At 43.9% G+C, this 124,658-nt stretch overlaps 3 protein-coding genes and 1 long non-coding RNA gene across 16 annotated transcripts; 2 read left to right on the top strand and 2 right to left on the bottom strand.

The window, feature by feature from the left end:
- Positions 1-8,926: 8,926 nt before the first annotated feature.
- On the bottom strand, positions 8,927-32,816 carry Zw10 (zw10 kinetochore protein). The gene is made up of 16 exons (XM_076576258.1): positions 32,609-32,816; positions 30,653-30,787; positions 28,041-28,142; positions 27,799-27,876; positions 27,483-27,642; positions 26,168-26,320; positions 24,849-25,040; positions 21,241-21,404; positions 19,618-19,800; positions 17,971-18,209; positions 15,410-15,481; positions 13,827-13,996; positions 12,635-12,765; positions 11,722-11,853; positions 10,791-10,993; positions 8,927-9,065 (listed from the first exon to the last, which is right to left on the bottom strand). Exons 1-16 carry the CDS (start codon positions 32,711-32,713, stop codon positions 8,945-8,947), a joined length of 2,340 nt encoding a protein of 779 aa, XP_076432373.1. The 5' UTR covers positions 32,714-32,816; the 3' UTR covers positions 8,927-8,944.
- A 6,783-nt stretch (positions 32,817-39,599) lies between these two features.
- Positions 39,600-41,207, top strand: Cldn25 (claudin 25). The gene has a single exon (XM_006979747.3). The coding sequence runs from the start codon at positions 40,434-40,436 to the stop codon at positions 41,121-41,123; it is 690 nt and encodes a 229-aa protein (XP_006979809.3). The 5' UTR covers positions 39,600-40,433; the 3' UTR covers positions 41,124-41,207.
- Positions 41,208-47,026: 5,819 nt separating this feature from the next.
- Usp28 (ubiquitin specific peptidase 28) lies at positions 47,027-110,260 on the bottom strand. 13 transcript variants are annotated; one of them, XM_076576246.1, is made up of 26 exons: positions 110,076-110,260; positions 90,608-90,685; positions 89,555-89,687; positions 88,339-88,444; positions 87,188-87,347; positions 82,700-82,786; positions 81,959-82,096; positions 80,615-80,688; positions 79,600-79,679; positions 74,595-74,743; positions 72,580-72,707; positions 71,015-71,110; positions 65,930-66,109; positions 63,889-64,109; positions 62,654-62,724; positions 60,979-61,207; positions 58,930-59,124; positions 58,053-58,192; positions 57,684-57,869; positions 56,700-56,795; positions 55,107-55,285; positions 54,920-54,998; positions 53,803-53,882; positions 53,175-53,298; positions 51,832-52,027; positions 47,027-48,178 (listed from the first exon to the last, which is right to left on the bottom strand). In XM_076576246.1, the coding sequence occupies exons 1-26, from the start codon at positions 110,130-110,132 to the stop codon at positions 48,003-48,005; spliced, it is 3,438 nt and encodes a 1,145-aa protein (XP_076432361.1). In that variant the 5' UTR covers positions 110,133-110,260; the 3' UTR covers positions 47,027-48,002. The 13 variants fall into 13 exon arrangements, 12 of the variants coding, with proteins under 12 accessions (XP_076432361.1, XP_076432362.1, XP_076432364.1 ...); XM_076576247.1 differs by having other exon boundaries at positions 79,600-79,676; XM_076576249.1 differs by lacking the exon at positions 57,684-57,869.
- Positions 110,261-110,628: 368 nt separating this feature from the next.
- On the top strand, positions 110,629-123,826 carry LOC121831100 (uncharacterized). Its single transcript, XR_006074496.2, has 3 exons — positions 110,629-111,999; positions 118,467-118,556; positions 123,754-123,826. It is a non-coding gene; the product is annotated as an uncharacterized LOC121831100 (long non-coding RNA).
- The last annotated feature ends 832 nt before the right edge of the window (positions 123,827-124,658 follow it).

Below are 124,658 nucleotides of genomic sequence, written 5' to 3'. Positions count from 1 at the left end.
GAGGAACTGGAGCACAAGGCTGCTCTTATTGAAATACCCAGACAAAAAAAAAAATGACCCAAGCTGTATTCTAGGAAATGGTTTATAAGCCTACAAAGAACTACTCATTGTCCCTGGATGATTTCTTCGGCTCTGAGATAAAATATGAAGTTTATAATTTACATGCTACAAATTAAAATGCCTTCCCCGCAGCTGCTCATTTTGTAAAGTAGTTTTCCACTCTGTTTAAAAGCCATTTGTGGAGGGAGAAAAGGGAAGGGGGAAATGCTGTAATTGTACTATAATCTCAAAAATTGAAAGAAAAGGAAAGACCCCCACACAAAGACATTGGCTTTGAAAGTCATTCATGTTTCCATGTGAAGGCATGTGAAATAAACTCTGCTCAAAGTGGACCATGAGAACAGTTCCCCACAGAGGAAGTCAGTGGTGCCCATACCAGACACATTAGACATTAGCCATCTGCTTTAACTAAGACCTGAAGAAGCAACAAAAATATTAATCATGTGGTTAATTAAAGCCAACTTCCTTAACATCTGCTCTGGGTCAGCAAAAGCAGTCGAAAACTTTCCGTCACTGCCTGGTGACTAGCACAAGTGCAAAACGTCTGTGACTTGGAAAAAAAGATCTCACTCTCCACATGTGCAACTTCCTTTGATACTCCAAGTCTCTGCTTTACTCTCCAAGACTGGTTCTCATCAACCATGCCAAGTCTTGTTGAGAAATGCATGCAGGGCTGCTCTCTTGGAATTCAGTCTAGTCAGACACACACATTTGGGACACAGGAAGTGACAGAATATAGTCCCAGTAATATATCATATATATGTCATGCAACATATGCAAGATCATAGTCCCCCTTGTTTTACATTAGCTTTTGTGGAGACAGGTCCTTTGAATTTCAGTTTGTGTTCAAAACTATCCTAAGGATGGAGAGATAGCTCCATCTGTTGACCTGAGTTCAATCCCTGGGATCCATATTTTAAAAAAGTAAGCTAGGTAAGATGATAAATTCTTGAAATCCCAGCACTAGGGAGATGCAGACAAGTGGATCCCTGGAGTTCACTGGCCAGCCAGACTAGTCTGCTTGTCAAGTTCCAGGCCAATGAGAAGCTTTGTCTCAGAAGAAAAGAAAAAGGAGGCAGAGGAGGCCTAAGGAATAACACCTGAGACTGTCATCTGGTAACTACAATCATGCTTACATGCAGGAATTCATACTATACATACACACACGTGCACATGCCAGCACACACACGCACACAAAAAGCCAGCCTGAGAAGTAAGCAGACCAGGACCTTCTGTCTCCATTTGACGAGTGACCTCACCGAGAGCATGGAGACTAAATGATTTGCCCAAGTTCACAGTGAGCAGTAAAGAACAGGTGCAAATGTGAAGCCCGGTGCCCTGAGTGCAAATCCAGAGCTCTCTCTATCTCTCCAGGGCTGACTGTCACAGGAGGGGAAAGATCCATGACAAACATAAATGTATAAGGTCAGTCAATGTACCTGGGGGTAAAAGTTAGGTCTAGGACAAGGGACAGGTTGGAAGTCATGCTCACTTGGATGGGTGGAGAGGAAAAACCCACACACCAGAACATGGTGGCTCTGTGATGCAGTTTTAGGGACCTTCTACAGCGTAAGAGAGCTAAACTGATATTTGGAAAGCAGTTTGAAGCTGCTGGGCCCTGCCTTGTACTCCAGTTCCTTTACTTTCAAAATAGACACCCAGGAGAGCGACTCCTAAACGCTCCTTCAGGCTCTCTCTCTCATCCTGCCAGAACAGAAGCCAAGTTCCCAGGGCCTGGGGCTGCTTCGGGGGTGTCTGGAGTGTGCTCCGTTAGTCTTGTCCTGTGTTGTCTGCCGGTCCATGAGTCAGTCACGGAGCAGCTGCCCCAGCCACTCGGCTAATTAAATTAGAGTCCACTGAATGCTTTATTGACCTGGCGCTCACTCCAGTGAGCAGGCCCACTTTGAAGGTGACTGTATTCACAGCTGTTCACTAACAGATTAAATAAAATGGACAGGCAATGAGGGGCAGCAGGAAAAGTAAAGCACGTGAGCAGCGTTGGCTAAAGCACAGCCGTGTGAACTGGAGATCTGTGTGGTATCGGGAGTAGAACTGTGCCCCCACCACTTACAGTGTCATGCTCGGAAGTCCCTCGCCTGGATGTGTCCTGCCAGACCAGAAGCCCTCACTCCCTCAAAATGGTACCTAATTGGGAGGTAGGGTCTTTGCAGAAGTGATAAAAGTTTTTGAAAAGGGGCTCTAACCTAATGAGACTTACATGCAAGACACTTGGAGAGATGCCCCGAAGGAGGAGCACATGAAGATACAGGGACAAGGCCATCTATGAGGCGAGAGACCTGGAGCAGGTCCTTCCCACGGAGCCATCAGGAGGAGCCAAACTTGTGAACACCTTAACTTTGAACTTGTAGCTTCCAGAACTGAGTGGTGAACTTGGCTGTCCTGAAACTTGCATGATGATATCTGTCCCTCGCTGTCTGCCAAGTACTGGGATTAAAAACATGTACCACCAACCCAGCTTTCTTTTTCTTTTGTTTTTAAGTCACCCAGCCTGTGGTATTTCATTACTATTTAACTAATTGTTAAGCCTATTAAACTAGTGTATCTGAAGACATGAAAAACAGAAAGACCCCTGGGTGAGACTGACTTCTCTAGAACAAAAAAGGCATCAGTTGCAAAAGCAACAAGCCTGATATCACATGACCTTCTGTGAGTCTTACATCAAAATTCTTCATCTCTGTGCTATGGATTCCCATCATAAGATAAAAACGGCAATAGCTACCTCATAGGGATGTTCTTAGGATTACATATGAATCGTCTTTGCTTATGCAGATCCAGGTCTCCCATGATCCTTGAGCATCCATGTGCAGGCTCCATTGCAAATTCTGATGCATGAATCCCTTTTGTAAAACAAGTATGAAATGCTCCCAGGCTGATGTGGCCTCCCCCTCTATGGAATTTTATTCAGTGTATGGACACTTCTGCTCTGGGTTCTGTCTGCCCTGCTGAACTTACCCCACCTTGCTCCTTGGCTCTGACAGGGGTGATGTTCAGAAATCCTTCTGCTCCATTTGTCCTGCCAGACCAGGGCCAGGGAGTAGGGTGTTCTCAGCTGCAGGGCTTGCCTCACATCACTTCATTTTGCTCACTCCTACCCATGGCCATATAGACGCTGCTAAACCCTGCACATAGGTTTGCATTTTTGTTGCCTTATTTTGCTTACTACTAACCATAACAAAGTCATCTAATACAGCCTGATTTGCGTAGAAATATGAAAAATCAGCTGTTTTTAACTACCTACCTATTCCATCTAAGTTATCCCATCAAAGCTGGACATGGTAGCATATACCTATACCTCTATTACTTGGGAGCCTGAGGCAGGATGATTGACACAAGACTGAGGCCAGCCTGAGATACAAAGCAAGACCCTGTCTCAAAAAAAAACTAAAGAAAATGAAAAGCCGGACCTTACAAAACACACTATAATAAAAATAGTATTGTGGCTGCAGATGAAAGTCAACAATGAATTCTCCAAAAAAGGCCATTAGTATGCAAAAACCCTAAGAGTGGCCTCAACATGTAAAAACCAGTGGTGGGAAGATGGGAGTCTAGAATGTGCTCAAGCTTATTTCTTTAAAAAAATCAATTTCTATCACTGTATGCAAAAGATCAATGGAAGAAAAGGAAAAGAGGTCAGGCTATGCTTGGAGTTGATTTGATATTTTTTAAATGATAGACAACTGAAGAACTCGGCCACTATTTTGCCTCCCCATTCTCTATCAAAAGGAATTATCTTCAACCTGGAAATGACGAGACAAATGCAGTTAAAAGGAATACAAAGCCTAAAACAGCTGAAAAGATAGGAAAAGAAGACGTGAGTTTTAAATGAGTCCATGATTCTAGACCCACATGAATTGGAGTGCCTGGGACTTACAAATAAAAGAAGCTGCAGATGTAATCAAAAAACCATTACCTAGTCCTTGAGATGAGTGAGTACACTAATTTTCAAAAAGAGTTTGATAAAAGATCAACTGTGACTTCAGACCAAGGCACTTGAAGCCAATTTTACAAAAGAGCCTAGATTACAAAGTAATTGGCGCCAGGTGTGATGGCACATGAAGACAAAAGCAAGTCGATCTCTGTGAGTTCAAGGCCAGCCTGGTTACATAGTGAGCTCCAGGCCAGCTAGGGATACACAATGAGACCCAGTCTCAAAATAGTGGAAAGCAAAGGTCCTAATCTTTTAAACAATATGGATATAGAAATGGTTGTCTAGAAGGACTATACTTAGGACTAGAATGGTAGTGAGATGTAATTTGTAACAGTGACATATTTGATGTTATATTTTTATCATACAGCATTTATAATCAAGCATAAATGCAGCCTTGTCTGACAATGAAAACTGTTAGTGGGCTTTCAAAGCAGCTTTCATAAAGCAGGGAATGGGGAAGGGAGACTGGAACCCACCAGGGACTGCTTCTTCTGTGTATATAAGCCAGACCGACCTTGGGAATGGCACTATTTGTCTGAAACTGAATCCCAGAATCCAGAAAGCTCCATCCTAGGATTCAATAAAATTCCTAAGCTGGATAACCATGTTTTCTGGGACTCCCAGTGAAGTGACCCAATAAAGTCTGCTTTCTCTGTAACATATAGATTTTTTTTGTGGGGGTGTGGGGGTGTTGTTTTTAAGTGTTTGAACACCCTGACACCATGGGGTTGGGTTAGCTGAAGTAAACAGTTAAGGAAGCTGAGGTGTGAGCGAGCTCTCAGTTGCTTTCAAGTGTTATTTAACAGCCAGTGCTCAAGCATACATGCAGTAGAGGGAGAGCCTTGAGAGCTGAGGAAAGGATGTAGGCAGCTCACAGGGACAGAGGTGATCGACACAAGGAAGCTTCACGGGGAAACAAAACTAAGAGGTGGAATGAGCCTTGAGTTTGAAATGTACTGCCTGGTATTTGCTTCCACGATCCAGTGTAGCTCAAAGGTGGAGGAAAGAAGGGTTACAGATGACACAGGACTGCGCATGACATGATTGTTGAAATTAGGTGACAGATGAACACAAGTTCATCACGCTGTTTGTATTCCTTAAAATTCCTTGTAAGCCATTAGACATTCCCCAACAAACTGAAGTAAAGAGAGAACCACTAAAATGCTTACAATGGCCAATGTGCCCTCTTCTGCTACCGCTGTCCTCCCTACTTCCTGCTTGCTCCCTCTCTGCTGTTCAGAGTTCTTCCTCTCAGTATACGCAGCGAAATCTCCACTCACTTCACGTACCTCTCAAGGCAGGGCAGAATGACACCATCCAACACGCAACTCTAGTTGACCCTAGTTGTTCTACGTACATGCATCGTGCATTTCCTGCAGCACCGAGTACCTTTAAACATACAAATTTACTTACTTGTCTTTGCCACTAGAATTTGAATTCCCAAAGGGCAGGGCATTTTTGTTCTGGAGTTTTGTTCAGCACTTAGGTTATTGTCTGCTACCTAATGAGGAAGTTGAGTCCATGGTATGTGAGTAGATGCCACTAATGCTTTGGTACCAATCTCTTCTGCAACAGCAGGTGTAACAAAGAAAGACCCTCCTACCAACTCTTGCACTAAACAAACCAGGATGCCTGACTTCCGAAGGAGTGAAATCCTTATACATAGCTCATCAGTTACTGCCCTCCTCCCTAACCTCTAGGTAGATTTCATAATTTGATTGGATATAGCCAATGCTATTTCTAATTATCATAACATGGTACCACAAAATAACCAAACTCCTCCCGATAAAAAAATGTACAAATCATAATTCTAAATTTTCTCAAAACTAGGGCTTTGTCGTATTTTAGAGAAAATGGTGACAAATGTTCATAGTCAGACTGATGACTGCTAAGAGTGTAAACATTGAAAGCCAAGGCAGAAACCACTTAACTTGCCAAGACTACTGTGCATGAGGTAATGTCCAGCAGGCTTCCTGTGTCCCCAGCTACCTCCCATCACTGTCACCCCATGCACATCTTCATCTATCCAGGGAACAAAAACAACCACGCAGCTTGGACAATTACATTATTTTGGATTATATGATCACAAAAGTATTTGTCTGTATGTGTGTTTCTGTGCTCCCAAAAGGAAAACAAAAAGCAAAACAAACAAACAAACAAAAAAAAACTTGGGAACTCCAAAATAAACCCGGGGTGGGTGAGGAGACTGAATTGGTAAGGGAATTATAGATCTCATCTTTAATAATGGCAGTAATCAAATTCAGTTTGATTTACTCACAAGTAAGCTTATAATTTGTAGTGTACTCGCTGTTCAAAATCTAGATGACCTTTCCAGAGCTGATCAAGGCCAAAAAGTTAATTCAGGAGTAAACAGACAGGTTTTCTAGCTTCCTTTATCCCCTGTACCAGCTAGATGCCTCGTGATGCTCAGGCCTGAGGAAACAGCGCCATCTGGAGGGTCCCCACTTTAGAGAAATTCTTTTATAACAAAGCCCATGGGCTCAGCCAGGAATTCAGGATCAAGGGCCAGCTCACTGATTTGGTTGTTTGCACACTTACCTTTTGAACAATTTCCCATTTTACGATCTTGGGAAATCTTTCAAGGACTTCCGTATAACCCTGATTGTTCTTAAGGAACAGGTTCCTCCCACTTGAGACACAATCCACTCAATGAATGATTCCCAGTGACTCCCTCGCTACCACAATGGATATGTTCTTTGAATTTCTCCTCCCAGGCCAAATGATGTTCCCAATCAGAACAGGTCTCTCCAAAGGCTGAGTATGAGCTCCCAGACCACAGTTCCCATGTGTCCAATCAGAGGATTCATCTAACCACACTAAACACCTAGCTGGCAGCTATCAATGACACTGGCCGAAAGGCTGTTTGCCTGCGCTATGTATGTATCACGGCTTACAGACTGCTCACAAGAGGGGAAATCGTGCCCCAAGGCTGAGTCTGTGCAACCAGAAACTACAGATGAGGTTTCCTGTTAAACTGAGAAAGGAACGAGGGGCCTGGTTTTCAGTTCTGCGACCCCACTTCCAAACTGCTATACCTGCCAAGCAGAATAGCTTCTACGAACAAAAGAAATCTGTTGTGTTAATAGGCCCCGCACTGTATTGATTTCAATTCTTTTCCTTAGCTCATTCTTTCAATTACTGAGAAAAGAATGCCACCTCAAATTGTGCGAATTTTCAAAAACAGTATTTTCCCCACCTGTGCAAATAGCCCCTTCCTTCTCTCTTAAAAAAGCCCCCTTCTTGGTTCTCAAACAGCCACCAACCACCACCAGTGGGCTCGGACTGCTTTCCCCTCCTCTCACAGCAGAACACGAGGCATACAGACAGTCATTAGTGCAACTAAATCCTAAAGAAACGTCTTTTTTTTTTTAATAGTTTTATGACCCTCAAATAGGAAAAGAAAGACTAAGCAAGCAGAATGGCTTGATTAACAGGATCAAATCAGAACTAAGACCAAGAGGGTGAAAACAGAGAACATGGAAGACAGTAGGAAAATGGAGCTTCTCAGAGGCAAAGGATTGGGACAGTGCAGACCGAAGCTGCAGGCTCACGTACTGAACCCCTTCCGAGTACCTGCCTCTGAAGCACACCAAGAATACACTTCCCAGCCCCTTTCTGAAAGGGAAATAGTATCGAGAGCACAATCTGGGAGAGTTTTCACAGTATGCATCTCCAAAGACTACAAAAGTCTCAAACACAAAGCTGAGCTGAAAACTTAAGTCTGTGCTGAGTCTGGGGAGATGGTTCCAGGGGTAAAGCACCTGCCATGCCAGTGTGAGGAAAGGAGGTTCGATCCCCACCACCTGCATAAATGCCAGGCCTTGAGGTGACCCACCTGCAATCCCAGCACTCAGGAAGAACTAGCCAAAGGGGTGAGCTGAGTCCAGGTGAGAGATCCTGCTTCAAGAGGGTGGAGAGCAATGGAGGAAGACACCTGACAGCAACTCCTGGCCTCCACACATAGGTGTGAACACACACAAACCACACCCACAAACATAAACACAGGCAAAATAAAAAGATCACCTATGTGCGCCAACTAAAGGACTAGGGTGTTAGATTTCATCCACATAACTTTCCAAAGGAATTCTGGCAATTTAGAATTTTTGACATTTGACAGGAAACAGAAAAAACAGGACTTGAGAATGGGGGCAGCAAGAGAAGGGATCCATCCAAAAAAAAAAAAATTGAATTTCATCACAATAGCAAAACATGCCAAAAACTTCTCAAAAACATGAGGTGGTCTTATGAAGAGGGGCAAGGCAGTCTTGGTGGTGGGTGCTTACAGTTGGGAAGCCAAGGGGGGTGGGGGGTTGAGAGTGCAAGGTCGGAGAGAACTAGCCAGACCCTAGCTCAAAGACAGGACACGCCCAAGTCAGACTTCAGGAAAAGGAAAAGCCCGTAAGAAAACGTGGTGTTGGTCTCTTTGGCCACAGCTCATGTTATTCAAGACACTCACTCTTAACTCTGAAAGGAATTATTTACTGGAAAGAAATATAAGAGGTTTCCCTAATTCTTGTAAGGCCAAGTAATGTGCCCCTAATCCCCACCCTCCCCCCCAAAAAAGTATCTTACAAATTCTTAACCCTAACTTTGGAATGTCCAAAGCTAGGGTCTAAAATTACAATGTACACAGCTCTCAGAGGGCCTGGGTACAAATCATGCTGCCCAGCAGATTCATACTTGGCAAGGGAGAGCAGCAACAGTCATGGAACCCAGTGAATTGCTTAAAGTGATGTCCTAATATCCAGTTCAGAAAGCCTTCATCCAGGCCATGTCAGGTGTCCTGATGTGAAGTCACACTTCCATGATATATTGGTTCACCAAAAGCAATGAGTGATTCTGAGAAGTTCTGAAGGAAATAATGACAGCCATGGAGGAACCAGAGTCAAGAGAGGCTTTCTCAGGGAGGGAGAACTATTTAATCTTAGCAAGGGCAGCAGCTCTTCTTTCTGTGTTCTGGAACAAGGCACGGATTAAAGCTTTTACTTCGCTGGAAGAGAATGCAGTTGCCAGGGGCCCCTTTCCATCTGCCCACCTGCAAAACAAGACAAGCTCTATTTCCTATTATGTCTCCACAAAAGCCAGACTTTAAGTTATCCTATGTGATCCAAACACTCAAGGAATTAAATAAATCCTGGGAATCCCACTCTTCTTTAGATGATCTTGCTCATGGCTGCATCTGGCACAAGTACAGCCAGTAGAAACAGGGGAGAGATGGCTCAGTGGTTATGAGCACTGGCTGCTCTTCTAGAGGACCAGGGTTCAATTCCCAGCACCTACATGGCAGCTCACAACCATCTATAACTCCTGTTCCAAGGGACCTGATATCCTCTTCTGGTCTCTGTAGGCACCAGGCACACATATGGGTACACAGACATACATGCACAGAAAATTTCCATACACATAAAGTACATAAATCTTTTTTGTTGTTGTTTTTGTTTTTGTTTTTCAAGACAGGGTTCCTTTGTGTAGCTTTGGAACCTGTCCTGGACCTCGCTCTGTAGACCAGGTTGGCCTCGAACTCACAGAGATCCGCCTGCCTCTGCCTCCTAAGTGCTGGGATTAAAGGCGTTGTGCACCACCACCACCACCACCCGGCAAAACATGTAAATCTTTTTTAAATAAGTGAGTGAGTGAGTGAGTGAGTGAGTGAGTGAGTGAGTGAGTGAGTGAGTGAGAGACAGAGACAGAGAACTTGAGCCACATATGGTGGCTCACATCTGCAATTTAAGCACTTGGGAGGCTGAGGCAAAAAGATGTTTTATTGAAATTCAAGGCCAGCCTGGTGTATATAACAATTTCCGGCCTGGAGTATATAGAAAGACCTTGTGTGAAAAACACAAAACACCTTTTGCAGGGGTGTGGAACTTAACCTCCTAAACCAGTGGTTCTCAACCTCCTTAATGCTTTGACCCTTTAATATGGAATGTAAATATCTACTATGCAAGATAGCTGATGTGCAACCCTGGGAAAGGGTCATTCAACCCCAAAGGGGGTAACAACCCACAGGCTGAGAATCACTCTCTCTCCCTGGAGAAAAAGAACTGGTCATTCAAAAGGTGGTTTTGTGCTGAATACTTAAGACTTGACAATCACTTCTCTGTTAAATTATTCATTCTTGTTTATAAACTGCAGTGCTGGGAATCTAATCATTCTTAAGACGCACATTCAGGTGTAAGAAGGATGCACTAATTAGAAACACCAGAACATCTGTACAGCATGCCAAAATCACATTCTATCAAAACAGTATGAATGAAAAATCTTTTGTTACTAAATATGAGAAAGTGGGGCTGGAGAGATGGCTCACAGGTTAAGAGCACCGACTGCTCTTCCAGAGGTCCTGAGTTCAATTCCCAGCAACCACATGGTGGTTCAATCATCTGTAATGAGATCTGGCACCCTCTTCTCTGTACATAATAAATAAATAAATCTTTAAAAAAAAAAAATATGAGAAAGTGGCCATGAGGTCTGCCCTATGAAAGACCACTAAAAGGCCTCAACTACTGCAATGCAACATGAAATTTATGTACCAGAGGTGCCAGAGACATGGCTCAGTGGTTAGAGGGCTTGCCTAGCATGCATAAGACCCTGATTCAATAACCTGCACATCTGTCTGTCTCACACACCCTCATACACACACACACACACACACACACACACACACACACACACACACACACGACACAACAACGACTGCCACTGATGGTCCTAGTCCCCTTTTGTGACCACACATATGCTGCCACAGAAAACAGATACGCACCGATCTCCAATTTCTTGCAGGCTAGCCTGCAGCATGATCATCAGCTCTTTGAAAGGCATCCATTTGGCCACATAGACTGGAACCTCTTCCTGGTATTTCTTGTTCTTGTTCTCGTCAGACAGAGGTGCAAACACTTGCGGCCCTTCATCCATCACAGTTTTGCACAGGGAATACAATCTATCGCCATCTTCAGTTGAGATGTCCTAGTTTAGCACAAAGGGAACGTAACAGAATAGAACTGAGCCAAAGGGCAGGGCAGAGCAGATGTTTTCCAACCAACCATTGAAGCACATCTTACTAGTCACTAGATCCAGTGAGCTCTCTGAAAACCCTCCTGAAGCTAGCATGAGATAAGCTGTGTGTCGGCCGATGGTCAGCAGTTCTGTGTGTCTGCACAGGAGCCTGTGTTCCCAGCTCAATGTGCTCCACACAGCCTGCTGCAGAGGACAGGGTTTGATCGCGCTACACTATGGAGGATCAGCTAGCCACGTCCAGGCAATTTTCTTCATAGGATCACACAGTCCACTCAACTGCACAGTATGCTGGCAAAGTGGTACCTGCATAGACTATTCCCGTTGCTAAATTAAGTTACTTAGTTCATCTGCAGAACAAATGACTTCATACTAAATAATGTTTCTTGGGACCACTGCCCAGTTTCCAATGCCCTAACTCCTAATTTGGATGCTAGATTGAGAAGTCGCACAACCCTACTTTCTTCTCTAGGTATAAAAGAGATTAGCAAGTTCCCAGCAAAACAGAATTCAGACAAAACTAGAACCAACCAACCAAACCACAACAGCATGAGTTAGACACTAAATAACCAATCTCTTCTACCATTTGTGCCGATTAAAAACAAGGCTGCAGCATCACTTTCTTAATAAAGTCACAGTGCGGGATAAGACTTGCATTTCAAGTCTGTGTGGGCCCTTACCTCCAGAGCAGTGATTCTGCTAATCATCTCCGCAATCGCGGTGTTTAGCAAGGTCCCCATAGCCTTGCAATAAATATTCACCGGCAGGACATCCTGCCACACAATTCCAAGTCTCTTTAGCTGGTGCAGTATCTGTCAGAAGAACGAAGCTATTTACACGGAAGGAGGTGGCTACAAGTCACACTTACAATTTTATGCGATAAGTAAAATGGGGGAAAGAAGTATATAAAAGTGAGGTAACTGGAACCCTATGGCTCTTCAATATTTGACTCAGGGATATCCTTAAGAGAACAAAAGCAGACCCATCCTGGTGGGAGCACTACAGTGAAGAGGAGATCAGCTAAATGTGGTGTGTACACAATGGAGCATTGCTGGGCCACAAAGACTGGAGTCGAGTCATTTGCAAGAAAACATGCTCAGCTGGAGATGACCACTGTAAGCAAGTGAAGTGAGTCTCAGAGGACACAGATCACGGCTTTGCTCATCTGTGGTTCCTAGATCTTACACAGACCCAGACAATAATGTCTGTGTAATGACAGACAAGCAGAGCAAGTGACTCAGCACTTGATACGAGAGGTGAGAAAAAGGAAGGAAAGGAGTGTGTGTTCTACGAGTATCTGCATGCAAATGTCCTTATCAAACCCAGTCCACATACAACCAATATACACCAGTGGAAGAAAGACCCACTAAGACAGGAGTAGAGAGGAAAGCCAACATTTAAAAATTTGAGTCAAGGGAAAGATGGCCTCCTCGTGTCTTGTTTGAACAGGGAGAAGGCCTTACACATAGCTCTGACAGGTATCTAGACTTTCCAATAGGGAGTACAGGAATCAACTGAGCGACTTGCTAGGTGGGGTGAGGAGCCTCTAAGGACGGGTGGGCACCGTCATCAGTGCCTGCAACAGCCTCCTACCTGCCTCACTGCTCTGCTTGCTGCAGAATAATTCTCTTCGTCATCCATGTTGGAAAAGCTCCTAGCACTTGATAATCTTTCCAGAAGTTCTCCTTTCTGCGCCCGCATTTGGGCCAAAAAACACTCTGTGCCTACAGGGGCAAAATAAAGAACCATAAGCCTGTTGACCCACACTGCTAAACCAGGGAGCGAGATGAACATAAGCCTGACAGCGGCTGGGCCTGTATAGAACAACTGTATTTTTAAATCACTAAATGTGTTCTTTGTCAACTTCCTGTCTGTATAAAATGATCCTGAATCCACTTAGCAGTCCTTCTGATCCCATCAAAGGGTGATAGATAATCCTTTCTCAACAGTTTGCCTGCAATATGAGACAGCAAGGAAAAAATCATTTCTATAAAAACCAGCTGCTTTCCGTTGAAGCGTCTACATCGCTGATGGGAACCCGTGCAGCTGAAAGGCTACTTGGACCACACAGGTTCTCAACTCTTCTCTGGGTGCCCTCATAGTAAATTTCAGTTTACCCTACAGTGGATTTCTTTGGACTTCTAATAATCACAATCAAAACCACAGAAGTCCTAAAGGGAGGGAGCTGCCTTGGGGTTTACAAGAACAAGAGCTGACGTCAATGAGGGTCTGTCAACAACACCAACAGCACTGTCACGGTACACATCTCATTATGTGGCTTTCTCCTAACACAAATGACTCGGGGGAGCCAATGCATACCAGCAATAAAGTCAGGCATGTTAACATACCACAAAATCATGTCATGAAAAAGTAATGTTTGTGGGCTTGAGCTCAGCAGTTAGGAGCACTGGCTGCTCTTCCAGAGGTCCTGAGTTCAATTCCCAGCAACCACATGGTGACTCACAACCATCTGTAATGAGATCTGGTGCCCTCTTCTGGCCTGCAGGCAAACATGCAGCCAGAACACTGTATACATAATAAATAAATAAATAAATAAATAAATAAATAAATAAATAAATAAATATTTTTTTTAAAAGTAATGTTTGCACAAAGATGGTATCCATTTTATAGAATTAAATAACTAGAAATATTAGCAAACTAGTAGACTTCCCATACTCTAACACATCTAATACATCACTAACTCCTAACCTCCTCGGCTACTAAATTACAAAGCTATTAAGACTGTATATATAAGTCACATTTCCAAATGTGAGGGATCAGTTACCAAGTCTTCTGAAGCCAGGTACAAGGTCCACAAAGGTAGTCGTGCCATCGCAAAGAATGGGAGCAAGACGCAATCTGAACTGATGACCCAGGGTCAGCAAGTGGTGAGCAATATACATGCAATTGTTATGGTGAATGGCAGCCAATTGGGGGAGCTTCTGAAGGTTCTCCCTAGGCCAAGAGGAAGGGTAGAAAAGGAAACCACCGGTTACTCAAGTCAAGCTTTCTGGAAAGTTGTCTCTCCTCTAAGGTGGTAGCCCTTGGCTTTGACCAATGTCTACTTGTATATGCTGAACATAACAAAACATGTAATCATTCTCCTTCAGTTAGTTGTTCAAGCCAATATCACCTTATCCAATAAAATTCTCCTAGCGGGCGGTGGGCTGGAGAGAAGTGTCAAAAACCAAGAGTGCCTGCTGCTCATGCACAGGACCCGAGTTTGATGCCCAGTATGCAAGTCAGGTGGCTTACAACCAACCACCTGTAATTCCAGCTCTAGGGGATCCAACTTCTGGCCTCTGTAGGTATCTGTGCACATGCACGCACACACACATTAAAAGAAACTACTATTCCAATGACTAATAAAAAAAGAAAAACCAAAAGAATCAACCGTGGATATGTTGCTCTTAGCACAACAAACACATTAAACTGCATTCTGAACTTCCATTCAACTTAGACAGTCTGGGAAATACAGGTTCACTTCTCCCTTTCTGAACTCCCATTTCATTTATATAATGAAACACTGAAATTTTTCAAAATTGACTACAGATTAGAATCACATGGGAAATTTAAGACTACACAGTGAGGCGAACAAGTGAACACACACACACATAAACATAAAAAATAAACTCAATCTTTAAAAAAGAGAGAGGTGAACCCTTAACTATGGAATGGTTTTGGTGACAAATTACTAAAAATATCTATACAAAGCATACAAAAGCCAGGCTGTCATGGCGCACACCTTTAATCCCAGCACTTAGGAGGCAGAGACATGAAGATCACTTAGTTTGAAGCCAGCCTGGTCTACCAAATGAATTCCAGAACAGCCACAGCTAAACAAAGAAATTCTGTCTTGAAAACAAAACAAAAAACCATGAAAACATTTCATTTTAATAACAGAAAGAACTAGAGGCAGAGTTGAACAACTTTTCAGATTAATATCAAAAGCAAACAAACCTTTAAAACCCAAGACATTGGGTTAATACAGCCTGATGCTATATTAACATTAGAAAGAGTGCCTGAGCATATTTCACACTAAGAGGGCCTTCTCATGGGTAGGATCTACAGAACTACAAAACCAAGCACACTCATTGGATGAGGACCTTCCTATTTCCTAACTAAGAAAAGTAAGGTGGCTCCCAAAATGCCTGGGCATTAAAAACTGGATAAAGTCTTTTGACCTTTTAAGTGTGTGCCACCCACACGCAAGGTCACTGTACACACCACAGTAAATGTCTACAGCCTTTAAAAAATCTTAGTTTGGTGTACTTTTACTGCCAATTTTACTCAACAGCTGTGGTGAAAACCAGTTTTTGACCCAACTTACCATTTCTACAGACAATTATCCAGAAATGAGACACTTACTTGTGGTATGTTGGCACCACGTCATGGAACAAATGGAAGATATTCCTCACTGAGTAGAAAAGCTGAACGGCACTGGAAGGAGAACAAACGTTCAAGAGAAATTATACAAACAACGCAGGTGTTCTGTTCATGAAGATCAGCTGATAAAAATATGGCTGCAGAAAACTGGATCTCAGTGGAGACACACTTCATCAGCATCTATAAACGGAACTTCTTTCCCAAAATGTGGATACAATAACGACCTTCAGAACGGGAGCATTCATCCCAAAGCCTCTTTTCCACTTACCCATCTGTGCTCTGCCAGCACTCCAAGTATCCTGCCAGTGACTAATGGAGCTAAGCCTCAAGCAAATGTCACCTGTTCCCGATGCACTCTGCAAAGGGCAAGGCATCAACCAAGGCACTCACTGGGTTCTTTAGAGTCAGGCTGACTTTGAGCCTTCACCTTCCCCTTCTTCCCCAACGCAGAGATGAGTTCACATTTTTTAGAACAGCATCGAACCCTCAAGGTTTTTGCCCTTTAAATCTGATTTTAACCACCAAAAGATTACTATTAAAATGCATTTCAAAAGGGGTGTGTGTAGGGGAACAAGAGGCCTTGGCCTCCAAAATGAACCTGAAAAGAGAAAATACATGGAGATGGAAAGATGGTTCTTTTAAAGCCCATTTGGGATGTCAAGCAACGCTGTCACCCCTACACAGAGTTCTGTTCCCAACACCCACATGGTGGCTCCCAACACCAGGAGATCCAATGCCTTCTTCTGACCTCTGCTGGCACCAGGCATACTTGTGTTCACAGATATACATGCAGACAAAACACCCGTACACATAAAGATTTTTTAAATAATTCAAATAAATATTAAAAAAAAATCTGTTGCAAATGGAATGAATATAAATATTCAGCATACCAAAATAGTGTTTGGCATTAATTTTCTTAGAGGAAAAATTTTAAATAATGTCATGCATCTCTAACTTCTGGTCTGACATATTTGAAGAATGTCATTCGAGGAAATAGTGACAGCTATGTTTACCTTGCCAAAAGCGCACATTCATCCTTTACAAAGGAACAGGTCTTCTGCACAAGCCAGTGAATGGCTCAGCAAGCAATAGCGCTCTCACAGACCTAGTGAACCAAGTGTGATTCCCAGAGCCCATGTAAAGGTGAAAGAGATTCCTCAAATCTGTCCTTTGACCTCCACATGTGTGCCACAGCATCACTCACACACTCACACATAAAAATAAATATGCACTATTCTTTCTACTCATAATCAATACTAATACTTCAGTTAGACTAACTGAAGCCACAGTAGCACTAGGTAAATAAGTTCTATTCAGAGCAGCATAAAAAAGTGTTTGTGCTGGGTGGTGCACACAGTTTTAATCCCAGCATTCAGGAGGCAGAGGCAAGCAGATCTCTGTAAGTTTGAGACCATATTGGTGTACAGAATAAGTTTCAGGATAGCCAGAGCTGTTATAGAGAAACCCTGTCTCGAACCCCATCCACCCAAAAAAGTATCTGCACATGAAAATAACCAATAGATCTGAGAATACAATGACTAAGTCAAGCCCAAACTCAGAGTGTTTTCTTTGAGGCTGAGAAGTAAGAAGAGCTAAACAGACTCATACTGAATGGGCTTTATAAGCCTGCTCTACAATCAACTGGCTAGCCTGCCATTTTTTCCTCAGGAGCTGCTTCAAAACAAAGATTCTGTATGAGATGTGAAACAGAGCCTGAGGCACCCTGAACACAGTGTAGATTAAGAGGAGCCATCATGAAAGGGTGCAGCCGGATCTGCGGCATGTTCTAATCCCGAAGAAGACTGACCCTCCCTCCGTCCCTCCAGCATGCAGCGCATTGCTGTGTGGAGCAGACGGGAAGTTCTCTGTCCCTCCAGCTCCTCAGGCTCCACACGGTGCTGTCCCATGTGGTAGAACTACCATAATTATGCAGCAATGAGCACTTCAATATTAAGCCTTTGCAAGGGAGTGTTCTAGGTCCTCTGCCTGTGCTTTCTTATATAACATCCTTTGATCATAGAGAGCCAAATTTAAACCAAAATTTAAATTTAAAATCAAAAAGTGAGCCAAAAATGAAAGCATGGCTTACTAAAAAGTGAAAAAATTTAATGCCAAATAAACCTATGTAACTATCCACACATGTACCAATTTCTTGGTTTCTTTCTTCCTTTCTTCCTTTCTTTCTTTCTTTCTTTCTTTCTTTCTTTCTTTCTTTCTTTCTTTCTTTCTTTCTTTCTTTTTTTCTTTCTTTCTTTCTTTCTTTCTTTCTTTCTTTCTTTCTTTCTTTCTTTCTTTCTTTTTTTTTTTTTTGCTTTTCTGGGTCTTGTTTATTTTTTTTTTCGTAATAGGATTGTATTAGGTAACCCAGGCTGGCCCAGACCTTGCTTTATAGGCCAGGATGGCCTCAAACTCACAATCCTGCCTCAGCCTTCCAAGTGCTAGGTTTATGAACATAGGCCAACACACCCAGCCAGCACCTGCTTCAACACATTGATACTCGTGTTTCTATAAGTAAATGACAGGGATCAATTCATCTGTGTTACCATTGATCACTACTTGTTGTTGCCTCTAGTAAAGTCTGATAGGCAAGCTCCATTAACTTCTTCACAGACTCGCTGATGCGGCACGTGGGTAAAGAAAAGGAATGTGGGTCCAGTGACGTCTCAGGCTCTAGGTTCCCAGTGTCGCTGAACTGCATTTTGCACACCTTCTGCACCTGTAGCTTGTTATCCACATCAGGGCTGGGTAAGTCTGGTACAGCTTCCTTAGAATCAGGGGTGATCTAGGATTCAAACAGAGAAACCAGAAAATTCCAAGTCACGCACACAGCAGAGGATAAAGACACTCAAGGTTTCCATGGTGACAAAGTTGTGGCCCTAGAGTGACTAGCAGATCTGCAAGGAAGCAGGCTGATTTACAGACTGTTTGATCTTGACTGACAGCACATGGGAAGAAGTTGGAATCTCATGATGTACTGTGAGATTCTTAATATTGATGGAAAAGCAAAGATTTGGAATAACTGAAAAGACCTGCAAAACTCATTATTCTCAGGTCTCATAAAAATACCAGGTTAACTCGAAATGGGTTGATACCTGTGTACTTCAAATGACCAAATACTTTGTTGGACACAATAACGGGGCACACCAAGGGAAATGAGGTATGCAGAAGAAAGGACTAAGAGTCCAGAGCCTGAGCTGGGTATGGTGGACACCTTTAACCCCAGTACTTAGGAAGCAGAGGAGATGGTTCTCCATGTTCAAGATCAGCCTGGTCTATATAATGAGGTCTTTTGTTTTGTTTTGAGACAAGATCCCTCTGTGTAACACTGGCTCTCCTGAAACTCACTTTATAGACCAGGCTAGCCTTGAACTCACAGACATACACCTGCCTCTTCCTCCCAAGTGCTGGGATTAAAGGCATGCGTCACCACTGACAGGCTATGTAACAAGTTTTATGCCAGCCAGGGCTACACAGTTGAGACCCTGCCTCAAAAAAAGAAAAGAGAATGGAGTTCAGAATCCTCACTGCCATTTCAAGCTGGAAAATCTATTAATAGATTGCCTTAGTCTCTATTTTAGTAAGGTTCAGAATGTTTCAGAAACACTTTGCATTCACCAAATGTTATTAAATATATATATGTATATGTGTATATAATATATATATATTATATATACACGATATAAAACAAAATGGCCCAGACTTATCAAAGACTAAACTATTCTTCATGTAAGTTAGTTCACTCCCATTGCAAGTATTTATTTATACCTCTAAAAAGGTATTTATTTTATTCTTATTTATGTGTGTGCATGCACACACGTGGGCATGCATGAGTGTGCAGGTGCCCATGGAAGCAAGAAGTGAACTTCTCACAACAGGTCACACTCTCTATACATAATACAGTCCAAACACACACATCTTCATGTAATGGAGATGAGATAATCTGCTTTTTAATTTCAAGAACAGCAATCCACTACATTTATACAGGCTTTCTCAGTTTACACTTTCAAGTCGCTTTCAAGTACGTATTTTATCTGGAGCTCACAATAATCAAAGAAAAGGGAGATAGCAGGAGCATTTTAAAGAGGACCATTTGTCTCCACAAGTTCAGGGCCTGCTATTCCTTTCTACTTTATCATATGTATCTCAAAATTAAGGTGCTTTGCATAAGCAATGCAGTAATCCCCAAGTACCTTCACAGTGTTGTGAATTTCGGAGGTCATTAGGTTTCTAGCTGCCACAATCACATCCTGGCACTTCTTATTAGCAAAATGAGAATTGATATTCCGAGCATATTTCAGCAAGTCGGTAGTATCACCTTTTAAAAATCTCATCTCCTTCAGGGACTTTTCAAATTCTTCAGTGGACTGTATGATCTGACAGAGACAAATACGAGACAGAGAAGAGAATTATATACAGTTATCCCTCAGTGTGCTTTGGGAATTAGTTCCAGAACACCACTCAGAAATTACAATCTGTGGATGTTCAAATCCTCTGTGTGAAAAGGCACACTGTTACAACCTGTGTACAGCCTCCCATATACCTAAATCACCTCTAAATTATAGTACTTCAAACAGTATATATACTATGTAACTAGACATCATAGTCCACTGTTTCAGGAAAAATGATGAGAAGAACTGTCCTATCTAGTAAAGAAGCAATTTTCCCCCCAAATATTATCAGTCAACAGTCGGGCTAAACTTACAGACACAAATCTATAAAAGGATCAACATGTACATACATTTCAATACCAAAATTTGAACTCACTGTAATGAAAACAGTAAGAACCAAGACAGCCATTTAGATCATAGGACAAGTCATCAATTACTTGGTTTAAAAAATATATATCCCGGGAGACGGAGAGATGGCTCAGCAGGTAATAGCAATTGCTGCTCTCGCAGAAGACCAGGGTTCAGTTCCCAGCACTCACATGGTAGCTCCCAACCACCTGTAAATCCAGTTTCAGAGGATCTGATGCCCCTTCCTGATCTCCACAGGTACCAGGTATATGATGCACATACATACACTCAGGGAAAACAGACACATCCATCTTTTAAAGAATTAAAATTAAAAATAAATTTTAATTATATATTCTTCCAATCCATTTGGAAAAGAATTTTCAATAGAATTTTAAGACTGATAAAGGTATCAAGATCTGGACTGGAGAGATGGCTCAGCGGTTAAGAGCACTCACTGGCTGCTCTTCCAAAGGTCCTGAGTTCAATTCCCAACAACAACATGGTGGCTCATAACCATCTGTAATGAGATCTGGTACCCTCTTCTGGCCTGCAGGCATGCATGCAGGCAGAACACTGTATACATAATAAATAAATAAATCTTAAAAAAAAAAAGGTATCAAGATCTTACAAATAAACACCCCTATTTTAGCAATCAATCAAGTACAAAAAAGGGGGTTAAAGGTACCACACAACAGGTACTGCAGTTGATATACGCATCAAATTAACAAAGGTGTATATAAGAAAGTATACATCCTCAATCAAAATGGCAGAGTAGGAAGAAATTATGTAGAATTTGTTATTTCTACTCCCTAGTAATGGTTTTCTTAAGAGTATAACTTAAGCCAGGCATTGGTGGCTCACACCTTTAATCTCAACATTCAGGAGGCAGAGGCAGGTGGATCTCTGTGAGTTCAAGACCAGCCTGGTCTACAGAGAGAGTTCCAGGAAAGGCACAAAGCTACAGAGAAACCCTGTCTCGAAAAACCAAAAAAAAAAGAACAAAAGATCCTAAAGAAAACACAAGACAGCGGCAGGACTCAGTCCTGTCTGAAAGCCCATTAGCTCTCTACTCTTTACCTCCTCGTATTGCTGCAGCTTACTGCTATTTGTGGGAATCGAATAAACCAAGCAGTTTCTGATGAGGCACTCAGACAGGTCCTCCCAGATCATATCACCAAGCATCTCAGCCAACAGGATCTCAGGGGCTTTTCCATTTTCTAGGTCTGTGTCAAGAGGCAAATCTGAATCCAAAAGAAAAGGTTTTAGACAAACTATTCACAGTTCTGACACATTCTTAAGTTCCTGAGTTTTCTAAAATGATTAAGTTTTAAGATGATGGGCAGAGCAAGTTCCAGGATGGCCAAGGCTACACAGAGAAAATAAAATAAAATAAAAAGATGGCGGGAAAGAAAATGGTGCAGATAATTCTACAGCTACCTCCACAGGCTGCACATGACAATGCATGACATAAAATCATGATTATTTTGCTTTCAGGGCTCAGATGAATCCTGCTCACTGCAGCACTCCTGTGCTCTGTAACAATGTGTGTTATGCCGTCTACACTATAGCCAGCCACCCAGAGGCCATCAATCTGCTTATAACAAGCACTCAGAAAGTATGCATTCAAAGTTAAAACTAATTTTTAATAAAACCTTACTTCATTTTAATAATAAAAAACAAGAGAAAGAAAGAACACTGTATTTTTCCATCACTTGTATAAGATTTGGGAATTCATTCTAAGCAAAATATCAGTAAATTACACTAGAACATCCTGTCTAATCTGCCAAGCACAGTATCCTAGCATCTCCTCTATAGTTTACCTCATGGCTAGTTTTTTCAAAATACCTGGGGAGCATTATATTTAGAATACCATATTTATCATTTGAATAACAGTTAAGAGCCAACTGAATGGCTCAGTGGGTAAAGCTGCTTACCATATAAGCTTAGTGACTTACGTTCAATTCCCACAACATACACATTAGGAGAGAACTGACTCCCACCAAGTTGTCTTCCAATATCCACACTCACACTGTGGTTAACAAATAAATATAATGCCGGGCAGTGGCGGTGCACGCCTTTAATCCCAGCACTCAGGAGGCAGAGGCAGGAGGATCTCTGTAAGTTAGAGGCCAGCCTGGTCTATAGAGTGAATTCCAGGACAGCCAGGGCTAGAGAAACCCTGCCTTAACAAATGAATGAATGAATGAATGAATGAATGAATGAATGAAAGGAAGGAGGGAAAAGCCAGGATGTTGGTGCTTCCTTTTAGACTCCATTCCAGCTTTCTTTCTTTTTTTTTTAAGATTTATTTATTTATTATGTATACAGTAATCTGCCTGCATGTGTCCCTGCACGCCAGAAGAGGGCACTAGATCTCATTACAGATGGTTGTGAGCCACCATGTGGTTGCTGGGAATTGAACTCAGGACCTCTGGAGGAGCAGTCAGTGCTCTTAGCCACCGAGCCATCACTCCAGCCCTTTTTTTTTTCTTTTTTCTTTTTTCCAGCTTTCTTCTGAAACAGAATGAAAAGTGAAGCCATTACAGACATTAAAAAAAGGAAAAAATTTCAAGCCAGGCGGTGGTGGCACACGCCTTTAATCCCAGCACTTGGGAGGCAGATCTCTGAGTTCAAGGCCAGCCTGGTCTACAGAGCAAGTTTCAGGACAGCCAGGACTGCTACACAGAGACACCCTGTCGGGTTTATATACATGCTAACACTACCAATTACCTCTGGTTTACAGAAGACAACAAACGGAATGACACTGTGCTCTTTGCCATTGCTCATGAGTTACAGACAGGCTAACTGCACCATTAGTGTTGTGTTTTCACTGAAGTAAAAGGAAATGCTCGCTAGAAATTCAAATCATCAAAAATGAGGATGTGGATTTGGGAGAGGGGTGTAATGCAGAATGAAACAGGCAGGATCTTACTCTATAGGCCATGCTAGCCTGGAAGTCATGGTGATCCTCCTGCCTCGGCCTCCTGGATGCTGACAGTACAAGCTTGAAGCACCACACTACACTTTATTTCTCGCTGATCTCACATAAAAGAAGGGTGTTGTCACCTGTCACTTGCTAAGGACTTGTGTCCCCACAGAGTTTTCAGTTGCAGACCTAACTGCCAACATGAAGGCGTTGGGAATCCGAGCCAGCAACTGACAAGAGGAGTGAGGCAGGAAGATTCCTGGCCTAGTCTAGGATACAGAGTAAGTTCCAGACCAGACCGCGAGACTCTTGTCTCAAAGAAAACCAAACCAAAACAACAAAGGTGCATTTCTTCTTAAGAACTAAGAGGAAGAAAATCTCCGTTGGGAGATGGATATGGCAGCACACAGCTGTGATGCGGCCTTGGGAGGCTGAGGCAAGACTGTGGGTTTGAAGTGTTCTGCTTCTATCAAAGTCACACAGACGATTCCTTACTCATATCTAAATCACTTATACAAAAATAAATAGTTTATGATTGTTAGGAAGGCCCACGAATAGCAACATTTTTAAAGTTTAAAAACTTTCTTCAAAAGAATGTTGGCTGGAACATTCCACAGGACTACTGAAGAAGGCAAGAAGAACCTAAGTCAAACAGACCAGAAATAGCAGCACTGTTTCAAAACACTGGAAGAAACTGGTTTTTCAAGACAGGGTTTTTCTGTGTAGCCCTGGCTGTCCTGGAACTCACTCTGTACATCAGACTGTTCTCACACTCAGAGATTTGCCTACCTCTGCCTCCCAAGTGCTGGGATTAAAAGTGTGAGCTACCACTGCCTGGCTCAGAAGAAACTTTTTTTTTTTTTTTTTGGTTTTTCAAGACAGGGTTTCTCTGTGTAGTTTTGGTGCCTGTCCTGGAACTCACTTTGTAGACCATATAGAGGAGAAAAACAGTAAAACACAAAAACAGGCTATTTCCGATGTAAAGATTACCAATAGGCCAAGTGAAAACACAATTTATTCCTGATATTGCTACTCATTTATTTGCATCAGATAAATCGAGATTTTTCCCACGGAAATATGTACAACAGTACCTGGCTGATTTTTCCTACAACTAAGGCAAGATCCCAAACTATGATGTTACCAGAAGTCCAGTAAAAGTACATCCTAGACTGTGGGAGCCCACAGAGGTTTCCTAGTGAGATCTGAGCTTGCTTTACCAGCAGGACTGCATAAGAGGATGATTTGATCACGGGCCTGGGTAGTGGGTGTTTGGAAGGGTCTACACTTGGTTGTATCTTAACAAGGGGGAGGTCTTTTGCTTCACCCTTTGGCATTGTTATAAAAACCCTTTTGAATAAAGTTCTAGGCCAGTGGATAAGGACCCAGGCCCTCCAGAGGCTATCCTGTGTTTCTGTCTTTTTCTCTCCCCTCTATCCTTCTGTCTAAATCTCTTATCCCCCTCCCCTCAAGAGTACCCAGGTAAAGGTCAGGGCTGGTCCCCCACACTGGACTCCAGCTAAAATACCATTAAAACACGGGATCTGAGATACCACTAATGACCCAACTTGCTAATACAGGGCAAAGAGAAGAACTGTAAAGGGGGCAAGAACTCAGAAGGGACGTACTATGCTTCTGTGGCGTATCATAGCCCAGACCCTCTCCTTCATTGGACTCTATCAGCACTTTTGCCCTAATGGTAATACTTGTAAAAGCAGTATGCACATTTCCAGATTATAAAAGGCCACTTTGGAGTACAGACCTAGAAGCTGTTTCTGGAGCACTTCCAGGACTAATCGGATCTTTGCAAAAGCTTCAGGTGGTGACGGATGTTCCAAGTCTGTCGTCAGAGACTGAAAGCGAATGGTAACTGAATCCGGCTGCTTTTCAATCACAGCATGGAGTGATGGGCAAGTCACCAGAGGTTTAAGCATATACTTCAGCAGCATCTGACCTGAAATCAATACCATGAAAACACTCATCAACAACTACTACAGAACAGGGAAAACGATGCAAATATCATTACTCATACATGAAGCTTCCAAAAAGTAAAGAAACAGAAAAGAATAAGACATTGTCTCAAAAAAATAAAAAATTTAAAAATCAGGGGCTAAAGAGATGGCTCAGTAGTTAAGAGAATTTCTTATTCTTGCATAGGACCCAGGCTCGATTCTCAGCACCCACAAGGTGGTTCACAACGATGATTCCAGTTGCAGGGGATCTGATGTTCTCTTCTAACCTCCACAGGAACCAGACATACCCGTGGTACACAGACATACATACAAGCAAAACCTCATATATAAAATAAAATAAATAAATCTAAATATAAAATTTGTTTAAAAATAATCACTAGAGGAAATTTCTAAAGCATAAATGTACCAAAAATATATATCATGAGGACCAGAGGGATGGCTCAAGTGTTAAGAGCACTGGCTGCTCTTGCAATGGACCCAGGTTCAGTTCCCAGTTCCCACATGACAACTGGCAAACTGCCTGTAACTCCAGATACTGGGAAAATCTAACGCCTTCCATGGACACAACATATACATGGAGTATCTATATATAAGCAGGCAAACTACCCAAACACATAAACTAAATAAGTAAATCTCAGAAACAAAATATACCTATGAAATTACATACTGTAAGTTTTCTCAGAGAATCTTTCCTACCTGTAGACTTTTAAGTTATTCAAAAATAATAATTATAAAAATTAAGAAGTAGTTTTTAAAAAGGACCCATTCATTACTAAAAAAGATACTTATGACCAGTCCCTTTGAGGCAGTGGTTCTCAACCTGTGGGTCACAACCCCTTGGAGGGTCACATATCAGATATCTTGCATATCAGATATTTACAATTCATAACAGTAGCAACATTACAGTTGTGAAGTAGCAACAAAATATTTGTATGGTTGGGGTCACCACAACATGAGAAACTGTATCAAAGGGTCACAGTGTTAGGAAGGTTGAGAACCACTGCTCTGATGGATCACTAATATTCTCCTTAGAAGTTTATCATCTCTTTGGTCATCCCTTTCACACTAGGCCTTCTGAAATTTAATGGGAATGAAACAAATCATTTACCAAATGATTTCAGCTTGGTGGGTAATTCTCCAAGAATGGAAAATGCCAAGAGGACAGAGCTGATGGATGGCAGAGGGGCCACCTCCTCCTTCTGGGGTTGTTCAGTACAGAAATGAAGCTCTGTTTGTAGGCAAGATTCTAAGCTGCTGGTATCTGAGAAAAGGAAGAGAATATCAGCTGTCTCAGCAATGCAAGGGGATCATCTCCTCATAGCACGTCCTCTGCTGTGAGGAAACTTTAGATTCCTAAAATTGTTAGATTCCTAAAAGTTTCATTACAACATACTTATGATACGATTAATATGATACACATGACCTATGCACTGCTTCCAAACAGAAGATGCCATTTTTTTGGTATGTCCTAAAAAATCAAATTAAGTGCAAAAAAGTTGATATGCCAGTAAGAAATGCTACCTAAATGTGTGCAGACTGAATAAAGGGGCAAGGACTGTAAAGTGAGCCCGTGATTCCCAGACCTTCCACCCGCCAGTGCCACCAAACCTGCTTAACAGGTCTAATAAGCAGAGTGTTACTAGAAAGAGTTCAACGCTCCTGCCGGCGTCAGCTCAGCTGCAGTCTACCCGAGAATCCCATCTGAAACTTTCTGTACTACTTCTTCAAAATACCAGATAATATATCAAATGTCACACACAAAGTGGAGGTAAAATGGATATAGGAAACAGAGCAGGAGTTTCTGGGATGTACTCTGAAATACACTAAATTTCAAAATCCAACACAGAAAATGTACGTTCTTTACAAACCCCTTCCTAGGTTTCATTCTAAGGCAAATAATTTAGAATGTGAGCTCACTTTCAGGAATGAGAAGAGAAAGAGAAGGGAATGAGGAGTGAATATGATCAAAATCTATTAGCTACATTGTAAAAATGTCATCATGATATTATGTACAATATATATGCTAATCAAAAAAATGAAAAACAAAAACCAGTGAAAAGGGCCGGGCAGTGGTGGTACATGCCTTTAATCCCAGCACCTGGCGGGCAGAGCCAGGAGATCTCTGTGAGTTCGAGGCCAGCCTGGTCTACAGAGCGAGTTCCAGGACAGGCACCAAAACTACACAGAGAAACCCTGTCTTGAAAAACCAAAAAAAAAAAACAAAAAAAAAAAACCTGTGAAAAGGGAGATCACACTAAGAGGTAGGTTGAAAGATTAATAAATGAAATTCAGAAAAACTAACAGATTAATACATCAGTAAGTGAAATAGTCTTGTTTTTTAATACTAAATATTTAGGATGTATTCAGAGGCCAAAATGGTTCAGGCAGATTAAGCAAAGCAGTCCACCTGAGGTCAGCAGCACCTTTTGACGGGGGAAACTTCCATACAATCAGCTTCTGCCACTCTTCTCCGAGGTGGTAAAGGATGTTCTGCTTCTGGACAGTAAGCTCCATGCTGAGAGACTTCAACATTTTCAAGTCAAAGCATTTTCTGGATTTTAATAACTTCAAGCATTCCTGTGCCTGGTAGTAAAATGGGATCACTGTTAACATTTCCTCGAGATTCACAAAAAAACTAGAACCTACTTGTTGAACAACAAAGGACCAAAGGACACAAATGAACACATCAAAAAACGAGACCAGCACTAACGACTCAGACTTCAAAGAGCATGTATGTACCTCCTCCAGGTGCTGAGCAGCAGCGATGTATTTCTTCTTCGCTAATGCACTATTATACTCTTCAATAGCAGAAGAAAACTGAAAAAGGTAAGTTTAGATTAGCAGGCATTTTCATTTCCAGGTCTTACTATTTTAAATGTCTGCTTGTAAAATGTGAAAACACCATTTTGTCAGGAACCAATCAGAAAAAGAGACAGCCTCCTCAGCAGCCAAACACCAACGTTCCAGCTGAGCTTACTTACCTCTTGCAATTGTTTGAGCAAATCCAGGACTACAGAGTCTCTTTCCAGCTGCTGCTTCAAGCTTGTAAATTCAGCAGTCGATATGTGAAGATCCCGACGGACCTAATTCATACATCAAAAGTGTAAGTACTTTTAAGTCATACCACATCAAAGGAATACAACACTCGTAACTTATCACTAAGCTTTAGTAGCACAGTGTAATTCATGTTGAAATTTAAACAGTTCAGACAAATAAAAACACTGAAGATGATTAGGAGGGACTGTAAAGATCCACTTAGTTCAAAGCCTTACCCTATACAAGAATATCCATTCTCAGGTTGACGAGATAGCTCAATGGGTAAAGATTTTTGCCACCAACCCTGATGACCTGAGCTTGAGTAGCAAGCATATAACACACAAAACAAATACAAATAAACAGAAATCAATAAGGACACCCATTCTCGGGACAGGATCTCACAATACAGCCCTGGCTAGCCTGGAACTCATTATATAGACCAGGTTGGTCTCCAACTCACAGAGATGTGACTATCTCTGCTTCATCACCTTCTCTTAAGGTAAGCAGTGTCTTTCAGTAGAGTTCATCCACTTGGATTACTAGAAAGGCATCCCCATTGACAAGTGACTGTTTTGTTTGTTTTTTCGAGACAGGATTTCTCTGTGTAGTTTTGGTGCCTGTCCTGGAACTCGCTCTATAGACCAGAACTCACAGAGATCCTCCTGGCTCTGCCTCTCAAGTGCTGGGACTAAAGGCATGCACCACCACAGCTGGGTGACAAGTGATTGTTTTTAATGTTGAGACAGAACCCACTTCCTTCTATTCCACTGTTTCAGGGCATCATTAATTCGCTCTCTCCTGTGTTTTAACTTCGCCCTCCCTCATTCTTCATGCATGCATGAAATAAGTAACTGAGCACCTACAGCTGCATGGGAAGCTTCTCCCTCATTCTATTCCACTGTTTCAGGGCATCATTAATTCGCTCTCTCCTGTGTTTTAACTTCGCCCTCCCTCATTCTTCATGCATGCATGAAATAAGTAACTGAGCAACTACAGCTGCATGGGAAGCTCCTCCCTCATTCTATTCCACTGTTTCAGGGCATCATTAATTCTCTTTCTTCTGTGTTTTAACTTCGCCCTACCTCACTCTTCACTCATGCATGAAACAAGTAACTGAGCAACTACAGCTCATGGGAAGCTCCTCCCACCAGATTTTAGTATGTTGAACTTTCCATGCCTTTGGAAAGAATTCCCTCCACTCGAACAACCACCCTATTTCTCAGCAGCTGCCTTCTTCCTCTCCCACTTCACACACATAAGCTTTTGCTAACTGACATTTATGCTGTCTTAATTCCTCATTTCAGTCACTCTACACCTCGCTGTAATGAAGGTTTTAGTTCCACCAGTTCATCAATATTGTCCTGATCAAAAACACCAATTTTTCAGCCAGGGGTTGGGGAGGTGGGGGGTGCATACCTTTAATCTCAACACTTGGGAGGCTACACGGAGACCTTGACTCACTCACTCAAAAAAAAAAAGGCACCAATTTTTCATTGCTCAACCAAAGCCTATTTCACCAATACCAAACTAACACACCTCTTCTTCCCTCCCCCTTCCCTCTCTCTTGTTCCATGATCCATTCTCTACTGATCTCCCTCAGTTCTCTAAAATATCTGGCCATGTCTGGAGACATTTTTTTGACTGCCACGCTGAAATAGGGCTGGCATCTAGTAAACAGAAGCCATGGAGTAGAGAGCTCTATCATTATACAGTGCTTTATACACTGTACAGGACAGACTTACTCAGCCCAATATATCCAGAGCCAAGGGTCAAGATTTGTTTCAGTGACCAAACAGCTTGTGCCTCAGTTCCCCTTTGCTCCTAAAGCATACCACATTCTCCATAAAGATATGGAGTACTAGGCCACAGAGTACCGCAGTACAAGAGTCCTCTGCAGGCTCATCAACAGTAGAATAGCTGTGATGAACAGTGCAAGCAAATTTTACAGAAGGCCCAATTCAAGAAAAATCGTCTGACACTTAAATGTCTTAAGGCCAGCTGCAGATCTAAGAGAATGCTATAAAAGATGACAGGGTGGTTGTGCACAGCGACACAAGCCTCTAGTCTTGGATCTTAGCCTCTAGGGAAGAGGAAGCTGGATCATTCCAAGTGCAAGGCCAGCCTGGGCTACACAGTGAGCTCCAGGCCAGCCTGGGTTGCACAGAAAGACCCTGTCTCAACAAGAGAGAGGGAGGAACAAACATTCTAATTAGGAAAAGACAAAAGACCAAATGATCTAGTTCTAAGCATTATCTGTTTTCATTTCAAATGAAGTCCTCAGATTTTCTTAATTAAAAAATCCACTCACATATAAGACATTATTATCCTCACTAAAAGAAAAAGCACCATAAGAGGAAGACTATATGATTCTAAGTTTGAGAAATAGTTCTAATTAGAATTGAAGTCACCCTACAATCATTTGGTTCAACCTCTACTTACCAATAAGGAAATCAAGGCCCTGAAATGTTCCACAGAAATTTTAGAAATCAAGAAGCTAAAAAAAAACGATGCCTCCCTAAGAAACCTAAACTTACCCAACACAACAATCTATTCTTACCTCACTCTCTATCCTGGATTTCAGCTGGTCGATGTCATTAGATAGCTTGTCCACCTGGGTAACCAGGTCCTGTGCACTCTGCATGGTAGGCAGGAATTCACTGTACTTCTTGCTGATCATATTGCACACCTCACCCTGTAATACAAGATAAAAAATTTAAAAAAGGATTGGGTTTTGTTATCTCCCTTAATTCAAGGCAACTTAATGCATTCTTGAACACTGCACTGAGTAATGAAATGAATTAGGAACTTCATAAAAAATATACAGCATCTTCCAAGTTAGAACGTTATCTAGTTACGCATAGCTTTCCCTCCAAGCAATGCATTTCCTTCAAAAACATTTCATTCATCCTTAAGGGTCCCATACATTATTAAAATGTAGAAAGATAACAATTACCAAACTCCAACAATGCTCAAGATTTGTACAGACTCTAGAAATGAGAAAGATGGAGTCATAAGTTTCACAATGAATTGTATCTGTGTCCAAAAATTTTAATCTACCTAAACATACATATCCATAATCTGTATACCTTAATTTATGAATTTCCATCTTCTGAGCAACAGATAATCTTTAAGAGATAATCTTAAAGCTCTTCAAATGATTAGAAGGACTGGGGAGATGGCTCAGACAGTAAAAGCGCTTGCTGCCAAAGATGACCCGAGTTCAATTCCTGGGACCCACACAGTAAAAGGAAAAAACTGATTCCCAGATGTTGTCCTCTGACCTCCACACATGTACCATGGTACATACATGCACCCCACACATACACACACATACATACATAAATAAAAAATTTAAAAAAAGGATTGGGTCTTGTTATCTCCCTTAATTCAAGGCAACTTAATGCCTTCTTGAACACTGCACTGAGTAACTTATGCTTGCCCATAAACTAATTCCTTTCAGGGAAGAAAGATTCTATTTTCCAACCTGACCAAAATACAGGGCCAAAATGCAATACTCCAGCAGAGTTACAAAGTACAATGAGAAAGACTATCTCTCAGAGGGGGAAAAAAAATCAGGCATCTGCTTTATTCAGGAGGTTACATTTGAGATGGAAGATTTTATATATATTAGAAATACATTGAAAGACTATTAAAAAATGGAGAAATGGCAAAATATGGGAGCTGGGGGTGCAGGGAAATACGCTTATCTGAGGCAAAGAAAGTAGTACTCATTGACTTAAGACTCAAGTTTACGTATAAAAACTAATAGAAAAAGTAGGCTCTGAATGCAATGTTCTCTTCCTAGGTCATTAAAAAGGTCATTTAAAAAAAAAAAAGAAGAAGAAGCTTAAGCCACATTACAGAGATGCCATTGGCAAGAACACCTAAAATTAAGAAAGCCATTTTTGTGTCATCCACTGTTGTTAGGACGCTTGCTCCCTGAAGTCCAGACTTTCTCAGGGACACGTCATTTTAAATGAAAGCCACTGAAGATGTGTCTTGCCAGGTAACACCAATACGAAGTGAAACTGTGGCTGTGTGCTGCAAATCCATGCAGGCACAAGATAGGCTCACCAGCACTTCGCATGCCTCAAGTTCCGTGCGTGAATTTAGACTTTTATAAACATATTCAACCGGTTTAAAAAAAAATCGAGGATGACGCCACAATTTTCCTAGAATTATTATATTCATCCATAAATGAAAGAGTGGGTGGAGATGAGCAGCCAGATAGGGTGGCTTGTCCTGTCCTCTCTCTGGACATCCGGGCTTCCAGTCCCACCTCCGGCTCCACTGGTTTCTTCAGTCTGCTCCATCCCAGTTCACTCTTGCTCAACTTAGCCAGACTCCCCACCACGGTACAGCCACGGCCCCTTCCTCCTCACAGTCCCAGGCCTTGGTGGCCGCTCTCTAAGCAGTCCCCACACTTGTCTCGCCTCCGACTCAGGGTTCTCCCCATTAGTTCCGCACCCGGATCTCCCCAGCTTGCAGCCGGCCGACGGTGGCCCGCCCTCACCTTGATCTCCTCCACCCGCCGTGTCAGGCGGCTGATTCGAGTGCCGAGATCCTCCTTCTCCAAGCTCCCCGAGTGAGCCAAGACTTCCGTCACGAAAGAAGCCATCGCCACGAAATGTACCTACACCGACCAGGTCACTCCAGCTGCCAGCGCCGCAGCTCGCGTCCCGCCCGCGGCCTCACCGCGTGGCCTGCCGGGAAACTGAGTCCTGTGGGGCCCCGTGCTTCAGCACAGGCGAGAGTCACACTACAGTTCCCAGCAGGCCCCGCGACTCCTGGCATTGGGTGTTTCGGCAGCGTCTGGGAGCCCCAAGACTGCGCAGGCGTGATCTGTTCCCTACTGGTTTTCAAACGTCTTGTCTCTTCCCGCCGGTTTTTTGTTGTTTTTTTGTTTGGTTTGTTTTGTTTGCACTAGAAGCTGCGGAATGTTTCACCTAATAAATCCTTCATGAACCTCCCTATGTTCCATAACATTTTCCTGTGAAATGATCTACCCCGATACTTAGGGACTCATCTCGCTCTTTTTTGTTAAATATTCATTGGGCGCAGCAGCTGACTTGAGTCTACGCGAATTTTGCCCTCTGGAGTTGAGCGGGAGGGAAAGCGGTATCATCTCATTATTAGAGAAAGCCTCCCCGCAATTGCAAGCAATATATATATAAAGCAATATATATATATAAAGCTATATATATATATATATACATATATATATATATATATATTGCTTATGTTGCCTCATACTAAGTATACTCATGCATAAATGCGGTACCCATTTATACTTAGGGTAACAGTCCTGTGTGTACTAAAAACATTCCTTTGTAAAAAAATTTTTTTCTTAGGATTTGTATGTTTGAAGCCCGACATAGTGGTGCAGGAGGATCTCTGTGACTTCGAGGCCAGCCTGGATTACAGAGAAAAGCCCTGTCTCGAAAAACCAAAACCAAACAAACAAACAAAAAGATTTATATGTATGAATGGTTTGACTGCCCACGCAAGTCAGAAGGAGGAAACAGATACCCTGAAACTGGACTCATGGATGGTTATGAGCCACCATGTGGATGGTGGGAGTTGAACCCAGGTCCTCCATAAGAGCAACCAGTGCTTTTAACCACTGACCAAGCCATCTCTCCAGCCCCTAAAACAAGATTCTTAGCACTTCCTATCAGAGATTACAAATAAATTACAGCAAATGCTTTTTGCCGGGCAGTGGTGGTGCATGCCTTTAATCCCAGCACTCTGGAGGCAGAGGCAGGCAGATCTCTGAGTTTGAGGCCAGGCTGATCTAAAGAACGAGTTCCAGGACAGGCTCCAAAACTACACAGAGAAACCCTGTCTGGGGGGGGGGGGGGCGCGAAGCTTTTTTTTTTTTTTATTGTTGTTTAGGTTTAAAGTTTTTGGAGATTTATTGGTTTTGATTTGAGATAAGGTCTCTAGCCCAGGAGGGCATCAAATTCACATCTATCCTCCTGCCTCAGCCTCCTGCATACATGGATTATACACTTGCTCCACTACGTCCAGATATCAGGAGCTTTTAAAAAATTGTTTCACTATTGAGGTTGTGGAAAGATGGCTCAGTAGAGTACTAGCCTTGTGGAGGACCCATCTTCGGGTCCTCCATCAGGTGGCTCACAAACACCTGTAATTCCAGTTCTAGGGTATGTGATGCCTTCTTCTGACCCCTGAGGGCTCCTGCCCCATACATGATGCACATTTATACACTGAGACACATACACATAAAATAAAAGAAATATTAAAAATAATAAAATTGTTTCAATATTGAAATCTATTGCATACTAGAAGATATTCACAATGTATCATATGATTCTTTTTCTAAAAAACAATAATAATAAAATAGAGGTATAGTCCATGTATGGTGCCACACACCTTTAATCCCAGCACTCATCACTGAAGAGGCAAAGACAGGTGAATATCCATGAGTTTGAGGCCAGCCTGGTCTACATAGTGAGCTCTAAGCCAGCAGAGCTACAAAGTGAGACCTTGTCTCAAAAACAGAAGTGTGTGTGTGTGTGTGTGTGTGTGTGTGTGTGTGTGTGTGTGTGAATACATTGAATTCTTTGGGTGGACTTTAGTGGCTTAGGCTGTTTATTCATACCTTTTTCTCTGTTTTCTGTTGTTCTGCAATAAACATGTACTGCTTTGATTAAAGCATCTTTCATTCTTTATAAGATATCATGTGAGACCTGATGTTAAGTGGGTGCATAGGTCCATAACAATGATGTGTCTGTAGAACAATCAGCTAGTACTAACTAGTTCATGCTCCATGAGGAAAGAGAAGGAAACCCAGACTGAGAAAGCAAGTGCTCTAGGGTGGCCATAGTCCTTGGAAAGTATTCCTCACTACAAAACTGAACCAGCCACCATAGTGGCTCTCTCAGCCTTACTTTGAATTCTAAATGTTGCTAACAATAAATGCCCAGTGACAAAAAAAAAAAAAAAAAAGTGACCTACAGATGAAATTTCTGTATTAATAACACTTACTGAGGAATACTATGTGGCAAGTCTTTGCTAGGTTTGGAGACCCCAAAATGCAAATTCAAATCTTGCAAGAAAACACAGTAATTATTATTTTCAAAGTAAATGAGAGATAGGAAGGGCATAGTGGGGAAGATTCTTCAGAGAATATTACAAAATTATGAATACAAAATTAAGTTCTGCTTTTGGAGGAGGCTTATACAAGTAATGAGCCCCGATGCTTAATTAATTCTTGAGAAAATGCAAAGAGCAAGGTAATACGGGGCTGGAGAGATGGCTTGGCAGCACTGGCTGCTCTTCCAGAGGACCTACATTCAATTCCCAGCGCCCACATGGCAGCTCACAACTGTCCTAACTCCAGTCCCAGGAGACACAATACCCCCTTCTTGTTCCATGGGCACTGTACCCATACACATCAAAATAAATAGCCAGGCTCAGAGGCAGGCAGAGGCCTAATCTCTCTAGTTCATGGCCAGCCTGGTTTGTGTAATGAGTTTCAGGTCAGGCAAGGGCTACATAGTGAGATCCTGTCTGAAAAAATAAATGAAGCCGGGCAGTGGTGGCACATGCCTTTAATCCCAGCACTCGGGAGGCAGAGCCAAGCAGATCTCTGTGAGTTCCAGGCACCAAAACTACACAGAGAAACCCTGTCTTGAAAAACCAAAAAAAAAAAAAAAAAAAAAAAGAGGGGCCCCCAGCTGGATCAGGCCCTCTGAATAGGTGTGACAGTTGATTGGCTTGATCTGTTTGGGAGGCAACTAGGCAGTGGTACCAAGTCCTGTGCTCACTGCATGAGTTAGCTGTTTGAAACATGGAGCTTATGCAGGGACGCTTGGCTCAACCTGGGAGGAGGGGACTGGACCTGCCTGGACTGAGTCTACCAGGTTGATCGCAGTCCTCAGGGGAGGCTTTGCCCTGGAGGAGGTGGGAACTGGGGTGGGCTGGGGGTAAGGGGAGGGGGTGGGAGGGGGGAGAACAGGGGAACCCGTGGCTGATATGTAGAACTGAATGGTATTGTAAAATAAAAATTTTTAAAAAGCGCTTAAAAAAAAAAAAAAGAAAGAAAAGGCACAAAGGAGTTTATAATGCTCCTCCATGTTAAGTATGCTTGAAGTTTTCCATAATCAAAAAAAAAAAAAAAAAGAAAAAAGAAAGGATTAGTTTTGATTTTCATTTCCCTGATGTTAAACATTTCTTTTGCTTGTTTGTTTTGGTTTTGGTTCTTGGTTTTTGAAACGGGGCTTCTCTGTGTAGCTCAGGCTGTCCTAGAACTTGCTCTGTAGAACAGCTTGTCCTTGAACTCATAGAGATACACCTGCCTCTGTCTGTGGAGTGCTGGGATTAAAAGTGTGCACCACCACCACCACCACCACCACCACCTGGCCGAACATTTCTTTTAAGTATTTCTCATCCATTTGTGTTTCATTTTTTGAGAACTCTCTGCTTAGTTCTGCATCCCATTTTAAAATTTGTTTTCTTGGTGCCCAGGTTTTTTTTCTTTTTCTTTTTTCTTTCTTTTAGTTCTTTTTATATTTTAGATACTAACCCTCTATTGGATGTGGCTGATATAATGGTGTCCTTTATAAATAAATACAATTTTAAGTTAAACATATAAATAAATAAGATGCAGAACAATAGAAGATGACACCAGACACTGACTTCTGGCTTCCATATACACATGCACATACATGTATATGCTACGCCCACATAGACACACAAAAAAACGTGAAAAGAGACCACACTGGTCAGACACGTATGACTTTAATGTAATCAGTCCCAGGTTTCTTCTGTGTTCTGCCTTAAAGACAAGCTCTCAGCCACACGCTGTGTCACCGCTGTGGCTGAGGACAGGAACATGAAGTGTCCAAGTCCAAGCCCCTTGGCTCAGGTGCTCCATCTGTCGCCCACCAGCCAGCCAGGAGACCCTGGTAAGTTCCCTACCGTGCTCTACAGTGTGGGGTGAAAATTCAATGCAAAGCACCCAACCCAAAGCCTGGCATTTAGCCGCACTCAGGAAGTGCAAACCATTTTCCTTCCCATCAGGTCCTGTGGCTTGGAGGCAGCAGGAGGCAGAACTGGAAGCTGAAAGGGTGGAGGTGTATTTGCAGCTGCCTCCTTAGCAGCAGCAGCACAGCAGAGGGAGCCCTTCCCTCCAGGAGTGCTCTGAGTCGGGGTAAGCCATCAGGGACATTCACATGAACTGAGGAGTATTAATTCTAAAATTAGTATTTCTGGGTTTTTTTTTGTTCACCAAATATCATATGACAAATGTATTAAATGTGTAAAGACACAAATGAGGAAATTAAAAGCTACCCACAAACCTAACATCAATATAACAAATGATTAACATTTTATTTGAAAAACAGAGAGGTGGGGAGCTGAAATTTATTTTACATGTTGTATGTCTGTGCATTACCTGCACGCCTGCTGCTCAAGGCAGACAGAAGAGGGTGGCAGACCCCTGCAACTGGAGTCATGTGGGAGCCCGTTCTCGGGTTCCTCGTGGCTTTACCCAACAGGTCTGCATAGAGGATGATTAGGACCACGGGCCTGAGTGCAGGTGTCTGAGATGGTCTGCACTTGGCTGTGCTGGGGGAGGAGGTCTTTTGCTCCACCCCTTGGCGTCTCTATAAAAACCCTGGGCCAGAGACAGTCGGGGCCACTGGAAAAGGTTCCAGGCCCTCTCGAGGCTATCCTTTATTTTCTATCTGTTTATCTTTGCAACATTCTCTGCTATAAATCCTTCTATCTAATATTTCCTGCTGCTCACGCTCAAGAAAACCCTGGAGAGCTGTGGGGTTGGTGGGTAAACGCCCCAGAGTCACAATAAACAGTTGTGAATTGCCACGTGGGTGGTGAGAATCAAACCCCCGGTTCTCTGGAAGAGCAGCCAGTTCATGTTCATAACCGCTAAACCATGTCTCCAGCCACAAAAGAGTTTTTGAAGACAACGAAATTGCATTCTCTATGCGCTGCACGACCTGCTCCCCTCCTTTCTCAGTTAAGGACTTCAGGCTCCACACTGCTTCTTGTGCTGCTTCTTGTCTACTAGGAGAGGGAACAGCACTTTTCTCACCCCAACCACCACGTTATGTCATGCAAATTTCCTCTACAGGCTGAAGAGAGGGCTCTGTGTTCTTGCACAAGACCCAAGTCTCCAGTTCTAGGGGATTCAATGACCTCTTATTGCCTCCTTCGGTGCACCTACATACGTGCAGGCAAAACATACACAGATAAATTTTTTTTTTTTCTTGTTTTTTGAGACAGGGTTTCTCTGTGTAGCCCTGGCTATCCTGGAACTCACAGAGATCTGCCTGCCTCTGCCTCCCGAGTACTGGGACTAAAGGCATGTACCATCACCACCCGGCTAAAATAAATCTTTTTTTCTATAGATTTTTTTTTAAAGTCAGAGTTTAATTTAGTGAAGACTGCCCTTGAACTTCCTTGTCTCTGTCTCCTGAATGCTAAGCTCAACCACACCTATCATGTGTTGCTCATTATGCAACCAAAGGCTTTGTACCCAAAAGCATTCTACCCAGCTAAGTTCCCAACCCCCGACAATATCACTTAAAATTGTTCTGTGTATGGGTGTTGATTAGTTAGGGTTTCTATTGCTGTGAAGAGACACCGTGACTATGGCAACTCTTTTTTAAGTATGTCATATTTTTATTGAAAATATCAGTCTACTATCCTAGCAACCATTTTCACTTATCTTGTCAAGTTACATGCTGTGATTAGCCACTCTATGCAATACCTCCAACACTACACAGGCAACACATACATTTTATATAGTTACAGTATTAAAACCAAATATCTGGAGCTTTCTTTCAAACATAATATGGGACTAGCTGACACTCTCCAGGTCACAGATAAAGAAAATTAAGCAAAAGATGAACATGAAAACTCTGCTTTCCAAAACTTCCCAGTGACCCCAAATATAAGATACATAAACAACTAAGATTTACTTGGGAGATCTCAAATGCTCACTAAATGACTATAATGGACACTGGTGCCATGATGCTATTTACTAATCATTGGTGCAAACAATGTCCTCAGGATACCTTCAATGTTTCCACTTACAAGAACACCTGCAGGAAGAGAACTCTTGCTCACACCAAACTAAGGCAGAAAAGAAACAGTAAGGTGGTATAATAAGGCTCTAAGACTATGGCAACTCCGATAAAGGAAAACATAAAATTGGGCTGGCTTATAATACAGAGGTTTAGTTCATTACCTTCATAGTGGGAAGCATGGAGGCAGACATGGTGCTGGAGAGGTAGCTGAGAGTTCTACATCTGGATTGACAGACAGCAGGAGCAGAGAGTGACACTGGGCCTGGCTTAAGCAACTGAAGCCTCAAAACCCACCCCCAGTGACGCACTTCCTCTCACATACACCTCCTAACAGTGCCACTCCCTATGGGCCTATGGGGACCATTTTTATTCAAACCACCACAGGTGTTTTGCCTGTATATGTGTCTGTGCACCACGTGTGTGCCTGGTGCCTATGGAGGACAGAAGACAGGGTTGGGATCCCCTGGAACTGGAGTTACAGACAGTTGTCAACTGCCATGTGGGTGCTGGGAATTGAACCCAGATCCCCTGGAAGAGCAGCCTGCTCTCTTAACGGCTGAGTCATCAACATCACTTTAAAAGACTGTCTTATAGTAACCAAAATGTATAATTATTAATAAGTTTCAATGGATTTCCTAAAATAAATCTTTCTATATAGCCACCTTAAAAATGTATAAATTCTGGTGAGATCTGGGTCAAAGTCTACACACATTTAAAATTTTTAGTTACGTTTATTCGTATGTGTGTGCACATGCATAGAGGTCAGAGGACAACTTGTGGAAGTCAGTTCTCTCCTCTTACAATGTGAGTCCTTGGGCTTGAACTCAGGTTGTCACACTTGGCAGCAAGCACCTTTACCCACTGAGCCATCTCACTGGCCCCATCTATTTAAAAGTACACAAATGAAGTCACCTGGTCCTCGGGAAAGACAGTGTCGAGGTGTTTCTCCAGAACACCATTTGGGTAATCACAGGGGCCGGGAGTGATTTTGACTTTACAGATGTATTTATCAAATACAGTGACCGCTTAGGCTATTAGCTTCTCTCATAGGACCCTCCTTCAGAATACTCCCCACTTCTGATCTTGGCCACGCCTCTAGTCCCAAACACTGACAAATCCCCGACACCCGTCTCAGCTGCTGCATTGAAAACTGACACTGGAGTCCCCTGGAGCCCTGAGACCGTCCACTCCAGCCTCCCAGGAAGTCACCCCGGCTCACCAGTGCCCGAGCTTACATCCCCTTCTGCAGAGGGCACAACCATGGCCTGGAGTCCCCGTGGGGGAGTACGGCTTGGCGGTCTGCTCCTCTCTCTTCTTGGCTGGGTGTGCTCGTGTGTCACTACCGTTCTTCCCCAATGGAAGACTCTCAATCTGGACCTGAATGAAATGGAAACCTGGATCTCGGGACTCTGGGAGGCATGTGTGAGTCAGGAGGAAGCTGGCACTGTATGCAAAGCCTTCGAGTCCTTTCTGTCTCTGCCCCAGGAGCTACAGGTAGCCCGCATCCTCATGGTGGCTTCTCATGGGTTGGGACTGGTGGGGCTTCTGCTCTCTGGCTGGGGGTTGGAATGCTTCCAGTTTCACAGGCCCAGAGGAGTTTTGAAGACACGGCTGTGCCTCCTGGGAGGGGCTTTGGAGGTATCAGCTTCCGCCACCACCCTCTTTCCAGTCTCCTGGGTGGCCTATGCAACATTCCAAGACTTCTGGGATGACAGTGTCCCTGAGATTGTGCCGCGGTGGGAGTTTGGAGATGCCTTGTTCCTGGGCTGGGCTGCTGGGCTTTTCCTAGCTCTGGGAGGACTTATCATCATCATCTCTGCTTGCCTGGGAAATGAAGATGGACCCTCTCCCTGGACAGCTGCAGCCACAGCTCCACCAGCGTGTGCGCCAATAGAGGAATTTGACGGTTCCCTCCACCTCGCACCAAGACCGGTGAACCAGGTCATCTAGAATTAGAGTCTGCCTGAAAATCTCTACAAGAAAGGAATGTCAGGAGGCTCTTTTCCTTACCCTTCATCGATGTGATGGAAAGGAGTGGTCACTATCTGATTTGTCAAAGATCTGATTATCTTGGTGATCTGGGTGCTTCACTTAAATAAAAATCAGGACAGTTTCTTACATGTTTATCTCACTTGAAATTTTATTTATACAGAAACGTTTTCAGCTGAGGGTAGTGCTATGTGCTTGTAATTTCAGCACACAGGAAGTTGAAAGAAATGAGAATTAAGGCTAACCTCAGTGCATGGTGAGATCCTGTCTCAAACTTTTAGAAAAAAAAATGTTGATCATGGTGGCTCTCACTTGTAATACTAACACTCAGGAAGCCAAGAGAATTGCCCAAAGCTCAAAGCCAATCTAGGTTACTGTGTTGGAAAGAAAAAAGAAACAAAACAAAAAAAGCCCTCATAGTATTAATTACATACTTAATCACTTTACTTTATATAAAGTTGGAGTTACCAGAGATAAGAAACATCATATGTTTAGCTAGAAATGTTGATGATATGTTGGCAAAGAAAAATTATTATTGGCCCACAATGGCCTCTAGCATGGCACTCCTCAGGTTTATTTGAATCATAAATCTCTGCTACTTTTAGATTGCCAGTGTTCCTGAAGGACACTGCTTTGCTTTGTTTCTGCTACATCATGAGGCTGTGAATGGTCCCAGGTTTCTCACTAAAACTGGTCACTCTAGGATGGTTGTGCCTATTACCACCCAAGCTGGACTTGTGTGTGCAAAGAATTCTCAACACCACAAAAATGTTTTCTACCATATGCAAAAAAAAAAAAAAAAAAAAAAAAAAAAGCACAAATCTTTTATTAGGGAAGAGGATTTGGCTCAGTTGGTAGAGTACTTGCTTGCCTAGCATACAGGAAGTCCTGGGTTCCATCCCCAGAACTACATTAGAGCGGATGTGATGGTGCATGCCTGTGATTCTACCTAGCATTTGGGAGGTGGAGGCAAGTTCAAGGCCAGCCCATGCTACATGAGACCCTGTTAAAGAGAGGGAGGAGGGGGAAAAGGGGAGGAGACAGAGACAGAGATACACAGAAAAAGAGACAGAGTGAGAAAGAGACTTTATTGCTATTGTATTATTAGGGGCTGGGGAGATAGTCTAGTTGTTGGAGCATCTGCCTAACAAGTAAGACCTTGGATTTGATCTGCAACACTATAAAATAAACACATTTGTCAAAGCAGCCCAAGCCAGTATCCTTTTTCAAAAGCCATCTTCCCAGGCTGACAAGATGGTTCAGTGACTAAAGGCACTTGCCACCAAGCCTGGTAACTCGAGTTTGATCCCAGAACACACACAAAAGTAAGAGAGAACCGACTCCACAAAGTTGGCCTCCACACACTCGCTGTGCCATAGGCATGCACCACTCCTCCAACATCATACACACACAATAATAATAATAATGATAATAATAATAATAAAATTAAGAAAAAATATTTAATAAAGAAATGGGTGTGGTGATGCATTCCTTGAAGCCCAGCACTCAAGAAGGTGGTCTCTGTCAGTTCAAGGCTAGCCAGGGCTACATAAAGACACCTTGCCTTAGGAAAAAAAAAAAAGCAACCCTCCCTCCCCTAAGGTGTCTGCACAAGTCTAACTTCACTTCAACTTCTCCCTTCCTGTGGGAAGCAGGCCCCTGGGAATCTGGACTCTCTGGACAGGTTCTTTTCAGTTAGTGTGTGCTCATCTGTGAACCAACACTGACATACACAGAGGCAAACATCAGGAGGGGAAAACCTCCCATTAGAGTGTGTGCACCACAGCTTGTTCTGTCCTCTGGTCAATCAGAAAACTATTTCTGATGACTATTTTTCTCAATAGGTTCTCAATAGGTCAGTCAAGTATCAGTAAGAGGTGAGGCTCAAATATCCAAGGATTTCCGGGTCCCTAGAGTGTCTGCTTCATAGAACTACCACTCATCTGTCTGATCATTTAATCTTTCATTTAACAAATAGTTATAAGCACTTACCATGTTCCAGGTGATGTGGTGGGAACCAACTGCAAAATAAGACAAACTGTATACAGGGTCCTCGTTCAAACAAAGAACACAGACGTTAAAATAAAACCACTCAAATCACTGGGTGGTGGCACACATCTCTAATCCCAGCACTCGAAAGAGGCATAGGCAGGGGGATCTCTGAATTCAAAGCCAGCCTGGTCTACAGAGTGAGCTCCAGGACAGCCAGGGATACACTGAGAAACCCTGTCTTGATAAACTGGAAGAAAAAAAAAAAAGTAAAGCCACTCAAATCAATGTAACACCACCCAGTTCAAGAGCACCCAGCAGGAGAGTGAAGTCTTCAGAAGCATGGCTGGGCACCTGGAAGAAGTGCAACCATTGAAAGGTAGGGGTGAAGTTCAAGCTGAAGAGGGAGAGGAGGACGACAGGGCTGACAATGCGGGAAGGAGTTAGACCCTGCAGCATCCTCGGGGTCAAGGTAAAGATGCTGTCACCTCCTTTCTCAGCATCATAGGAAGCTGAGCCATCAAGCCTCAGGCCCGCAGAGAACTTCGCCCTCCGACTGCAGCGGTCTCCTGCACAGCCTTTCATAAAGGCTTGTCCCTGTCTCACAACTGGCTGGGGCTCAAGGACTTCTGCGTTCTGGGGAGGTTTATGTAAGATCTTGAAGGGTTCTTCAGACTAGAAGAGCAGATGTGGAACTAACTACCCATTTTGTTAACATGGGAGAAATGAGGCAGCAGACCTTCGGCAGTGAGTAGCTAAGTCAAGATTTGACATTCAGGACGCCTCTCTGAACCCCATCCTGTGTTGCCAACATGTGGGTACCCACACAGCCCACCACACCCGAGGACTCACCTTGAAAATCCTCCTTTACACTGTTTAGCCCAATCAGGGTCTTTGCAGACAGCTGGTTCACCTGTGCCTGCTGTGGCTCTCTGGTCCCTCATCTTAATCCCATGTTTGCGGTGTAGATGACATTTGTCGTCAGCATTCAGCTACGACTTTCTCTACAGAGAAATGGACACCAGCGAAGAGTTGTGAGGAAAATAGCCTGCCTTCTCAACTCTCCTTTTGAAGAACACACGGCACAGGCTGACAGGCATGGGCTAAGGAGAGGGGCTGCGCTTGACATGTAACAATATGAACAGCGCATTATTATTCCCGGGAGGGACTCAAGCTACTCAAGGGCCTGCCTCAGTGAAGACTGTTCACCAAAAACACTATGATTTTTATCCATCTGTTTTGAAGGCCAAGTGAGAAATAAAAACAGAACTAATTAAATCTTTAGAAAGGATTTTTCTCACAGGCCTGTAAATTGATCTAAATGAAAACATTTCTTGGGCTACTAATGTAGCTCTGTGGCAAACCACTTGCCTGACACTGCTAAGGCCCTGGGTTCAATCCCCAGTATGGCTCCCCTCTCCCCCCAAAAACACTATTCAGTATCACACAGAAAGATAAAAATCCACGTTTCATGTCTAAAGCTGTTTTGAGGGGTTGATCTGAATGAAACTCCCTATGTAGCTGAGATGACTTTGAACTGAGCCCCCTTCCACCACCTCCAGTGTTTTCAGGCTTGAAACCAGATTTACATGCTGCTGGGAATGGAACTCATGATCTCATCTCGTGTATATTTAGCACTCTGTATCAACTACAGAGCCATGGCGGCCTCAGGACCCTGGAGGCTCAGCTTCTAGGATACACTTCTTGTAGCCAAGAAGATAGCAAAGGCCACGGGTCTGAAAGATCGTCTGTATTTCATTATATAGCCCTTGCTAATTGCTTCTTCATTTGTTTAATGTGTCCACCTTTCTTTAAATACATGGGGTAAAAAAGCTCTAATGGGCTGGAGAGATGGCTCAGAGGCTAAGAGCACTGACTGCTCTTCCAGAGGTCCTGAGTTCAATTCCCAGCAACCACATGGTGGCTCACAACCATCTGTAATGGGATCTAGCGCCCTCTTCTGGCCTGTAGTCATACATGCTGTATACATAATAAATAAATAAAAAAAAAAAAAGCTTTAATGACTCAACTCTTTTCAACTCTTTTTTCCCTTAATTAGGACTTGAACACAGGAGGACCCTAAGAAAGCCTGTCAAGTGCTCTAACACTAAGTCAAACCATCAATTAAGTTTCCTTTTTTTTTTAGTAGACTTTTGTTTGGTCTGCTTTTTTGTTTGTTTTTGAGACAGGGTTTCTCTGTGTAGCTCTAGTTGTGGAACTCAAGATAGCCAGCTGCCTCTGCTTCCCAAGTACCGGGATTAAAGGCGTGCCCCACCACCACCTGGCAACTAACAGTTCTAAAGGGATCTAACAACTTTCCAGTTGACCATATCTCCACGGTACAAACTGAGGTAAAACATTGCAAATACTTCCATCCTTCACACTGGCGTCCTTCACAGTGGCTTCCTCCTCCTCTCCCTTTTTGTTTTGTTTTGTTTTTCGAGGCAGAGTTTCTTTGTGTAGCTTTGTGCCTTTCCTGGAACTCACTTGGTAGCCTAGGCTGGCCTCGAACTCACAGAGATCTGCCTGGTTCTGCCTCCCAAGTGCTGGGATTAAAGGCGTGCGCCACCACCGGCCGGCTCCTCTCACTCTTTCACCCTCAGCATTATCCCCAAATCTTTAAAACACTAAACTGAGATGTCACATGCTTGTAAGCTGGCTGCTCAGGAAGCTGAAGCTAGAAGACCCAACTTTGAGGTGAACACAGATCACAGACTCTGTCTCAGAGTTAAGAGCCAGTGAGATGCTCTAGTGGGTAAAGATGCTACACAGCCTGAGCTCAATCCTGAAAACCTGCAAAGTGGAATGGAAAGCCCCAGCTCTCACGGGTGTCCTCTGACCCCTATGGGCATGTTATGGCATGTACACACCAGCACAATAAATACAATAAAGAAGTTTACTTATATCAGAAGCACTTTAGGCTAGGAGCAGTAGCTTATACTGTAATCTCAACACGCGAAAGATGAGGGGGGACTGTTGCAAGTTCAGGGCAAGCCTGGGCTACATAGTATGTTCCAGGCCAGCCTGGCCCAGCCTACAGAATAAGACCCAGTGTCAATTTTTTTTTTAAAGTTGAAAGCCAGTAAGAGTCCAACAAAACACAGAAACATTCTAAGTCATAGCCTGAGAGCTGTTAGAAAGTTACGTGGTGATACATACCTGTAATCTCAGCATCGGGGAGATAAACACAGTAAAGATCAGCAGTTAGAAGCCAGCCTCTGCTACAAAGAGTTTGAACACAGTTTAGGCTACACAAGTATCTCAAAAACAAACAACAGCAAAATCTTAGTTTGTGAAGCCCAGAAAGAAAGAGGGAAGTAGAAAAGGTAGCCAGCTACACAAGATTGAGAAACTGTGTCAGCACTCACCTGGTGATCAGGCTGGCTCTAAATAATGCAGACTACTCAGCCATTGGGGTGTGTGGGTGGGGTGGGTAGGGAGAGAGAGACAGGGCAAGGCAGGGCTGAGTGGTTACGAGCACTTGCTAACCCAGTGGTTTTCAAGCTTCCCGACGCTTCAACCCTTGAATACAGTTCTCAGGCTGTGGTGATGCCCAACCATCATTTTCGTTGCTCCTTCATAACCAGTTTTGCTAGTTATGAATCATAACATAAACCTATGTTTTCTGATGGTCTTCGGTGACCTCTGCGAAAGGATCACCCAACTCTCAAAAGGGTTGTGACTCACAGGCTGAGAACCGCTGTGCTAACTGGAGTTTGGTTCCCAGCATGTAACAGGTGGCTCACAACTCCAGCTCCAGAGAATCTAATGCCGTCTTCTGGCCTCTGTGGCCACTTGCACACATGGGATACGCATACACATAAATAAAAATAAACTTTTGAAAAGAGAGTGAAGGAAAGGCCGTACTACACACCAAAGGTAAAACAAATACTTTTATTGCACATTTATAAAATCTGCATAGTTGTATTGTTCTTCCCTCCCATGATTTTTCCACTAATCCTTAAAATTTGGTTAAAACACGACTTTCCAATGAGAAGTTCTTTAAAAATGGATTTCTCTCTACATATACATACAGATAAATGTTCTTTTCTTTATACAAATTCACATCCCTTATTTTCTAAAAGTGGGGGGAAAAAGAAGAGGATCAAAATGTTCTGTTAGGCCAGGGTAGCCTTAGACACCTGCTTCTGATAATTTTCAGAGTTTTGCTTAAATGATTAATAACTATTAAAACGTCCCTTGGGCAGCTTCACAACACCACTGCGCCGAAAGCCCATGATGCTTTCTTTTCTTCCACTCAGGACTGAAAGTGAGGTTTTCTGGTTTATCTAAACATAAACAGACCTAAAGGTGAGGCAGCTTTCCCTGGCTTTGCGGCGCAGCCTCAGGTTCCACCCACATGTGGAAGGAAGGGCTCGTCAGTACCCCCTGTCATCACTGTCAAGAGCCGCGCAAGATTTCTGTCTCCAATTTCTGGTAGTTAAGGATTTCAGTGTCATCTGAACTTGACAAAATGACTAAGAACTGCTCCTCCAGTTCAGTTCTGGTGAGTCACCCTTCTGCTGTCACAAATACTGGGGCCTGAAGGGCAATTTAAAAATGGCATGAGGCTTACACAAACCCAAGTATTATGGGAGATTAAAAAGGCAATTCAGGTCTTCTGGGACAATTCAAAAACTACACTGCACTGGCCTTCAGTGAAATAGCTCTCATGATTCTGTACCTAAAATGTGCAACTTTATCCTTAATCCTTTGAACACACATCACGAGAGGGGTAAGGGTCTGACTCTGCTTAGCCTCCCAGACCCCTTCTCCAGGATAATCTGCAACAACAGGCTGCTATAACAGGCAGGTGACCAGAGACCAGGCTGAGTCTTGATGGTGAGGGGCTTATTTCACTGTCACTGTCGAAACTCCTTGAATGGACTCCATGACAGCTGCAAACCGGCTGCAAAGGTCATAGGGAGAATTAGGTCGAATAGTTGGAGGCTCTTTCAAGATGATGATTTCCGCAGAAGGATCTAGAAGTCTGGGTAGGAACTCCCCTAAGCACAGCTGCAGATTTTCTGTAGAGGGAAAATGAATGGTTACATCCACAGCTAAAAAGATCTTAGTGGGGTGGAAATCAGTATGGCGGTTTCTCAGAAAATTAGGAATCGAACTACCTCAAGACCCAGCCATCCCACTCTTGGGCATATACCCAAGGAATGCTGATTCATACTATAAAGATACATGCTCAGCTATGTTCACAGCAGCACTATTTGTAATAGCCAGAACCTAGAAACAACCTAGATGCCTGTCAACGGAAGAATGGATGAAAAAAATGTGGTACATATACACAATGGAATACTACTCAGCAGAGAAAAACAATGAAAGCATGAAATTTGCAGGCAAATGGATAGAACTAGAAAAAAATCATCCTGAGTGAGGTAACCCAAACCCAGAAAGACAGTCATGGGAACAGACCACAACCCACAGAACCATGGAGGCTATATATTTATATATATATCATGGAGGTCCCTAGGACGACTGTGGCTTTTAATAAATTTTGGTTTTATTCAATTACTGAAAAAAATAGCCAAACGAATGGAAACACATGAACTATGAACCAAAGGCTGAGGGGCCCCCAGCTGTATCAGGCCCTCTGAATAGGTGAGACAGTTGATTGGCTTGATCTGTTTGGGAGGCAACTAGGCAGTGGGACCGAGTCCTGTGCTCATTGCATGAGTTGGCTGTTTGAAACCTGGGGCTTATGCAGGGATGCTTGGCTCAGTCTGGGAGGAGGGGACTGGACCTGCCTGGACTGAGTCTACCAGGTTGATCGCAGTTCTCGGGGGAGGCTTTGCCCTGGAGGAGGTGGGAATGGGGGGTGGGCTGGGAGGAAGGGGAGGGGGTGGGAGGGGGAGAACAGGGGAACCCGTGGCTGATATGTAGAACTGAATGGTATTGTAAAATAAAATAAAAGGAAAAAAAGGAAAAAAAAAAAAAGAGAGAGAGAGATCTTAGGGGAAACTAAGAAGCCTGCAGCTGTATAGGAGGGCTTTCAAGCACCCAACATTCTAGCTCCAACAGCATGCATCCTGCTGCAGCTAACAGATGAGGATGCCTTTGGGGCCCAACCCCTCCCACTGTATCTGAAGGCCCACACAGGGCTGCATAACTGAGTTTATGTCCATGTCTGTTTATGTTGGGTGGGGGAGGTTGTCATGAATAATTTGGCAGCAGTAAAAGGTATATGAACACATCAATAAAAAAAAATCAGCTCAAAATAAAAAAAAATCCACATTAAAAAACAAAAAGAAAAAAAAATCAGCTCAAAAGCAAGTGAATCATGTAATCATGACTTCACTGCAACCTTGGTTCCAAACACACATTGTGCATGCAGTCAATGCCAACACACGCTGCCAAGCTTGCCATTCTTATAGAAACATTGGTAATTTAATCAAAAAAAGACTTTTTAAACATTTGCCTACCATTATTTGATGCATGCAAGCATCAAATTAGGGTTATCTTTGGATTGGATTGGATGTAGTGAGGTGTTTGATTTAAAAAAATTTGAGATGCTGATTTGTTTCATTTAAAAAGAAAGCATTGGGCTGGAGAGATGGCTCAGCCGTTAAAGGCTAGGCTCACAACCAAAAAAAAAAAAAAAGAAAGCATTAAGTGAACTTTGGCTTGGGATCAGATCAGAATTTCCATCACTTTTGAAATGGCCCTCAATGTACCCCTATCATTTTATACTACACACATATTTGTGTAAAGAGGTGTTTATCACTGACATTCATAGAATTAAAATACCAATCAACTCTGAAAACCAGGTTGTTCAGATGTTCTAAATCCTAAAGTATCAAATATTCAACCAAGATTTAACCTTTTCTGTAAAAATAAAGCAATGCATCTCCTGAGCATGCAAATTTGTTATCATCTTTAATAAGTGGTAAAGGTTTGATTTGTGTGCCTATTTTGGCATGCCTATGTACCTGGGGTGCACAAAACTTCCTGAGTGGGACCAGTGAGACGGCTCAGAGAGTAAAGCGCTTGCTGCACAAGCCTAGAGCTCTGAGTTCAGTACCCAGAAGCCAGGCCAAGATGAAAAGGGAGGACAAACTCCACAAAGCTGTTCTGAGTTACACACATGTGCTAGGGCACACGCACCCCCCATATACACAATAATAATAATAAATGAAAATGTTTTTTAAGTAGCTTGGCATGGTAGAACATGCCTTTAATCCCAGGTATGAGGAGGCAGAGGTAGGCAGATCTCTTTTGAGTTCGAGGGCCAGTCTGGTTTACAAAGTGAGTTTCATGCCAGCCAGAACAACATAGTGAGATGCTGACTCAGAACAAAATTAAACAAACAGTTCCATGGGTAAAAAGCAGGTGCAAGTGGAAAAAATACTAAAAGCCCTGCTATAGGTCAGACCAGTCAGAAGCAAAGACCTACTGCCAAGTAGTAAAGCTATTTTGCCATCATGGTTGTGTCTTTTTAACAATCATCATCTTAAAACTTGAGAAAGTAGCCGGGCGGTGGTGGCGCACGCCTTTAATCCCAGCACTCGGGAGGCAGAGCCAGGCGGATCTCTGTGAGTTCGAGGCCAGCCTGGGCTACCAAGTGAGCTCCAGGAAAGGCGCAAAGCTACACAGAGAAACCCTGTCTCGAAAACCCAAAAAAAAAAAAAAAAAAAAAAAAAAACTTGAGAAAGTAGATGTCATGCTCTAAACCAAAGATACAATGGTGCTACTGTCTCTCAAGTGCTTAAATATACTAGTGTCCACAGAGAATTAAGCAAAACTATAGATCACACGTTGTCTAAAGAAAAACGGACAAAAGGTAACTAACAGCAATCGTTTATTACAAGATTTAGCAATAAATCCTGTATACTACAAGTCATTAGGCTATCTTTACACGAGTGGAAAATGAACAAGAAGGATTCCTATCAAAGTATACATCTTTCAAGCCAACTGAACCCACCTATAAAATACTAGCTTTAGTATCTCTCAAGATACTGAAGTAATCAGTTAATAATATTCTTATAAACTATAACTTCAAACCTCAAGAAATTTAAAGAGCCACCAGATAATCATACTCTGCATAAATATATTTTGATTTTTTGGCCAGGCAGTGGTGGTGCATGCCTTTAATCCCAGCACTCGGGAAGCAGAGCCAGGAGGATCTTTGTGAGTTGAGGCCAGCCTGGTCTACAGAGCAAGATCCAGGCAGGCACCAAAACAACAGAGAGAAACTCTGTCACAAAACAACACACACACACACATAATTTGTAAACTATGAAAATACAGAATTTAGTGGTTGGAAAAATAACAGAAGACTAAGGTTCCTACAGAGCACTGACTGTTTTAAAACAGGGCTTGCTTTGGCTGAAGTAAAGCAAGGCAGCAAGGTGCTTGCTCAGCATGGCCCTGGGTTTAGTTCTAAGTACTACAAAAAATTAAAAAGTGACAAAGTCAGTCACAACTCTACAAATAGGACTTGCTAGCTGACCCTGGAGTGGCTTCAGCAACTAACTGGCTGAGACAAGAAGGTGGAAAGGAGTAGAGGCCAAACTCCCAGACTCCCTTTCCATGGAGCACATCCATGTATCTTACTGAAGATGTTGGGGGTTCTGATCCCCTAAAAGGCTTCAACAACCAGTGACACTAAAGAGTGAGAACACTCAGATACACCAAGTCACAGACATGCGAAGCAGTGCCAGGGACATACCTGCAATGTCCTTCCCCAGGTAAGAGCACCAGTGGTTCCTCATGACCTCAATGGCATCCAAGTCATCCTTGGAGATGTCATTATTAATGATCAGGTGGATACAGGGAATGATCAACTCGTTCATCACATTAATGCCCTCTGTTACAGAGTGGTCATCATTTGTTTCAAACAGAGAAGCAGCCTTGGCATTCAGCTCCTACAGATAAATGGCAGAGACGGGGAGAATGCTTGGGAAAATGTCAACTTAGTAGGAATCTAAGCCAATGGTCACACCAAAATCACCTAACTGACATGGAGGACATTGGTTCCCACCCCAGATGTGCTGATGTAGTTAGGATTAGGATGGAGGTGACCTGGGCCCTGGGACTTTATAGCAACTCTCGTAAAGATTCGAATGCACCCAAACTTGTGACTCGCTGGCCTAAACTTACAAGTCAAGGTCATATCTGACATCTGTTTCTACCCAAAGACCTATTTATTTAGTGATCCTCAACTATAACTGACCACTAGACCCACACACAGAAGACTGGAACCCAGACTGCTCCCCACGCTGGTGTGAAGGCCCTGGCTATGGGACTCTGACACACAGAGGTTGAGAGCCAGTGACGGGAAGCCTAAGTGACCCCTAGTACAGCAGCAAGGAAGGGGCGAGACAGTCAAGGTGACAATCTGTTCTGGCGACCTGGAAGCGAACAGCACAGAGCCCTTTAGTACTCCTCTTCTCAGCAAAGTAGCCAGCTCTGCCACACCTCTCACTAACACAGATCCAAGAATTATCAGAAAACGAGGACATTGAGGAAGGATAAACCCACCAAGGACATCTGGGGAAATGAACATACAGAGACGACCTATAAACCAGCCATCTCTTGACACTTCCATGAAGAACTAGCATGGCAGACACTCCTGGGCAGGCTGACAGGATTACACCTGCCTTTCCCTACAGTGCCCAATACCAAGGAGGGAAGGCAACAAGGTTGGCAAGACTACTCTTACATTCTGTGACCCTTCATACGACCAGAGTATCTGTCCCGAAAACTCATCTGCTAGGTGACCCTGGGAAACATCCCATTCTTTCCATGTATTCACTGTGGCTCAGTATGTGGTGGGCTTAGAGGAAACAGCTGACCAGAAGAAAGCTCAGTGCTTATTAATAAACTCATACCTAGTGGGGGAAATACACTAAAAGCTTTAATGCAGGTACATAAGAAGGACGGAGAGATGGCATGGCTTGTTCAACTTGTCAGGGGTGGGAAAGGAACGATACAGTGAGAGAGCAAGACAAGAGGAGGGAGGCAGGCAGGCAGGGAGGGGGGAGAGATTAAGGTTTTGTAAGGGGTACAAACCAGAAGGCATTTTCTGCGGTACAACGCGATAACAGACTCCTTCACACCCCTTCGGGGCCCCTTCATCAGCAGGGCAGCATTGCTCTGGTAGGCATACACCAGATAGGACAGTGCTTCCTGGTACCTAGAAAATGGGAGAAAAGCCACAGCTAAGCTCTCTTTCACCAAAACCTAGGGTTTATCTCTCACTTTTCTGCAATGAGAATATATTCGGCTACAATATGGTGTACTGGGAAAAGCCTGGGGGCCAAAGACCACATGCAACCTCAGCCTTCTGTATACTGGCCAAGAAATGGAAGGCAAATGAGGAAACATCTTCAGGCCTCAGGTTTTCTCCACCTGTAATATAAAAAAAGGAACTAGCTATTCACTGTGGCCCATGTCAATCAAAACTTCACTTGCCAGCCACGAAGGGAACCCAGCATAACATTATCTCCTCAATAATAAACCCGTTACTACGTGAAGGACCAAAAAAGGGGGGGGGGGGTAATGGATGTGTAGAGCAAGGCTGAGCATGGAGGTGGGCTGGGGTATATGACAGAGGGGGGACTTGTGGTGACTTCTGGGTATCCCTGGTGGGCGTCAGTGTTCTCACTAGCAATGTCAGCAAAAGAAAAGGCCAACCTACTTTCCTTTTTGAAAGAGTTCTAGGCCTGTTAGGAGGTAGACAGACACCTTTCGGAACAAGCTGTAATCTTCGTGCCACCTCTGCAAAGGAAAGACCACCATTAATGACTTATCTCGGCAAACCTCACCTTCACTCCAGTGTACTCAGTACAAGCGTGTACTCAGCAATGTGGCCAACTACAAAAACACACAAACTTTGGGGGAGTGAAAGCTGAGCATGGAAGTGCATGCGTGCCTGTAAACCCAGCACAGGAAGGATGGAGGCAGAAGAGTCCAGAAGGCGAAGGCCAGAGGCACCCTCAGCTACATGACAAATCCGCCCCTCACCTAGACTGCAGAATACAAAGTTTACACCACTGACCTTAACTTGCCATGTCCCACTCCTTCTGCTGAGGATCAGTAGACCATTTTACCTCACCTAAGTAGTTGGTAAACCCTCCTAATCCTAACACAACCCTCAAAGTCATTCGGCTCTGACTTATACAAATGACAATTCTGAGTAGGGACATGAACACTAGACAGGGGGAAGAAGAGAGCACAAGACTACCCAAGCCACACAAACCACTGCCAGCTCAGCAAGTGTAGACAACACAACTCTGGCACAGTGTGCTTTTGGTTGTACACATAAGAGGCTTCTTGTTTTTGTTTTTTAATTTAATCTGTAGTTCCATGTATTTTACTGTATACTTGGAAATGACACCCTTACACACCCATATCAACACACACACACACATACACACACACACACACACAAACATGATGACTAGAACAGCATTGCCTAGGACAAAGATCAAAAGGCCCTTAGGAGATAAGCACAGACAGTCTAACCGAAGACTGACAACAGACAGAGCTGGGATTCTGACGCTAAGACAAGATCTTTATTCATATTCTGCCTCTCAAGGCCTTGGCTGTCCTTGAACTCAGAGAACCACTGCCTCTGCCTCCTTGGTGCTGGGATTGAAAGTGTGCCCCACCACACTCAGCTTCCCCACCCCCACAAGTTTTGTTATTAGGGATCTACTCTGGTAACAGAACATTGTTGATTTTACTTCCAGTACCACTGGGCTCCAGAGTTAATGGTTTGGGAAGAATTAAAAAAACAGAGCAAGCAAACTTACCTTATACTCTTCCATGTTCATATCATCTGGACCAATTTCCATCAGTTTGGCCTGAGCCACCTTCATGATACTGATAGATCTGTGTGAGACAGAGTTCAGAAAGCATTGGCAGTGTGCAGGGCAGCGGCTCTGAATTGGAGGAACGTGCCTAGTGAGCCCCGTGCAGGGACAGACATGGCATTCTCACCTCTCATCATAGCTAAGGTTTCTATCCGCAAACTGTTCCAGAAGGGTCCGTTCTACTACCCTTTTGGGTGCTTCATTTTGGAAAAAGTAGACAAGGACATGCTGAAGGCGAGGGTCACTGTGAGAGGTGGGGGTCTCTTTGGCAAGCTGATAGAGTCTGGAGTATTCTTCATGAAATGCCTGTTAGAAAGAGAATGGGGGAGTGGAGAAGGGAACACTGTGGACTTGAGCACACACACACACTCTGACTCCAAAATGCCAGAGGCCCTTTCATTAATCCATATTAGGTTCAAGAAGTCTTGTCGAGAAATTACATAAGCAACCATGCAATATGTGAATTGTTGGCATATCACAACCCCTTCAAATCCTGGCACTAGAGAAATACTATACTCAAAAAATAAACTAATTTTCCTCATCAAGTTTTGGTTGTTGGTGGAGACAGGGTCTCATTCTGTAGTCCAAGCTACCCTAGACTTCACTATATAGACCAGGCTAGCCTTGAACTTGTGGCCATCCTCTTGGTTGTGCCTCCCAAGTGCTAGGATTACAGGTATGTGCCACCATGCCTGGCTCTCATCAAGTTCTTAAAAACACAAGTATTTAGTTTAAATTTTTTGAAAATCCACCCAAATGTAATTTTATTCAAATTTAAAATACTTTAAATAGTATGACCTTTTTTTTTTTTTTTTTTTTTTTTTAAAAAATGAAGGTTCCCAGATTACAAAGGCAGTCATCCTCCCTGTGGGTTGGATTCAAGGCACAGTGGCACTGCTAACCGCCGGGCTAGCCAGGTGAAGATGAGCCATGAGCTTTGTGGGACGGCTTGCTCACCAGTTGGACAGGAAGGACAGTGTCATGTTTCACTTTAACACAGGATACTCTCTTTCTTTCTATGTACTAGGCTGCACACGTGTGGAGAACAAAGGCAACCTTGAGTATCATTCTTCAGATTCTAACCAACACACATTTGGGGGAGGGGGAATGGGAGGTTGAAACAGGGTCTCACTGTGTAGCCCTGGCTGGCTGGTGACTATGCAGCCCAGATGAGTCTTGAACTCAGAGATCTGCCTGCCTCTGCCTCCAAATGCTGGGATTGAAGGCCCATGCCACCATGTGCTGCTCCACCATATTCTGGGGGAACAAGGTCTCTTACTGGCCTCAGACTGACCAAGTAAGCTTTTTGGCTGGCCAGCAAGCCTCAGGGATCCTCCTCTTTCTACCTTTGCAGTACCGAGATTATAAACATGCACTATACCATGCCTAGTTACATGTGTATATGTATGGGGCAGGGAGCATATATGTCTGGTACCCATAGAAGCCAGAGGAGTGTCAGACCTCTGAAGCCAGAACGATGGAGAGTGTGGGCTGCCAGTGTGGGATACTGGGAACCAAACTTGGGTTTTCTCTAAGTGCAGTATGTGCTGGGACATCTCACCAGCCCTGTAGAATTTTTTGTTAATGTAAGTTCTAGAGATCAAATTTAGATCCTTCTGAGTGAGCAATCTCCCCAGCACAGACCAACTTAACACCATTTCCCACTGTCTTATGGAAATATCCCTGGGTCATGAGGATTAAAATGTTAAAATGAGAGTACCTTAATAAGCCCTGCTTCAGACCCGTCTCGGTCAAAGGTCTGGCGTGCTTTAGCTATGGCCAAGATGACCCCTTGCATGGCAGGGCTCAGCATCACCTACCACAGAGGGCACAGACAGGGAAAAAAGGAGAGCAGACAGGTTCAAAAGGAGACTGCATGAAGAGAGGTGAACAGGTTGCTGATGAGAAGTAGTGTTGTCTCCTTGGCCAGCACAGGCTGCAGATCAAATTTCACAGCCCATTCTAGATGCATGCACAGCCTTGGCTGTTCTTGTGGTGATGCCTATGACAAGCTGTCCCTCTACATGCACTTTCTAATTCTGCAAGACAAACAAAGATGTCCAAAAACATTTCCACTGGGGCACTGCTGAAGAGTAAGCTCAGCTATACGGTCTGCATTCCAACTTAGCTCCCTAAATGAAGGTATAAAGGTAAAGGTATATATTAAATAGCTGCAAATTTCCATAAATAAAAAATATATACCCACAGCCAAAGACAGAAACCTGAGAGACAGGATTAATGACTATCTGTGTGCAGTGCAACAAAAAGGGAGACAGACCATGAGAAACAGCTGCTTGCTGAACTCAGAACTTTAATCCACACTTGTTTTACTCACTGAGCAACTGGAAAAATTCTACTTGGAAGGCAAAATAATGGACTACCATCAAAAACAAACTGTCTCTAGAAGGTAAACATATTTTTGTCGACAATACCAAATGAAAATAATCTTGCCTTCCCCAGGCCATCTAGGCTTTGTAGCAGTCCCTCCTCAACAAAAGCTTGGGTGTATACACACACACACATGCACACACGCATGCCAACAGTGCACAGCAGGAATGGGTCTCTGGTGCTTCCTCAAAAATGGCAACTAAGGTCAAAAGCAGACAGGCCTCCATGCCTGTTATCGGTTCAGTGAGAAAACATTAGCTCGTGACAGACACCTTCTGAAAGACAACACACAGCTACCCTGCACTCGTCTCTGTACCTCCTCATCATATCCATCTGCATCAGATCTAACCAGAATCCTTCCCACACTGGGAATCTCGACTTCAGAGACCTCAGAGTTAGGTGGGGTAGCAGCCTCTGTGTCACTGGCCTCTGGGGTCTGCTCTGACTGCTCTGCAAGGTTTGTTTCCTGGGGTTTGGGCTTCTCGGGTTCAGCTTCCTTAAGCTGTGGCAGCAGAATGGAGAGAAAGAATAAGAACAACATCGGGGAACAGGAAGAAATAAAGAGGGGGCATTAAAATCGGCAGACACGGAATAACAGAAAGGACAGGAAGCTGGCAGTTGGTATCAAAAGCTAGACCTTCTTGCAGGAAGGCCACTGCCTCTGTCTCCCCCCACTCAGTCTCACCTCACTCAAGGCTGCTTCTACACCGCTCTTCTCGTAGGCATGGGCTGTGTTTGCAATAGCTTGGGCAGTCTGCTCCTTTGCAATTACAGCATGCTCAGAGGACAAGCATCGAACGCCATGAGAGGAGGCTGCTGGAGACTCTGACCAAGCAAACAAACAAACAAATCACACAGGTGTCACATCTGATGAATAATGCTCCAAACACTCTGAAAACAGGCAAGCAGGAGGAACACACGGTTCCATATACAGTCCCAGCACACCCTTTTCAAAGCCCATGTAAATGTCCCTAGAAACTGTGACAACAAACTGCTACTCCACATTAGGGACCCTTGAAGGGCTACTAAAATTACTGTGCTTGACTTTTCCTACTTTTGCACACCACAGATGTTCCCTTCCACCAACCATTTCTTAGGAAGATCTCTTACAGGGAAGAGTTTTCACGAAGTCTAACTTTTAGTCCTGTCATCATTTCTCCTACAACCTGGGGGATAAGCCTTTCTTGCATTACTTCTGCTCGTCAGAAAGCACCTTCTAAAGACACACTGATTCTATCACATTGTGTGATAACAACTATAAATGAAGCCCACTGTTGGGCCAGAAACGGCTCAGTGGGTAAAGGTGCTTATTGCCGAGTCTGATGACCTGAGTTTGATCCTTGTAACCCACAAGAGAACTGGCTCCCACAAGTTGTCCCCTGATTTTAACTCATGTGCTATGTATGGCATGTGCTTTCCTACCCCTTCCATTATAGAAAAATTAAAAATTAAAAATAAAAGAAACCCACTGTGAAGAGAGGCATCACCATGTCCCTGAGTATCCGGGGTTGGCTGGAGTACACAAGGACCTGACTAGACCTGAGAGTGCCTTCCTTGCATACCTTGAGATGTGGAGAAATCCTGTGATGAGGAGTTTGGGGAGGACTCCATCTGTGGGATCTTACAGGACTGCTCTTCTTCCCACTCCTCCACCTCTTGCTCAAACCTCCAGTTATCTTCCTGAATGTACTGCCTGAGTTCCACAGACAGGGCTTCTACTTCTCCTGCCATTTGATCAGCTTCATTAGGAGCTGCCTCTGAGGAAAGCAGTTAAAATGGAGTGCCATCCAGAAAGAAACCAAAAAGCCCTTCACAGAAGGAAGGACAGCACACTTCAGCTTTTCTCGTTTCTCTCTAAATAGACATACATACAAACATGTATACTCCTATTTACACACGTAATTCTATCAGAAACGCGGACAATGAGGCTAACAAGCACAACCCATCAGGAACCCTGCAGGAAGCACCAGTAGGCAGGTGCTGGGTATGTGTCTGCTGGGGCTGCAGAGACAGCTCAGCAGCTAACAGTACTGGCTGCTCCTGCACAGGACCCAGGTCTGGATGGGATAGAACCTTAAGCTAGGGGGTTGGAGAGATGGTTCAGTGGTTCAGAGTGTGTGCTGCTCTTGTGAAGAACCAAGTCCAGTTCTCAGCATCCTTGTAGGATGGCTCATGACCACCTGCACCTCCAGTTCCAGGGTACCTGGAGTTACAGGTACCTGCATGCAGAGGTGCACAAACACACATTATCACAGGCACATACACAGAAATATTTTTTTAATCTTTTAAAAAAATGAAAAGAAATTTTAAAGTAACAGTTGTATCAATTTAACTACTGTATCTGAGACTAGTACGAATGTCCTAGCTGAGCATGGTGGCACCCAACTATAATCTCAGCACAGCACAAGAGAAGGAAGGCAGGAGGCCAGGAGTCAGGGAGTCAGAACAGGCTAGATGAGCCACTATCTAGAAAGACCAAAGAACTTTCACCTATTTAATACAGTTGAGTAAGAATTTCAAGGTACTGATCTGAGTGCACTTTGGAGGCAAAGGCAGGTCCATCTCAATAAGAAAAAGAAATTTAAAAAAAGAAAGAAAAGAGTCAAGTACTTATACTTCCTCAAATTCCACACAATTATGTGCTATCAGAAATCAAGATGAAATATTGGGTAAATGGTGCATAATTAAGAATCATTAAGAACTTTAATAAAAAAATGGCAGAAATACCAAGGACATATTAAATTCTAACTCTGTCATCAAAACCAACAAAGACTCTACAACAGAAGAGCAAACTCCTTGTTAGCTGCCGCTAATTAGCCTTTTCATGAAGCAAGTGAAAAGTCCACTTGCTCCTTCTTTTATAGCCTAGGCTGGCCTTGAACACCTGATCCTGTCACTCCCACCTGAGTGCTAGATTACAAGCATGCACAACCACACTTTTTTTACAAAGTGCTGGGGATCAAACCCAGGGCTTCACGCACACCAGGCAAGAACTCTACAAACCAATCTAAATCCCTGCCTTCCATGTACTCCATAAAAGAGAGAGGTAGGCAGGAACAAAGAACTCACAGACAACCAAGAGCCATCACAATCCTCTACAGTTCCCATAGCCACTATTTATAGCTTTACACCGTAAATATATGTGGTTGTTTTCTGACTTTTTGAGGCAGGTCCTACTTTAAAGCCCAGGCTGGCCCTATAATCCTCCTGCCTTACCTCTTGGATGCTGAGATTATAGGCTCAAGCTAGCACACCCACTTAAGGAAGTTCTATTTATGAAAAAGTAAGTTTGCTAAATTCTCAATTAATAAAAAGTGGGTAGAAGTGAATAGAAAAATACCTCAGTGGGAGGAAAAAAATGGGGAAGGAAAATACATAAAATCTACATACACACAGAACATGTCTTGAGGATGACATAGAAACATCTGGGGAGTCGGGTAGATGGTCAAAGCAGAAGTAGAAAAAAGTAAACCTACTTTCTCTTTTTAGTCCTTACAATGTTTATGTTTTAAAAACATCTTACATAAATGTTTTCAACGTAAGGATGAGACTGTTTTTCCCCCAGGGACTAGATTTCCCCTCAACTGTGGATTCTATTCAGCCATTTTTACCTGCATCGAAGTGGGGTAGCTTGTCATTTATATACATCAAGCAGTACGCACTGACATTTCTCAGGCCCCCATAAGAATCTCTTTCAAGTTCCTCCCAGGAAGACTCAGTGACAGAGATATCATTATATTTGAGCCAGGTCTGCCGAGGCTGGTTATAAATATAAGCCCAGTAGTGTCCAGCATTGGCTTGTCCTTCGTGAACAAGAACTGCATGTAAACGATAAGGCACCTGCAAAACAGAAAGGCAGGTTCTCAGGCTGAGCGAAGACATCTGATGACGTTTATGTTACTAGAATTCAAACCATCCCCAGCTACCAGGTAGAAGGGAAATGACACACTCGATCACATTAAGCATTTTATTACTTCAGGATAGACCAATAAAAATACAACCTTGGAAGTTATCAATCCCACAGCTCTTAAAATAAGAGAGTTAAGGGCTGAAGAGATGGCTCAGAGGTCCTGAGTTCAATTTCCAGCAACCACATGGTGGTTCACAACCATCTGTAATGAGATCTGGTGCCCTCTTCTGGAGTACAGGCATACATGCAGGCAGAACACCGTATACACAGTAAGTAAATAAATCTTAAAAAATAAGAGAGTTAAACCAGACCCTTCTGGAGGCTCTTTCATTTCAGCCTTAAGTTCTGCTCAGTGCCCTACTATGCTTTCATTCAGGTGCAGATTGTTTTTGAAGCAGCACAAGAGACAAGAGGGAAAGCCAAGAGTCGCATGGTCTGTTCCTATTCCACACCACAACCATGCTTACTGCCCTGCTGGGAGTGGAGCTGTGCCATCGTGCCATGAGTCAGTCGGTCACAGAGTTGTCTCTGTACTGCCACATGGCAGTGCTGACGGTAAGATTTCTGTCTGAATGGCTCCCTTTTGGAGTTTCCAGTTACTAGAGCAATCAAGCATTAGGACCCTACTAAGGGTGCCTCCAAGAACTCTGGAGATGCAGAATTGGTCTTTAATCAGTTTCCCCTGCACTGCTTCACTAATCAATTGGAAACCCTTTTTTATTAATATTTAACAGCAAACTTGTTTTTTTTTTTTTTTTCAAACTTGTTTTTTTTAAACAATTTATTTATCTTTATTTTTATGTGCATTGGTGTATGCATGTGTGTCTGTGTGAGAGTGGAGAGGCAGATCTCAGGGTTACAGACAGTTGTTAGCTGCCATGTGGGTGCTGGGAATTGAACCTGGGTCCTTTGGTAGAGCAGTTGGTGCTCTTAACCACTGAGCCATCACTCCAGCCCCACAAACTTGTTTTGTTTTGTTTTAATTATGAGTGTGCACATGCATGTGAGTATGCACATGTGAGTTCGGGTGCCCACAGAGGTCAGAGGTACTGAATCTCCCTAGAATTGGGACTTATAGGTAGTTTTGGGAACTGAACTTGGGTCCTCTGCAAGAACAGCATGTGCTCCTAACTGCCGAGGCATCTCTCCAGCCACTCACAGCAAATCTTTCCATTATATGGAAAAATACCACGTGGCAGAATCCAAAAAAGGATGTTTTAGGTTTCAATGCACATAGAAGACACTCTGAATCCTTCAACTTGATGTAAGAGAACAATATGCTTCTGTCTTAGGGAGATACCCATATAGCTCTTTCCTTGTGGTATTATGTTCTCTGTCATTAGCACCAGCCTGTTTTCCATGACTTTTAATTCTACCTGATGAAGAAGAGGATCACAGTACATCTGCTCAATAGCCTGGGTGGTGCTCGAGATACAATTCTTTAAATCTGTTAAGAAAGAAAAATTCTGTTAGTGCATCTGCGCGCAGGGCCCACCAGCCACAACCAGCCATGTGCACACTGCTTCTCTGCGTCCCATTCTAAAGACCTCTACTTCCTGCCAGGAAGCACAAGGCAGCATGTGGTACAGGCGGAAGTGACAAGTGCATCCCGTTATAAAGGCTTTTAATTCCGTGTAATTACACTGAGGTCTAGCACTGAAATTTCTTAAAGAAATTGTCTCCATTTAGGAAAAAGTTACAGGACCTGAAGCAAGAGTTCAGAGGAAGTACAACAGCAATCAGAGGAGAAGCCTGGGCTCAGTGGAGAGGACATGCCTATCTTGTCTGAGCTCTGGAGGGAGAGCAAGCAAGAGCAGAGCATGGGCAGCTGCTGTTTAGGAAGCAGCAGTCTTGTCAAGATGCCCACAGCTGTGGGCACTGTCCCTACACTGGGGAAGCTGAAGCAGGAGGATCATGAGTTTCAGACAAGCCTGGGTGATAAAAGAGAGACCTTATCTTTAAAAATAGCAAGAAAGGGGGCTGGAGAGATGGCTCAGAGGTTAAGAGCACTGACTGCTCTTCCAGAAGTCCTGAGTTCAGTTCCCAGAACCCACATGGTGGCTGACAACCATGTAGTGAGATCTGGTGCCTTCTTCTGTGTACATAATAAATAAATCTTAAAAAAAAAAATAGCAAGAAAGATATTAGCGCAAACTTGATTTAACAAAGCCTGGTTATGAGGCGAACACTGTTACTATCCCCTTTCTATCAATTACAAACTTCCCGTCTAAACAAACTAAGCCAGCATGGAAGTACACGTTGATTATTTCAACATTCCAGAGCTGGAAGCAGAAAGAGCGTATGAACTCAAGGTTAGTTCTGAGACCCTGCCTCAGAGGGGCAGGGCAAGAGCAGGAGAGAAGGGAGGGGAGGAACACACACTGCTTGATTTCAGCAAAGGTTCCCATGATTGTAAAACTTTTAGAACGGTCAGAAATTTTTTTTGGGGGGGGGGGCAATTTGAGAGGCAGAATTCCACAGGACCAAGCCTACAAGGCAGGCAAAGTGCAAAAGTCAGTCGCCAGGCCTGAGAGCATGAATACCCAGGGTGCCCAGCTTCCAAACAGCCAGGAAAGATAGGGAGTGGCTGACAAGTTCTCAGAGCACCAACCTTGTATATCCTGTTCAATCTCACTCCGCCACCTCTGAAGACAGGTCTTAACAAAGTTCATCTCCTCATCTGTGACTGTCCGAGGAGCTGGGGGTGCAGGCATTCCCACAGAGGAGTAGGGGGAGGTAAACAGCCCATTCATTACATCAGACTTGGGCAGAGCATCTTCAGGAGAGGAAAAAGTGCCTTCAGCACCTTGAGAACAGCTTTCTTGACTTGAACTAAGGAAAGACAAAAGATGACACTCATTCTGTCATACCGAAAACGCAATTGGACTGGACACGGGGCAGAAACCTGTACTCTCACCCCTTGGAGGCTAACACAGGACTGCCGTGACTCTGAGGCCACGTGGTATAGTGAAGAGCCTTTCTCAAAAAAGAAGAAAGAAATCAACTTGACCTAAACTACTGCATTTCAGAAAACCAGCCACTCTATGAAAGGTACAGCTACCATTTAGTGAAAGCAGTTAGAGACACTTGACTCCTAGCAACAGTGAGGCTGAGGCAGGAGGATCTCAATTGCAAGGCCAACATAAGCTACATGGTGAGGCCCTGTTTAAATCTATACATAGAAAAGGAAACTTTTTCTTGTATGAACCATCCCATTTCACACAGCTTGGTCATGAGGCTGACATTAGTGTTGCCCCCATGTGACCAATTACAAGAGGAACATTTAACAGAACTAAGCTGGAACAGTGGTTCATGCTATAACCCTAGCACCCAAGAAATGAAACAAGGGCAGGGAAATCTCAAACTCAGTGGCTCTCAACTTTCTAACGTTGCAAACCTTTAATACAGATCCTCATGTTGCAGTGACCCCAACCATAAAATTAATTTCAGTGCTACTTCATAAGTGTAACTTTGCTGTTATAAATTACAATATAAGTATCTGTGTTTTCTGATGGTCTTAGGCAACTCCTCTGAAAGAGTCATCTGATCCCAAGAAGGGTTACAACCCACAGGCTGAGAACCACTGCTCAAGCTCAAAGCCTGTAAGGGCTACACAGTAAGATCCTGTTCTCAAAACAAAGAAACAACAACAAAAACCACTCAGCAGGCATAACACTTACCTAACATTCACAAGACATTGGATTTGATTCCCTACACCAAATAAGCCAGGCCCAATTGCAGGAATAGAGAAGTAAATGCAAATTTATCTACTCACATCACCAAAGTAAAGCTGCCTGATGTGGATGCTGCACACTCAACTAGGGTCCTCTACAAATGCAGTATGCATTCTTAATGGCTGAGCATTCTTTCTAGCCTCAACAACTCAGCTTTTTGTTTGTTGTTGTTGTTTGTTTGTTTTTGAGACAGGGTTTCTGTGTGTGGCTCTGTCTGTCCTGGAACTTGATGTGGATCAGGCTGGCCTCAAACTCACAGAGATCCGCCTGCCTCTGCCTCCCAAGTGCTGGGATTAAAGGCGTGCACCATTACCTCTTGGCTAACAAAAGGGTTTTTAACATAAGCTTCTCTCTGTGGGGGACAAATGTACCATGACTTGCTGGCCCCTTCAGGCTATAAAGACTGCTGGCTGGATGGGCATAGTCAGAGAGAGGATCCTGGCTTGGCCTCCCTATGTCGTCACGAGCCCAGCTCCTCTAGGTTTGTCCTCAGAGTTCTAGCCATTTCCTCCTTGGGTAACTCTCTGCTACTGAGTAGGGTTTTTTCCTTGCTGTTTACTTAAGCCATGTCTCCTTCGCCACAGATGAAGCATAGATCGAGATGCCTGGAAGACCAGGGCCTGACAGGGCTCTGAGAAAGGCCTTTTGGGGGCAGTCAGCTCAGCGCAAAGCAGTCCTGAAGAGTTTGATCCATGCAGTGGACAGTGAGACGCCTCTGCAACAGGAGCATGCTTCCTGGAGACAAGTACTCAGAACACAGCCACTTGGGGTAGTGACAAAACCCTTCCCTGAAGACAAAGCTCACCCCTTGAGCTGTCTGGGGTGAGAGTTTAGCAGGTGTGAAAGATGGGAAATGGTTGGAATAAAAATAAAACTGGAAAAACAATACAAATCATTGAAGAAATCTTCTTCCATTACCTTTCCTTGGAAGTGAGGTCAGAAACTGGGCAGTGCACTGAAGAAAGTGGTAATGTCATGTGCTCAGCACTTGGAGACTGACAGCTTTCAGAGGCAGGTTTTGTACTGGCAAATTCAATAACGTATTTCAGCATGTCAGGGAGTGGGAACCGAGCTGGGCCAGAGCCATACTTCACATACCTAAGAGACAAAGACACTGGAACACGACTGCCCAAGTTTACTGTACATGGTAAGAACTGCTAACAAAAACCTTATCATGCAGTCAATGGAAGACTCAGGTGTGCTAATATCCACTGGTAATCCTAACACTCAGGAGGCTGAAGCAGAACGATCACCAAGAGTTTGAGACCCACCTAGGTTACAGAGTAAGTTTGGGCAACCTAGTGAGAGCGTATCTCAATCTTACATCACAAAAATCTACATTATCCCTAAGATACAGTATTTAGTTGGTTACTGGATCTATAAGGTTAAAAAAAAAGGCTCTAACAATAAAAACTGCTAGAAGTCTGATGCCTCACACGACATGAGACCATTTCAGACAGCACCTACTCTGTTCTGCTGTCAGCTCCTGTCAGGCTGTGCTCATAAACCTAGTTCTTTCCTAAAGGAAAAGACATGTTCCACACTACAACTGAAAAAGCATCTGGTGGTTAGTACTCAGGACTATTTTCTTTGGCCATTTTGGACGAACTGCTTCATAACTGAGAGTGAGAGAAATCCAGAAATCGAAATTAGACATTAAAGAAGGCCAGAGCCTAGGGAAACTGGCCAATCTTCCTTTTGTAGAGTCTCACATACTCTTATTATTCATGAATGTGTTTGACAGCATAGGTCAGGCATAAATAATTTATGATTTCTCCAGGAAGAGTAAATAATAGTCTCAAATATGTGACTGAAAGATATATTTTTATTTTATGTGTGTGGGTATTCTGCTTGCATTAATGCCTGTACACATGAATGTCTGGTGCCCTAGGTGGTCATAAAAAGGTGTAGGACCCCCTAGAAATGGGATTTATGAGCTATTATGAGCTGCTATGTGGACTCAGGGAACTGAACCTGGATCCTTCACAAGAACAGCAAGTGCTCTTAACTCCTGAGCCATCTCTCCAGCTCCTTAAGGTTTTATTTTTAATTACACTGGTATGCGTGTGTGTTTGTTTGTGCGTGTGCATGTGTGCACACAGGCGCTCAGAGTCCAGAAGAGGACATTGGATTCTCTGGATCTTGAGTTACAGGTGGTTGTAAGTCACAAGGACACGAGTGCCAGGCACTGAACTCTGGTCTTTTGCAAGCACAGCACATACTGTTGACCCCTGAGCCTTCTCTCCAGCCTCTAAACCAACTATTTTAATAACACCTCATAGTCTATCACTAATAGCACATCACTTTAAACTCACTATGAAGATTTAGTTCAATGCAGTCTACAGTTCACTAAAGTAGAATTAAAGGTAGGATAATCAACCTAACTGGTTCACACAGGTAACTTCATTATCTTGGATTTCCATCTTACAAAAGAAAACAGCCACTTCACCACTTTTCTTCCCTAAATACAGTAAAAAGAAATGCATTTAAACATGGAATTAAGAAAACCATCCATTTCTGTAGCAAAAACGACCTCACAAAACAAAAATCCTAGGGCTATGGCTGTGGGGAGACTGCCTGCCTTGCAGGCATGAAACCCTCGTTTGCTTCACAGCACCACACAGACCAGGAGAGTTAACACTAAATCCAGCACTCAGGAGGCGCAGGCAGGAGGAGAGGAAATCAAGGTCCTCCTCAGCTACATACTGAGGACACCCTGGGATACAGGAGACCCTATCTCAACAACCACAATGACAGTTGTTAGTTAAACGAGCAGGGTATGGTAGCACACATCTGTAATTCCACCAGCACTAGAGAGGCAGAGGCAGGCAAATCGTCATGATTTTAATACTAGCCTGGTCTACATAGCAAGTTTAGGCTTATGTAGTGATGTGTTGTCTCAAAAACCCAAACTAACAACAACAACAAAGAAGAAAATGAAAATATGAGGAGAAACTAAAGGGCACTGCAACTCAGCCAGACAAAAGACAGGGGCGGACAGCAAAGGCTGCTCTAGGCGAGGCAGAGGCTTGGTACCAACTACGTGTCCCCTGGAGGTCACTAATGGAGAAGTGACAGGTGCCTGCCAGGGTGGAAAAGCCTTAGCTAGCTGTTCAATCCCTAGCCTGCACTTTGATGTGCTCTTCCATTACAAACTTATCAAACTGTCAATCCACACTTCATAGAGCAGAACTGACAACCTGGCACAGGAAATAAGGCACCAGCTTCCACCTAACATACTTTTTAATAGAATACTTATATGAAACCCCAGAGAAGTTTTTCCTCTAAGAAACTTGTGTTTATTTGTGGCAATCACTTCTGAGTTCCAGCTCTTAGAGCCAACTACTTCATACAAGGTAGCACCCGTTTTGACAAATCAGATCAGAGCAAGAGATCAGAGCAGGAGTAGAGCATCTGCCTACTGTGCACAAGGCACTCAAGTCTCAGCACAGGGAAAAACAAAACACAACACAGCAAAGGTGATTTCAGAAGTATTATCTGTCTATTCTGTATAAAAGAAATCATACTTTTAATATCCTACCACAGCTATTTTAGACAAGAAAAAGTAAACATGTCGTTTGTTTTCTGAGACAAGGTCACTTGCAATCCAAGTTGGCCTGGACCTCTTGATCCTACTGTCTCTACTTCCTAAATCCTGGGACCGTACGTATGCACTATCACACCCCACCATTTTGGTTTTCTGAGTTCGAGTTTATGCTGTAGTCCATCCAGGCTGGCCAGACCAGCCTCAAACTTCAATTTTTTTGCCTTGGCCTCCCAAATATAGAGATTACTGGTTATAAAGCCTTGAATTATTTTTAGACTTATACACTGAAAGTGATGTATGGGTGTGTTAAGAAAATTCAAATACAAATTATATAAAAAACCATGAAAGTTACCTACTCCACCTCAGTTCTGCATCTCACAGTTTATTTACAAGTTCTTGGATATTTTCCTTGCAGTGTGTCACATACAAACATACAAGTATGTCTGTGTAAGTTAAAAAAAAAATCTATTCATTTATTGCATGTGTAGGAGTGTTTTGCCTGCATGTTTGTGTGTGTGTCACGTGTGTGTGGGAACCTCCAGAGGTCAGAGAGGGGATCAGATTCTTTGGAAGTGAAGCCACAGGTAGTTGTGAGCTGTGACATGGGTGCTAGGAACCAAAGCCATGTCCTCTGAAAGAGCAGTAAGTGCTCTTGAGTGCTGAATCATCCCTCCCTCCCTAGTCTTAAAATCCTATCTAGAAAGTTAACTGTGGCCAGTGAGACGGCTTAGTGGAGAAAGCTGTTTGCTGCCAAGCCTGATGCTCTGAGTTGGGTCTCCAGGACCCACATGGCAGAAGGAGAATCACCTTCAGAAGTGTCCTCTGACTTCACATGTGCTCACACACGTATACACAAAATAAGTAAGTAAATAAATGTAAAACCAAAAAAGTTTCAGTTATCCAAAATGCAAAACCATTTGATTTTCAAGCCAGAGTAGGGGCTCAGTAGTTAAAGAACACACTGTTCTTACAGAGGACCCAATTACACTCCCAGCACTGTGAGTAGGCTCACAGCCTGTAACTCTAGCTCCAGAGCTGAGGTTCTCTTTTGGCCTCCACAGGTACCAGCACTCACAGGTGCACATTATCACACAGAGACACACAATTAAAAATAAATCTTTAGCCGGGTGGCGGTGGCGCACGCCTTTAATCTCAGCACTCGGGAGGCAGAGCCAGGCGGATCTCTGTGAGTTCGAGGCCAGCCTGGGCTACCAAGTGAGCTCCAGGAAAGGCGCAAAGCTATGCAGAGAAACTCTGTCTCGAAAAACCAAAAAAAAAAAAAAAAAAAAAACTTTAAAAAAAAATCAAAAGTAATACTACACTAAGGAAAATACTCCCATTGTCTCACGGATTCTTGGTTTCTTTAGGTTCTCTAATAATAACTGGGCCAGTGACATGGCTCAGCAGAAAAAGGAACTTGTCTTACAAGCCTGGTGACCTACGTTTGAGCCCCAGAATCCACACAACAGTGGAAGGAGAGAATCGATTCTGCAAGCTGTCATCTGGCACATGTTCATTCCTCCTTTTTCTCTCATTCTCTCACCCCACATCCCACACAGAATAAACGATGTTAAGTGTTCATCTTGGATCTGGGTGGAACTTGTGCCCCTTGGAGAAATTAATGACCCAGCAGTGTGTTGGGTAAGATGGGATGGCGGTAGGAGGGAGACTGTTAATAGACGAAGCGGGGAGGCGAAGCCACCAACAGTGCATGGATTTCCTTTGTAAATGTTAAACCAATGGATCTACCTAGACTAGGAAGAAATCAACTGAGATAAGTGGGATTGGGATACATGATGTGAAATCTGCAAAGAATCAATAAAGGTTGTTTACTGAGGAAAAAAAAGAAAAAGAAAAGAAAAAAAGAAATCAGGCTGACCTTGCCTAAGGAGATCTGGATTTTGCAAAACAAAGAAAGCAGAGTCCTCCAGAAGAACTCAGCACGCATCAGAAGCTTTAGCACATGTACTCAGTCAGCACCACACCATCTCAACACTTCCCAAGCCCATTTTTCACAAGTGAAATGACCAGGCACAGTGGCCATTGCAATCCCAACCCTGGGGAGGTAGAGGCAGGAGAATCAAAAGTTCAGTCACTCTCTTTGAGTTTAGACTCTGTCTCCAAAAGACCAAAAAGAACAAGTGACTGGAACATGGAGAGCACTGCCTCTCAAGTCTGTTTAGTCAGAGCAGGAGGAGCAGAGAAGATCAAAACGCCAGACATTGCAAAGGTGGGTTCCCTTCATTTATGGTATGCCTGAGCCCCTGAAGTCTTCGGTACCACCCACCCACAGATCTTAGTAGCTGGCCTTGAAGACTCCTTTACACTTAAAATGAAGGTCTTGGCTATTTCATGAAACACTAGTGATTAGCTCTGAACTTTAAATACAAACACAATCTCTGATCTTACTCTTATCTGCTTTATGTTTCTAAGCAGAAAACTGCCCACAGACTCACCTTTCCAACTTTTGTTGCAGAACCTGTATTTCCTCCTTCAACTTCCGAACACTCTCTCTCTTACTTCGAATAAGCTCTTTGCTCTTGTACATGTACCTGAGCAAATGATAACCCATGGATAGAAATATTAGCAAATATTAATGACGAATTCTCAGTGAAGAAGACTTCTCAAAACAGGCAGTCATAGAATAACCAATAGTATATACTGTTTTTACTTTGTTTTTTGACTTGAGACAGAATCTCATAGCTCAAACTGGCCTCCAACTCCCTCTGTAGCTGAGGATGACCTTGAATTTCTGGTCGTTCATGGTCTAGTGCTAAGTTACAGAGTTATGCCACCAAACCCAGTTTAGTGCATTGTTGTGGCTCAAACCCAGGGCTACAGCCCTAGCCCCAAGGTCAGCAATGAGGCAAGGCTGTCCTCTCATCACTGTTACGGAATGCTTTACTGAAGGGGAAGCTGGTGTAGCAAGGTAAGACAAAGAAACAAAGGGACAGAGACAGTACAGGAAGGGGAGCTGTTCAGAATCCACAAGACCACAGCAGAGGCAGTGAGCTTTAGCACAGCCAGAAGATACAGTGTCGATTTAGTAATCAATACAACTAACTTTATTTCTATCTGCTCAAAGAGAACAGAGAATAAAATTTCAAAAACTCCTACTATCAAAGGTATGATTTATTTAACCATACATACAGAAGGGCTGTACACCATTAAGACGTCACTGACTTACACGTGTGGTACTATCCAACCAAATGAGAATCCCCGATCTGGCAGGAACTAGCAAGTCAGTAAAATTTCTATGGAAATGCAAGGAGCAAAAAAGCCAAATCAGTTTTGAAGCTGAAGCCACTGACAGTACACGGATTCTCTTTCATGCTAAACCAACCAAAAATGCCTAAAGTTTCAGGGGGTATGAGAATGAGATCTGAGATCAATCTGCTTCCTGGCTAATATTGAGTTCTCTCTCTCTCAACACAAGTGGTTCCTCATCAGAAAAGCTTCAGAAAATCCATTTTCCACATGGTGGCTGGAGAATGACAGCCTTCTATTTTATGTCAAAACTAAAGGAAATTATGTTCCCCAATTTGGATGAAACGGAAACCTAAGTATAACTAGAAACTTAGTTGAGCCGGGAGGTGGTGGTGTAAGCATTTAATCTCTGTGACCAGCTTGGTTTATAGAGCGAGTTCCAGGACAGCCAGAGCTATAGAGACCCTGTCTCAAAAAACAAAACCAAACAAAATTTAGTTGATAGTCCTATGGGTTTGTCTATATACAGTTTTACCTTGATAATATAAACTAGCACCTGCTTTGCATACTTTACGCTATTGGTTTACAGCATTCATGGAAACAAGATAAATGTTTTGAGCCCAGACTTATGCCTAGCTACTCAATCACATTATTCTAGGAGGTTCTCAGAAATATAAAACTCAAACCCGGATTCACAGAATCAAACTGTGCACATTATCCTGATGTCCAGGTGATCTCCATACACAAATATATAGCCCAGAGTCATTTCTACTGTTGCACTGTACCTCACAAAGTCAATTGAACCAAGACTCACCTATCCATATAAATAATCTGAGGAAATTCCAGCTTATTATGAATTTTCTCTGGCTGCCCAAGAGATTGGTTAAACTCAAATCTTGAGAGTTCAAAGGTCAATACTGGAGGTAGTTTGGTAAACCAACGCTATGTCCAAGGTAGAAACATGGGGAAAAGAAAAATTAATTTCAGGAAATATCCTTCACCAAACTTTTTTTGATATGGAATTTATATTTAAGTCAAATTAATATACAGCATTTTATCTCACATACTAACCTTAAATACTTAGAATCATATCTGGAGAATAAGGCTAAACATTCCTCAGCCTCCAAATTTACTACCTAGTCACCAGTACTGCATTCAACCATCATCCTTAGAAATAACCACTGTGGAACAGAAGAACCAACCAAGGACCAACACAAATCACTCCACAAACACCAGCCATTCAAGACATTAACAGCCTAACCACCCAAAGAACTAGAAACTACAATCCCAACAGCACATAATTAAGAGGTAATTGTAGCCAATAATCATCTAAAAAGACAAATTCTATAAATATATCACATATTATTTCTTTAAAGCTAACTACAGTTTAAATCCTGTTTATGTATAAAAGGGAAAATTATAATAGTCTCGGGATGTTGTAATTTCCCGTGTTTCTGAGGAAAATAATGTCTTCTAGTACCGAGTTCTGAGAAAAAAGCCAGTCAAGTGAACCTACAATGGTACTCAGAGTTCCAGAGTAGCAAACAACTGGCTTCATAAAATGAAAAGAACCCATTTTAACACACTGACCACAGCTCAGGAAAAGCTGCACCAGCAGAGGAAGTTCGCTCAGTTCACTCACATGCCAGAGGTTCTGAGGGTGGCTTTAAACATCCCTTTACCAAGGGTTCAGTGGGCTCCCTTCAGGGACCCTGTTAGCACCAGGTGAATAGACTGACTACCTCACACCTGAATCTTTTATCTTCCTTCTTTGCTTCTTGAGACAGTCTCACTCTGGAACTCACTAAGCAGCCAAAGCTGGCTTTGAACTTGCAACAATCCTGATTAATCAGTCTCTTAAGTGGTGGAATTACAAGCATGAACCACCTTGCCTGGCTCTTCTGGGTGAAATCTAACTAAACAAGGCATAATGACTTCTGCTAGGGTTGTATTTGTACAGAATTCCCATCCTTGGATGCTGCATACGTAGTAAACAATATAAGAGAAAGCATCAACTGGCCCACATGGTATGACTTCTGCAAGGAAGCACCAGGAATCCATTCTTTCCTAGAGAAGCTGAGGAGGAAGCTCTCCGTATCCCAGCACCTTCTAGAGCTAACACACCTCCACAAGCTCATGTCACGCACCCTATTTTAGTTCAAGTCAATTTCTCCTACCGTAAATCTTGAGTTGGACAGTTCCACAAGCCACAGTTTTGCCTCAAAATGTATGAGAGGGGAATAAACCAAACGAGGCAATAATGACAATTATGCTACAATGGTATTCACTAATTCCTGCCTGACTGAACTAATTACTAACTATCCTAATAAATATTAATTATCCATGTGTTAACCACACTTTCCAATCCATCAAAAAAAAAAAAAAAGAATCCCACATAAATAAATGAATTACATTTTAAAAATGTTAAAGCAAAGGTAGAATTTACAACTGAGAACAATAAAAACTATAACAGGGAAAATATTCTAAATGGCATACCATAGGAGTTAATCACTTTTACCCTCCGAAAATATGGAGGCAGTGCGTTCTCCCTACTCAGGTACAGGTAGGCTTCAACAGAAAGAGAGAAACTTGATCATACTGAAAACATCAGAAGCAGCATAAACCTTTATATGAGTAACTCAAATTCACTTTCAGCAAAAAACTTTATCAAAACACGAAGACTCACTGATTCACGTCAACTGATGAAAGAGAGGAGATTCAAGTTCTGTTCAGGTTACCTAACTCGTATTTCGAACCTGTTTACCTAAAAGTTCAATCCTACTTAAGTGGCTTTGTCTCTGGCAGAACAAGCAAAAATATACACCTTACCTCTTGTCCATACTTCACCGAATTATCGGAAGGAAGCAGCGCAATGTCACCTTCCACCATGGCCCCTTCCAAACATTCGTCTAAGTTGCGATAACCGTTTACCTGGAGAGGATACTGGCCGAAGGTCTCGTTGTTACAAAATGGCTTTCCTAGGCAAAGAAGGTGGGTGTTAAAGTGTCACCACACCACTTAAAAGTCTACTTCTCTGGCTCCACTAAGACAGCACCTTCTAGAATTCAGTAGTCTCCTGAGAACTGGTTAGAAATACACTTAAGCCAGAGTGGTAACCGCCAACGACCCAATGGACCCAGACATGAACAACGAGCAACCACTGATTCTGCAAAAAGTAAAGACAACCAATGCACACACCTCCCAAACAAAGGCCTTCATCAAGAGAGTCTTAGCTGGACTGGAGTAAGACTGTAGAAGATTCAACCACTTTACAAGAAGGGCAGAGAGGCCTGTGTCAAATGTTAAGTATGTAAGCTGGAAGTGTAAACAATAAATTTCAGACTAGGGGAGCTCTGGGTTATTACAAACAAATCAGTTTCTTTAAAAAAAAATGTGTTTCAATATGGACATAGTGGTACGCACCTGCAATCCTGGCATTTGAAAGGCTGAGTATTGAGGCTTCAAGGCCATCCTGAACTACATATTAAGTCTCTGCCTCAAAGAAACAATAACACAAAAATATTTCAAGTAAAAAAAAAAAAAAAAAGGATGGGGCTGAAGAGGTGGTTCAGTGGTTAGGAGCACTTACTGATCTGAAGGTCCTGAGTTCAATTCCCAGCACCCACATGGCAGCTCATAACTGTCTGATGCCATCTTCTGGTGTGCAGATGCACATACAAAGTACCCACATACATAAAATACATAAATTTAAAAACGGTTTACATGGAGCCCACATATACTGAAATGACACTTGCCAACCAGTCATACATGAATCACACTTGGAGGATGAGGATGTAGCTGAGTGGACACCACTGACTCAGTATGGCCAGTCCTGGGTTGCATTCCCAAAGGGAGGGAATTTCAGTATTGATTTGAACAGACTCAGAGGCTAAGATGAGAGTTCCAGGTCAGCCCTTGCTCCTTTGTGTCGGGGAATGGGAGTGGTGGTGGTGGGGGATTTACTAACCCATGCAGGCACACGTGGTATCAAGTTGACTTGGGGCATCTTCCTCAATTGGGGGCAGTCTGACAAAAAAATATGTCTGTGTTGGCTAGTTTTATGAAAACTTGACACGAGCTAGAGATATCAGAAATGAGGGGAACTCAATTGAGAAAATGCCTCCATAAGATCCAGCTGTAGAAAATTTTCTTAGTGACTGATGGGGGAGAGAGGCCCAGTGCATTTCAGATGGTGCCATCCTTACACTGGTGGTCCTGGGTTCTATAAGAAAAGAGGCAGGGGTTTGAGAGATGGCTCAGCAGTAAAGAGCACTGGCAGCTCTTCCAGAGGTCCTGAGTTCAATTCTCAGCAACTACATGATGGCTCACAGCCATCTATAATGGGATCTGATGCCCTCTTCTGGCATGGAAGTGTACATGCAGATAGAGCACCATATACATAAAAATAAACAAATCTTTTTTTAAAGATATTTTATTTTTATGTGCATTGGTGTTTGCCATGGATGTTGAGTCCCCTGAAACTGGAGTTACAGACAGGTAGGTGGGTTCTGGGTATTGAACCTGGGTCCTCTGGAAGAACAGTCAGTGCTCTTAAGAGCTGAGCCATCTCTCCAGCCCCCAAATAAATATATCCAAAAAAAAACAAGCAAGCAAGCAGGCTGAGCAAGCCATGAGGAGCAAGACAGTAAGTAGCATCCCTCCTTGGCTTCTGTATCACCTCTTGCCCCCAAGTTCCAGCCCTGTCCTGACTTCCTTCAGTAATGGGCTGCCAATGTAGAAGTGGAAAGCCAAATAAACCCTTTCCTAAGGGCTCTTTTTTTTTTAAATTAAAGATTTATTTATTTATTATGTATAGTATTCTGCCTGCATATATGCCTCCATGCCAAAAGAGGGCACCAGATCTCATTATAGATGGTTGTGAGCCACCGTGTGGTTGCTGGGAATTGAACTCAGGATCTCTGGAACAGCAGCCTGTGTGCTTAGCCATCTCTCTAGCCCGATATTTTAAAATTATGTATATAAATTGGGAATTTGAGTAATAACTACTAGATATTTGACATTTAAAATGCTCACTTTTGGAGAACTCGAATGTGGAGATTTAATGAGGACTGTCCCTTACAGGCTCAGGAATCTGAACTTCCTCCCCAGTTTGTGCACTGTTTATTGTAGGCTTAGGCCTTGATGGAGGAAGCACATCACCCAAGGTGGCTTTACAGAGTTCATAGCCTCATCTTACTCCCAGTTTGCTTTCTCTGCTTCAAGCCTGCAGTTAAAAATATTATCTCTTAGTTTCCTGTTCCTGCCACCCTGCTGCTGATAGCTGCCACGCCTTCCCACCATGATGGACACTTATCCTTCTGGAATAGTAGTCAAAATTAAACTCCCTAATTTGCTTTGGTCATGTAATTTGATCACAACAGAGAAGTAACTAATGCAGAACTTGGTACCACAGAGATGTTATCTTGTTGGCTTATTGCTATAAGAACCTGACCATGCTGTTTTGGGGAGGAATGTGAAAGACTCTGGAACTCTGAACTAAAAAGTGTTGAATGTTACAGGCAGAGCTTAAAGAACTATTCTAACAGGAGCCTAGAAGACAATAGTACTAAGAGTAATGAGGACTATGGAGGCTTGGCTCTAAATGTTTCAGAGGGAAGCCAGGACTAACAGCACCCAGAGGCCAGTCCTGTGATATTTTGGCAAAGAATCTAGGCTGCCTTCTGCCCTTGTCCTAGGAACTTGCTCAAGGCAAAATTAAAGCGTAATGAACTGATTTCTTTGGCAGAAAAATTTTCAAGACTGCATAATGCTGAATTTATGGCATGCTTACTATTGTTAATGCTTGCACAGGTCTACTGTGAAAAACAACAACAACCACAAAAAACAAGTGGGGCAGAAAGAAATACAAAATGTTTAGTTTGGAGAGTTATAGCCAAGGCACATGCTGGAAGAAAGGCTGTAATTGTTAGGAGATCAGTGCCTTTAAGGAAATGCCTGCTCTGTGCTAGGACAAAGAGAAGGGCTTCTTCAGGGCAAGACCTTGCCCAGCAAGCTTCCAACTTGTAACAGAGAGCTCCCAGAAAGCAAAAAGAACAAAGCTTCTGCTAAGGTGATTCAAGGAGGCAAGGATCCATCCCAAGCTGACAGGCGAACTTGGCGATATCTGTTGTCCATGTGGTGCTGACTTGAAAGACATTAAGCCCTTTAAAGCTGAAGTCTCAGATACCAGACATTGAGATACAGAATTTGGCATTTGTCCTGATGGGTTTTGGTCTTGTTTTGACCCAGTATTTCCTCACTATGCCCCCATTCCTCCCTTTTGGTACAAGAATGTGTATTCAGTGCCATTATATGTTGAAAGTATGTAATTTGTCCTTTGATTTTATAAGGGATTACAATTAAGAGACTGTCTTGAGTCTCAGAAGAGACTATGGACTTTTAAATAGTGTTGAAGACTGTGAAAGACTATCGAAGACTTTGAAGTTAGACTAAATACATTTTGTATTATGATATGGCCATGAACCTCTGGGGGCTGGGGAGTAGAATGTAGTTTAAATGAGAAATGTCTCCAACAGGTTCAGGCATTTAAACACTTGGACTCTAGTTAGTAGTGCTGTTTGGGGAGGCTGAGGAGATAGCCTTGTTAGAAGTACGTCACTGGAGGTTGGCTTTAAGAGGTCACAGCTTTTGCCCTGCTTCAGCCTTGCAGTTAAAGGTGTAATCTCTTAGCTTCCTGCTGCCATGCTGTCACCACTATTATGGATTCTAACCCTCCAGAACCATAAGCCAAAGCATTTTCTTCTATAAGTTTCCATGGTCATGGTATTTTTATCACAGTAATAGAGTAATGCTGATATATGGCAGTACTGGGTTATGTTTCTAATATTATCAGGGGCCGTCGGTGTAGCAGTAAGAATGCAGCATAAATTCTGGGTTCAAGTCCCAGTACCAAAAATAAACACAAACAATACATTTAAGAACTAAGCCGCAGTGGTGGTGCAGGCTGGGAATCACATGGGAGGCTGATGCAGGAGGACCGGTGGGGATCTCAAGTCTCACCCTAGGCTGCATGTAAATTTTAGGCTAGCCTACATTATATATGAGATCTTGTCTCAAGAAATAAAAATAACAGCAACAAAACACCTCACACACTCTTAACAAACCACATCAAAACACCAAACATCAAAAATGAATAAAAATGAGGGAGAAGAACAGACAGAGGTTATGTAGGGAATGGATGGCTGTGGGTTCACAAGCTGCTGAATTCAGAGATTTTGATACCATTCAATTTGTACATAGTCAAAATCCTGCAATTAAAAAATAAATAAAATAAAGGTTGTTGGGCGATGGTGGCATACACCTTTAATCCCAGTACACAGGAGGCAGAGCCAGGCGGATCTCTGTGAGTTCGAGGCCAGCCTGGTCTACAGAGCGGGAGCCAGGATAGGCACCAAAACTACACAGAGAAACCCTGTCTTGAAAAAACCAAATAAATAAATAAAAGTTATGTGCCCAGCCAACAGTTTACCTAAATATCCAGTGCAGACAAGCATTTCTGGCAGTTTGACTCCATAAAATCTGAGAAGAGATGTTCCATCAGGAAAAGCAACAGAAAAAATTAAGCAGAATCACTGCCATCACCACAGATGTCACACAATTTAACACGACAGTTCTAGGACAAAGACTGTGCCCACTGCACAGATGAGACTAAGGGGGCTGGAGCCCCAGACTGTGTCCACAGTCACATAGAGAAAAGGCAGAGCCACTGTTCAGCCCAGGGTCTGCAGACTTTCAGGTCTATCCTGTCTCCCTGAAAGGACACAGCAGTGAGGACCAGTCACAGATAAGAACCAACCCACAGGACAGACTTTACCTTCTCGAACCCCTTCCGTCAGGAAAGTACCATAGAACAGCTGCACCATGGGATTTTCAGATTTATTCCTGGGATTGCTGCTATTTAAAAGAGAGAGAGAGACAATTCTGTGTCAGCTGATCAAATACATGTTCACAAAACCCAACTGTATTCAGAAACAACAGTAATCTACTTTCATTAACCACAGACTGCCACATGGCATCTTAGGAAGCAAGGGCTTACTTGGTTCAGTGTAGACATTGACCAACAAGAAGATGCTTGGCACTGTGCTGGAAATGCAATGTGTGAACCCTGACCTTGAAAGTATTAGTCTTTAGGATGTTAGGGAGTCACACATGGTGACAAATGTATATATATAAATGTTTATAGACATTTGAGATAGACACCCATGCCTGATGAAACGTATATATAGGGTAGATAATAGCAGAGTAGTAAAGAATGGACTCCCCAGAGTTGTACAATAGAATTAGGATGCAAATTTTCTTTTCCTAAAGCCTATCTTACATTGTAGTTAACTCTGTAGGTTACCAGTTGCAAACTACTTCATGGTACTTTTATTCTCCAACCTCAGACTTCAAACTATTTTCAAAAGCAGGTTCTTGGCAGCCACATCAGAATGATACATGTCCTTGTGGCCCTGTCTGGGGTAAATGACCCCAATTCTCCGTGAATGCTAAGGAGATGCCACAGGTGAGTGACATTAAATCTAATGGTTCCATATCATACACCACATCCACATCTAGGACTCATTACCTGCTTTTAATCACATCTTATAACTACTCAGTCAGCTGGGGATCATTCACGAGAAAGGAAAAAAAGGCTGCAGGTTAAGGGGACAATCTAGATCACTGGAGGGAAAGCCAAAACAGGGCTACACAATGAGTAATAGCTCAGTGGCCACCAAGGTTTGGAAAACACCAACAATTTCTACTTGAGAAGAGTGACTCTCCCCCACCATAATTCTCAGTGGTCAATGTGAGTCGGAAGGATGTGCAGACAAACCCTCAACACTCACTTAACATTAACAGCTAGCTGGAACGCATCCTCCAGCCAATCCAGGAGCTTGTGTGTGAATTCACTCACATCTTGCTATAAGAGAGGCACAAATTGCAGTAAGTTAGATGCAATACTGTACTCAGGGAAACGAAGGTTTGCCCTTAAGCCCACAAATAAAGATTCTACTCCTATGACATAATCTCCTTTTTAGGGGCCAAACTTGCATAAGACACAGGAACAGGGGAGCCCAGTGACTAGAGACAAACTGCAGGGCATTAGTGAGATCTGACTAAGCTAGGTCAGGAAGGAAGTGGAAGTCTGTAGGGTTGGCCACATCTGTGTGTGACAGAAAAACAAACACCATCTCCTATTAGGTATTTTTTAAAAAGACCCAAAGAGCAGACGAGAGTCCTCTAGAATGCTATGAAAACTGATGGAGAAAGGCAACTTTACACACTGTCTTGAGAACGCTGGTTCACTATGTGGCCCTTAACTGGAAAGCAGGTTAACACTGTATGCAGAAAGAGGCCAGTGGCAGCTTAGAGTTTAGTGGCAGGTGGAGAAAAGAAAGATTCCATGACTAAGAGAGAAGATTGCTCAGAAAAGCTACAGAATTCAGCTTTAGGTGGTTTGAAAAAGGATTTCTATCCCGGAGTGATGTTGCAAGCCTGTAATTCCATATTCAGGAGGCTGAGGCCGGATGGAGGATCAGGAGTTCAAAGTCCACCTGGGTTCAATACTGAGATTTGTCTCAAAATCCAAACCAAATTAAAATTTCTACCTGGGCCATCAGACAAAGGACTTGACTTTTCTCAATTATCCTTTGCTATGGTTCACTGAATTACTTTTCAAATTCCTTCCTGCTTCAACAGCCTCCTGTTAACTCTGTTTTTTTAATCCCCCTGGTTATTGGAGACATCTTTCTAAGTAGCCCTAGATGGCTTGGAGCTCACTGTGTAGACCTAGTTAGCTGCCAAAGTGCAGTAATCTCCTCCTGCTTCTGACACCCGTGGACTGGGATTAAGGCATGAGCTATCAAGCCCAGCTAGGCTGCTACTCTTTCTCCCACCATTTCTTCCTCCTTCGGCAGTGCCAGTATCCTGTGTAATTCTCATTCACGGCATGGACTGCCAGAACCCCGTGTTTCTTCTCACTCATGAACATGGACACACAGCATGCACTCTCTCTCAGCACCTTTTCTGAGAGTAAAATAAAGGGCAAATGGAGGTATTTGCAGCATCCTGCCTAGCTTTGTTCAGAGCCTGTCACACAATAATAATGAAAACAGCAGTACCATATTAGCAAAGGGTGACTTCAAATACTCAAGCTTGAAATAAAACAAGAGAACAAAACTACCAAGTACCTGCTGCTCCTCTGATGACCGGAAGGCTCCCTTCAGCAGATCCAGGGCTGCAGAAGGATCTACAAATTTTCGATTTGATCCCAACAACAGAGCAAACAAATACTGAAGCTCTTGCATAAACATGATATTTCTCTTTTCCTATAGAAAACACAGCCACCTTATAAGATCTCATTTGGAAACTTTGAACAAATAAAGAGAAAAGTTATCAATAACCACTCTTTAATTCACATTTACCAAGCTCTAGATCAGTCAGACTAACAAAGAGGGACCAGATAAGGACAGCAAGGTGTTACTCTAGAGCAAAGAGTAAGAAGCCAGAGGACATGCTGTGGAGCAGAGAGAATACTCTGATATTTGAGCTGCCCACCACCTCCAGAGAATGCACTACAGCAAGGTGGTAAGATGAATGCAATCAGAGCACACTGAAGTCTCTAAGAAGGGCCAGGCCTCTGCTCTTAACCTCAGCAGCCAATGGCGGAAGAGAGGGTATCATCTGGAACAGAGGTTCTGAGTGTCCCTAGGACACAGCACAGCACTAAGGTCAGAATAGTACCTCACTGCTGTTGGGACTGTTTTCCTAATTGTATTCCTACTAACTGGACACCTTCCTAAACCCTTATTCTTACACAGAGGAGGGAAGAGAGCGACTTAACAATGACATGAGTATCAGCACAAGCCAAAGTCCATCACAGTCAGCACATTCAGTACAGCAATATAGAATCTGCCTCAGTGCCAACTTACAGTGTGACTTCGACTGTTTTCAAGTATGTTCTGTGGTAGACTGTAGCTGAGAACAAGTCTTCGGAATTCAGGCAACTGAAAGAGAGACTAAAAGAAAGAAATTCATTTTCAGCCTCTTCTAAAACAATTATAGTTTTTTGTTGTTGTTGTTTTTAAATTATCTAACAGGATCTTATTAGATAATTTAGGCTGGCCTTAAACTCCTGATCCTCCTGCCTCAGCCTTCTGACTACTGAGACTATCGCATGTATAATTAGAAGTGTAGATGTCAAAGCCAGGCAGGAGCTCAGTCCATAACCCCAGTACTCAGGAAGCTGAGGCAAAAGGAATACAGTGAGTTCAAGACCATCCTGGGATACAGAATTTCAGGCCAATCACTACACTGTGAAAACCTGTCTCTAAATAAATAGACATTTTCTTTCATTTTTTAAAACTATGCATAACTGTCAACCTAGCAATTATTCTTTTAAGAAAATGATTATACACAAAAAATAATATAAACATTAATTCTTTTAGGTGAAAAAACAAAACAAAGCCTAAAAAGAGGAATAAACAATACTAGATATATTATTATAAATGTAAAATTATAAACAGATGTATAATTATAAATGTATAATATATATAGATATAAACATTAGTAACAGAAAATTATGCCAGACGGTGATGGCTCACGCCTTTAATCTCAGCATTTGGGAGGCAGAACCAGGTGGATCTTGTGAGTTCGAGGTCAGCCTGGTCTACAGAGTGAGATCCAGGACAGGCACCAAAACTACACAGAGAAACCCTGTCTCAAAAAACCAAAAAAAAAAAAAAGAAGAAGAAAGAAAGAAAGAAAGAAAATTATGTGTCATTAAAATGATACTGTAGGTGGGCAGTGGTGGCACATGCCTTTAATCCCAGCACTCAGGTGACAGAGACAAGAGGATCTCTGTGAATCCCAGGCCAGCCTGGTCTACAGCATAAGTTCCAGGACAGTCAGAACTGTTACACAGAGAAACCCTGTCTCAAATTCCCCCTCCCCCAAACCAAAACAAAACAAATAAACAACCCCCCCCCAAAAAAAAAACAGATATTGTAGAAGCTGGAGTTAAGAGTACTTGAATCCTGCAGAGGATTGAAGTTTGGTTCCTAGCACCCGCAAAGGATGTTGCATACCACCTGTAACTACAGCTACAGAGAATGCAACATTCCTTTTCTAGTTCCTTGGGCACCTGTATGCACATGGTATGCATATGCAGACATGGACACAAATAAAAACAAATCCTTAAAAAAAAAAAAAGATGTAGAAAAGCATGCATAATTTACTTACTAAGCTGCAGGAAAATAATCTGACAAAAATATGTGCATCAACATGAATAATCTCAGAAATACATATTTGTAGGTGACAGAAGCTGGGCATGCAAGCTCAGGCCTATCATCTCAGCACCCAGGACTGCCTCATGTTCAAAGCTAGCCTGGACTACACAGTGAGTTTTAAGGCCAACCTGGGCTGCATAGCAATACTCTTCCTCAATCAATCAATCCATAAATGTTACAGAAAAAGTATAATTCCATTTAAGCTTAAGAAGATAAAACTGTACCTTGTTTAAGGCTATACACATGTATGATTAGGTCTGTGGGGGCAGAAGGTGATAACAGACAGGATTCAATAGCACAAAGATTTTATAACACTCATTTTAAAATGACCTGCATATGTGTGTCCCAGTGCACACTCAGAGGCCATAAAAAGTGTTAGGTGTTCTCCTCCACCATTCTCTACATATTCCCCAGAGTATGGGTCTCTTCTGGAACCTAGCATGGTTTCTAAGCTCGGCTGGAGCCAGCCAGCCCAATGATCTCCTATCTCCACCCACTTGAAGCTGGGGTTATAGTCATGTGCTAGATGTCTGGCCTGTTACAAGGGATCCAAACTTTGATGCTCATAATTGTACAGTAAAGTGTATTTAACTGCTGAATCATTTCTCTAGCCCTTGTAATACTCACTTATTATCCGAGTTGTAAGTACAGCAGTTTTATTCTGGGGTGTGTGTGACACACACACACACACACACACACACACACACACACACACAAGCATCCTTCTGCTTTAGCTTCCTGAGTCCTAGAACTATAGGTGTGTACCACCATGCATGGCTCTCAGTCACCCACCTTAAACCTTAAACTGGCCCTCTATTCTTTGATTTCGTACCCCAGTAACTCACAGGTCAGGATCAGACTGCAGTCTTTCCTACTTTAGAATGCTTACATAAACTATCAGTTGAATGTTCCTAATTCCAAAGTCTGAAATACTTGGGGGTTTTGTATATGATAACCTACTGTCAACTGGTTTTCCTATAATCTTGAACAACTATTCCAAAATCCCATCTGTCATTTCACCAACTTCTCAAAAGAAAAAAATATGGCCGAAATCAGTTCATAAAGAAAGCATAAGCTTGTTCAGCATCTCTCACATGAGTAAAGGTGAAGGGCATTATGAATCTAATGTGTGTTTGTCTCCACACATACATAAGATAGATGCAGAAAGTAACTGATAAGAGTCCTAATTCTACCTGTTTGTCTGTCTGTCTGTTTGAAATGACAGGGTCGCATAGGTCTTGGCTGATAGGGAATGCACTACAAAGCCCAGGCCGGCCTTAGACTTGCAGCGATCCTCTTGCCTCAGCCTCCAAGTGCTGATTACAGATCTGTGCCACCTCACCTGCTCTGCTCCCCACGACACACACTTTGCCTTTCAGTTCAAGTGCATATTTACTGGGGGCTAGGGAAGCAGCCTGCACACATCAGGTAATGTGTGTGAAGTCAGAGGATAACTTGCAGGAGTCAGTTCTCCCCAACCCACCCCACTCTCCATTCTTAACCAGCCAGTTCTAGTAGTCTTGCTCTCTCACATGGGTTATTTATTCTCTACTTTTTACTCACAAATGTTCTGTAACTATATGACCCAAACCTCTGCTTAAAAGTCTCCTTATTGGTCAAGCCATCCCGGACCAAGCCACAGAAGCAGCAGCTCCTTCTCTCCAGCTGAGGCACCCTTACTCTCCTTCACAATGCCTTTGTAGCATTTATCATTACCTGATTCTGTTGACTGATCAACCCACTGTTTTAAAGTAAACTCCAGGAGAGTATGGGCTTTGTTTTAGTCACTGCTGTTTCCCAGGTCCTAATCAGAGCCAGGCACACAGTAAATTATGTTTGAAGTGTTTTGGCTTTTGAGCAGCGGGTTGGATGCCACAGAACCATTTAATGTACAAGGCTGCAGGCAGGGAGAAGGAATGATATTGTGGTCACATGAAGCTTATAGTGCTCGGGAAACACTTTAAGTGTATTTTGTTTTATTGCATTAGTGTCTTGCTTGCATATAATATATGTGTACCATGTGTATGCCTGGTGCCCATGGAGTTCAGAAGAAGGTACTGAACTCCTGCAACTGGAGTTAGGGATGGCTATGAGACACCACAAGGGCACTGGGAACCAAACCCAAGGTCCTCTGCAAAACTAACAAGTGCTCTTTAACTGATGGCTGAGCCATCTCTCCAGCCGTGGGAAATACTTCTTGATAGCTAGTTCTCTCTAAGGAAATTCACCCACCTGCTTGGCTTTACTTCAACTCTTATAGTATTCTTTTCTGACCTAGAAATGCATCCAGTTAAATTAACTCCTATATGGCATCTCATACAAGGATGTAAAACTCAGGCATCGTGAACTGAGTACATCCACAGCCTTACTGGCAGCTTCCAGCACACACAGATTACTCCTCTTATGTCAAACAGCACTCAACCACCTGGTTATTCCAGCAAGACCCTGCAATCTTTCTCATTCTCCTCTTGCAGAATTTTATCACCCAAAAGAGTGTTTTCACAGGGCTGAGGATGTGGCTCAGTAATAGAGTGCTTGTCTAGCACACACAACACCCTGGAGTAGATGTGTCTATACCTGTATTTATACTGAATTCATGCATATAGCTGGCATAGTGGAACATTCCTATAATGGTAGTACATCCCTGTAATACGAGCATTTGGCAGATACAGGCAAAAGAATCACATATTTAAGGCCAGCCAGGGCTACATAATGACAAAGAGTCTTTTTACTTTTCTCTTTCTAGGATACCTATCTGCTATGCCTCCACTCCAGGCTACCCTCAACAGTACTCATTAATTGCTGACCCTAAACACTTAAGATATTAGTATTTCAGAACTTCCTAGTTTAGACATCATAAATTCTCAATCCAAAACACACAAAAGTAACTACAGTGTGTCCTTACACACGTATGCCAAGTAGAGATCAGACAACTTGCAGGAGTCAGTACTTTTCTCCCACCATGTGGGGTCTTGATCAAACTCATGTCACCGAGCTTGACAGCAAGTACCTCTACCCATTGAACCATCTGGCTAGCCTTGTTTTAACTTTCTGAAGTCATACTTCATATCTTTCATTTTAGCAAGTTACTAAATTATATCCAGAAGAAAACAGCTCTTAAAAACACCATACCTGAATAACAGCACTGAACCAACATGTGTTGCCGACATTTTTCAGCCCAACTGGCCAACCATCCACTCTCCTCCAGTTATTGGGATTGTGGTTTTCTCCCCAAACTTCACAGCGTTTTCGCTTGGAGCGTTTAGTTTCTGCAGAGTTTGTCTCATGCATTCTGTAGTATGCCCACACCACACATCAAAAGAAAAAAACAAAACAAAACAGTTTAAAGAGTGATTTACTATACAGAGGATATTGGTAATGTTGCAGATGATTCAAATGCCAGAAAAACCATCCAGTGGACAACCATTAGCTACATAACAGTTCCTCATGTACGTAAAAATCGGGGTTTAAATTCAAATTGAAGCCCTTCCATAACAGAGGCTATTTCTAGTAAGATCCTCAATGAAAATGAGTTGAGATTCAAGGCTAGTCAAGCCTATCACATTAAAGGTTTTCGTTCAGCCATGGTATCCTATAAAAGGACTTGCCAGTGAAAGGGGGAAAGAGGCGCTGTGCAAAAGCTAGGAGCCTCCAAACTGCCGAGCACAAAATACTGTTCTATGTTCTCTGAAAAAGAAATTCAAGAGCTGTAAGGAAACAAGTCTAGAAATCAAAGCAGGTTTACAGTTGGATGTCTGTGAACCACACAAGACAAGTACCATATCAGTGCCAATGCTAACATATCCTCTGCTCACCTGAGACAACAGTATAGTCCTCAGCCTGTCAGTGGCTGTATTTATCAGGTACTTAGGCTAGGCTGTTGTTTTTCCTTAGTAATTGGAAAAAAACAAAATTTGGTAGGCTTCTACTCAAAATCCTCCGCGCTTGGCTTTTCAAAGTGAACTAAAAGCCAGAGTGGTGGCACACACCTGGAATCCCAGCACACTGGAGGATCAGGGAGAAGGGTCATAAGTTCCAGGTCACTCTGAAACTCAAAATCAAAAACAAACACAGACAGATAGATGGATTGAGGGGCGGGGGGGGGGGGGGGGGTAGGAGTGGGGGGACGAGGGACAACTGAATAATAAGCTAAAATTGCTCCTTAAAGACACTTGATCTTGGTGCATTAAAGGAACAGAATGACCCCTGAGTAGCTTTCCCAGAACATAATACAACAAAGCAACAAACCACAGGCAACAAAAAGCATAAATTAAAGCAACAACCTATTAAGTTCTCTGCCATCAGTTTGAATCTTAGGAGACTCCAGTAGACTCAATGCAATGGCTGCCTGAAGGTCATCTTTGTTGTCATGAGTAAGGTCTATCACTTCTGTTAGGAAATAGAAATGTGATTAGTTTGTGTATACGAAGTAAGAAAAGATACAAACACTTTCTAAACCATACGTATTCCCTAGGTCTCACCACAGGGGCTCCTCTGTACACAATCCTGTAACTGTCTAAAGTCAAACAAACAACTTATCATTGAACTGTAATCTTACCCTCCCCAACAGTTCAGAAGTAAGCAACTACTACAATTCATCAGAGACTGGGGAGATGGATCTCTGCTTAGAGCATGCTGCTTAAGCATAAAGAAAGAGCTCAGATCCCAGCATCCACAGAAAAGGATAGGCACGCTTAGTACATGCCTACAATCTCAGTCCTGGGAGGCAAGGAAAGTAGGATTCCAAAAGGACTTGTGGCCTAGCTGCCTAGCCAACTGATGAGTCCAGGTTCAGTGAGCAGCCCTGTCTCAAAAAATAAATAAGGTCGAGGGGCTGGAGCTCAGCAATTACGAGCACCTATTGCTTTTGCACAGGACCCAGCACCCACATGGTGGCTCACAACCATTCGTAACTCCAGTTATAGGGATCCAATACCTTCTTTTGGCCTCTGAGGAGCACTAAGCATGTACACACAAGCAAAACATTCATATACATAAAAATAAATAGAACTTTAAAAATAAATAAGATAGAATGTGATAAACAAAAACACCTGAAGTAAACCTCTGGCCTACACACACACACACACACACACACACACACACACACACACTAAATAAAATTCACTAACATTCCACAAACTCAAAAACACTTTCTGTATCTGGAGGTTAATAACTTTTACCATTGTAAAACCTCAGCTACATATAAAATATCCTAGCAAAGGACAGTCAACTGCTTTCTATAGTGAACGGAGGACATGCTTTATTAAGTTGGCCTATGACCTAGTAAGCATAGTAAAACTAGTCAAGAAGGAAAAACCTTGTAAAGTCAGCCTGGGTTACATAGTGAAACAACAAGAGAGAAACCATTTCACAGCTTGAACTCAGGCCTGGCTCTCAGCAAGGGCTCAGTGACTCGTCAAAGGGTGAGTGTGACAAATGAGGAATCACAGCCACTCTCTTCTGCTAGTACGGAGCAGGACCAGGACAGCTGAGACCTACTTGCTAGCAGTTCTTTGCTGGTAGCGCTCCCTTCACCTGCAGATGATTCTGTGGCAGCTGGGTCATGACCGGGCTCCTTAACTCTTTGGTCAGTGAGAAGGCTGACAGCCTGGGTGATGTCACCATTACTGGCCTAAGAGGAAGAGAAATAGTCACAAAATCCGAAAGGAAAGCATGGCAGAGTTGGCAGTGAGCAGCAGTTCGGGTGTTACTCTTACTCTTCTACTACCATGGTGACACAATGAGTCAGCCTAAGCATGGCTCCGGGGCAGAGAGCAGAGGAAGACAGTGAGGGCAGGAAGCCTGAGGCAGCTGGAGCTGTATCAAGTGACAGGACAAGACTCGAGATGCTCGGATTTTCACAAGAAAAGCAAACCACAGCCTCCAGGGATGGTGCAGTCATGGCTCCAGGAGCCTAACTTCACAGACCAGTCACAGGCACAGTGAGTCACAAAAGGGGACAACAACAACACAGGTGACAAGTCAGCCTGGACAGTAGAGTCGTGAGTAGTCACCATATTTTATAAAGGAGGCATTATCTGTTTCAAACGTCTTACCTGGAAAATATTCTACAAGGTACAACAACAGAACGAAGAACCGAACCTCTTACACCCACTGCTTGCCCTCAACATTCTCCAGTCACAGCCGGTCACTGCCTACACCTGCTGGCTAGTCTGAAGCTAAGTGTCTTACCATTTCCTTGGGTAACATTTAGAATGTATCTTTTCAAATTATAACCAGCAATGCTTACGAATAACAACATCACACCTGAAGAGCAGCCAACTTCTCTACTGGAATATTTTTTAGTTTTTCTGTTTGCACTGAGGGTCCATATAAGGTCTACACACACGAAGCACATGATGACGGGATTCCCATAGGCTTCCCCAGCTGTAAGTTCCCACCATCTTCTTAACATTTCTCTATTGAGGAACTAACCATCTGACCTGTAGGGTTTCTTCTGTTCCTATGTTCTGGCCGGGTATAAAAATGACACACCTGTGAGGTGGAAAGCTGCTTCAGAGCCTGCCGGCTAAGCTGGGACTGGAAACCAACCTTTAATGCTTCATGAAGGAAGGAAGGATCCTGGATGCCTGTGATTTCTCGCAGCTGATTTAACAGCATCTGGCAGCTCTGTTTTTGAGAAACAAATAAAATCATATCAGTCGGAAAGCAGACCTGGGTACCTCTCGGACAGACAAGTCCAAGACTTGCATTTTACACTTTAAAGCGCTGACAAGCTCCATGAGCCAGTTACTGATGGTCAGACACGTTATAAAATGCAGAATCTATCATTCTGTCACAGAAAATACTTTGGGCAGTTACAAGAGAAATATGACTCCACAGAAAACTCCAAATACCGACGGGACAGTCGAAATTGGGCAGCCTTGAGGAGCCTTGGGCTCTCCTCCCTGGGACAGTGCGTCAGTAGGTCAGATAAGGAGTCCAGGGAATCTGCAAGGATGTGAGGATGAGCTATTTTAAGCTTTACTGTGGATGCCATTTGTGTGTGTGTGTCATTTTTCACTGACAATAAGCTTCTAACCATGTAATTAACAAATGGCTGGTACCACTACCTTAAAAAGGAAGTGTAGCTAAAGCTAGCACTTTCTGAATTATCAAATAAGACATATAATTCCAGAAGAATGAGCTATGGAATGAATGCTTCCATTAGTCTGAACCACGGAGAAACCTAACTAACATCCCGCCACACAGATCATCTTAAAACCCTTTCTCGGCCTTAAGTGCTCACACGTCCATCCTGTTTGGCAGTCAGAGCCAATGCAAAGCTCCCATGGACAGGGAGAGCTCAACAGAGACAACGGGCTGGCCAACATGAGACACACGGTCTTCCAGTCAACACTGAAACAAAACAGTTACAGGTTATGCCAGTAAGCAGCAATCTCATTTACTCCGCACTAAGGTTGTGCCAGGGCAACACTGCAGGCCTCACCAGGATGTTCCCTCAGCCATGGCTCAGAGAGACGGGCTCCCTTTACTGCCAGCTGTAACCGACGAAACAGTATCCTACGGTCTCCAACAGCTGAGGGCCGCTGGCAACGCGTAAGCACAACTAGAAACAACTGATTGGACAGCCCTCCCCAGGCCTGGAAAAGGGATCAGAGCCTTTCTCTAGTCACAAATTCTCTGGTCAGAAGCTAGAAATGAATCTTCCCACTGAGGCAGCAGTCTCAGTCTTCAATATTATGGGTCCTGACATCCCAGCCACCAGAAATGGGCTGATTATCAGGCCAGAGGGGCTGAGATTTAGGCTTGGTAAAAAACAGAAAATGTAAGCTTTTTTTCTTAAATAAGGCATTAATTTCCTTCCAGATGAATTCTAATTCCATTGATTTCACCATGTTTTTTTTAAAAAAAGTGTGTGAATCTATGAATCTAGAGTCTACAAAATTTTCTGGAAAACAAAAATCAACAAACATACCCACGCCGGGCAGCGGTGGTGCACGCCTTTGATCCCAGCACTCGGAAGGCAGAGCCAGGCAGATCTCTGTGAGTTCAAGGCCAGCCTGGTCTACAGAACGAGATCCAGGGCAGGCACCAAAACTACACAGAGAAACCCCATCTCGAAAAACCACAAAAAAAAGAAGAAAGAAAGAAAGAAAGAAAGAAAGAAAGAAAGAAAGAAAGAAAGAAAGAAAGAAAGAAAGAAAGAAAGAAAGAAAGAAAGAAAGAAAGAAAGAAAGAAAGAAAGAAAGAAAGAAAGAAAGAAACGATAAACAAGCATACCCCCAAGGTCGTGGAAGAATGGGAGGGGACAGGAGGAGCCTGATAATATCAAACTAGAACAAAGGAGTAAATGAAAAACAGATTCCAATAATGACAACTTCATTGCTGAATGTCATCAAGTAACAGTCTCAGTAAGAAGTATTTGCTAACATACCCAGTTCCTCATAGCCTTGTGCTGTTCTCAAGGGTCTGCAAGCACTAAATGATGCTGATTTCACCCAACTCTCACAGCAAACGCTCCTAAGAAACCCGTGTAAGAAATAACTTACACAAAGTTATTGCTGAGGTGGGTGTGCTCAAAGGGCCTCTAAGGAGACAAAGACAGGAGCAAATGCCCTCAAAAAACATTCTTCCCGTATTTTGACCTTGAACTTTGCATGGTAATAAACTTCTATTTTTAAAATTTTGCCACCCTTTATCCTATCAAGAGTTGATTACTTCGGTACATTATGCTCTAAAAAGCTATCATCAGGACGTAGGAGGGTCAACACTGCGGCATTTGACTGACTCGAAGGTGCCATCAGTCACTCCCAGAGGAAACCCTGTTCCCACTGGAATTGTGCCAGTGCCTAGTGACAGTCCCAGTCGCTTACCCCAGCTTCTTGCAGCTGAAACTTTCTCCCATATGCTGAAGAACCCAGCAATTCCAGGGGTACTTCCTGGCATTCAACAGGCAATTCTTTTGCATGTTTCTCAGCAACAAAACTAGACATGGCTGAATCCACTCCTGGCACCTTTCTATTTTCCAGAACATAAAGCATTTGATTGCAGTGTTGCAGGAGAATTCACACTGAGGTCGCTCCTCCAGTGTTTTAAGTGTTCTGTCTTACAGGAAGTCCAACACACACACCCTGGGCCTGCTTCCCACTCATTCCTTCACACACAAGTTTTGTTTGTTTTTCTCTTTTGCTTTTATGCTAAATCACAGTGCAATCTTCTAAAAGACATTTTAAATGGCTGGTAAATGATGTAGGGAATAACAGCGGGTACAACTTGACTGTTATTCATAACAATATGATAGTGGGATTGAGCCCAGAGCTTCATGAAAACTAGACAAGCAGTCTACCAACCAAGGTTCATTTCTAACCCCAAAACATTAACAAAATTCAATTAAGTGTTAATTTTGTAAATGTTTTACTTTATATGTACAGGTGTTTTGCCTACATGTCTATATGTACATGGCTGGTGCCTGGGGAGGTCAGAAGAAGGATTACATCACTTGGAACTGAAATTACAGTGTGAGCTGCTCTTTGGGTTCTGGGAATTGAATCTAGGTTCTCTGAAAGAGAAGCCAGTGCTCTTAACCACTGAGCTATCTCTCCAGCTCCTTCAATGTTAATTTTACAAAACCAGGTGTGATGACTCTTAACTCGAATCCCAGCACTTGGGAGACAGAGGCAGAAGATTTCTGTCTGTCTTTGCCTCCTGAGTGCTGCTGGGATCAAAGGCATGCTCTACCACCTTTGATTTTTACAATGGCAAACCAAAGTCATCATGCTGCTCCCACAGTATCCCCAACTCACTGCCTCTCTGGCACTTCACAGAAAGTAGATTTGAATATTAACTCACTCACTCTACACCACACCACAGAAAGTACACACTGGAGTACAGACAAGACAAAGTCTGGGCTCTGTCCTGATGCAGTCAAATGATGGCAAGAACCAACAGGTTTGCATTTCCTGGACTAAATTCCCATTGTTTTCACAAACAACCCTTCTCTTTTCCTGCCCAGAGGCAGAGAGAGACCCACCCATCTCCGGGGAAAGCAAGCTGCAGACCTCAGCCACACAGTGACTTGAGAGCCAACCAGAGAGTTCTCTGTTACTCATTTTTAAATTTTTTTTTATACAACATACTCTGATCATATTCTTTGCCCTTCCAAGTCCTCCCAGTTCCTCCCCACTTCATGTGTCTAAGTGCCAGCACACATGCAGGTCACAAGAGTGGGGTCGACCTTGTTTGAGACAGGGTCTCTCCTTCTGGTTACCTACCTTACAACCTATCAGGAACACTAGAATAACACACTCACTGTGTGTGGATCCTAAGTGGACTCAAACTCAGATCCTCATAGAACATGCTCTATTCACTGAGCTATCTCCCCAATCCCTATTACACCCATCTGTTCAAACAGTGATGCTCCTTTCCCCGTTCTGATGGTTATTATGCCCTATCTTGTCTAGCATGAGAACCTTAATTTACAACTAAGTAAGCTGGAAGTGTTGGTTCATATACAACCTCAGCACTGAGGAGGCTGAGGCAGAAAGAATGCTACGTTTGAGGCCAGTTAGCGTTAATGGAGAGACTATCAAAAAGCACCAGCAATAACAAGCTTGTGCACATCTACCCACACCCACACATGTATACTTAATAAATAAAACAGTAATAATAAAAAATAACAGTACTGAAGAAAACAGTGTGTGTGTGTGTGTGTGTGTGTCAACAGTTCTTACTGAAATAGTAGATATAGTGAACAGTTGTCTTAAGAGTTTTTGACTAATTTTACTTTTAGTTTTAATTATGTACACATGTGTAGAAGTTTGTGCACATGTGTGCAGTACCTTAGGAGGCCAGAGGAGGGTGTCACAACCTCTGGCACTGAAATTAGATAGTTTTCAGTTGCCCCATGTGAGTACTAGGCACTGAACACAGATCCTCTGCAAAAGCAGTACCCCTGAACCAGCTCTCTGTACCCAAGTTTATTAACAGTGCACTGAAACTGCTATTAACTCTCTAATCTCCACAAAAACTCAACTGAAAAGGCACCTTACTTTTGTTTTCTTCCAGCAACACTTCCACAGTATTTCAATTTATTCATGGGAAGAAACCTAACATAGGCACTATGACATGACTTGACTGAGGGGGAGGGGAAGGGGATGACCCACTTTTTGTGAACAGAATAAAATCTTGATATGAGCTAATTGATCATTTATATAAATTATGTAAAATACTACCAATGTTTAAACCCAAAACTGAGTCTTTCTCCCTCTGGGAGAGTGTAGTCCATAACAAGCCAATACCAGTAAAGCAGTAAAGGCAACTCACAGTCTTAACCACGATGATATGAAGAGTGGGAGACAGTCTTCACATGAATTTTGGACCTATGTGCTGGGAGTCAGAAGCATACCGACACAGAATAAAAGGAATGAATGGGAAGGGCGTTCAGCTGGAGTTTCTAGCTCGGCCCCATTCCGAACCCTGACCCTTGTGGAAAGACCACCAGAAGTCTAGGCTTCTCCCCCAAAGCTGCTACCTGCTCAAGACTGTACCTACGGGGTATTTAAGGCCCTTCCTTAGGACTGTCTTGTAATTTCTCGGGCTCCCTTTCCCTGCCTCACTTCTGGGGGCTGGAAAGGTCACCGAGGGTGCTTGGCTCAAAAAACTTGGTCTTTTTAATTTGGCTTGATCTGGCTTATTACTGTGTCAGGGGAGAAATGTATTGCTTGGGTACAAAAACCTATCAAAGGGTGATAATAAAGAGAAACTCGTGGCTTTCCTGGGACTGGAGAGACCCTCTGGGAACTGGGGACTAACTCTTCCCTCCTTTCATAATTCTCTGCCATCTAGCTACTCTCACAGAGCTGGAGTATCACTCAGCATGCAGACAGGAACATAATGCGTTAGAGGTTGTCTGGTGCTCATTCTGGTAGTCATGTTAGGGCCAACTAGTTTGGACCAGCCCACCTTGGCCTACAGACATCCAATGTGCAAACATAAGAGTGTGTAGTTGGAGTTTTCTCTCCAGGTCCCGCCAACCCCTGGCAGTCCCTTAGCTCACTTATAAAATAAACACACAGACACTTATATTATTTACAAACTGTATGGCCGTGGCAGGCTTCTTGCTAACTGTTCTTATATCTTAAATTAACCCATTTCTATAAATCTATACCTTGCCATGTGGTTCATGGCTTACCAGGATCTTCACATGCTGCTTGTCATGGAGGTGGCTGGCAGTGTCTCCCCTTTCTCAGCCTTCCACTTCCCAGAATTCTCCTCTCTCCTTGTCCCGCCTACTTCCTGCCTAGCCACTGGCCAATCAGTGTTTTATTTATACAAAATGATATCCACAGCAAGAGTGGGTAGTAGAAGTGGAGTTAAGTGGGCAGGCATGTTAGAGCAAGCCAGTAACTGCTTGCTCAGGAAGATCACTGAGGATTTGGGACTAGCCTGAGCTACATAGTGAGTTCCAGACCAGTCTGGGCTATATAATGAGTTCTAGGCTAACCACATAGAAGGGACCTGGTCTTTTTATTGGTTCATTTGTTTGTTTTTCAAGACAGGGTTTCTCTGTGTAACATTCCTGGCCATCTTGGAACTTGCTCTGTAGACCAGGCTGGCCTCAAACTCACAGAGATCTACCTGTCTCTGCCTCCCAAGTGCTGGGATTAAAGGCATGCGCCGCCTGGTCTTAAAACACAAACAAGGGGAAGGGCTCAAGGCCTACCTCCCCCAAAACCTATAGACAGATAATGGTTGCTGGGAGAGGAAGACATTTCCTTCAGTTGTATGCCACAGGAAAGTTGTCCACACACCAGTAAATAACCCCTAAGCCATGCTCCTGTAATTGTAATTAAACCCATGGGGTCCCCAAAAAGACATCAAAGTAGGATTAGTTGCTAAGAAGAAGGGGGATCAGCAGGAGTCAGAAGGAAACAAGGGGGGGATAAAGGGGATGAATATGATCAAACATATATGCATATGAAAAAGTCACAATGAAACCCATTGTTGAATACAATTAATATAGAACAATGAAAAATTTTTTTAAGTTGGGGCAGGAGGTATAGCTTAGCAGTTAAGAATAATGACTGCTCTTCCAAGGGATCTGAGGTTCAATTCCAAGTACCCACATAGCAGCTTTGGACCATCTATTAATTCCAGGGAATCTAATGCCCTCATCTGGCCTCCTTAGGCACTGCACACACGGTACACAAACATACACATAGGCCAAACAGCCAAACACACAAAACTTTACAATGGTGTGTGGGGGTCCCTATGTGTAACAGCAATACTTGAGGTTGAGGCAAGAGGATCAGGCACTCAAGATTAGCTTTAGCTAAAGTCAAAGCCAGGCTGCACTATAAAACACTGTCTCAAAAAATGAAATGAAAACTTCAGCTGGGCCGTGGTGGTAGAGGCAGAGGCAGGCAGATCTCTGTGAATTCAAGATCAGCCTGGACTACAGAGTGAGTGTCAGGACAACCAGGGCTACAGAGAGAAACCATGTCTCAAAAAAACAAACAAAAGAAATAAGGAAAGAAAATTTCGGCTAGGTCATACAGGGATAACAAAAAGTCAAAATGGGATGAAATATACCTGTTTTGGTAATTATCTGGCTTGCACTAAAAAGAGAAAGGAAGGAGGAAGGAAGAGAGGGAGGGAGAGAGGGAGGAAGGGTCCCAGAACACACACAGCAACTGGAAGGAAGAACTTACTTCACCAGTTGTCCTCTGACAGCCACACACAGACTGTGACATGCACCACCCCACATGGATCACCCACACACACAATAATAATAAATTAAAATTTAAAGAATTTATAATTAAGGTTTTTTAAAAAAATAATTTAGCTTACAGCCCAAAACAAAAAGAACTTATTACTTATTAAACAGCTTACTTTTCTCCACAACCCTGGAGTAAGAAGTCCCAAAAGCACAAGAGAACCTAAAATAAAAAGGAGCTGCCCTCCTCCTCCTCCCCACCCAACCCCTGGGGGTTGCCCTGATGATCTCTATGGACCCCGTAAGCATGAGTATTTAACATACCACACACCTTGCTTCTTTCTTACTCTACAAGACCTGAGAAAACACTCCATTCTTTCAGTACACATCCAAACAAATACGAGAAAGACGAGCACAAAGTCATCACTCAGCTGTGTGGACGCACCTACAAAACCTAAGAAAAACACCATTCAACAACGACTACGAGGGCAAAGTAGGAGAGGAAGATGAGCCACCAGGTTTCCTTGGCCAGTTTAGAGATCTGGGCACAGTAAAATGTGATTCATAGGTGTCCCTGGTTTGGTGCTAGATCCTGAAGATTTAAAGTCAGGGTGAGTTCAGACTTGCTGCGATGACAGAAGGGCAGGGAACAGATGGGGTGAAGACGCTGTGTGTGCACAAGTGTTTGTGTGTGTGTGTGTGTGTGTGTGTGTGTGTGTGTATAAATGCTCTGTTACGTATGCATGGAGTAGGAGCACAAGCTATGGAAGTCGGCTCTCTCCTTCCACTATGTGGGTCACAAGGATGAAACTCGGGTCAGGTTGTTAGGTGTGGCAGCAAGCACCTGTACTCGCTGTGCCATCTCACCGGCTCAGATAAGGCAAATTTTTAAAAAATATTTTGATTATTTATTATTTTTATATGTACTGGCATTTTGGCTGCATGTATGAGGACTGAAGAAAGCATACGATCCCCTGCAACTGGAGTTCAAGATGGTTGTAAATGGTCTTTTAAGTGCTGGGAATTGAACGTAGGTCCTTGGGAAGAGGAGCCAGTGCTCTTAAGCAAACCATCTCTCCAGCCCTTGGGAAAGGTATTTAAATAGCCATGTCAACAACTGGTCAGAGTGGGGCGAGACAAGGGAAAGAAGGCCTCATGGCTGAGTCCCAGGGCTTCTGAGCAAACTGGAGTAAGGAGAGGGACAGGATGCTGGTAGGAGCAATGAGGAGGTAGAACATACCCTGAACAGCTCAGAGAACGGGGACAAAGCTTGGTCAAATGTTGGCAGCCGGACTCCACAAAGTTGTCCTCTGACCTTCACGGGTGCACTGTGGTGTGCAGATATTCCACGACCCCCTCCCCCCCACACAATAATACTAACAGGAAAACATAAAAGTAGAGTGTGACCAAGGAAAGACATGCCCACCCTGAACTTCCACATGCACACGCATAAACACCTGTGCGTATACACACAAATGCACTGCCCAACACCAACGATGCCATACACACAATGCTAAATGCTACATGAGTCCACTGACATGAAACACCCAGAACAGATATATCTAAGCAGCTGGCATTGCCAGATATTAAGGGCAGGGGAAACAGAGTGACAGCATAATGGATACAGAATTTTTTTAGGATAATCAAAATTTGGAGACTATGGGGGAAAAAAAAAAGATAAATAAGACAGAGTCCTGCTCTGGGACACAGGGTGGCTTTGCTTGAGTGCTGGAATGACAGTGTACTGTGGTGGTAACCTAATTGTACTGAAATATTATTTTGATTGTAGGTTAATAAATAAAGTTGTCTGGGGGTCAGAGCTATTAGAGCCATAGCAAGAGTGTGGCGGTGGTGGCACATGCCTTTAATCCCATAAGATCTCTGTGTGTTCAGGGATACAGTCAGCATTGGAGACATATGCCTTTAAGACCTAGGGGGCTGTACATTCAGACAGTGACGAGGCAGTCATGTGTTTGGGTTTACAACCAATGAGAAGGCAGAACAACATACTATAAAAAACCGAACCGACAGGAAGTAGGTCTCTTTTCGCGAAGCTGGGACAGCAGGAGGAAGGGTGAGATTTTAGCTCTGAGCTCTGACTTCTCGGCTCTCTCTTTTACATTGTTTCTGTGTTTCTTATTTAATAAGACGGTTGGTTACATCTACAGTGTACACCACCATTGCCCAGCAGACTCAAATTTAAACTGCCTAATGCTGGTACCACTCCTAAATTCCTTTAGGTTGGGTTGGCTGATACTCTGACCTTCCTTTCCATGTGGAAAGGCAGCCCAGACTGCTACAGATTCACCTCTCAATCTCAACCTTCCCACGCATTCACTGGATTTTTGCACCTGGAAAATGAGGTCCACAGCATCCACTTTGACAGCACTGGCAAGATGTCAATAAAGAAACGCCTACAGCCAGTCACTAAAATGATAACCTGCCATGTGACCCCTCTGTCCAACTACAGTCTTCTCCTGTGTGTAGTAAGAACACTGACACCTAGAGAGCAGGGCCCGTTACAGGCCCAGCATCACTACCTACTAGACCTGTCACTCTGAAAACTATTTTCTAGACATACTTGACTTCACAGGTATGAAGCAGATCCAAATGAGAATTTAAGTTCAAGTGTTTTACGACCAAGTGGGCATCAAGACGTTTGTTTTTAGAGGGGCTCATGGTACAGTGGGGGAAACTCTTTGACATTAGAGCTCTGTACCTCAGAACTGAGGCCAGGCTGTGTCAGTCATGTGCAGTATGGAGGTAAAGGAATCAGTTTAAAATTTCCCAGGTGGTGGTGGTTTGAAAGAAAATGGCCTCTAAAGGGAGTGGCATTATTAGGAGGTGTGGCCTTGTTGGAGGAGTTGTGGTCTTGTTAGAGGAAGTATGTCACTGTGGAGGTGGGCTTTGAGATCTCTTATATGCTCAAGCCATGCCCAATAAGACAGACCACTTCACCACTTCAGCCGGGCGGTGGTGGCGCATGCCTTTAATCCCAGCACTCGGGAGGCAGAGGCAGGCAGATCTTTGTGAGTTCGAGGCTAGGCTGGTCTACAGAGCGAGATCCAGGAAAGGCACAAAGCTACACAGAGGAACCCTGTCTCAAAAAACAAAAGAGTTGTCGTGGTCATGGTATCTCTTCACAGCAATAGAAACCCCACCTAACTGCAGTTACTCAGAAGGCAGAGATGGCATCTCTGGAGCAAGTTGGCTAGCCAGTTTAGCCATCAGTCAACTGAGAGACCCTGCCTCAATGAATAAGCTGGGAAAAGTTTAAGGAAGATCCCCAATATTGCTCTGGCCTCCATGTGCACCCATACACAGGTGAGAATGCATATTACACAGGCACAATCACCTCACCACCACCATTACACACACACACACACACACACACACACACACACACACGGAAAAACTATACAGAAATGTGTTTACAGTAGTAACTGGCAGGTAGCACACACTAGTAAGCATTCCATGCCTACTATAATAACCCTCAAGAGAATAGGTACACAGTAAAAGAGGTTGGTATCTCAGACCTATAAATGGAGTAGACTTAACTGCAACTAAGGATTAGAAACACACAGATTTAGACTCAGTTAATAAACAGTCCCTAGAAAAGTGTCGACCAGATTAATAGGCAGGGCCCAATAATCCAAGGGAGCAAGGAAGAAGTAAGCTTGCTAAGACCACACAGATGCATAGACAGAGGGGCCAGGCTTCTTTCTGTCTCACTGTGCAATAGGGAGCCAATCAACTCCCTAAACCAGGCACTGTATTTTCAAGGGCAAAGGACTGAGACTGTAGCTCACTGGACCACTGCTTGCCTAGCATGCAGGAGGCCTTAGGGTCAACCCCCAGGAACAGAAGAAACAGCCGTAGGCAGGCAGGCCTGGTAGAGAACTCCTGCAATCCCAGCACTTGGCAGTGGGAACAAGAGGGCTGCTGCAAGTGTGAGGCCAGCCTGGGCTAAAGATACAGTTCTAAAACAACAAAGCGAAAACAAAACAAGAATACATAATGTGTTGAATCCAAACTTAATTTTCCAGGTCTAATATTTATTTTTTAAGAGTTCTGTCTGTAAACAGACTACAGCAAGTGATTTAAATATATAGTGGGAGTTTTTAGGAAAAAAAGTAGAATAACTCATGAAAACAATAAACTCAAACTCCACAACAAGTATCAGTTTAAAACAGGATAATGAGGGAACATAAAGAAAGAAAACAACTAACAATGGCAGACCAAGTGTGGTGGCCCACGCCTGCAATCCCAGCACTGGGGAAGCTGAGGCAAAGAGACTGCTGTAAAGTGTAGGCTAGCCTGGGACACAGAGAGCCCCTGCTTCAAAGGAAGTAACAAATCAAATTCGCCTTAAAAGCCTCGCTTGGGCCAACAAGAGGGCTTGGCAGGTGAAGTGCTTGCTGAGCAGCCCCGACAGCCCAAGTTCGATCCCTGGAACCACATAAAGGGAGGAGAGAACCAACCCCACAAAGCTGCCCTCTGACGGCCACTCACACCCACCAAGCATGCACACAAGAATAAAGTCTCTGTTTTTAAAGGCTTTTTGGCAAGCCTCTCCATCAGGCACCTAGCAGATGCTGATTAGGTAAACCACTAACTGTCTACAAACTGCTGCTCCCAGGTCAGGCTCTCTGAAAGCCCCTGGCCGTTTCAACAGTTCTGGGCTTGCTGGAGCCCAGACCAGTCCACATGACGAGTGTTAAGAAGCTGCACTTGCCACTTCCATCCTTCCTTAGGATCTAGTAGATCCTGCCTGTCTCCTCTTAGCTTGAGTTAATCTGCTTACCCGTATTTTCCAAGTTTTTTACACAAACTCTTAATCATACTGTCGGGGGGGCGGGGGGGGGGGGCTTGGTTTTGAAACAGGGTCTCACTTTGTCACCAATACTGACTTGGAACTCACCATGTAGCCCAGGCTTGAATCAATCCTCCTGCTTCAGCAAAGCTTTTAGAAGAGGGTTTTGCCAGGCGGTGGTGGCGCACACCTTTAATCCCAGCACTCAGGAGGCAAAGGTAGGTGGATCTCTGTGAGTTCGAGGCCAGCCTGGGCTACCAAGTGAGTCCCAGGAAAGGCGCAAAGCTACACAGAGAAACCCTGTCTCAAAAAATCAAAAAAAAAAAAAAAAAAAAAAAAAAAAGAGAAGAGGGTTTTAATGTCGATGGCACTCTGACAAAAAGTCACCATTTCTAAAACTCTCCCAACTTTCTGTAAGACTGTGGCAAGCACCACAGTGACACACACAGTGCCTCTCTGTGTGACCAGAAAAGTAGAATTCTGGCATCAAGTGGGCAGACCAAGCCTATTTTCTAGAAAAAGACTACAAGTGTAAGAAGACTGCTGAGGGGTGACTGTTCTGAGCCTGTCAGCAGAGCTAAGGCAGAGACCTGGCTTGGAAGAGAGGTGGGGGAGGAGAGGAGGGGACAGAAGAGGAGGAGGAAGGGCTCTGTTATAGGATGAGAAAAGAAGACAATAAAACCATGAGGTTCTATTCATTTGAAAAGAAAAAGACAACAGGCTGATCTGGAATCTAAGTGAAGGAGACTCCACCTGCAAGGGGGGGCAGGGGGGCAGCAGAAAATGTTGTTGACATGGTGTTTGGAGGGTTTGCTGCTGCTGTGCTCAGGATTAAGGGCTCCTATGCACAGCAGAATGGGAATTCTATCCTTAAGCTTCTAAAAGTTTAATGTGCAAATGAGTTAGTTCCCCGGGGATGGAATCAAAAGGCAGAATTTGGGCTAGGATGTAGCTCCGAAGGTAGAGTGCTGGCCTTGCATGAAGCCTTGGGTTTCATGTCTAGCACTGTTCAAACCAGGTGTGGTAGCCCACACCTGTAATCCCAGCACTTGGAACACTGAGGCAGGAGGACTGCTGTGAGTTTGAGGACAGCCTGGGCTACATAATGTGTTCCAGGCAGTCCTGGGATAAGAGTAAATCCCTTTCTAAAACAAAACAAAACACAGCCAACTTTGATTTAGAAGGTCTAAGGCGGAGGTCCAGATGCCGGTCCTGACCTTCAACACACCTGATTCCACGGGATCAACAATCCATCCTGGTGTTCTGACCTATCAACAATGGCCACTGCACAGAGCTGGAAGAGCTGGACAGACAATAGCTGGAAAGCAGGACTGGCCAGCTCACACACCAACTTCTACATGTTTCAATTCCCAGTGAGCAGAAGCTGATGGTCCTCCTAGGTAACAGTGAAGTCAGTGAAGGTTTGTGGGGGTTGTCTGGGACAAACAGCCCAGGTGCCTACTTAACATGTCAAAGCTGGACCTGGCCACCAAGTTCTCCCAGCATCCTTCAGTCCCTACCTGACTTGCATACCTTACCCTCTACCCTGAACTCTCCAGTCCAGGGGCTGGACTGCCCTTCCCCCAAAGGCTCTTCCCTATATAATCCAATATAATTTGGTTACCCTTCCCTTTTGGACCTTTGACCTCCTGGCTGCTGCACCTGGCTCCCCTCTCTCCCATCTCCCTTCCCCTCCCCTTCTCCCATATAGCCCAACTCAGGTAATGTCTACTCTGGACTCTTCTAGATATCCCTACCTCTGACCATGCTCTCCCACATATCTATAATAAACTTTCTCTTCCACCATACCTAGGAGTAGTCGTGTCCTTTTCTTTCCTTTTTATCATTCAGGGGTGAGCTAAAAGGTTGGCATCACTTAAGACTACAGTTTCTACATAATACTCTTTGGGGGCTTAAACTGTACCAGGTAAGATACTGTACCCACTACACTCCAGCAGTACCCTTCCCTACAGTCACAATCAAAAACATCTCCAGGGCTGGAGAGATGGCTCAGTGGTTAAGAGCACTGGCTGCTCTTGCAGAGCAGCTAAGTTTGATTCCCAGCACCCATGATGCTGCTTACAACTATCTACAACTCCAATTCCCGAGGATCTGATACTCTCTTCCAGCCTCTGTGGACATCCCATGCACATGGAGCAGACATCCATATAGGCGAAACACCCCCTATACATAAATTAAAAATAAACCAATTAAAAAGAAAATCCTCTTTGAGGCCAGCCTGGTCTACAGAACAAGATCCAGAGAAACCCTGTCTCAAAAAAACAAAAAAGAAAATCCTCCAGGTATTGCCAAATGTCTCCTGGAGTGCAAACTATCCCTGGTGAGACCCCCTGATGGAGGTTTGCCTCTAAGAACAAGGGGGATGAAAGAAGGTATAATTTTTCCAGGGAAATAAAGAGATGAGATGCTGGGGAATGGAGTGAACAAACCATCAGACAGCTCTTAGACTGGAGAAAACTAAATACTGAGACAGACATAGGGCTGGGAAAACAAGTACCACCACCTGCCGACTACCCTAGCCCAATCCCAGCACCCACGCTGGAAAAAGAGAACCACCTCCTACAAGTTACCTTCTGACCTCCATGTGGACGCCTGTGCCCCTCCCTGCCCTCCCCCCATAAAATTATGTTAAAAATGATATTAATCTTTTCAAAGTTTAAACCACTAGAAGAGTTCTGGGAAAGGCTTTAAGAGAACTACGGAACCCAAGTGTGGTGCACACCTGTGACTCAAGTCTTGGGAGGTAGAGGCAAGAGGATCAGGAGTTCAATGTCATCCTCAGCATCCTCAACTAGGTAGTAAGATGAAGATCAGTCTGGGCTACATGACAGCCTATCTCAATAAAGAAAAACATCAACCCAAAAACACCCCAAACCAAACAAACAGCAAATAGAAAGGAAGAGAGAGGGGGAAGGGAGAGGGGGGAGGGAAGAGAGAGAAGGGGAGGGAAAGCAAAGCTGTGGGGGCAGGTTTGAGTGTGGTGGGGCACAGCCGCAGTGCTGTGATCCTAGAGGCTGAAGTAGGAAGATCATCACCAAAGGTTCAAAAGCTATATACCAAGAACCTGTCTCCAAAAAACAAAACAAAACAAAACACAACAACAACAACAAAACACAAAACAACAAAAGCAGGGGGGAGAAAAACCAATGAGAATGGGGACAGAGCAGGGGGGAAAAGGCTTGCCTAGCATGCTGGAAGCCTGGGTTTGATCCGAAGCACCACAAATACACCAACAAAATATACTCAATTTGAGTCAAGCATGGTGGCACACTCCTGTAATATAGCATTTGGGAGGCAGATGCAAGCAGATCTGTAAGTTCAAGGCCACTTTGGCCTACACAGGCAGTTCCAGGCCAGCCAAGGGCTACACTAATCGAGACTACCTCAGACAAAAACAAACAAAAGCCCCAGTTTGGAGTAAAGCTGCCCTGACAGAAAATGCTCAGTTGCTGGAAAGTAAATACACAAGATAATTCCAGCACTCAGGAGAATTATTCCAAGTTCAAGGCTGGCTTGGGCTGCACGGGAAGACCAAACAACAGTGAAAGCCATCAAGTATAAGAATATAAAAAGAGCCCCGTGGTGGTGGTGGTGGTGGTGGTGGGGGCGGCGGCGGCGGCGGCGGGGGGGGGGGGGGGGGGGGGGGGGGGGGGGGCGGTGGTGACGCACGCCACTTGGGAGGCAGAGGCAGATGGATCTCAGTGAGTTCCAGGCCAGTCTGGTCTACAAAGTTCCAGGACAGCCATGACTGTTATACAGAGAAACCCTTGTCTCAGAAAACAAAACAAAACAAGAATATAAAAAGAGGCTGGGTGTGGTGGCATACTCCCAGGGTAAGAAGACTGAGATCTCAGTGAATCCAGACTAGACTGGTCTTTAACAAGTTCAAGGCCAGCCAGGGATATATAGTGAGACCCTATGCCCTCTCTCAAAAAAAGAAAAAAGAAAAAGGGTTGGGAGAAATACGGTGGCACAGCTGAGACACCAGTAATTCAGAAGAGGAGGCACGAAGATATTGAGCTCCATCCAGCTTGGGATAAAAACAAAAACAAAAACAAAAAAACCTGTCATGTCCTCAAAATGGAGGTGAAGGCTGGAGAGATGGTTTGAAGTTAAGAGCACTTACTGCTCTTGCAGATTCCGATCTGGGTTCAGTTCTTAGCACCTGTATCAGGTGGCTCACAACCACCTCTAACTCCAGTTCTAGTCTAGAAGATCTGATGCCCTCTTCTGGCCTCTGCACACACGGTACACATAAATGCACGAGGCACGCGCACACACACACACACACACGTAAAAATAGACAAGTAAACCTTTGTCTAAAAGGGTGTGTGAGATGGCTCAGTGGTAAAAACACTCGCCACACAAGCATAAAGGCCTGAGTTTGATTCCCACGAATCCACATAAAAGCTGGACACACAAGAGCACCCGTCATCCCAGCACTCCTACCTACAGAAGGATGGGAGGACCAGCTAGCCTGCCATATTCAGGAGACAGAAGACAGACCCGTCTCAAACGGTGGGAAGTGAGGACTGACAAACCAAGGCAGGGGCTAGGGGAGGCTGAACTTTGACCTGGGTATGACGGCACAAGTTTGTAATCCCTGATCTCAGGAGGACAGGAGGGGAGTAAGAGTTCTAGGCCAGCCTGGGCTACAGGAGGAAGGGGGCGGGGGATAGTGAAAGATGTGAGTTAGCTATTACTTGTATTGTTAGCATCAGTTTTTTTAAATTTTCTTTGACTGCAAGACACTGTCACACAAGCCTATAATCCCACTAGTTAGACAACAGACACAGGAGCATCAAGAGTTCAAGGTCATCCTCCCTTACAAATTTGAAGGTCAGTCTGGGCTTCAAGAAAACCATTCTCACACACAACACACACACACACACACACACACACACAAAGTCATTTTGATGAAAACAGAACACAGAGCGCCCACCTGATAAGAGCTTATCTGTTAACGAGCTCAAGATACTGAACTCTCAGTGTGAGCAATAACTTCAGCTGAAAGAGCAGGAGAATGATGGAGCCAAGTCACACCTTTCCAACACTCCAAAAATCACAACATAATAGGAGCTGAGTGCAGAGGCTCACATCTCTAACCCCAGCACCAGGGAGACTGAGGCGGGAGGACTACTTCAAGTTCTAGGCCAGCCTTGGTCTCAAATACATACAAAGACGCCATGGAGTAAAGGAAAATAAAGAGTCAGTAAACCAAAAGACACTAAGCGAACAAGGCATACAGCTCAGTGGTGTGAAGTCCTGGCCCAGAATGCACAAGGCCCTGGGTTCCAAGTGGGAGAGAAGGGGAGGGGAGCGTGTGATGTGACTCCTCAGTGCTGCTGCCAAGGGCGACAGGTTCCTAAGAAGCAAACTGACATCAAGCTGCTTATCCCACCCTAACAGTAAACTTTCCTGCTGGTTTTTATCTAAGCTAATCTTGTGATTAAAACACAAGAAGCGGTCCTTAACTCACCAGTCTAAGGGGTTTAGAGATAACTCAGTGTCCACTCCGATTCCAGAGCATGTTTGCAGAGAACTGTATTGTTCACTCACTAAAACCATGGAGAGCCTATACATAGTTCTGTCTGTCCTTTGTACAGATGACCAACTGGGGAAGGCAGGGAAAGCATGGTAGGTTTTAAATAGCTCCCGAGTGTCGGGGGAGGATAGCGCCTCTCAACTACATTAAACATCTTTTAAGGGAAGGCAGAATGCCTCCGCGAATTCAAAAGAAAAGAAGCCATCCTACATTGAACTCACCAAGAGGAAGAAGTTATTAATACTCTCCCGAAATGTAAAAGTTATGCTCCACATATTAAGTTCCTTCAACCCAACCTGTGCCTTCAAGCATTTCATCCTAGCCTGAGCAAAAAGGGCAACAGTTATCAAGCATTCAGAGCTTATCATCTGTCAGCCTGGGGCAAAATCTCTGGGAATACCAGCAAATGTCATCACTCTGCAGGCCGTCCGTCCGTCAGGAATCATGCTACTGCAGCCAGCCACAGCCTGGGAGTGCCAAGCCTTCCCAAAATAGCTATGACTTTATACACAATGCTCATCAAACACCTCACATACAAACCCTCCAATGGGGAGTGCTGAAAGAGGGGTCACTACTCAGACTGTGGCAGAGGTAAACGAAGATACCACTGATTAAAAGCCATGTGGTCTTAAATGACGGAGCCCGGAACAAATTTAAATATGACTTGCTCTCCCTTAAAATAGTATCAATGACTGTCTCAAAACCAAATCTCACCACCTGTTTTTAAGTCACTGTCCCCAAAACAAGTAGACTTAATTCTCTGAAAAAAAAAAAAAAAAAAAAAAACAGAAAAGTATAAAACCCAGCATCCAAAAGACATTGGTGAGTATCTAACAATGCAATTTTATCTGATCACAGAAAAACCATCCACCTACTTTCATTTCCCAGCCCAAGTCTTAGAGATACCTTTTTTTTCTACACAAATTTTAAAGAGCTTCCAATGTTTTAAACTCCCTAGTCTGGGAGTGTAGTACGTGCCCCACTCCATGTGATTAGGCTCCAAGCTTGACCCCCATCACGTCAAATTAATTAAAACTAAGAAATAAGGGGTTTCTTAGCAGAAATTGACTTTCGTATTCTAAATATTTTATGAACTTTCTCGCTTAAAAGCACGGTATTTAAATACTTGGTACAGATTTTCCATTCTTTTAAAAAGTGCAGTTCCTGAGGGGTGAGGATGTAGTGTTACTTTGTAACACAAGATGACAGTCTCAAATTGCCCACCTCCCAAGTTTCTTCAAGAGACATTATTATTATTAGCCTTTTATTAATGTTCTCCTCCAAGCTAGCGTTTGTGAACCCTCACCACCTCATCCCAAAGATCCTTGTAATATTTTTCAACCTTCTTAAATATTAGGAACCTAATCGGTGTGCCTTTTTATTCATTGTGTTCCTCTCCCCTCCTTCAAAATCTACAGTGATCAATGAGGTAATTGGGGAAGCTGATTTGTTCCCGAAAGAAAAGGAAGAACCGAACGAAAAGCCGGGCGGGAAGAGGGGGGAGTAGGACTCCAGGTCTTGTTTGCACTTTGTTGATAAACGCCGGCTTTAAGTGAGATAACTTGAGTCTGCTTAAGCCTCTGGGAAGCCACTGCCTTAAAACTGATTTGAGAGTCGGAATAAGGCACTGCAACAGAGCTTTTTGGAAGTTTGTAGCTCCTGGGTAGGGCCGGGCGCACACTTCGGGGTGACCCCGATGCCCACGACCTCACGTGCAACCCCATCTCGGTAGGGTTCCCCAGCACCGGGTCCCGCACTCGATCCCACTCGGAACCTGAGTTGGCCCATACAACCAGGCAACCTCCCATCGGCACGCGACCCCAGCCTCGTTAAGTCCCCGGCGAGCCGGGGGTGCTCCCGCCCTCAGCCCACAGGCCCTGGCCTCCGCCGGCCCGCGCCCGCTTGGCCCGCCGCGCCCCTCTCGGCCGGAGCTCGGGCCCCGCTACCCTCACCCGCCGCTCACCGAGCCATGGCCGTCCGCCGCCCCTGCCGCGTCGTCCTGCTGCAGCTCCGCAGTCATGGCCGTGGCGCCCCTCTGCGCGTAGCCCTACTCTTGTCGTCTTCGTCGTCGCCGCCGCCGCCGCCGCAGCCCCCGAAGCCCCGGAGTACCGGGAGGCACCGCCCACACGTCCCGCCCCCGCCCGCGGCGCGCGCTGGAGGCCCCGCCCACACCAGCCCGCTCCCAACACTCCCCCCCCCACCCGCAGCACGCGGCACAGGCTCCGCCCACGGCGCGCGCGGGAGGCCCCACCCCTCCACCCCCCGCCCCGCCCCGCCCCGCCCGCTGGCTCCCATCCCTCCAGCAGCTTGCGCCGGTGGCCCCGCCCACACGCCCCACCCTCACACCCGAGGTTTCCCCCCCTGAGGCCCCGCCCACACACTCTGTCACGCCCGCAGCGTGCGCCGGAGGCCCGCCCCCGGCTTGCGTGAGTCCTGGGCGGGGCTTCTCCGCGTGCTTAGGCCCACGTGACCGCAGCCGGGCACTGTCTAACGGGTCGGCGTCGCGTCGCCCGCCGTTGCCATTTCCGCATTCGGTGCCCAGGAAGTGGGCGGCGAGGCCTCTCGGTCTCCAAGACTCCTTCTTTCTCCAGCCTGCGATGGCTGAGCCCCGCATCCGCGTCCGGCCCGGTCCCAAGTCCCCGTAGGCCCTGCGAGGCTGGCTGCTGGGTTCCCTGTGCTGACACTTTTTCAACCAGGCCTTCTTCGAGCCATTTCTTAGTCTGGGCACGCGAAGAGAGACATAGGCTGACCCCAGTGATCTCTCTAAAGACAACTGAGCGGGCCAGCACACTCACAGAGCTCAGCATGGTATCCTTGATCTTAAACAGGGTCGCCAAATGTTCTAATTTCCCGTTTCCAGGCCCTGTGTGTGTGTAAGCTGTGTGGAGCCTAGGGCACTAAGCCACACCCCGCTCCTCTTAATGTTTGGGAGGAGGGCCTTTATTGTTGGTGGTTTAGGTTTGGAATTTTGAGACATGATCTCACGTGGCTAATAATACTAGCCTCAGTAGTAGCCAAGGCTGGCCTTGAACTCTTGATCCTCTGTCTCCACCTGGTCGTGTATGATGGTAAGTCTGTACTATCATGCTCAACGATGTTTTACTTTGAGACAGTCTCATTAAGTTGCCCCGGCTGACTTTGAACTTTCTATGCTTCTGCCTTAGCCTCCTGTGTGGCTGGGAGTTGGGAACCGTGCTTAACCAGGTCCATCTTTGTCAGGATTCTCTGAGGAAGAGAACCCTTGCACTTTATAAAATGGCAAAGGGATTGGTCAGGTTGACTTACACAGTCAAAGATGAGGTGTTTCCCGTGTCTGCACACATGGGAGAGCCAAATCACAAAACAGGAGGTGTCAGCACAAGAAGCTGCCTTGGCAGGTGGCAACCATCTACTGTCTGGGTGCTGGGACTCAAACCTAGGGCCTCTGCGAGAGCATTATACGCTTTTAACCGCTGATTCATCTCTCCAGCCCCCAGAAGAGACATTTTCTTCGGTGATGTAGTCAGTTAAGCTGTTCATGTGCCTTTAAGTAACCCCTTACTCATTCCCACGTAAGCAGCCCTGACAGAGCTCCGTGGGGCACTGTTGTGGGGCAGTTTCCTCCAGAATAAAACCTACTTGGGAGGGTAGCTCCTTAAGTTCAGGAAGTAAACAACTCAAAGGCTTCAGATAGCTTCAAAAGCGACCTGAAACTGACCAGACTGACTAGGTCCCTCCTTTCCTTCCCCAAGCACATATAAACAGAACTGCTGAGAGATGCTCTCAGGAAAGCTGGGCTGCCTGGAAAGAGACCCACTACTAGCTGTCAAGCTGCCTGCAAGGTGTGCAGGGTGCTTCAGGTTTCCAGCTTTATTGGACGGTCACCCATGCTGGCATGGGCTTTGTTGGTGAGTTATTTCTGCTCCTGTAAGTGCCCCTCACCCACACTCCTATAAGTAACCCCAATAAAACTCAGTGGTTTGCCAAGTTTGGACTTTGGTATTCTTACTATGATCTGTCATCAGTTCTCTGTGTGGCGTGTCTGTTTACATCTCCCTAGGAATCGTGACACTCAGTATCACCGAAAGAATGGTAAGACATGGAATTAGGAGGAGGGCTCGTTGTAAAGAAAGGGGTTCAGTGGGAGTGAGAGAAGTGAGGGTAATGGGGTGACTATTGTCAAAAGACATAGTATACATCTATGATAGTTTAGAGCTGGGGAAGGCCGAGCATAAATGGCCCAGGCCTTTAATCCCAGCACTGAGGAGGCAAGTGGATCTCTATGAGTTCAAGGCCAGCCTGGTCTACATAGTGAGTTCCAGGAGAGCCAGAGCTACACAGTGAGACTCTGTCTCAAAATCCAAAAACAGGGGAGTTGGGTTGAGATGAAAGGAGGGCTGGATGTGGTGGTACATAACCTAAAATCCTAGAACTTGGGAGACTGAGACAAGAATTGGTATGCGTTTGAGACTGGACTAGAACTAACTATATAGTGAGCCCAAGGCTAGGCTGGGATATATAAACAAAAGCCAGTCTCAGCAAAGAATGGACAAATAGCAACAAACAAGAAAGACATGCACTGGAGTTCAAAGCAAGGCCTCTATGAACAGAATTTTTATTAAGATAACATATCACTATGTTTCCTAGGCTGGCCTTCAACTCTTGAACCTACTGCCCCAGCCTCCCACTGCTGAGATTACAGGCCTATGCCATCAGGCCTGGCAGAAACAGGCTTTTGTTGGAGAAAAATATACATACTCCCATTGGAAAAATACATCACATTCAGAATTGAGCACATTCCTGAGCATACTCAATTTGAGCTCATACAACATGTTCAAAACAATGGCAGAGGTCTGAGAGATGGCTCAGTTGTGTAGAGGCTCTTACTGCCAAGCCTGAAGACATGAGTTTCATGATGGAAGGAGAGAACAGAGCCCCCGAAAGCTGTCCTCTGAGCTCCACACACTTGTTGTGGTACACAGAACATTATCCCACACACATCCACAAAAATGAATAAATGTAATAATAAAAAGTCTGTCTCCCTCTCTCACACACATAGGGGAGCACAAAGCCTCTGGGTGGAGAATTTAGTATTATAATGAGCAAAGTTTATCCTAGGACTCATAAAAAGAGTCAATCCAAATGAACCAGCTATTTTTAGTTGTTTCTCAGGAGACCATTATCTGAAATAACAACAATGAACAATTTTGAAGGCTCCATAGTCAGTCCTTTACAGGGGCAGCAGCCTTCCCTCTCCCCATACCCTACCTCTGAAGCATGGGTATTTACCTCTAAAAGTACCTGCCTACAGGCTAACAAAGGCTCCAGAGATCAACCACAGTTTTGAAAAGGAAATCAAAACAGAAACCAAAGTTCTACAAAGGGTGTGTGCCCTCTTTGTAGCTTTACTCAAAAACAGCAGGCCACAGTCACAGTATGACTAGTGGTTGAAAAAGCATCCAGCCCTCTAGCTTTAGGAATTGTGAACCAAGACTTAAAAACAGACACACAAAAGTGAGGGAGGTATGAAAGCCAATGAGAAAGACAGAAAACTACAAACCAAATCCACCGATGCTGTAGACTATGAGAAGAATGGCTGGCCATGGTGCCATCACCCTGCAGTCCCAGCACTGGGGAAGCAGAGGCATGAAGATTCCTGCAAATTTCAAGCTAGTGTGGATGGGCTACATAATAAGTACTGGGTCATCCTGAACTTTATTAAGACCCTGTTTCAAAAAAAAAAAAAAAAAAGAAAGGAAAAGAAAAACAGTGTATGTATGAATCCCAATAACTACTAAGTAAAAAAGCAAAACCTGTAACTAAAAAGCAAATAGGAAATGAAGATAGAAATGTAGACAAATCAAAGGCAGGAGTTTAGGGATATAGCTCCCTTCGTAGAAGGCTTGCCTAGCAAGAAGGAGGTCCTAGGCTTGATTCTTAGCACAATATAAACCGTGCAGATATACAATGTACCTGGGTTGGCTGGAGTGCTTGCTTGGTAGGCAGGATGCCCTGGGTTCAAACTCCAGCACCTCCTAAACCAGGCATGATGGTGTGCTGTGCCTGTAAATCCAACACTGAGGAAGTGGAAGAAGGAAGATCAGAAGTTCAAGGTCATCCTCAGCTGTGTACTAAGTTTGATGTCAGCCTACCAAAAAAAATCAAAAACCAAAAAACACTAAGAAGCAAGCTGGAGCCTGGTGGTGGTGGTGTGTTCTTTTAATCCCAGCACTCGGGAGGCAGAGGCAGGCAGATCTCTGTGAGTTCAAGCCCAGCCTGGTCTATAGAGCGAGTACTAGGACAGCCAGGGCTACACAGAGAAGCCCTGTCTGGAAAAACCAAAAAAGCAAAAACAAAAAACAAACAGCAAACTGGAAAATAGATAAGATGAGAGATCTCAATCTGTTAATGTCAATAATTACTTTAAATATTAATGAATCAAACATTCTAATTAAAAGGAAGAGCTTAATGAATTGGCATTTAAAAAGCAAGAACTTAAACAGTTTTTTTGCTGGGAAATTGACTTCTCAGGAACACGGATAGTCTGCTGGTTAAGTCCGGATTCTCAGTTTTATTCACCTTTGACCTCAGGAGATAATGACCTTTAACCCTCCACCTTGGAGGCTCTCTGCATTCACACAAAGCTTTTAACTGCTGGTTAATTGTTTTCTGCTTTTCCTTATTTTTCCTCAGAGCTTTAGTTAGGTGAAGCCAGGACACTCAATGTCTTTTAAAGACCACTCCTGTAAATCCCAGTACTCAGGAGGTGGAGGGAGGAAAATCTGAAGTTCAAGGTCAATGGGGCAGTGGTGGTGCAAGCCTTTTAGTCCCAGCACTTGGAAGGCAGAGGCAGGCGGATCTCATTGAGTTCAAGGCCAGCTTGGTCTACAGAATGAGTTCCAGAACAGCCAGGACTACATAGAGGAACCCTGTCTCGAAAAACAAACAAACAAACAAACAAATAAATAAATACATTTTTAAAAAATGAAGTTCAAGTTCATCCTCAGTTATTAATTTTGAAGCCAGACTATCTAAAATAAAACAAAATGACAGGAATGGATGAACAAAGGAACAAAAACCAGCACAACAAACAAACCTCAGATATCTGAGATATCGCACTTGGCTAGCAACCCATTTCTCTCCTTCGGTATGCCGTTCTAATGCAACACCAGGCAACGTTGGAAGAGTCCTGATGCTTCTTGGTGTGAGCACTATTAACAATGATGCTGTCCTCCTGCTAGCTAGACCTCAGGCTGTCCATCTGCAGAGTCCACATCTGTCATCGTGGATCACTATTGGCATTCATTTACATCAACAGTAAACAAAGGGCCATGTGTGAGGAAATCCTGTTGAGTGTTTTGGGGGTCAAGAGAGAAGGAAGAGAAGCAAGACTGAAAAGGAGACATAGAATTGCAAGACAGGGTAACGACCTCAGTGGAACCTTCTTGGTGTTGGATTAGCCCTAAGTGGAAAGAGAGACAGAGCTGGCCATAACAAAACTCACAGGAAGTAAGCCACCCCAGGATAGGATATGGCCTTGGAGAAAGTATTTCCATTTAACCAGGACACACTATTCTTTAAAAATTATTATTATTATTATCATTAGTGTGTGTGCAAGCACATTTGTGGAGATTAGAAAACAATCTTCAGAAGTTCGTTCTCTCCTCTCACCAATGGTTCCAGGCCTCAAAACCCAGCTAGTCAGGCTTGCTCAGCAAGGACTTTTACCCACTCAGATGATGTGTTTGGGGATGGGAGGAGGATGAGACATATCTTTTATTTTTGTGATGATAATGATGGCTTTGTATATGGAAGGTAAACACGCAGTCACTGAGCAGTGCATCATGAAAGACTGAAACACCTGGGTAGTAGGTGCAATACCTTCTACACTGGCCTCAGGGTTGAAGTGCTGGCCACAGCCAAAGTTGTGTGCCATTCAGTTTTCTAGGTGAAGTCCATATCCCTGGGTCTACAGATAAGATCACCAGAACTAGGGACATGGTTCTGATTGCTGAGGGTTTCTGGAAGTCCTTTTTTTGTTTTGATTTTTTTTCAAGATTTATTATGTATACAGTGTTCTGCCTGCGTGTATGCCTGCACACCAAAAGAAGGCACCAGATCTCATTACAAATGTTTGTGAGCCACCATGTGGTTGCTGGAAATTGAACTCAGGACCTCTGGAAGAGCAACCAGTGCTCTTAACCTCTGAGCCATCTCTCCAGCCCCCTTGTTTTGATTTTTGAGACAAGATCTTGCTATGTAGCCTGGGCTGACCTCACATTCAAAGCAATCCCCCTGCCTCAGCCTCTCAGATACAGATATTACAGGTGTGTACTATCGTGTCAGCTTTCCTAACCACATCCTCTAAGAGCAAAATATGAATCAGTGTTTGACAGTACATGCCTATATTCTCAGCATGAAGATTGAGAGTCCAAGGTCATCTCCTGCTAGATATAGAATGTGAGGCCAGCCTGGGCTACAGGAAACTGAGTCTCAAGAGGAAGAGGAGAGGGGGGAGAGAAAAGAGGAGGATGAGGAGAGAAGGAGGAAATTACCTGGGTGTGGTGGTACATACCACTTGAGAGCCTCAGGCAGAAAGATCACTGGAGATTTTGAGGTCAACCTGGGCAATATAGCAATTATCTCTCTCTCTGTCTGTCTCTCTCTGTCTCTGTCTGTCTCTCTCTGTCTCTGTCTGTCTGTCTGTCTGTCTGTCTCTCTCTCTCTCTCTCTCTCTCTCTCTCTCTCTCTCTTACTGTCACTGTGTGTGTGTGTGTGTGTGTGTGTGTGTGTGTTCCCAATGGTGGCAGCAGGAAGAGTCCAGGAACTCACTGGCTGGCCAGCCTATCATAGTCAGTGAGACTCAGGTTCAGTGAGAGACATTGACTAAAAACAAGAAAAAAGAAAAAAAGGAAAGAAAAAGTCAAGAGTGACCTGATGTTGATCTCTCGATTCCCTACACATGCAAACACACATATTTGCACACATACACTCAAACACACTTGTACCCTCATGCATGCACACATGCACATACACAGACACAAAATGACTGAGGCTTACCTTGACTGCCTCTGAAGTCATGGGCTGTGTGGGAACAGGCACTAGTGTATGTGAAACTCCATGGTGACTGTCATGTGTGGCCACATCTTCAAATGAGAAGCTCAAACAAAAGCAGACTCACTGGTATATGGCTAGGATGAATTTACATCCAATGATTAACTTCTGCTTTAATGCGTATGAAAATCTTCTTTGGGAATGGCTGCTTCTGTTTTATGTTCTCACGGTGCCTTCCCGGCCTCAGTGAACTGTAACTCTGAAATTGTGACCCACAATAAAAAAAAAAAAAATGTGATCTGGTCATGGACCATGTGCCTCTGGTAAAATTGATAGAAAAATCTTCAAAGCTGTTGGGGGAGAGAAGAGCATCCTCTGGTCTGGGTAATGCTCATTTGCAAATAGTTAAATGCATTTCTGCATGATTGAGTTCTGAAAAAGCTAGGCCTTAGGTTCCTTAGAACTTAACTGTCTTCTGGGTGTTGGGATGTAGTTCAGCTGAAAGAGTGTTTGCCCAGCATGGAGGAAGCCCTGGTTCTAATCCCAGCACCAATAAACCAGGCATGATGCCACTCACTCCTGTAATCCCAGCACTCCGGAGGTTAGGGATAGGAGGATCACAGAAGTTCATCTTGGATGCATAGTATTTGCCTTTTGAAGACTTAGAAACTGCACCTCCAGTACATCTTGCTGTTCTCTGCAATGGAGCACCTTTCACAATATCTGCAGATCTTTTTTGTACCCTGGTACAGTTTCTATGCTTCCACTGGGCTTCTGTGCGCTCTAACTGCCAAGGCCTACAGCTGACTTTTTGCCAGAAACCTTTCTTGGACCAGTAAAGCTTTGTCTGCCCAGGAAAAGAGTGGGAGACCTCTGGGAGTCCCCTCCTTCCTGTGATCCTACACCACAAAGATCCCTTACACCAGTGGCGTAATCGGCAGTGTGCAAGGCAGCCCCCTTGTCCAGGTTTCATGGCCAGATTCCCCTCAATCCCTTCCATTTCCTGATTTCTATTATGTAAATGAAATAAATCAGTTGTAGCCAGGTCCTGATGGCATGGAACTTCTAAGACCTTGTAGAATTTGATCTCTCATAGCATATGCTAAATTTCAATATGAATTTAATAATATTGTTCAATAATATTGTAACTTTTATGTTTCTTTTGAGACAGTCTTGCTGTGTAGCCTATGCTGGCCTCAAACTCTTGTCAATCCTCCTGCCCCAGCCTCCAGGATGCTGGGATTACAGGCTTGTACTCTGAGCTCTGTTTCAAAATTTTTCAAGGGTGGGAAACCAAGGCTTTATTTATTCCTCTTCTTAGGAGTTCTGCTCTGAAGAAGTCACTTAAGGAAACTGGAAGGCTCCTTTGAATCAAGATTTGGAGGAGCAGGAGTGAAGGGGTTAGTGTGGGGTAGGTATCTCGTTGACAGTTGTCCATGGAGAGGGAGCAGAGTGGACGGGTGGGTGTGGGTTGGTGTTAGGAAACTCCAAGAGGGAAATTCAGAGCAAAGAAAGAGTGAAGAACAAATTGAAGAGTGGCATGACTTTCAAATCATCTAAAAACTGAGATATAAGAAAGTTGAGGGCCCAGTGATGCTGGTGGAGCAGAAACCAGAGGGCTTTCACCACACCAATGACTCATTGCCATGAATGTTTGCAAATAAAGCTGACTGAACCAAAGGGTACACTGTGTGACACACCTCGGTTCCCAATGTCACCAGGAGGAATGAAGAGGTGTGGGAGAGGCGGGAAAGATGGAGGAGCCAAGAGGGCTTTCTTTATTTTGTTTTTATTGCTGTTGTTTTGTTGGTTGGTTTGATTTTGTTTGGTTTTAATTCTTCTTTTAAAATTGCAGGGGGTGGGGCAGGGAACACAGCAAGGGTGAAGGGTGGATATGGGAGGACTGGGTAGATATGGAGGATTGGGTGGATATGGGAGGACTGGGTGGATATAGGAGAACTGGGTGGATATGGGAGGACTGGGTGGACATGGGAGGACTGAGTGGATATGGGAGGACTGGGTGAATATGGGAGGACTGGGTGGATATGGGAGGACTGGGAAATGAGCAGAATTGGGGTGTATGATGTGAAATTCCCAAAGAATCCATAAAGAAATTATGTTAAAAAATAAAGAATAAAGTTTAGGGTTGGCAGGATGCCTCATCATTTATAGACACCCACCTGCCAAGGAGCCTGACAACCTGAGTTGGATCCCCTGGACCTACACAGTGAAGGGATAGTCGACTCCTGAAGGTTGTCCTCTGATCTTCACATGAACATTATGGCATGTGCTCAGACTCACATTCACACACACACACACACACACACACACACACACACACACACACACACACCACATAAACACATAAATGTGAAAAATTCGAAAGTTTAATACTGAGTGTGGGGATTGCCAGTATTCCCAGTCTGAGAAGGTACACATAGGAGGAACAGGAGCTCAAGGTCATCTTCCTTTACTGAGACCACCTTGGGTAACAAGAGACCTACCTCACTTCAATAAACAACAAGCACAATTTAAAGAGTGGTGTGTTGTTGCACTTGGGAGGTAGAGGCAAGAGAGTCCACAAGTTCACGGCCACACAGGGCTGCACAGTAAGACTTTTTTTCAAAAAGCCAAGATAAGCAAATAAATACATAAATGAGTGAATAATTCAAAATAGGTTGGTTATAGTTTTCTCACTACACAGAATTTGTTACAGCAAGCAGAAGGGCTGCCACACGGTGGCGCTCTGACTACATCCATCGCCCGAGACCGGCTTCCTGGGAGCTTTATTCTTTACTCCTTGCTCAGTCTTTAAAGGCCCTAACTAGAGGTCTGTCACACTCCAGCCATAGTCAGCCCCCCTATCATTAGTGCCAAGCCTTCCTCCTGAAGCAATGACAGTGTCAATTTCAGCAGTGGCAAGGAGGGGACAAATACAGCTGTTGTGCCTTTTAGAATAATTGCTACAGGCCATTTGGAGACAGCATTATAATCACAGAGCTTATACAGACTTATACAATATTTCGGTTTCCTATTTTAAGCCCCGTTAGCATTCTGTGTCATGAACTGGTTCAACTCGTGTGAGTGTGGAATTATCTGCTCGCAGTTTCTCAGTGTGCTTGTGGCCCATGGAAGGCACCAGGAGCTCATCTTTCTGTCCTGCTATCTATGGCCATGTCACCTGTACTCAGGACAAAGGTCACTCTCTCAAAACAACAAAAACAAACAAATAAACAAAACAACAAAATCCATAACAAAACAAAGCTAAAAAGACAAAAAGCCCAAGGGCTTATATAGCCTGCACTGGCCTCCAACTCTGTGCAGCTGCAGGTGGCCTTGAGTTCTCAAGCCTCCATCCTCTACCACCCAATGCTGCAATTATAGGCACGTGCTACAGTTCTTAGTTTCTGTAGTGTCCCGGAGGGACCTTAGGGCTTATATGTGCTAGGCAGTCAGTCACTATATCAACTGAGCTATATCTCTAGCTTCATGGCCACTGCCCCGCCCAAGATAAGGTCTTACCTTATGTTCTCTATGTAGCCCAGGCTGCCCTTGAACTTGCTTTATAGACTAAACTAGCTTCAAACTTTCAGTGATCCTTCTGCATTTGTCTCCCAAAGGCTGAGATTAGATGTGGGAGCCCACAGAGGTTTCTTAGTGAGATCTGAGCTTGCTTTACCCAGCAGGACGGCATAAGAGGATGATTGGACCACGGGCCTGGGTCTCAGGTGTTTGGAAGGGTCTACACTTGGTTGTATCTAACAAGGGGGAGGCCTTTTGCCCCACCCCTTGGCATTGTTATAAAAAGCCCCTTTGAATAAAGTTCTGGGCCCTTGGGTGTTGACCCAGGTCCTCCTGAAGCTACTTCTTGGTTTCTGTCTTTCTTCCTCTTGGCTAGGCCTATTATTCTACCTAATATTCCTTATTGCTCTCTCCTCCTCATAGGAACCCTGGAAAAGGTGGGGACTGATCCACCAAGCCTGGCTACAAAGGCCACTTTCCTCTGTCTGGCTTTATCCTATCTACTTTCTCCATCTTTTGGTATTTTTTTTTTTTTTTTAGCGAAGGTGGTGGGGGAGGGGGAAGGGGGGACTTGGTTCAAGACAGTGTTTCTCTGTGTATCTCTGGCTGTCCTGGAACTCACTCTGTAGACCAGGCTGACCTTGATCTCAGAGATCCTCCTGCCTCTGCCTCCCAAGTGCTGGGATTAAAGATGTGTGCCACTACTGCCTGGCTAGGGAAGAATCCAGGAAGGTGGCTGCCTCTGCTCTGTTGGTTGAGAAAAAGCCCTCAAAATTTATCTTCAACTTCCACCCCAGGGCCCTGGTGCTTTCGTATCTTTCCATTTCTGATGTCCAGCACAATTCCTCACACAGTAAGAGAAGAAAAAGACAAGTAAATAAAACACCTTCTAAATTGGGTGTCACAGCTCATGCCTGCAATCCTAGCACTCAGGCAGCTAAGGCAGGATGTAGGTGCATGTTTTCCTGTGTCCCACCTGGTCCCACAGCCACTCTGACCCAATTAAACACACAGAGGCTTATATTACTTGCAAACTGTATGGCCTAATGGCTCAGGCTTCTCGTCAACTAGCTCTTATAACTTAGCCCATTAATCTATAAGTTGCCATGTGGCTGTAGCTTACTGGTATTTCTACATCTTTCATCTCCTCTCTGCTGCTCCTTTCTTCTTCCTGTCTATCTGCTTAAATTTCCTGCCTGCCTCTAAGCTGCCTTGCCATAGGCAAATACAGCTTTATTTATCAACCAATCAGAACAACACAAATCCCACAGCAGCAGGAGGATTGCCGTGAGTTTGAAGACAGCCTGGACTACTATCTTAGTTAGGATCACCAAAAGCAACTTGGAGAAGAAAGGGTTTGTTTGTTTGGCTTACTTTCACATCACTGTTCATCATCAAAGGAAGTCAGGACAGGAACTCAAACAGGGCAAGAACCTGTAGCCAGGAGCTGATGCAGAGGCCATGGAGGGATGCTGCGTACTGGCTTGCCCCACTTGGCTCGCTCAGCCTGCTTTTTCTTTCTTTCTTTTTTTTCCCTGACTTTCTTTTTATTCTGTCTTTCACATCATGCATTTCAATCCCATTCGTTTCCTGTTCCTTTGTGTCCACCCTCTGCCCTTGCAACCTCCCCCTCAAAATAAAATGAAATAAAATATGAGGGGAAAATCTCCTCATGGAGGCTGTAGGGTGACATAGCAAGTCACAAAGTAAACCCTTTTATCTATACATTTTTGTTTTGTTTTTCAAGACAGGGTTTCTCTGTGTAGTCTTGGCTGACCAGGAATTCACTCTGTAGACCAGGCTGTTCTCGAACTCACACAGATCCAATTGCTTCTGCCTCCCAAGTGCTGGGATTAAAGGCATGCACCACCACTGCCTGGCTCCATATATCTTTTTCATTTATTAAGAAATTTTTATTTATTTTACATACCAACCACAGATCCCCCTCCTCCCGCCCCCCAGCCTTCCTCCCCAACCGACCCCCTTATTCCCTCCTTCAAGAAGGTAAGGCCTCCTATGGGGAGGCAGCAGTGGTTCCCTATATCTTTATGTGAAAGTGTTCATTGCAAAGAGTCATTGGCCTGGTTCGAGGCCCCTGGTTTCTGCTACACTATGGATGCTGGGCCCTCACTGGGACTCCTCTTGGCTATCCTGCTGTTGCTCTGTGTCATGGAGATCCTATAATTTTGGGTCTGCAGGACTGGTCCCTTCTCATGCTCCAGCAGATCATAGATGGGGTGGATGTTGGGGTGGGCCAGCTCATAACCCTGGTTCTGAGCCTGGATAGTTGCAGTGGTCATTGTTCTGTTGCTGAGAAGAACACTATGACCACAGCAACTTTTTTTTTTTTATATACAGTATTCTGTCTGCATGTATCCCTATATGCCAGAAGAGGGTACCAGATCTCATTACAGATGTTTGTGAGCCACCATGTGGTTGCTGGGAGTTGAACTCAGGACGTCTGGAAGAGTAGCCAGTGCTCTTAACCTCTGAGCCATCTCTCCAGCCCCCACAGCAACTCTTATATAAGAGAAAGCATTTAACTGGGGACTTGCTTACAATTTCAGAGGTTTAGTCCATTATCATTATGATGGGGACCATGGCAGCATGCAGGCAGGCACTGGAGCTACATCCTGACCCATAAGCAGAGAAAGAGACTGGACCTGAGATGGGGTTTTGAAACCTCAAGGCCCACCCCCAGTGACACACTTTCTCCAACAAGGCCACACCCCCTAATCAATTTCAGGTAGTGCCTCTTCCTGCTGACTAAGCATTCAAACAGATGAGCCTGTGGGGCCATTCCTGTTCAAACCACCACATCTGGCAAGCACTTTACTGACCACTGTGGTGATATTTTGTTTGTGCTCTAACAAATAAAGCTTGCCTGAAGATCAGAGGGTGAAGCTGGCCACTAGCTAACCATAGAGGCCAGGCAGTGGTGGCACACACTTTAATCCCAGCATTTGGGAGGAGGAAGTAGGAAAGATCAGGAGTTCAAGGCCACCCTGAGCTACATGAGATTGATCCAGTCTAAAAGAGAAACAGATCCAGTGAATGGAAGCTCATGCCTTTAATCCTATTACTAGGGAAGTGGAGACCGGAATATAAGGCGGATGGAGACAGGAGCTCGGCCCTTTCAGTCTGAGGATTCCTAGAGGTAAGAAGTCTTTCTAGTGGCTGGCTGCTCTGCTTCTCTGATCTTTCAGCTTTCACACTGATGTCTGACTCTGGGTTTTTATTATTAAGACCAATTACAATTCACACTACAGACCACTCTTCAGCCTCTCCCCATGTCACCTTTTAAGACAGCGTCTTTCCGAGTAGCTCTGGTTTGCCATGAATTCCCTACAGAGCCCAGTCTGGTACCAAATTCATGCCAATCCTCCTGCCTCACGTTCCCAAGCAGCAGGGTTTAATGATGTGAGTTACCACACTTGGCTCTGTTCCTTCTGTGTCGTGGGGTCTATCTTACTCCCAAGGGCTTACAAGATCTTGGACTGTGGGCCATCTCAGAGAAGCAGTATCCACCTGCACCTGCACCTATTACCCTGTGTGCTGCTTGCTTACTGAGCCCAGTAAGTAGCAGCAGTCTGGCTCAAATCCAAGCTTTAGGAGATGGTGGCAAAAAAGATATCATCTTGAATGTGGGCCTGAGAAAGCTGGACCCCTCTAAGGATGCTCTTTCTTGTGTAAGCCAAAAAAAAAAAAAATCCTTTCTGTTCATTTGTTCACTCTCCCTTCCTTCCATTCTTCTGAACATTTGCTGAGCATTCACTAGCTCTGTGCTGGAGTCACAGAGACAAACAAGACCACCTTCACAATATCCATGGTGTGATGGTTAGCTCCACTTCTCAACTTGACATCACCAGCTTCACTTGGGAAGAGAGATTCAATTCAGTAAGGGGTTGTCTATATTGATTTGGCCTGTGAGTTGTCCTAAGAGGCACTGTAGCCTAGGTTGGCCTTGAACTTACTCTAATCTCCTGCATTA

This window comes from Peromyscus maniculatus, chromosome 7 (genome assembly GCF_049852395.1).
Source record: "Peromyscus maniculatus bairdii isolate BWxNUB_F1_BW_parent chromosome 7, HU_Pman_BW_mat_3.1, whole genome shotgun sequence".
NCBI classification, from domain to species: Eukaryota; Metazoa; Chordata; class Mammalia; order Rodentia; family Cricetidae; genus Peromyscus; species Peromyscus maniculatus.
The sequence above is the reverse complement of the archived record's forward strand: the minus strand, read 5'-3'. Positions and strand labels throughout refer to the sequence as shown.

Bases quoted from the DNA above. Each gene is read 5' to 3' on its own strand.
- Zw10 (XM_076576258.1), bottom strand. From the start codon at position 32,713: ATGGCTTCTTTCGTGACGGAAGTCTTGGCTCACTCGGGGAGCTTGGAG. The intron at 12,766-13,826 runs GTAACTGATCCC...TTGCCCCTGTAG, and splicing joins ACCTGGCTTCAGAAGACTTG to GCACAGAGTGTTTTTTGGCC. The intron at 9,066-10,790 runs GTGCGTATCTGT...CTTGTTTTGCAG, and splicing joins CTGCAAGAAATTGGAGATCG to GTGGGCAGATGGAAAGGGGC.
- Cldn25 (XM_006979747.3), top strand. From the start codon at position 40,434: ATGGCCTGGAGTCCCCGTGGGGGAGTACGGCTTGGCGGTCTGCTCCTC.
- Usp28 (XM_076576246.1), bottom strand. From the start codon at position 110,132: ATGACTGCGGAGCTGCAGCAGGACGACGCGGCAGGGGCGGCGGACGGC. The intron at 66,110-71,014 runs GTGAGTCTGTGG...TTTGTCTCTTAG, and splicing joins CTGCAACAAAAGTTGGAAAG to GTATGTGAAGTATGGCTCTG. The intron at 52,028-53,174 runs GTTTGTACCCCT...ATTTATCTGTAG, and splicing joins ACCGCAGAAAATGCCTTCTG to GAGCTGAATGCCAAGGCTGC.